This window comes from Mastigoproctus giganteus, chromosome 2, assembly GCF_048544385.1.
Source record: "Mastigoproctus giganteus isolate SK-2022 chromosome 2, ASM4854438v1, whole genome shotgun sequence".
In the NCBI taxonomy this organism is placed as follows: domain Eukaryota; kingdom Metazoa; phylum Arthropoda; class Arachnida; order Uropygi; family Thelyphonidae; genus Mastigoproctus; species Mastigoproctus giganteus.
Genome location: NC_143576.1, coordinates 34,675,086 through 34,819,264, shown reverse-complemented (window position 1 = coordinate 34,819,264; position 144,179 = coordinate 34,675,086). Strand labels below are relative to the sequence as shown.

The following is a 144,179-nucleotide window of genomic DNA, read 5'->3' as shown; positions in this document are numbered from 1 at the left end:
CGTCGAATCGAGCACCCCCTGGTGTCCGTTATTGGCACTATTACTGGGTAACGGACAGTTGAGTGTTTGCCACGGTTGTCGCTTTTTCTTGGGGGGATCTTTTCTTCTCCCGTAACTGACTCCAGTGATCACACACACACGCACGCACAGCCACATTCTCAAGAGCGCACCAAATTGTTTTAGAAATGAAGATGACCGTTTTCCCATTACTTGACGAGGGTCCAAATGAAGCCAAAAGATGTCGAGGCAGTGGAACGATCTTGAGTACATCCAGAAGAAAAATCAGGAAACATTAAGAAAGGTGTGACCACTTAAAAATTATGTAATGTCTTACCTGAAGAGTGGTCTTCGATTCCGGAAATGATATCATTTCAGAGACGGACTAATTACTTTTTGAGGGGAGTTCTAAGAAGCAGTAGTTTGTGGGGCCCTGTTCGATGTTAAAATACACGTTATTTCGTAGAAAACACAGAAAGTAATAATATATATATATATATATATATATATATATATATATATATATATATATTTATTTATTTATTTAACTAATATCTGGATGCATTTAGAGTGTTTTGAATATTGTGCGTTCGGGGAAGACCAAAATTTTGGGACCTGAAGCGACTTATCCCTATTATCCTTAATCCCACCACTCGATCATTTCGTACGGCTGCAAGACTCTCGAGATAAAAGCAAATCGACCCATTACTCCATGCACAGAAAGGAAATATAGGGAGCAAATAGAGATGTTGGATCTAGTGTTAAATTGCACCAGAAATTTAGTCTTTCATATTAGTCCCAGGCAGTTACTACTGACATACTATATATTTTATTATTTTCAAGCAAATGTCAGAGCTGTCCCACTAAGGAAATAAATGAATTAAAAGGGTGGTTACACTTCAAATGAAAGAATTAGAACACTTGGATATAAAACCAACCTGTTAACATAAAACCTATTCATTTTTGTTGGATTTTAGACGACTTAATTTCAGGGACTTAGACCACGTTACGCCGTGTGTCATATCTACACTCAATGATCATTGAATTGTGGCCTACCTAATACCGTGTTTGGCCACCGTTCGCACAGATAACAGCCGCTGGTCTACTAGGAATTGCCTCCACTAGATGTCTCAAGACGTCCGTAGGGATCGGCAGCCACACTGCCAGCACAGCAACCACACTTCCACGGTGTCGGAATAGACGGTTGCGCGTCCACACGCCTCCTCACTTCCCGTTCCAAAACATCCCGCAGGTGTTCAATTGGATTAAGATCAGGCGAATTGGGAGGTCAATCAAGATGAGTGATATGTTTACTTTGTTTCTCGAACCACTCGTGCACAGTGACACTGCATATAACCATCTTGGAAGATCCCATTTATGTTCAAGAAAAAATGCAACAAGGCAAGGTGCACATGGTCTCCTAAGAACTTTCGGTAGACTTCACTAGTGAAACGTTAGCCAATACGCACCAGGGTTCCTAGTTCTTGCCAGAGATACATATGGGGCATGGCATGCCCCATATCTATCCTAGCTATGACAATAATCCTGAAGGAGTATTTCCTCATTACAAGAAAGTGTTCTGACCAACACTCTCCAAGAAAGACATAACGCAATTAACGGGAAACAAATAGCAACTTACTGTATCTCCAGAGGAGTACCCCAAGGGGACGCATTATCTGCCACCTTCTTCGCAATAGCATTAGCCCCATGTTTAGCTCAAAATTGTGAATAATTCATTACATATGCAGATGGTTTAAAATTTTTGTTACCTCTAAAGAGCAAGAAACTGCACATCTATCTATCTGAGGAAGCAAACAAAGCAATTAGGAAGCTAGAGGAATATCTACACTACATTGGTCTGAAACTAAATAAAAAGAAAACTGCCCAAATGACCTTCACCAAATAAAAGAAGTAAAACGAAATTACAACCTTTGCGAATAATACCGCAGTTCAAAAAGCTCCAGCACATGTCGACCTTGGCCTTAAGTGGAATGAAGGATTAACCTTCATATCTCATTTCAAATACATTAGAAAGAAGACATACGCAGCACTCTAGAGCACTAGACAAGAACTCACTGGGCTCCAAAGTCCTCATCTTATGATCCAGTACATTCTGAAATGCGTTACACCAATTCCATTTTACGCATCAACTATCCGGTCATCCACCCCTGAGAACAACGTCAAGGCCTTCTTAGGTGTGGAATACAGGCTTCTGAGAGTAGGTCGCCTAAGCTTTCTGGACTGATATCAAATAAAAAATTTAAAAAAGGAAGATAATACAAGTGGTGGAGACAAAGTAGGCAAAAGGAGGAGGATAAGGAAAGAAGAGGTAGGAAGGGAGAAGTAGGAATCACCCCTGGTCTGGGAGTCCACCGAAGGCCAGAGAAAGCAAGACAGCTTGCAGAACAAAGGAGGTCTAAAAAGATGGGTAGGTGCAACGGAAAGTATGGGAGTTTGATGGTTATCAGTTCAGTGCCGTCATTCCAACGAGGAAGATGTCCAATTGGGTGTTTATTCAGTTCTGATAGTGGCCGGTGATGAGGGAAGAGCAGGTACGAGGAGAATTCATTATGCTGTATCAAACAGGTCAACTATAACGAACCCCACAGTGCAGACCACGATACTGAACACTTTCCAAGCCGGAAAGGGAGTTGCAATACTATATGCTGATATAAAGGCCGCCTCTTCGATAGTCTCAATGTGCATACCCTACTACGTCTGCTGCAGCACGCCTTCCAAATAAAAGAGGAAATCTGCTGAAGTTCCTGCAGTCCCTACTAACTTCTCGATCCATTTATTTTTATTCAGACAGTCAGATCCTCCAATGACGAGTCCGCAGGAGTTTCACAAGGTGGCGTCTTATCCGGACTCCTCTTTATCGCAATGATGATCCCCTTCTGCGAGGGCAGGGATGATGCATACACATACGCAGATGATATTAAGATATTGACGACCATCCAACCGGCCTTGTCTAACAGTGCAGTGTGTGACCAGATCAATCATAAGATTATGGAGCCATTAATATATTTAGAAAAATTTTGCCTGGCCCTAAATCCAAAGAAGACTGTAATGATGGTGTATTCTCTCAAAAAAATCACCTACACTCTTACATCCAGACCTAAATGGGGCACATATCCCAATTGTCACAACTCATGAGATCTGGGAATAATATATGACACCAAACTTACGTTCACGGCCCATGTTGACGGGCTTGTAACGAGATTAAACTATCTACGTTGGATAACCCACCAAGCCCTCTTGCACCCGAAACCAATTAATTGCGACAACCGAAAGATATACGTATAACAACGGTGTATTCGGCCATATTGTATGGTGCTGAATTGTGGGCGTCATCCACCCCTACCCACCCACATTAGGAGTACATATCGACTGAATTCTGGCTGCTGAATTCTCCCCCATTAGCTAAGGACCACGCAGCTTGCTGAACACCTGAAAATACAGCGTTTACCAGACATTATTGCCTGGAAACGACTGATAACTACAATCAAGATGATGTGACTGGAGTGATATCATCACCGTGTTTCTGGCAGCTTTGTGAGTGGCACATCCCGCTCTCTGGCTTAAGAGACATCAAATCCCTGAAGATAAAAGCTAATAGGCTGATGGCCGATAGGTTCATAAAGGCCAAGGCGTTGAAAGCAATCCACAGCTTGTCTCAAATTGGAATTAACCTTGAAAAGCTAATAGAAGATCCGAAGTACAGGAAACAAACCACGCCTTTTGAAGACTGCTGAGGCACACCTGCTAAAAGCTATAAACGCTTCTTTTGATTTTAACAGGTTGCTCTTTGGACTAAGTGTGGTTAAATTTAGATCCAGTAAGAATGCATATCATCATTAAAAGAAACATATTAACTCTGGCAAAATAATTAACAGAGAAACTAGATGCGCTTAAAGTGGAAAATTTGATCACTCGCCCAAGGATGACGCGATGGGGAATAAATGTTGTTGTGAGATTTGTTGTAGATTTGTTGATGCATCAGCAACTTAGGCTATAGTGCACTTATTACTGTTTAATATCTTCTTCCTTTGTCTTATAAGTGATATGGTTTAGATAATGTGATGTTTATTTATCAATTTTAGAAAGAGAAAATGTCATTCACGTCTTCGCGATTTCCTAGAACACGCTGTACTGATAACTCGTCGCATTTATGAAAATGAGAGGAGAAAGCAGTTTCCCTTTCTTTCAGATATAGCGGGCATTCTGTGGTTATATGTTTTTCTGTTAATGACAATTACTGCATTGTGGAGGGTCATCGTTTGTTATAGGTTACTTGAGTGAGGAACGTATGACCGATGTGTAATCTGGCTGGTTTAGTTTCTTCCTTTCTGTTTCGTCTCAGACTGAATTACCACTGTTTGGGTTCTCTCTTTCAAGAGTAGTTTATTATTTGTTTGATCTCTCCACATGCATGTCCGCTGTTCTTTATATGTCTGTTTGATAATGGATTTATGATCAGTATAAGTCCTGAAATTAGATGGCATCACATTTGTAGCAATTTTAGCAGCTAAATCTGCCTGCTCGTTTCCTGGGATTCCAACCTGTCCAGGGTTTCAACAAAATATTACAAGCTGTCCATGAAGTTCTAATAACTGTGTCCGAATTTTATGTATCAGAGGATGACTAGGGAAGGATTCACACTTTAGGGCATTAGCAGCTCTTAACGAGTACGTATATATGATGGATTGAGCATACGAAGCTTCTTTTATATTCCCTAGGGCTAGTAGAACACCATATAATTCTGAAGTATAAGTACTGCGTTCTGATGGGAACTGTCTGGAGATGGTGGCATTTAGTACCAACTTGACTACCACCTTTACTACTAGTCTTGGGTACATCTGTGTATATTTGAAAGAAACTTCTAAACTCAGTGGAGTGAGCCATATATATTTGCCTAATGTTGATATCTGGAAGGTTATTCTTTCCCCATTGTTGCAAATGTCTATCAGTATGTATCTAAGGCATCTGCCATGGCTGGGTTTCCATGCTAGTATCCTGAAGAGTGTTAGTGAAATTCAGGTGTCAGTTTGTGATTAGAGCTTGAATCCTAATGCCAGATGGTTGTTGAGCGTGGTTTACGTTCATAGAGGTCTCTCCATTTTGGCATGAAAAGATATTGCCATATGGGATGATGTGGGAGACTGCTGATTTTGGCTGAATAATTTAATAGTAGAATTTGTCGCCGAAGGTGTAGCGATGGTTCATAAGCTTCGGTATAAAGGCTTAAAATTGGTGAGGTACGAAAAGCTCCCAGTGAAACTCGTAGTGCACTATGATGTACGGGATCGAGCCATTTCAGTGCACTCGGTCTGGCCGAGTCGTATGCAAGAGATCCATAGTCTAACCGGGATCTGATCAGCGAGCGTTATATGTGTAGAAACACATAACGATCAGCACCCCATGACATAGAGGAAATTACTCTGGGAAAATTTAGTTTTCAAGACAACTTGTACGAATATGTTTATGTTCCAGGAAGTTTAATTTTTTATCAAGTATTACACCAAGGAATCTAATGCTATGCTGGAAAGTAATACGAGAATCTAACTGAAGGTCTGGATCAGAATGTAAAGAGCGTTTGCGACAGAAGTGTATGGCAGTTGTTTTTGGTTTAGAAAGTCGATATCCATTGTTTTTTGGCCCAAGAGACTATTTTGTTAATGGTGCGTTGTAGTTGTCTTTCAATTAGTCGCATATTTTGAGAATAACATGAGATGGCAAGATCGTCAGCGTATAGTCATCAACTATATCAGGTATACACATGATTATAGTATCAATCCTAATGGCAGAGAGTGTGGCACTCCACACTGAGCCTTGGGGAACTCCCTCTTCTTGTACATATGCTCGAGACAATGAAGAATGAAATCGGACCTGAAACGATCTATTGCCTAGAAAGTTCTTAATGAATTTCGGCAGATGATTCCGAAGTCCAGATTATGTAAGTCCTATACAACTTGGCGATATGTATCGAAGGCTTTCTCGATGTCAATGCATATCATGACTAGGTACTCATTTCTGAGGAAAGCGTTCCGGATATTTGTTTCTGCGTTGATAATGAGATAAAGTGTAAATCTTCTCCGGAAAACATGCTGTTTTGAACTTAGAATGTTTTCTGTTTCTAGAAACCATGTCAGTCTAGCGTTAACTATTTTTTTCCATGTTTTTCCCAGACAGCTGGTTAGAGAAATAGGACGGTAATTTCTGGGATCTGTGTGGTCTTTTCCTGGTTTCGGGAAGGCTAGCATATAAGAATGGCATCAGCTAGCAGGGTAATACTCCTCTAAGAAAATTCAGTTAAACAATTGTACGAGTTAACGAGTCCTCACTTAAATGATAGATAATGGTGTAATAAATTCCATCAAGGCCTGGAGCACTGCTCTTCACTCGTGCAAGCTCATTGTGCAATTCAAACATGTCCAGATGTAGGCTATACGAATGTGAGACGGTAGAATTAAAATTTAGTTTGTAGTTTGCTGTCCGGGATTTTAACAATTTAAATATTGGTTCATATGTGGCAACAGCTGTAAGTGTTTCGAGCGAAGTACCTAAGAAGAACGAAGAAGCTTCTTTTTTACTCTCTCGTCTTATACATCTCTGGCTCTCTTAAACTGTAGGAGGTTGGCTGTGATTGGATGTTTTCGAAACAGATTGCAGTATTTATTCCTTTCTTTTTTAGCACTGTTGCATGCTTCATTCCACCACATTTTTGGATGAAGCCGGATTTTGGATGATGATTTTGGAACAGTAGACTCGGATACTGTCATTCTTTTTTGTGTAATACAGCTGACTGCAGAGTCAGTTGTGAGGGTTGCAATGACGGAAGTATCTATTTGATGCTATTTCCTGGAATTTAGTCCAATTAGCCTTGTCAAATTTCCAGGCTGTCCTAATGTCGCCTGGGGAGGAGAACTTGAACTGAAATTACAGATTATAGGAAAGTGATCGCTACCACGAGAGTTATGAGTAACAGTCCAGTCTATGATAGGAAATATCTTTGGAGAGTATATTGAAAGATCTGTAGCTGAACTTGAACCAGATGGTGAATGTACGTATGTGTGATCACTAGGGTTTAGAATAGTTAGATTATGTTTATCTAATTTATTTTCTATTATCTGTCCTCTAGAGTCAAGATGTTGAGAACCCCATAGGGGGTGAAGGCCATTCCAGTCACCCATAATACAAAAAGGAGCAGGCATTTGCTTTACGGCATCATCTAAATCAGCAAGGGTGTATGTATGGTTTGGTGATAGATACAGCGGAACTAATGTTACTGTTATACCAATAGTGGCATGGACTGCAACTGCCTCCAAAGATATTTGCATGGGGAGAGATCTAGAGGGAACTACAGAGTTCACTATGACTGCTACTCCTCCATGAGCTGAACTAGAGGAACAGCTACCTTTTCTATATATAGTATAATGTTTAATTGTCATAGATATTGTATTTTTGAGATTGGTTTCTAGAATGCATACTGCAACAGGCTTATATTCAGATAGGAGATCGTAAAAGTCATCTAAGTTAGCACGAAGCCCACGACAATTCCACTGAACAACTGTACCCATTTTTGGTTTTAACTGGTGTCTGCTAAATTCGCGTGAGGTAGTTTGCTTACGCCTGTCTAATTTTGCTTTTTCCTTCTATGTGAAAACTGGTCTGCCTGTGTCAATGTCATCTTCTGGATGAATTTCAAAACTATATCGCCTTCGCCTGATTTCTCATCGATGTCCGTGGTATCAGATCTGAATTTGTATCTATCAGTTCTTTCAGAGCTCTTGATTTGTTCTTTCGGTTGCTGATTGGGATTTTTATCTGGAGGTATTGTTACCGGTGTATTTACTCCTTGAGTTGAATATCTGGAGGGAGATTGTTCCTTTGATGAAGAAAGTACTGATTTTGCCCAACCAGATATAGAGATATTTGGAGGGACTGAGCAGTCAGTTTGAATTGATAATGAGCGTAGCTGTTGAGTAACTGACGCGTATGTAGATGATTTAGTTGGAATTGCAAAGCTTTGCTTCTTGATATGACACCTTATGCTCTATTTTATATTTCTGAAAGTTCTTGTCTCGTTTCCATTGCTCGCAGTCCTTGGAGAAGGCAGAATAATTACCATGACAGTTAGGACAGTTTTGAGTTTCATTGTTACAGTCGGTATACGTGTGCTCTTTTGAACCACAAGATACATAAGTGACTACACCTCTGCATACAGTTTGCGAATGGCCAAATTTTTGGCACTTGAAGCACCTTACTGGATTGGGAATGTATGGTCGAACATGACATCTGAGTATCCAGCTTTTAGTTGTGGGGAGATTTGGTGTTTTAAACGTCAGTGTGACTGTCCAAGTAGGGACAGGCCATCTTTTTTGATAAAAATTCTTTTTGCATGGACTACATTTTGGTTGTTTACTTCATGGACAAGTTCATCTTCTGGGACATTTAGGAGATCCCATTCTGATATTACCCCTTTAGAGGAGTTCAAGGTGGCATGTGGGGTGTGACCTTTGTGGGAATTCCACCAAAGGTAAAAATTTTCAACAGTCTCTCAGCATGTCTGTGTTCATTTATCTCCACAAACAAATCTCCAGATCTTAGTCGGCGAACCATTTTTGGAGGGCGAGCAGCATTTTCGAGACATTTCTGAATCAAAAATGGAGATAGCTTACTCAGTGGTTTGTCTGTGGAGGAATGTAATATTAAAAAGAGATGAGCAGAATAATCCATCCGTTCTTTTTTTTTTTTTGTCCCTTGGCATGGGATTTAAGTCATCATGATCTGGGTCATGCCTATCTAGATCTGGATCAGAAGGTCCGCAGTTGTGCTGTTTTGTGTTGTCCATCATTGCTCCTTTTGGCCCTGGGAGAGTGGATTTCTTCTCCCAGGTTTCCAGCCCCAAGTACCAAGATTCAAGTGTGAATTGATTCAGTTGACTCTCTGGGGAGATTCTTCCCAGCAAATACTGTTAAATTTTATAATAATTTAAACATAGACGCAGAGAAACTATGTACAGATAAAATATACAAGAAAGAAAAATCTTTGGTAATGTGCACCGGCAGGAATAAATGTAATGAGAACACTAATTTAATAATTTTTACTTTTTATCAATTATTTAGTAATTAATTAATAACTAATTAATAATTAATTTAATAATCACAAGCTCTGTGTTTCTGGTTTTCAAATTTTGTAAATAAAGTTCATATAAATATACTTATAAATATTGAAATAATGTAACCACACCCTCTAGCCACATGCTTTAATGGGCGTCTCGAAAGAGGAATAAACAGATAATAATATTATTATTATTATTATTAAGCAACCACCGCCACCTGTATAGGTAGTGAGCACCATGCACGATCGGTTCAGCGACTCGTGTTGCTTCCACCACAGACAAAGATCATCCATCGGCGTGTTGCACCAAATATTTGGACTTATCCAAACCAACACACCAGTTTCCAGTCCTGAAGTGTCCAACCAGAGTTTTGTTGACACCGCAGAATTCGCCGTCGATGATGATCAGCGGTGAGGAGAGAGTGTCTCTTTGGTCATCTGCTCTGGAACTTCATACGTCTGAGTGTTTCTGGACATTTTTCACCAGTAGGTGATCACGTGGACAGATCTTCCAGGTGATCACCTTCTTGGTGACAAAATGGCCAGAAACAACTAAACAATACAACAGACACATTGTGCAAATATAACACTACACACATTTCTGGCATTTCTACAGAGTCGCACAGTTTTCGTTCACTGCGATGACATTCATCGCAGTGAACAAAGGCAGAGTTGCACTGACGTTCTGGAGCCACTGAACATAAGATACTATGTGTGACTACATACATCTAAGTGTGCGGAACATCGTCATTTTGGACATTGTTTTTTCAGTCCCCATATTGTATTTTTTATCTGTACACAGTTTCTCTGCGTCTATGTTTAAATTATTATAAAATTTAACAGTATTTGCTGGGAAGAATCTCCCCAGAGAGTCTAACTGAATCAATTGGTCCTTGAGGTTGTCACAGACATTCTCTCAGATATGGCAGACCGGAAATTAGCTCTACAGACTAAACATGGTGGAACCCATGTGTAGTCTCCAGAGCTAAGTTCCGGTCAACCCTTCCCTATCTCTTCCATCATGCAGAATGATTGATGACTTTTGAGGTTATGATGAACATCGTGGCGAGATCCAATATTCCTTACATTTCCAGGGTACAGCTCTAACACGGTGTTCGCAGGCCGGCCTCTAGTTAGTGAACTGGACCTAATCTATTGGTAACTCTCTAGGAGGCTTCCGGATCAGCTAGTGTATAATCTTGGTACCTCTACTCTGCCAGATAGTGATTGGAAGGAGTCCGAGTAGTGTGTATCCGGGAGACATTGTCGAGGTCACGTTATGTCAAGGATCTGGGTATATTCTTACCACGTGTACGCCATATTCAAAAATTTCATTACTTCATACAGCATGTCCCACCCACTTTTTCTTACTATTGAACACACCATGAATTGTCAAACTAATAGAATAAGCTTATCTGCGAAAAGATGTACGTGGTCTCAATTCTAATTTCAACGATGTCCATTTCCACTTGCAGTCTTCCAAATTCCATGTACTTTTTCTGACAGAATCTCAGTTATCGGTTGATTCAACTACTGCTCATCTCAGTTATTATTTGTGGTACTTGTGCATATGTCCGTTCTGATATTCCCTGTCAGAGACTTGGCAATTTGGAATCTCCTCTCTTTGATCTTCTCTGCCTTAAAATCTCTCTACCTCATTGTGACAAATTCATCTGTTGTCTCTACCGTTCTCCCAACTCCACTAATCACTTGGAGCTCTTTGACTTCCTCTCTTTGCAACTTGACTTTCTCCAGTCCAACTTTCCTTACAGTGAGGTAATTTTCCTTTTGGTGATTTTAATGTTCACAACTCCAGCTGGCTTCCGTTTTCTAGTCACACAGACCCAGTTGGTCGAGATGCTGAGGCTTTTGCAATTACTAATGGCCTTTGCACAGATTGTTCATTTACTTACAAGAATACCGGGCAATCCTAACCATACAGCCAACACGCTTGATCTTTTTCTCAAAAACAACACTTCTAAGTACACGGTCGAAGTGAGAGGTCCTTTAGGCACCTCAGATAACTTGGTGATTGTCTCTTCTCCTACAGAGCCTTTATCTCATGGCTATTCCCAACCTCGTGTTGTTTGGCATTACAAGAATGCAAAATGGGATGACCTGTGAGATTTCTTTTTTTCTTTTCCTTGGTCGGATTACTGTTTCAAAACTTCTGATGTCAGCGTTCGCTCAGATCGTGTCAGTCAAATTATTCTTGCAGGAATGGAATCCTTTATCCCACACTGCACTTTAAAATATCGTCCTTTACCTAAACCTTGGTTTTCCAATAAATATGCTAAGGCTGTTCAAGACAAGAACGTTGCATATCGTAATTGGCTGGTTTCTAATTCTTCAGTTTCATTTTCTGCCTACACCAAAGCTCGCAAAAATTGTAAGCTAGTTATTAATCAGTCCAAACTAGAGTTTTCTTGCCCTAATGGTAGCCGATAATTCTGGTCTCTTGCCAAAGCTATTGGGCGCAACTTTTGCCCATCTCTACTCCCACCTCTGTCCAAACCTGATGGTTCTGTTGTCACTTCAGCCAAGGATAAAGCTGACCTACTAGCATCCCATTTTTATTCCAACTCATGTATTAATGATCTTGGTAAAACACCTCCCGCCATTCCCAACACGCTCGATTCAATGCCTCCTGTGGTCTTCCCTCAAAAGGATGTCAGAAGGATTTTGAGGAATCTTATGCTGAGAAAGCTCCAGGTCCCAATGGTATTTCTCCACTTATCCCCAAAACCTGTGCTCCTGAACTTACTCCTGTTCTTTGCCGCCTTTTTTCACTTTCTTAATCCAAAGGTGTTTTTCCTTCTGCTTGGAAATTTGCTCATATCCAGCCAGCTCCTAAAAAGAGTGACAAATCCCTCCCATCCAATTATCGTCCCATTGTAATTACTTCTACTCTTTCTAAAGTAATGGAGAAATCAATTAACCGCCAACTCTTAAACTACCTAGAAACCTTCCGTCTGATCAACGATCGCCAGTATGGATTCCATCAGTGTCGATCCACTGGTGATATTCTGGCTTATGTTACCCATTTATGGACTAATTCAATGGAAAGGTTCGGTGAAACACAAATAGTTGCTCTTGACATCTCAAAGGCTTTCGATCGTGTTTGAAATAAAGGTCTTCTAAACAAGCTTCCATCTTATGGTTTGCCAACTGTTTTTTGTATTTGGTTATCCAGTTTTCTTTCTGATCGCTCACTGAGGGTGATCGTAGATGGCGCTCTGTCTTCTACCTTCTCCACTAATGCCGGTTTCCCCCCAAGGTTCAGTTCTTTCCCCCACTCTTTTCCTCTTGTATATTAATGACCTTCTTCCATTGACTGGAAATCCTATCCATAGTTTTGCCGATGATAGCACATTGCATTCCACTTTCCGTTTTCAGAAACCTTGCCCTGCTCAATCAGCTTCAACTTCTAGAAAATCTGCTACCAATTCCTTAAATGCCGATCTTCAGCTAATTCTCCAGTGGGACAAAGACAACTTAGTTGATTTTAACCCTTCTAAAACTGTCTTGTCTTATATCTCGCAAAAAGGATTCTTCTACTCCTATGCTCATCTTTAGTGACACTCCGATTTCTAGGCAAGATGATATCTCTTTTGGGGATTACCCTGACTTCTAATCTCTCTCTTGGCACAAGCACATTACAAATGTTGCTTCCTCTGCATCTAAAAAACTTTTTCTTCTCTTTCGCTCTCGGCGTTACTTTTCTTCCAAACAGCTGCTCACTCTGTACAAATCGCAAATCCGCCCTGCCATGGAATATTGTTCCCACATCTCGGGTGGTGCCCCACAAAACCTCTCTCAGGCTTCTTGATTCCATTCAGAAGAGGGCAGTTAGGTTAATTAATGATTCATCTCTAACAGAGTGTCTCCACTCGCTGTCTCATAGACATACTGTTTCTACTGCATGCCTCTTCTACAGATACTTCCATGGGCACTGTTCTTCTGAATTGGCTTCTATAATTCCCGCTCTCTCTTTCAAAACAGTCCGAACCTGTGCCTCCACCAGCCAACATCCATTTACTGTCCAACTTCAAACCCACAGAACGAACTTTTCATCTTCCTCGTTTATTCATTCAACTGCCATTTTCTGGAACAACCTTCCTTCATACGTATTTCCTGAAAATTACAATCTACAGAAGTTCAAGTCCAATGTCAACAAGTATCTTCTTTCGTCTTCACAACTTCCAACCCAAGCATGGTACTAAGTACCGTGCTTGGGTTAGAAGTTGTGTTTGGGGTTTACATAAAAAAAAAAAAAAAAAAAAATTGTGATGTCGCCACAATGGCCTGACATTGAGCCCGTATAACGCACTGCCCCCGTTCAGATGTAGATGTTTAACGGCACAAGAGTAACCTGGGCCAAAATTTGCCTACTCTAATATCTGAAAGGTGCTGGAAATTTGATTTATTTGACTTTAGAAATGTTCCTACAGTCTGGTTTGTTTAAGGTAAACAAAGAGCTCATCCAGGTTAGCATTGTTCCCCAATAGATGGGTTAGTGATAAGGGTTCTTGAATTGTGTGTGTGTGTGAGAGAGAGAGAGAGAGAGAGAAAATACTATTCCTGATATGGTAGTAATACCAAGAGCATAATAGGATTTGTCGAACTACAAGTTGTGATGAACAATGCGCGCATAGGAGGGGGTCATCGCCCATGCAACGCACTGCACCCTCCAATTACCACAAACATCCACATTTCGAAATCCTTTACAGTTCTGTCGGTGAGAGGTGGTTTTACCCATTTGACATCATTCTTTGCACACGTTAACCACAGTGGGCTATGAGCAACCGACAAGACGTGCCATTTCTAATATGGAAGCACTCGACGCACGTGCCACCACAATCTTGCCCTTTTGAATCTCCGAGATATGTTTAGTACTTACTTCAACTGCTACGACGCATCTTAGACGGATTTTTGCGGGGGAATTCTGGCTATCGAAGTGGGCCATATGGAGAGACTTGACGTAGTTGTTTGGAGAGACTTGATGTATTGTGGTCGCAGTAATTTCTGAATCCATATTGACTTGCAAATCTTTGCAGTATGTGAAGGTTGTTAGTATATCGCTGGGTCTTGTACTGCAGTCGGGGGGGGGATACAATTTTCATTTTATTCACGACTGCTGTCTTTACCGATATGTAGTCCTCAATGATTTGCCCATGTGCATTCAATGCCATTTTGCTATCAACTGTTGTTGATAGCAAAATGGCGTTGAATGCACATGCGCTTTGTTTGCCAATCTATTCTGCTCATTACGCACCAACCACCGTGAAAATATACTCCGTTTTGTGACTGTTGTTCAAGTTTTGGAACGCAGCATATTAGAAAACTGAATAAAGGATTTAAATTATTGATGTCTCACGAGGAACGATCTGTCCATGCAACTGTTAACCTTGGCCTTTGCAAGAACAGACCGGTTCCAGACCATTTCCACACACTGTGGAAGAGTAGAATCACCAATGCTAGCGATTCGCAGAAGACCGTTCCTTACTGCTGGTCTTGTGCACTATGTGCAAGGGCGTATCCAGGTATCATCGTAAGGGTGGCATGGCGACCAGGTCCAGGTGCATTGTAAGGGGGAGCATGCCGACCAGGCTTTTCAGTTTTTTTTAGAAAGCCTCCTGCGTTCTTTTCCTTTAATTTCAAATTTTTGGTTAATGGGGGAAATATTCCCCCTATGCCCACCTCTGAATACGCCCCTACGTGTAGGTACAAAAATTCACACTGTTTTTGTACTCGGGCACAGTTTACATCTTTAGACTGTGCTTATTTTGTGGCGGGGTGAGGATTCCATCCCAGGACCCGCATACCAGTAATCATCTACGAAAGATCTTTTTTCTTTGCCACACCACGACCAAATTCTTCTGTCCCGCTGGGTTTTTCATCCCACCAAACGGATCATACCCTCCTATTCTCGTAATTTATTCTGAAACAACTCGGCTGCCTTTGTTAGCAGTAAGCGCACTTCTTTACAAGGAGACAACAATAACTTCACCCCCAGCGTGTTGTAATAAGATTCTAAATCTACAAAAAGACAATGGGAAGAGGGGATCACGTTACCCGTCTATTGTCCAGTTGATACGAATCCACTGCCACACAAACGCTGCTAACTGCATTTGAAAAGGAAAAGTACAAAAAATACCCCCCATGGTGATTTATTTTGATAAAAATCGAAAAGCTTGCTTCTTTGAATACGACTAAATAATAGAACCGAGCAAGAAAAAGCCAAATCAGTTTTTCTTTCTGATGTCTCTTTAAGACTGAGCTGTCATCTTCGTTGCGCTCCAGTTGTCTTAAGGCGAACATTAAAAGATTTTCGTGTCATATTTCGCGTCGGCTTGTCACTGCAGGGGCCCCGCATCTCGGAGCACTTTTTATGGAGTTAATAAACGGCGTGTAGACAGAAGTAATAAACGTCGCCTGTCCCGTGCAGTTAGTCGTAATCTCCGGCAAAGTGGCCGTGGAAGAAGAGTCCTGAACGTACTTAGTATAATAGATTCAAACAAGCTAAGTGCCATTTCTTTGCGTTTATCTTTCCATGTTTTTCTCTTCCCGCTGCGCACTCGTTTTTCACTCCTCCATCCCTTAAGGAAGTAAAACGAGCGGGCGCCGAGAGCCGTAAATTGAATTTGTGTTCCGAAGAGACAGTGTACAAAGTCCACTCCAAATATGTCCTCTACAATCCAGCGCCGTCAACAAGCTCGTGTCTTATCGACATTGTAGTCGCTGTTTACCGACTGCTGCTTCGTGTCACATCCACTGAGAACTCACATCGCAACGGACAACGCCGGCCCCGATGGTGATGCGAAAATGTGGATGTCGCTGGGCGTTTTAAACCACTCATTTCACCGACACATTAGCGGGGAGGGGGGAGGGAAGGCGAGCGACTGGAGGGCGCTTTCTGCAGTGCTGATGGTGTCAACTCGGTGAAGGCACTTAGATACGCGTTCGCAAGCGACGACAGTACCTCGGGCAACAGCGGGGGTGCGGCTGCTGGTAGCCGACACACGCCATCTCCGCCATCACTTCCAATAAGGGAGCCTGGAGCGAAAGGCTAGGCGGAGGGTGAAGCCGAAGGATTACACCACTGTCTCCATCAGGACAAGTGAGTGTGATTCGATTTTAATTTAGGGCCTCGCCGCTAGTGGGGCGGAAAATGACTTTAAAGGAAAGCCATTATGGCCCGAATGGCAGCCAATTGGAAAAGTGATGAGCAAATACCCATTTCATTAGGCACCCAGTTGAGCATGCGCACCAGCTACAGTGCGAGCAATGCTCGAGGAGAGAGCGCGCGACTTGCAGCATTTCTATTGCATCTCCACGTGCATGCAGTAGCAAGCGTTCGTCTGCTTCCGGCTTAAGTCAATATTTGAAAGCCTTCTGGTTTATTCGAGTGCGAAGAAATACGAAGGTGAACGAAGAGAGAGAAAGAGAGACGGGGGGGGGGATTCGCAGCTCGTGCCTGGAAGAAGTTCTTAAGCGTGGATCAGAAACTTTTGGAAAATTAATTAAAACGACGGGTAAATATTGACGGGCGGAATATTAATTGTTTAGGAGAAACGGAGCGCTCTTCTAGTGATTGCCCGAAGCGGAAGTGAGCTCGGGGACACGAAGCTGACGACGCTCCCCGTAAAGTAGGATTAATTGCTTTTCAGACTCGACAAGTCGGTGACAGTAGGTCGGAGTTCCCAGAATAGGGGTGACAGACGTAGACGGATATTCGGACTGATAAAGGGGGAGGACAGCGCACGGAAAGACTCACGTTCGAAATACTGGTGGGAAACGCTAACAGCGAAACAATAAAAGATCCGCACACGTAGAAAAGAACCTCCACCGTCGCCATAATGGAATTATTCCGTAACACACAACCGTCTGTAGTCCCGAAGATGGAAAATTAAATTAACTCCGATTGTTTTTGCCAATTGCCGGAAATGCTACAGAGTCAAATGTGGGGTCCTCTCGTGAATTAATTTAAGTAAATCCCACTGCGTGACAATAATCATGTAAACCCCTTGGTCTTTCACCCACCTGCTCTCCGGGCTCCCCTCAGACTTTGTTGTTTAGAAGTTTTGGTGCATCGGTTGTTCAAGCCATAATGCTCCAGTTCCAGAGGCAAACTGGCCATTTCAGTTTATGGTGATGTCCATATAAGCGCGTTATTCACTCGCGATTTGGGTGCTGTCCTATCTCACGGATCTGCACGCAGCGGATTCGAACTAGTAGCATTCCAGATAGAACCAACTGAAGGTTTCAGTTGGGAAGCGCATTATAAGAATGACCAGCAAACTCCATTATTTGGGTTTAAAACAGTAACTCTGGTGATATGTTGTGGGATTCCATCGACCATCTGCCCTCGGAAAACATGGGGGAAACCCCTGGTGCTGTCTGACACTAAATACACCTTGCCCTCGGAAATAGTTTTTCTCCACTAAAACTATTTCCAAAGAGAATTATAAAAAAAAAAAAAAAGTAAGGTCTTGAGTCGGATATTATTTCTCAGAGAAAGAAACTCGTTGGCGGGTGCCAATAAAGTCATTACTTACATTTAAATTTCGATATCTTCAGATGCACAAAAGACAGAGAGCACCTTTCAACACACTGACCGTTATTTATGAAGCAATTATTAAAAACGGTAGAATATTCAGCTTAGAATAAAACAAAGTGAGGTAAAACTGCTAAATCGAAACAAGCTGATGTTCCCTCCATGGTTTTTATCGTCGGTATCTTTCCGGACCAGCCCTGATCCTTTCTATAAATCCATCAGCATGTTCTTTAATTGCATTCCCCTTCCTTTGGCCAACCTCATTAACAACTCAAAAGAGTTAAACTGGAGCGCCTTGAAAACTGCACCACAGATTTTTAGTTGTTCTTCGGATTTGAACCGTTGCTCAGGAAAATGGCCACTGAGCTAATTCCGGAAGTCCTCAACATTATGCGGAGACGCGTTCCCTTATTTAAAGAATTATTCCATTCTGATACACAAATGTTTTGAGCAATCACGTGATGGTGTGTTGCACCGATTGCTTCACTTCAAGGCAAGATCCCATGAGGTGAGTCTGGATGATCGAACATCAATCGGTGATTTCCCGTGACATTTTACAGAGGTCAGTTCTGGATCAACTTGGCCAAGACATCATAAGTATTAAAATGGAGCCAAAATTATAGGACAAAACCTTCCAGTCCAGGCCTGCAATTTCTGTTGACTTCTCACCAAGCAAACCGTTTTGTTTTAAAACATTTTAAAATAAAACTTCATGAAAATAGTTGCTAGATTATTTCTTAGAACTACATTGCTGGTGGAGAGTGTAACAAAACACCCGAAAATTATAAAAAATGGAGTCACACGTATTCATTGAGCTTCCGATGATAAAGAGGAGGTCACGCCTCTTTTATCATGCGTTTAGCATTGGAAAATGCGTCTTCATCAGCAAATTGACAATGGATCGGGTTCTTACTCTCCTCTCACCACGAACGAGCTGCTAAATGTGGTCAGTGTCGTGGTGCTTGTTGAAGGTCGTCGACTCCTTTGCAAGGTTTGTTCTGCTTTCTTTGAATTGATTGCAGCAAAGATAAAGACCTTTTTTTTTTTGGCCATTATTGTTGGACCATCCACGACTCCCAGTCGATAAACTTTTGCGTTTAGTCCCTTTGGTATGCTGAAATCAGATAACGGTGCTCACTTCCTCATCTGTCCACGTTTTTCCATCTGTGTACAGCTTTAAATTTGACTACAAAGCATTGCCACCAGATGTTTAATTATCAAAATTACGGGGAAATAAATGCTTCTTAATCACCATAATAAATTTTAACAGTTCATAAGCTGCCGTTACATCTAAAATCACCTATGCAAACATGACTTAGAATCTTACAACAGAAAAAAATGCTAAAATGTCTTCCATACAAAAGATTCAGAGGCAATCGACTCTTCGGATTATTCAAAGCCATGACTCCATACACCAGGGGTGCCCAATTCAAGCCCACTAAATAAGAAAATCCTCAAAGAAGATCCCTCTACGTAGTGGGCTATCGATATGTATCACTCTATTAGCATCTACACTCACTGGCCAACTAATTAGAAACCTTTTGCAAAATGGTGCCAACAGATAATTAAATGTGAGCCATGCAAATGTAAGTTGCGCATGCTATTGCTACAAGTTCCTTGGTATCAGTTAAATACTGTGCGTTTTCCTGTGGCTTCTAAGTCATGGGGAAGACAGGAGATCTCTCCGATTTTACAAAAGGTGTTAAATAAATAAATAAATCTTTATTGTGAAGTAGAGTTACAGCACAATATCCCATCACGGCTTTGGTTTGGTTTGGTTTGGTTTGGTTTGGGGTTTATTGGCGCATTAGCAACTAAGGCTATAATGCGCCAAATCCAGGTCATGTGTAAAAAATTAAAATATTCAGTGACCTAATTAGTTAGGCCACCATGTCGAGGCATAACATAGTTATTAAAGGTATAAAAGTAAAAAATATATCAGCAAAGCAATAACAATTCAATTTTAAATACGGGTAAAAAGGCTTACTGATTTTAAAAAGCTAAAAACAGCAGACACATTGTCATTGTCAGATAAAATCTGACTGAGTGTATAAGGCTCAGCCAGATGACTAAAATTGGTAAAATAAAAGTCACGTTCATGTCTAAAACGTGGACACTCGGTTAAAATGTGACGTATACTTAAATAGGTGTCACAGTTCTCACACATAGGACAGTCATCTGCCCTCAGCAGAAATGCATGCGTAAGATGGCTGTGTCCTATGCGGAGGCGAGCTAGAACAACTTCCTCTCTGCGACTCCTGCGCAGACTAGACTGCCAATGTCGGATTACAGGCTTTATCTGATAAAGCTTGTTTGTGACATGATCATGTCAAGAATGTTGCCATTGGGACAGTAATTTAGCCTGTATTAGCTGCCTGTAGTCTGTATAGGGGACTAACAGGCAGTAAGTGCTGTGTTGTTCTGGTGACCTAGCCGCAGCATCTGCCAGTTCATTTCCCACGATCCCAATGTGGCTTGGAATCCAGCAGAAACGAATGTCGAAAGAACACTCAGACAGAGAGTGTAGCATCTGCTGAATCCGGATCACAAATGGATGAGGATTATACCTCATACTACATAAAGCCTGCAGTGTACTTAGAGAGTCAGTGTACACCATACACCTTTGATACCTGTGGGTTTTAATGTGGTCCAAGGCTAACTCTATAGCATACAACTCGGCTGTATATATGCTGCATTGTTGGGGAATCTTTCCAGATATAGAGCGACCTGGAAAGATAGCAGCAGATCCAACAGACAACTCCGACTTCGAGCCATCAGTGAAGACAGGCAAGAAGTTGGAATATTCGGCCCGGTGGGCAGCGTAGAGTTGGTGGTAGACAGCAGGTGGAGTTACTGACTTATCCCAATTTTTAAGGGAGAAGTCACATGATGGTAAGCGAGCATGCCAGGGTGGAAGTGGTTGCCTTGGTGACTGGGCAACATTGTCTACCATGATGTCGAGCTCTCTTAGCAGCTCTTGGACGCGGATACCAAAAGGCCGGTTGGCAGTCTGACGAGTGTTATATAGGTTTTCCCATCGTGGCTTGAAAACGGATGTCCACGTAGGGTTGTCTGGCAGGGATTTTAATTTAAAAGTATATTTTAAAGACAATTGCTTTCGTCGAAATGACAGTGGTGGTTCAGTTGCTTCAACATATAAACTCTGGACAGGGGATGTTCTAAATGCTCCAGTAGCAATGCGGATGGCTTGGTGGTGAACTGGGTCCAGCCACCGAAGTACGCTATTTCTGGCCGATGCGTACAGTTGGGACCCATAGTCTAGTTTAGATCGGACAAGTGCACGATAGAGGCTGAGCAAAGTGGAGCGGTCTGCTCCCCATTTATTGGAGGAAATAGAGCGTAGGAGATTCAACCCTCTTGTGCACTTTGTCCGCAGTTGACGAATATAAGGTAAAAATGTCAACTTCTTGTCGAAAATGAGCCCCAAGAATTTTGTCTCGGGTGCTACTGGAATGATGTCTTGTCCGAGTTTAAGTTCTGGTTCAGGGTGAAGGTTCCGTTTGCGACAAAAGTGTACGCAGACAGTCTTCTGTGGCGAGAACCTAAACCCATTAGTCATTGCCCAAGAGTTGACGTGGTCTATGGCATGCTGCAATTGCCTTTCAATGACCCTCATATTGCATGACTGCAAAAAGATGCTAAAATCATCTACAAAGAGGGCACTGTTTACGATTGGAGGAAGTTGTTCTGTTATAGAGTTAACTTTGATAGCAAAAAGCGTAACGCTTAAAACTGATCCTTGTGGAACTCCCACTTCTTGGCAGAATGGCCGGGAGAGAGTGGATCCTACACGAACTTGGAAAGACCGGTCTGTAAGGAAGTTTTTAATAAAGAGGGCAATGTGTCCTCGAAGACCAAAGTTATATATGTCTTTTAAAATTCCATATCTCCAAGCCGTGTCGTACGCTTTTTCCATATCAAAGAAAACCGACACCTGGTGCTCACGTTTCAGGAAAGCATCACGTATAGATGTTTCCAAGCGGATTAAATGGTCAAGTGTTGACCTGTTCCTTCGGAAGCCACACTGTATTCTGGAAAGAAGGTCGTTAGCTTCTAAATACCACAAAAGACGAGCATTGACCATTCTTTCCAGAATCTTGCACAAGCAGCTCGTCAGAGCGATAGGACGATAATTTTTTGCTATTTTTGGATCCTTTCCAGGTTTCGGAAAGGGAAGGACGGTTGCCATATGCCATGAGTCCGTAAATGTCTCTTCAAAATAGATTCTATTATAGAGACGGAGCAAATGATCCATAGATTCTGATGAAAGGTGTTTTATCATCTCATAATGGATGTCGTCTGGCCCAACAGCACTCGCCTTGGATAGCGAGAGTGCTGCTTTCAGCTCCCATTGTGTAAAGGGCTGATTGTATTCCTCGCGATTGTTAGAGGACAGCTTCAGGTGATGTTTTTCTGCTCTCTGCTTGTGTGCGAGGAACTCTGGGGGGTAAGCTGTTTCTGAAGATACTTTAGCAAATGTCTCCCCGAGAGTATTTGCAATTGCAGTTAGATCTGCAATTTTACATCCATTATGTTCCAGGATCGATGAAGGGTGTGAGTTGTATTTGCCCTTCATTTTCCGAACTTTGTCCCAGATGGCTTTGGGATTGGCGGCCCGTGTAAGGGAAGATGTAAATTTGATCCAAGATTCCTTTTGGCTCTGACGTCTAATGTACCGTGCTTTGGCACGTGCACGTTTAAAGGCTATTAAATTATCTGTGGTGGGGTAACGACGAAATATTCCCCATGCTTTGTTTTGAGCCTTCCTAGCTGCTGTGCATTCTCCATTCCACCATGGTTTTGGAAAACGTGGAAAGCGGGACGATGTCCTGGGAATTGCAACTGCTGCTGCCTGGACTATACTTTCTGTGATGTCTTTTACTGCCTCATTAATTGGCTCCTGGCCGACTATAGTGGTATTAAACGTTGCCAGATGACGAAAGGCATTCCAGTCGGCATGATCGATCTTCCAACGTGGTATCCTCGACTGGTGACATTGTCTCCCATTTGAAATGGTGGATAACACGGGGAAGTGATCACTACCATAAAGGTTTTCTTCAACCTCCCATGTACTCAGAGGCAGGAGGGAAGGGGAGCAGATGGAAAGATCAATGGCAGTAAATGAACGGGTAGCCGAGTGAAAAAAGGTGTTAGATCCCACATTTAGAAGGGCCAGATCATTGTTTTCAAGCAATCGCTCGATAATCCGACCTCTTCTGTTGATGTCAGAACTACCCCACAGCGGATTATGTCCATTGAAATCCCCCAATAATAGAAAAGGGGGTGGCAGTTGCTTGATGAGATCATCAAGGTCTGCCTGGGCGGTGTCGTTCCCAGGTGGCAAATAAATGGAGCAGACAGTTAAAAGGAACCCAACTGTAAGACGCACTGCTACAGCCTCCAGATTTGTGGTAAGAAGCACAACTTGAAAGGGGTTATGGTTACCCACAAGGATAGCGACTCCTCCGTGGGCAGGTCCATCCCCAGCTCTGTCTCTGCGAATAACTGAGCAGTTACGTAAGTAAGGGTCCTCGTTTGCCTTTAAATACGTCTCCTGTAAGCAAAAGCAAGTTGGTTCATGCTTACTCAGGAGAGCCTTGATGTCATCTCTATTTCTACGAAATCCACGGCAATTCCATTGGAGAAATTTAAATGTACCCATTATTTTGATTTACTGGGTCCATCTGGTGGCTTCCGAAGGGCTGAGGGCTTCATTTTCTCAGTCCTGGGTTTATCTCTCTTTGGAAAGACTGGACGTTGGCCTGTATCCATTTCTTCTTCGTCTTTCGCAAAGAGTTCCAGGACAGAGTCGTCCTGTACCTCCTTATTTTCGACATCCATTATCTCTTGAATTGTAGATGCCTGTTCCACTTTCTTCAGAGTTTCTTTAGTACTCTGTTTTGGAAGTGGTGGAGCACTAGGAGGTACGGATATAGCAGTGGCGGCTGACTGTGATTTTTGGGTGGGCTTTTCGGAACTTAATAAATAGCGCGCAATGGGGGTAAAAGACTCCCTTGGTGGAATACTCATATCAGTCTGAGTACCAATGGTACTTTTCCCAGAAGCTTTCTGGGCATATGAGGGCTTGGCGCTATTTATAGGTTGGATGCGTCTTCTGGCCTCCTGATAGGAGATGTTTAGCTCTGTTTTTAGTTTCTGAATTTCTTTCTCCTCTTTCCACCGCTGGCATGCTCGAGAGTATGCAGGGTGTTCCCCTTGGCAGTTTGTACAACTTGGCTTAGAAGCTAAACATTCCTTGCTCTCGTGGTCTTTGGCACCACATCGAGCACAGGCAGGGTTACCACGACAAGCTGTTTGAGAGTGGCCATACTTTTGGCATTTAAAACACCTCAGTGGGTTCGGGATATAAATCCTCACTGGGCAGTTTAAATAGCCTGCTTTTATAGAACTTGGAGGCCGTGGGGTGTTGAACGTCACGATGAGAACTCGGGTAGGGACGAGATTCCCATCCTTCCGCATCGATATTCTTTTCACAGCCGTCACTCCTTGGTCTTTAAGTTCAGAGCAGATCTCTTCTTCAGAAACATGAAGAAGATCCCACTCTGATATGACACCGCGTGAGAAATTCAAGGTTTTATGGGGTGTAACGACGATGGGTAGTCCCCCTAACGATGTGGCTTTCAGTAGTTTTTGTGCATGTTTTTGGCTTGCAGCCTCGACTAAAATGTCTCCAGAACGTAGCCTTTTTACAGATTTTGGAGATCCTGTCAACCCTTCTAATCCTTTCTGGATGAAAAAGGGTGACATTTTCCCGAGTGTCTGCTCTCCGGTGGAATGGAGAATGAGGAAAAGCGGTGTCACAGATGGTGGTGTATCCTCAGTTCTGGCTCTTTTTGCAGAGGTATTTTCTGTGGTTTCGTCTCGATTAGGTAGGGGCCTTGTTGGGGCCCCAGAAGAAAGATTTAAATTACTCATAGGAGTAAAGAGAAAGTGTCTGATGCCTAAGTACCTCACCCACCACGGAGCCCTACGAGGGGGCGCCCACTCGTGAACTAGCAGGTACTGCGTACACGAATGGGACGCCGAGTTCGCTTAGAACACCATACCCACGTTACCAATAAGTCTTTATCCCGTCCCAGGACCAAAGGGAGGGAGACTTATTGGAACGCAGTTGACCCTAGCAGTATAAAACCATCCGCCGATTGATCCCAGTCGAGCCGGTCCGGGACCGCCCGTCTTGTCGAAGCAGGGGCCAAAGTGGTGTATTAAGGCTGGGCCCCTCAACCACCAGGATCCCCCTTTCCGCTTCCACGGGTCGCGGCGCACGGCTGCACACGCCGGATTCCAATGGTGTAACCCTGGAACCAAGGTATGGGCGTTGGATCCCAGTGATGCTAATCTGGAAAAACCAGCAGCATCACTGGGAGGTCCCCTCACCACGTACAGGTGCCCACGTCGAGGGGCCCATCACGGCGATGAGCGCCAGGGGTTCACATCTAGATAAGATAAGTGCGGCATACAAATACAAAAGGCTACAAAATACAGCGAACATACAAAAAGGCTACAAAATACCGATCACAAATGCAAGAGAAATACAAATACAGCATAAAAACACAGAGCTAGACACAAATACAGAAATAAATACATAAGAAATACAAATAAATAAATATCAAGGTTCAAGGGCTTTGATAAAGTTGTGTCTGTCCTTCTTGTTCCTTATTATGCTGTCGATGTCGGCGTCCACACGGTTGAGTACATGGAGCATCTGCTTGGGAAGAAATCTGTCAGTGAGTACAAGCCTGTTGTGGTGAGCCACGAGTGCTGGTACCGACCTTAGGCTTGGCTGTGGAATCCTCCAAGAGCAAGCGTTCCAAATATTTGGAGTTGATATCTGGCCTGTGATGAGTTTGGCTGTGAAGACCAGCCTCTTTTCCACGATCAGGAACTTCAACCTCGGGATGTCGAGTGCTTGTGCCATCATGGTGGTTGTGGTAGCAGGAGGTAGCCGAAGCTTGTTATTAGCCCATTTCAGTAGCCAGTATTCAGCGGTGTACACCCGCTTGGGGTTTGTAGGTGCAGCAGAGGCCCATATTCCTGCACCATACAGAATGGCGGGGTAGACGGTGGAGGTGATGAACTTTTTAACAGTGACAGGATGTCGGACATGTAGCAGCTGCTGCTTTGAGATCCACCGTAGACGAGAAAATCTGGTACTGATTTTGTCAATCTGGTTGACAAAGGACATCTTTTGGTCAAACAGAACGCCAAGGTCTGTGTGTGAGGGTACGTTTGGTATTCGTACCCCTGCGAGTGAAACGTTGAGTACTGTCGGCATGGATTTAAGGGAGAATATAACCTGAGCAGACTTCAGTGGGTTGATTTTTAGATTGAAGTTTGCCAGGTACAATTCTAGATCCTTAAGTTGGGAATTGATCTTGTTGCTGAGCTGAACGGGGTTGTCGCCAGGGTTAATTTGAGTCAGCAGTTTGAGGTCATCGGCATAGCATAGGAGACCATTCGTTGAGGCAATAATGGGCACGATGATAGCTGTGAACAGGACACCGGATAGGACACCCCCCTGCGGTACTCCAGCAGTAATGTCGCAGGATATGGTGTGTTGTTGCCGATGGAGAATAAGTACCCTGTGACAGGGTACTTATTCTTTGTAGAGCTCTTTGTTACTCTTTGTAGAGCGTTTAGCAGAAGCTAAAATCGAAAAAAAAAAGAAAGACAATAAATTATTGGTGTGTCGAAGGCAACTACCTCAAAAGTGTACGATGATTGAAATACAAAAGAAAGAAAAAATGCGAAAGAAAGTCGAAGAAAAAAACCGCAGGAATTTAAAGCAAATTGTGCTTCAGAATAGAAAGTTCAGCGTTCAGCAGATGATAGAAAAATTCAATTTAGGTAAAGAACGACCCAATTTCCAATGATTATGCGGCAAAAATTGAATAATCTTGGATCTTGTAGTCGTATTGCTATACGAAAACCACTTCTTTCTGTAAAAAAATGAAAGATTTCACTGGAGTGATGCCGCCAACGCCAAGAGATTTACAAGAGATCATGATGGCACGAACCTCATGAAGTCATGCATCGTGTTCACCACTCAAGCAGCTGGAGGCGAAATCTTGTTCTATTACAGAGCATGTTCTGTTGCGAACTGGCTCCCCTCAAATCTGGAGTTAGACTCCTTCAATCATCTAGTGGAATCCATGCCACGATGTCTACTGGCTGTTATTCGGGCAAAAGGTGGCCCCTCTAGCTATAACAGTAATTTTCTGGCCAATGAGTAGAGCTGTCCAAGTGTGAGTGCAGAATTTATTCGCACACAATTGCACAGCAGGGGATTCAAAGCCTGGCACCATAGGAAAAAAGCTCTTCGTGAAAGAAAGCAAGTGAAGGTCGACTAAAATTGGGCGAAGAGCATATCAGTCGGTCTAAAAAATCTCAGTGAAAGAGGTATTCCTTCTGAATTAACGTTCGCTCTCTGATGGTGCACGGGTCAGTAGTTTTGCTGCGCTTATCTTTTAGACTCGGTGAAGTGATATATTGGTATTGGGGTTTAAGGGAACAATGACAGCTGAGGCCAAAATGTGCCAGTTCCTATAACATCGTTCTACAATAATATAATTAATTGCCCAGTATGGCATCAGAGGAATTCATAGATGTGTATTTGTTTAAAAAAGTGCACAGTTCGGCTAGATTAGCCCTATTTCCAATGACGTGGGTAAATGATAAAGGTTCTTGCAATCGTGACTGAGAGTAGAAAGTGTAAGCTAAGAATATGTTTGACAGTAAGTGATGTACAATGCGTGCATCGTGGTGGGCGCCCCCATGAGAAGAAACACATGGGTTAGGTGTGTATGTCCTATTAGTCTTGCTAGTACAACTTCTTCCTGTCTGTTTTGCCTGGGTACTCTCAGGTGTTATGCCCTGGGCTTGCCCAGCAGGAGATAATTGATCCTGGCCGCCTCCACGTGGCGGGGATGGGGGGTGAGACGTAGTGACCAGGTGTTACTTCTTCTTACCTGCTAAGAGCCAGGTACCGGCCGATAACATAACAACAGAACACATCATAACACTTACACGTCCAACACACTACATACAATTGGCCGGTCTTGGCATAAGCTTCAACACAAGAAGTACAATAGCGGCTTATGGGGGAAACCCTGGGATCCGCCACAACAACACATGAATATCCCTGAATATCCCCCTGTCTGTTTTGCCTGAAGCTAGAAATCCATAATGCTGGTTTCTCTTTGATTTGAAACAATTTGTTGTTCCTTTGTGACTTTGACATTGGTGGTGTACATTGGTATTTACATTCCATATTTCTGACCAGTGAAATGTGGAGACTCTTTTTATATGCTTCAAATAATCCATGTGTTGTACTTGGTAATTTGTGGTGTTGCACTGTTTGATTGCCTGATCTGCTCTCTCATTACCAGTGATACCAGAATACTCTGGGATCCATCAAAATTTCGCTGAATGATTTTTATTCCGCAGATGGTTTAAGCAGGAAAGGATTTGTTTTATGATAGGATGCAATACTGAAAATTTATTGTCCAATGCAGACACTGCATTCATAGATTCGGTGTACTGGTAGGGTTGTGGAAAGTGTTAATATTCTCTAAAGACAGAACATTGGACCAATTCTTCTGGGTAACTTCTACAAACTTTTTCATTAATTCTAAATTCAGCTATATAAAGATGTAAAAAGGAGATTTTTTTGGGACTCATTGTCATATTTATTCTTTAACGTTGTATCATAGCTTGCACATCCAGTTTCATTTGCATAAACCCCATACGTGTGGACAGAGTTTGCAACGGGAAATTGATCGGTAAATAAAACGAACAGTCGGTTTATATTGAGGCTTCATATGTCAGAAAAGTTTACATTGATATCACGTGGATTCAGACAAGGGATTTGTATAACCTTGTAGGAACCCTGATCACTCTTCTACGCGCATGCTTTTGCCATTTTGTGGGACAAGGATCACCCTTAGTTTTCTTCGCAATCCGTATTTTTTAAACGCGAAATGAGGGAACTTATTAAAAATGCAAAACTGAAATAATTACACTGATGAATATGTAGTAGGGTGTTTCGGAGGTTTTGAAAACAGAAGTATTAGTATCGTCGCGAGCAAGTTCTGGCTTTACAATTTTTACCACGTTTTGCTTGAGTTTTAGTTACATTTATATCTCGTACAGAGTAATCAAAGGAGCCCCTTTTGATGAAGTAGGGAATTCTCATTTTTTTACTTTTGTCTGATAATGTTGTTGTCTCATCAATTTTGTCGTCAAGTAAGATAAAAGATTCGAGATGTGCTAAAAGTGAAAGTGTTTCACAACATGAAACCAGTAGCACAACTAAATACACAACTTTATTCTTACCTTAAGATTTGAAATGTTGGTTAAGAAGAAATAATAGTCGGATACATGACCCTTCCGCTCCCCTGCATTATAGAAAAAGTGCAGAGAGGTAGAACAGTTACAGATGTAGCAACCGTGGCAACTTTTTGGCAACAAAGAGACAAGATTATAGGTGCTAGGGTGTTCGCTGGAGCAATGAAAATTTCTGACAGAAACAGATCTTTAATCAATGAAGAAATGGAAAAGCTGCTTCTTACCTGGATTAGAGAAAGACAGATGAAAGGAGATCCAGTAACTCAGGCAATGATCTGTGAGAAGGCTAGGTTAATTTTTGAAGAATTGCAGAAGAAAATTCCAGGACGTATCTCAGATCAAATTGATGAAGTCAAGGCAAGTCGTGGGTGGTTTCACAGATTCAAAGGTAGAACAGGTATCCATAGTGTTCTCAGACAGGGGGAAGCAGCTAGTGCAGATAAAAAGGCTGCAGAAGAGCTTGTGAAAAAATTTGAAGATTTAATCATGAAGCAAGGCTACTTGCCGCAGCAAATTTTTAACGGGGATGAAACTGGGTTATTTTGGAAGCGCTTACCAAATCGAACATACATCACGCAAGAAGAAGTGACGCTCCCAGGACATAAGCCTATGAAAGGTAGGCTTACCTTGTTATTGGCAGCAAATGCAAGCGGAGACTTTAAAGTAAAGCCACTTCTCGTTTACCACTCTAAAAATCCTCGCTGCTTTGGGAAGAAAATCATCAAGTCCAAACTGCCAGTGATGTGGAGATCCAATGCAAAAGCCTGGGTATACCAGAAAGTCTTCAAAGATTGGATTTTTGAGGAGTTTGCCCCGAGCGTAAAAAAATTCCTCATTGACAACAATTTACCTTTGAAAGCACTGCTGATTCTTGAGAACGCTAGTAGTGCCCACCCCCAAGACTTGGCAAACATTCTCGAAATTGACTTTGATTTCATCAAAGTCCAGTTTTTGCTACCAAACACCATATCACTGATCCAACCCATGGATCAAGAAGTAATTGCCTGTTTTAAAAAACTTTACACCAAGGCTTTGTTTTCACAGCTTTTTGACGTGACTCATTCTTCTGATAAGACACTGAAGGAGTTCTGGAAGACTGAGTTCAATATTCTTCACGCCATTTCCTTTATTAAAACTGCCTGGGAGGGAGTGACACAGAGGACCCTTCGTGCATCATGGAAGAAACTCGTTCCTTCCTTTTTTCGGGATGACAACAATGCAGTCCAAGCCGCTGAAGAATCAGAAGCAACTGCGGCCATGCGAGAAATCATTTCGACGGCGGAGAACCTCGACATAGGAGAAGTTGATGAGGCTGATGTGGAGCTTGTGGAGGATCACGATGACGAACCAACCGTGGAAGAACTCAAAACACTCAGCGAACAGGAAGCAAAGAGAGAGAAAAGGAAATTTCACGTGAAGAAGAAGAAGAAGACAGGGAAAAAGGGCCGATGCCAACAGCTGCCATTAAAGATATTTTATTCCATTGGGAGAAGGTGCAGTCTGCTTGTTTAAAATGGCACCTCAACACTGCTGTTGTAACTAGAATGACAGACTTTTTTAACAACACTACTATGCATCACTTCAAGGCTATCTTGAAAAAGAGGGAGAGACAGTCCACCCTTGATCAATTCCTCATCCCCATTCAAGCCAAGAGGAGAAGAGAAAGGGTAGAACAAGATAAATAAAACATCCTTCCAACATCTAAGGCTCAATGAAATGTATGTACTCATTATGTATTTTGTAATTTCGTTTGTTATACGGTAGAATATAGTAAAGTCAATAATACTGTGTATTTCTCTCCGACAACGAATTAATCAATTTTCCATAAACTTATATGGAAAATATTGACCCGCAATTCGACAAATTCGCAATTCGACTCTAATTCGGCGACGGATTATAGTCGAATTGCGAGGCACCACTGTATATGCAATGCAATATGTTCTAATCGCTGATGCGCCAAAAACCAAACAACAACAGCTTCAGGGAGTTTGCCGTGATCCACAATTTTGCAACCTAAATAACACTCGTAAGTCTATCTTACAAAAGACTTAATGCCTCTTAAAGTCTCTATTAATTCCGAATCTTGGAATGATGAACTGAAACGTATTCCCAAAAAGAGCCATAGCTGGCAGATTTTGCAACCTCTGTGAAAACCGAATATTTCCTCCATAAAATGCAACGGAAAAGTGCTTTGTTTGTGGTAAATGATGGACACCAATACCATCATCCCCTTGCAGCACATTTGACCACAATCTCAGATAATGGGCTCGCATCAAAAAACTTTGGACAGTAAAATCGAATACAACGGAGGGTAATCAAGTTTCTGCGCTGCTCCAGGTAATTTACCTCAGTACCACAGAATGGTCAATGACTCCCTTTGCCACGAGTTCTAAAGCAATCGTGACACCAGAAAAGCATTTGGAGACATTTTCATATATTAATCTTTCAAACAGTAAAAGGGCACACAAACTCTTCTAGTTACAGAGAAACGTGAGTGTCTCCCCACCACTTCACTTTTCAAAATTTGTAAATGTACCCCAATGTCCTATGTCAGCCTAAATAACGCAATAAATGTATGACACGGGCAAACACAGCGGTATATCCAATTTCTGTGGCATGGAGCGGAAGAAGAATTTAAATGGTGTTCCAAAGAAGGTGTGAAAAATTCGGCATCACTGATAAGAAGATTGGAGGGTAGCGCCGCCGCCTATCAGAGGGGTTTATCTTTGTATAAAAGCAGGAATAACCACTCACTTTTAAAACGCCTTCATTGGTTGAAGCCACTGACTATGCACTCCTATTACTAAGGTAGTGTAAATCGAACCTGTCTAACTAGTTCAGGAACGTCTCCTTGGAACTAATCAAATAACTAAAAGAAATCTGTTAAAGCTTTTAGAATTCAAAAAGGTAAATCCGCATAACAGTAAAATAAAATTGATTATTTTGAGAACAGACTCCAAACATTTTATTTTTAGAACATATAAGTAACTGTTCTAACTTGGCCACGATTTTGGGTCTTGCCCGCTTTTATCTCACTGCCAAGAAAATTAGTTAAAAAAAGTTTCAGTGCCTTGAGGCCTTTTAGTATCTTGTATAATAATAATAATAATAATAATAAAGCCTGCTTATAGATTGATGTTTTATTGAAGTTATGTTCACTTCTCTTGCGCCTTTAATTAATTCTGTTCTTCTTAATGGACTAGTAGAAAAATTTTACTGTCTTAAGATCCGTGAACCCCGAGGCCTATTAGAATGGTAAATGCTCGTGTTAATAATCATATCAAATATCTATGGCGTTACTTCCTTCAATTTGACCATAAGGAGGGACTCTGCCCTTGGTTCTCCTTTTCAAAATTTAAATCGATGATCTGGCCCTAAAATTCACACGAAGTTTAAAGTTAAATTTTACTCAGATGCTGATGAAATCGATACTTATCACAAAGTCTGCCCTTCCGGTTTATTCCTGTTTGAACTCTTCGCACGATAAATAGTCTTTCTCTAATTAATTCCTTTTTAATATCTCGAAATGTATTTAAAACCCAAATTATCCCTATAGCTAATAAAAGTTTATACTTCAAGTTTTACGAATATAATTTTACCCACTTTATAATTACGAATAAACTTTATTTTTTATATATATTTAAAAACAACGGATGGCGTCCTCCCATATGTCAATCGGTTTAATTTGAATACTTTGAATAATTACAAGCTCAAAAAATGTGTACGAGGAATACAAGGCTGGTAGTGTGAGCGCCATCTAGTGATATGAAAATAAATAATTTATGGAATTGTAAAATTTTAGTTTTAATAAAACTGCCTTTTACGTCATCACGCTACATTTAAAAGAAAAATAAAATCTGGATGGGCACACGCAGCCGATTGAGGAGCTGCTGCTGCTATTAACGAAAACAGCACCAAGAAAAAATAAATAAATAAAAAACATGAATTAAAAAAGTCATAAAAATCGTTCGCTATCGATGTGATTTGAACTCGGACCCTTTTTCCACCCTGCGTGGGAGGATGGTGGGCATAACCACTTCATTGCCGGCCCACGAGGGCAAAAACTGGAGGGCGATCACAAAAACCAGCTAAAATTGGACGTGCCCATAATAATATTATGATTTTTATAAAATTATGGTGCTAAGAAATTTTAAAGGATTTAAAAAATATGTGGATTTTATATATTCGTCTTAGTATTGTCGTTTTTACAAGTTTGTGGACGAGTAGAACTTTTCTGTTAATAGATATAAATCCAAAACGAAACAAGCATAAGCGCAGTGGTAGATTTGTTGTAAAATTGATAAATGGATTAACAGCTGTTTATACACGATAAACTAGATGAATGAAAGCTTGACCACGTACTTTTTAACGTTACACGAGCTGGATGGAGCTCTGTTCGCCACTGAGACAAGCTGTCCCAACCACTAGCCCAATGGTCAAACAAGGATTCGGTAGTACATGCGTTCAGTTGACTATGGTTCTAGCCTATGACTGCCAAATACGGTGTTCTCTCTCTCTCTCTCTCTCTCTCTCTCTCTCTCTCTCTCTCTCTCTGCTGTTTTTCCCATGCATACACGCGTGTGTCCACATACAGACATAGACGCGAGCACGTACCAGCCCGCAGAAATAGGGAGAGAAAGAAACTCATTCTGTTCACGGGACGGACATACGGTCTGCGTAATCCGCTTCTTACAGACCACTGCGCCGACACTAAGATCGTACCAGAAGGTGCAGTAATGGCTGTGACGGCATCAGAGGGTAACAATTAGGAGCCACAGAAGGATCAGGAATGGACAATGCGGCGAGATTAGCGATATAAAAGCCAAGATTTACTCTGCCGATTTGGCCGTCTCTGTTCCGATGGCGGGCGATAGCAAAGAAGGTGGGAGACTGTCGTACACTCACGGCTTAGTGTAATGACGTTCGACAGGAGAATAAATGCTTTTCCCATCGCATCACTCATTACTAGATTACCCTATCTGTTCGGGTCATCGCCACTCATCTCGTGCAAGCGAGGTGCCCCAAGTTTCCTCGCATTCAATGTGACAGGAATTTCTAAAGGCACTCCTCGGATTTTTCGAGATTTCTGCGAGGGACGAGACGAATAATGCGTGCACATTTTAATGCGGACACCCTTCTTTCCTTCGCGATAAGCAAATCTCCGTTTAGTAGCAGTACCACTTCCTAATCCGGAAATCCTTTTCTTTTCTCCTCTCTTGCATCGCGATACATCAGCCAACGTGTTTGTATTTGGAGTGGCATCCTCGCCGTGCCGATGATTATTTTCAACAGAAGTCTTTCACGAGCAACGTCTTCGTAACCGAGCACACCACGGGTGCATTTGTAATACGGAAATAGAGCGGCAGAAATAAATTCTAAAAGATTAATTTCTACAGCCATCATAATTTTACAAACTTATACTTAAAAACTACAAACTTTCAACTTTAGAGCAGAAGCCAGCTTCGAAATCCTCAACTGAGATTCGTTTGTGAGCAGCTGGCAGATGGTGTCATTCTTTTCTCAGGTTTGCTGGTCCTCTGTGGGGTCAAGGTCATCCAAACGCCACCCCTTCTCATCAACACGCCCGTCTAAGAAACGCAATGCTTACTTTCAGAAGTCGGTACGAAGAATTATGTGGGTGAAAATTAAATGGACGAGAGAAAGAGAGAGAGAGAGAGACAGAACAGTTTGTTGTTGGGTTTTAGGCGCTTCAGCAACTTCAGCCATCTTGATGGACCAAAGACCAGAATTTCCAAGAAAAAAACCGCGCTACGCTCGCCTGAGACCAACTAACTCAGCAAAAGGTTGGGACTGACTAACTCAATTACTTGCAACAACATCCAGAATGGATTATATCCATTGTGGATGTTGTTGCGCGATCATGTCTTCCCATCATATTCGGAACAGAGATTTTGAAACGGTGGCGGTTCTAGAACCTACGTTTAATTCAAAGCAATTCAACCTACGTTTAAAATAACATCACAAATACTTTAGGTATTTAGTTCGTTCAACTTTTGAATTTGCAACCTGTGTGTGGAAATTAAAGTTATAAGACAAATTGAAAATTCTCCATGCGAAGCTAACAAAGTATATGTTACGGCAGAGTCGCATCTATCCACTTAACAGTAATTGCTATCATTCATTAAAAAACACCATCTAAACCTATTCAAATTCGAGGACAAACATCCGGATTCAACCTCGTGTTTAAAATTCTAAATAGTTCGTTCTAAACGCGTCTTTATTATCAGGAATTACATTTTAGTCTCAACTGTTCATAATCGGAATAAAATATTTAAAATGGAACTTACAGTGGCTGTATCCTCACCATTAAATCACTTGACCTGAATGGGGATCTTAAATCTTGATCCGTTTTTAAAATCGAACAGCAGTTAGAAAGTATTTATCCACCAATTTAAGCGCGCATAACTGTTCGAAGACAGTTTCGAACAGAATGCGTGGAGAGGAAATTAGTTTTGGGTTGTTTAGAACATGTGGTGATGAATCTAATGCCGAAGAATCCGTATATTGTATGCTGAGTGGTCGGCATATGCTCTATGGTCAGTTTGCTTGCTTTCTCGGATAGAAAACCTAAAATTTCTAAAAGTAAAGACCATACAATCATCGCCAGAGACCGACTAACTCAGCCACAGTGCGAGAAAAGCCAATAAGGTTGTAACCGTTATGAACAAAAAAGAAGAAGTAATCCACCCAATATGTAACCGCTATGAAATGTTATTGGTTGAATGTTGTAATTGTATTGATTTATTTAACGTTGCTAATATACACTGAGTGATCACTGAATTATGACCACCTACCTAATACTTCGTAGATCCTCCTTTTGCCCTCAGTACAGCAGCTATCAGACGTGGCATTGATTCAACAAGGTCGGAAGCGTTCGGGGGGTATGGCCAACCAAGCAGTGTGTAATGCGGTCAGCAATGCAGGAGGTGATTGGTGTATCCAGATGCCTGATATGCCTTTCCATAGTGTCCCACAAGTGCTTTATGGGATTGATATCGAGGGAGTTGGGAGGCCAGTACCTCCGAACTCCCTCGAGAGATACGAGGCGGAGTTGAACAGACGTTCTAGGAGCCGCCCTTTACAAAAACACATGTCCATGTATACCATGCATGATGGATCAAGAGCCTCGTGTTGTTAACCCCAAATCCGCACACGACCATCCACAGTGTGCAGTAAATAACGCGACTCATCCGACCAGCACACTTTCTTCCAGTCTTCTAACGTCAAATTTGCATGCTCTTTGCACCAGGCGAGTCTTTTATTATGCCAATGAACCTTGGTTAGGAGAGGATACCGTAGGGGTCGTCTGCTGGTACAACCCATACGAGTGAGCATGAGACGCATGGCTATGCCAGATATTGTTCCGGGGTGGCCCATGTTGTATTGGGTAGTCAACTCTTCAACAGTGCTGCGCCTGTTCGCCTGTACGAGTCGTCGGACCCGGCGCTCACCTCTAACATCAACCTTTCACTGACCTTTGCAGTTTTGTGGTCGGGTCGTTGTTTGACCCTTTTGACGCCAGTCCTGGTACACTTTAACTACGGCGGCTCTCGAACACCCCACCAGTTCAACTGTTTGGGAAATCGAGGCACCAGCTCGTCGAGCCCCCCCAATCCGTCCTTTATCAAAGTCCGATAAATCCTTCCTTTTAACCATCACGCTCAGAATTTTACTACCTGCTGAACCACCGACACCTCATCTATTCTACGTAGGTCGACTAACTCCGCAGTCTCGTACCTCACGTAGTCAACGGGTCGCATTCAATTTTCATAGAGGTGGTGATAATTCAGTGATCACTCAGTGTATATCTTCCCCTTTTCGTATTCAATAGCTCGTTTCCATCCTTTTCGACAATGCTTGTAATATTTAAGAACCCTTAAATTAGATTAAGAAACCAATTTGTAAATCACATTTTTTTCACCAAAATATTAAGCATTTGGGCTCCCAACGCTGCCTGTAGGGATGCTTGAATTTCCGGTGTCTTAAACTCCTCTGACCCTACGTGACCATCTGAGAGTGTAAAGAGAAAATTAAAAATAATAATTTCCACTACAAAATAACAACTCTTTTCTAAAGGCAAATATAATTAGGATCTCCATCAAGACCCTTATCCTGATTTAAGTTATTTTTGTTTAGGACCTCTAAATAACGTCTCCTCCCAAAACAGACTTAACTGTCTTTCATATTCTTATCGTAATTCTCCAGTTTCGCCATTTCTTTTAGATAAGAACTCTCCCAAGAAACAAATTAATCGACTTCCCCTAACTCACCACTCCTACTTTATAATTCAATTGCCAGTTTGTATTGTTCCCTTTTCAACAGCTGTTTGAGAGAGCATTTCATTCCCCTATCGTGGTTCAGTACACTCTTTCCTGTTCCTAAATCGTTCCTAAAACAAGGAATGCAGCCCAACTGCTACAACTTGTCTGCCAAAATTGTCTCAAAGAACTCTGCTTTCCCCGCTCTACGCTCAAATGCTTCCTTTGTGTTCATCGTGGAAGAAAGAATGTTTCCTTTCCTCAAATCTTTGGGAGACGTCTTTTCTTGCTTCCTCCGCTTTTCAATGTACAGGGGCAGCTCCGATGTCGTATCTTGAGTCTTAACAGCTACCTCCGATGCAATCAAACCAACTACACTGAAAAATCTACGTCAACACTGCATAATTACTTTTCCACACAACGTAAAAAAATATCAGTTCTTAACACATTTTTTGATCGAATAATCATTATAAAGAGTATTTATTTATTACACAAGATTATCATTTGTAAATTATTTACAGTCGTTTTTACAGCAATATTAATTGTTACTTACCAATAGTTACATGTATTTCTGGTTTGTACAATTTTAAAGACTGTCCAGTAGTCTAACTGTTCAGGAAATATATAGTCTGATTTAATTTCTTCCCCGGTAGAATCTGAGCTTGTAGAGTATTGGGCGATAGAAGTTCCTCAAGGCGATTTCCATGTAGAAAGTTCACATGGTATTCCTGAGCTTTAGGCAGGAGAGGAAGTTCCCAGCATGCATTAAAGCACTCGCAGTAACACTAGCGTTCTTGCAGAAGGTTTTTCTATACGTGTAGCTATAAATTTTCTATACGTGTAGCTATAAATTTTCTATACGTGTAGCTATAAATTTTCTATACGTGTAGCATTACATCAGTCAGAGAGCAGAAATTGGAGTTTTTTGTGTTCAATTGGCTTGATGGCATTTCAGGTTATTGCAGGATTCATCCTATGGGGAGAAGATCTTATTTTATTTTATTTATTTTTTTTAAATAAGATTTCATAAGAGAGAATCGTGTTGGGGTGCACAGAAGTATGGATATTCTTAACTGTATGGTTAAGCAATTATTTACAATTCTTCAAGGTTAGCTCCCTAATAATTTAGGCCCGTTTATACGCAAAGCTTCTTGGTGAGCCTTCCAGCATCACTTAGAGGAGAAAGGGATCTACCTATCATTTCCTGTTGCGTTGATGGCTATCTTCCGATATGTTCTTCCCAAAAGTGAGTTAATCTGGATCATTATGACACCGCAGTAGAGTTTCTAGTCGCAAGTCTTTTCTTGAAAACTGCCGCAGAGAACTACGGAGGCGCCAGCCTGAATTCGTCTAGGCATGGATTGAACAAGATGCTGAAAACTTTGTGCAGGAATGGAGTACCATGCAGACATGAGTGTGTCACGCAGTTCCATGAGATTCGACGGAGGTGTAGGCCTGCAGCGAACAGCCCTTTCCAGCTCATCCCAAAGATGTTCAAGAGATCCGTGAACTGAGCGGGCCACTTCATCAAAGAAAATTCATTGTCATGTTCGTGGGACCATTCCATAGTGATCGGGCTTTGTGCAGCGGTGCATTATCCTGCTGGAAGTAATCATCTGGCTGAGGATAAACTGTCAACATGAACGGATGCACTTGGTCAGCAACGATGTTTAGGTACAGTGTGGCATTCAGACGTGAATCTACGGGTATCAATGGACCCCAACGTGTGCCAAGAAAACATTCTCCACACCATAACACTGCCCCCACCACCTTACACAGTAGTCATCAGACATAACGGGATCCATGGATTCATGTTGCTTTCGCCAAATTCTGAACCTTCCATCAACATGATGCACTAGGAACTTCGACTGATCAGACGAAGCAACTGTTTTCCAATCCTCGATAGTCCAGTGCTGGTGTTGCTGTGCCCACAGGAGGCGTGCTTTCTTGTTCTTCATTGATAACAAACGTACGATGTGGCCGTCGGCTGTTGTTGGCCAATCGCAACAAAGTGCGACTAGTGGTCCGTTGCTATATTTTGTTCTGCGCACCAAGGTTGTATTCTGACGTGATGTGCGACATTGTGGCCCGTCTGTTTGCTTGCACAATTCTAGCCATCCTCCTCTGACTTCTCTCATCAACAAGCATCAATTTCGCATCAATCCTGGGATGTTAACCATCATACCCTTCGTCTTTTGTACAAAGTGGTGTTTGTTCCGATTTGTACCTATGGCGCTGGTGTCTGGTTTTGGTATACTAAGAAGATTGCCATCCAAAAGAAACTCTCCTCTATCCAAAGACGTATGCTCTTAATGATGAATCGTACCTGTCACACTGTCTCGACAGCTGCGCTCCAGGTTTTAAACGGTTGCCTACCTCTGGATCTCCAAATCTCTTATCGAGGTTTTTGTTATTAGCTTAATATCCTACTACCATGCCACGTTCGAAGTCCGTTAGATCACTCCTTTTCCCCATTCTTGCTACGGTTTGTACGCTTAACTGATACTAGAAAGGTTGTTCTGCTGCATTTATATCCACAACTATGGTCGTGTGACTTGCAACGTTGTGGGACAAACCATTTGTGTGTACAGCAGGGGTTGTACCTAATAAAGTGGCAGCACGGTGTATATATTTACACAACTGTTAGGGAAGGTATATTTTACCAGTCAATAGATTACCAAATTATTATTGTTCTTAAAGCAGAAAGTTTCACTTTTACTCACAATTCTTTGGAATGTTGTCACTTTGCAGCCGATTCATATTTCGTTAAGTCTGTAAGAATCCTGGAAGATCTCTTTCCGGTATGTTGCATCCTCACAGAGTTTTTCTGCATCTATGTGCAGAGAGTTAAATATTTTTGCTGAATTTGATGGGAAGAATCTTTGCAGACTACCAAGATTGTTCAGGATTGGACGCAGTGGATGATTTACTCCTCCGCAACGTCTAGCAGTGCACATGATTTGACTAGAATATTATCCAGAGCTGGAGCCTCCACTCTGCCTGTGAACATTTGTGCGAGAGTGTGTATGTTCCTGTTAATTGTCCGCTGCATCCAGGGTGTGATGTTAAGGTTTGAGTAGAGAATGACGCTTCAGATAGTAAAAGGGTGGCCAGCAACTCTGTTAAGCCATCGCAAGAACCAGTACTCGATCGCAAGGACGGACTTATAATGTGAATCTGGAGCTGAAGACCAGATTTGAGAGGCATACATTGGAATTGGTAGGACACACTTTAAAATGTACTTGGTCGCTAGCCAAGGATCCCTAATTCCTACCAGTTCTTGTCTAGTAGGCCATAAAGCAGCGTATAGTTTTGTCTTCATATGGGTGAAGTGTTGGGCATAGGTGAGTCTCTCATCCCACTTAAGTTTGTTTGTTTGTTTGTTGTTTGGTTTTTAGGAGCATTAGCAACTAAGGCCATATTGCTCCGGGGATATGCGGTGGTCATTCCCTGACCTTTCCGCATCCTCCGTATTTGGTGGTCACGGGCTCGAACCCCAGTCTAATCAAGAAGCATGTGTTACGCACTGCTGCCCCTGCCCACCTGGCTACGGAGGCGCCACCCCACTTAAGACCCATGTCCAGGTGACAGTGCACCTTTGTCACACTAGACTCGTTCATAAAAGAGATGGGGATGTCATTTTTATTCTGCTTGTAATTTATGGTCATTTGGGCAGACTGCTGTTCATTAATACGGAGCCCAATGCAATGCAGGTAGCTCTCAAATTCTCGCACTGTGCTATTCGCTATCTGACAGATACCTTCTGCTGATTCGTGGTCTTTGGACGTGATGAAGAATTTCACATCAAACGTATGCTTATTTTAAGCATACGTTATAAAATCGCAGTACCGAGCAAGAAACGCTTCCAGGGCCGCTGCGAAGAGGGTAGCCGATAGAACTCCACCCTGTGGCACTCCTCGCGAGACGGTAAAGCAAGATTTTAGCTTTTGGGGCTTAACAGTAAGTTTTCTTTGTTCGAGCAAGTTGCTTATTATGTTTAACAAATTTCCTCTTATATTAAAATAATTCATTAATATTCCAAATGAGGGCTGAAATTGAGATCTTGTCGTAGGCCGCACAGATATCCAAAAAAATATCAATTTATTTTTTCTCATTTAGTGCTTTCTGCACGCGAAAAAGGGTTTCCAGTAAGTTGTTATTGTTGATCTCCCTGAAATGACTGAGTGCAAATGTGGTGGTCTATGGCTGAAGCAGTGTTGGTTGATGGTAGGAAGCAGGGCTTTTTCAAATACCTTCTGTAGGGTACAACTAACGGAAATTAGTCTGTAATCCTTAGCCAATTTTGGGTGTTTAATCATTAGTATCGGAGTTGCAATGTAATTTTACCAAGCTTGCGGGAACAATCCTGATTTGATGATTTCCTGATAGATGTGCAGTAATAGATCTATTATAAATGGGCTACTTATTTTAAGGATGAACATTGGAAATTTAGCTGGTCAAACAGTGGCTTTATTGGGCAGATCATTGATTGCTTTAATTACGCTCTCTTTGGTGATTTGTATTTCACTCAAGGGAGGTCTTGTTGCTTCCTCTCGTGTCGAATAGTTTCGCTTTTTTAAATCTTTCAGGAGGTCCAAAAGTTTGTTACTATTATCGTTTTGTTACTATTATCAATGGTCTCAATTTGATTCAGTCCAGGAAGGTTACCAAAAGTTTTATTAGCCTATTCCTTGAAAATGCATTCGATCATATTCTCTGTGCCATTTCGATAGCTGGTGATTATGTCCGCTTGTTTTAATTTGTTATGAACAACATTGCAGTGTGCCTGAATTTTTGCTTTGATGAAATGTGCTCTTTCCTTCTTATAAAGAACGTGATCGTCGAGATGATCCGTTCTTCACCATTTTCTATACAGTTTTTGCTTCCTGAGGAAACTTGCTTTCAGTTGTGGGTTGAAACATTCTTTTGTTCTCTCAAATATTTTTATTTCTTCTGCTGCCCTTCCAATGCTGTTTGGTATAGCTTTTTAGTGATCCTTTCTAAAGCTTCGTCTACTGGCTTTTCTTGCAGGTCATTCCAGTTGTAACTAGTTAGATGATTGAGGATGACTTCTGCATTAATATACTTCACGAAGAAAAGTTACTTTGCTTTGCCAAGTTCGTGTGCTTACCCTGCATGTATTTATGGATCTTCAGTGCTACTTCTACTTCAACGGGGTTGTGGTCCAACAAATTTTATGAAGTTTTGCGTTAGCCTTATATCTAACGAACTATAGTACAACAGGTCAAGTTGCTGCATTCCCCTTGTCACTGGTGTCGGAAGCTGCGTTAGGTGCAATGCGCCTAGTGTAGCATCCAGCTCTTTCTTGGCCCCACTGTGTTTTGGAAGAGGCATATTAAAATCTCCCGCTATTATTGAGTCAACTGACGGATTTATATTTGCAGCAAGCCACGCGTGAAGTTCATTTCTTGTCTCCTTTGTGTGCTCAGGTGGGAGGTATATGATGCATAACTGTATTTTCACGTGCTCTTTTAAAAAAGGTAACTCAAATCCCTTCAAAATTATTTGAATTGGTTGTTCGTTCTCTCACAGACTGGTATTTATTTTGATAGCAAATTATAAAGCGACTGTATGGAAGAGTCGCATATCGACTCTTCCATATAGTTCGCTGCCACATTCTCCCTGTGGGTTTAAAATTTTAACATGGGCGAATGTGAAACGCCTTTTTTAATACTCCATTTATGATCAAGAATGCTCAAAAGCATTGGGTTGCCTCTATTAACTAGGACAAAGCTTAAATCGCTTATTTCATTTTGTAACTTATTGAAATACGAGTATAACGGGCACTCACTATCATTGTGGGATATGATTGGCATACATGCACCTCGAGGAAGACGGGTTTGAAACCGTATTACCTTTAGGCAAGAGGATTAAATCAGTGTCAGCACTAGTAGAAGTGTAGTACCAATTGGTATTAATCTACCATTTCTGCTACCCATATAATTAACTACATTCTCAAACAAAACAATTTTATTGATTTGGTCTTTTCGTACTAAAGTCAATATATATAGCTTGCATTTGTTAATATTAAACTTCAGTTTCCACTTCTCAACTCATCTGCCTAATTTTTCTAGATCTTCTTGCAACAGCATACCTTCAATACCGTCATCAGCCACCCTGTTAACCTTCGCTATCACCTGCGAAGTTAGACATTCAGCCCTTCATCGATATTATTAATAAATATAGAACACAACAATGGGCCCAGCAGTGAACCCTGGGGGACTCCACTAATAACATTAGTCGAAGAAAAGCAGTGACCATTGATAACCACTCTCTCTTCTCCCAGTAGACCACCCATTTAACTCGCCCTTAATGCCAACCCTGATTATAACGCGCACTTTTAATGTATACGTACTGTTTCTATGTACACATGCCCAATATCCTTTTGCTCTACAACATTCCATTTTATTCTTAATTAGTTTCGTAGATGGGACTCTATTGTAAATTAACAACGAGAACGGGAATCGAACCCAGGCCTTTGTCCCACAGTCTGATGGAGCAGCAGTGTTATCTACTGTACTAGGAGACGGCGAGGAAGAGGAACTGAACATTCAAGATTTAGTAAGATCAATCCCACACGTCCTAAATACGGTGACTACAAGTCAAAACTTAGAGCCAATGGAACAGAAAATATGGTAATATGAGTGCAGAGGGAGAACATCTCGAAGGGTTTGAACTTTCAGTTCACTACGAGCATATCTTTCGACAATAACAGATGGGAAATGCGCTGCTCCTTCTTGACCAACCTGCACGGTAACCGCCAGATCATTGGTGGTTGTTTATAGCGAAGTAGCTGAACGATTCTAAAACAAAAAGAGTTTCAATACGAGCGATAAGAGAAAAAAATAAAACGTAAAATTGGATACGGAGTGCTGGACACAAAAAGACTTCTTATCCTCCGCGTACATGTCTAAGTACCGCGTAACCTGCGCTGAACTTCTAATTTTTCTTGACAACAGTTGCATCACGCGCTGCCAGTTCACCCCCGCTACAACTCGACATCCTTTCCCCGCGTAATTCTCCCATCTCTTCTCGTTTTTCGCTTCGGAAATGGCGTCCCTTAAAAAAGGACATTTTTTGTTATCGCCGGCGTTTCAGCTGTCGTCTGCAATACCTCTCTCGTCCGTTCGCCTCTACGTTTCGATGCGTGCCTCGTAGACACCTCTGGCAAAACGATTAGAAAATTACAAAAGGCCGCCGTCTCCCGGTAATTCAATACGCCACCTGCTCCGTGGCCGAGCCATCTGCAGCGGCAAAGGATCGCCCATCGCGCCTAAAACGTACCCAGTTTCGCGGTAATTACCATCTTATGCATCCCTGGATGTAGTGGGCGTGGACCTCCCGTTGTTCCGCGAGTTGTGTTCGCTGTTTGGTTATTTACTCGCTCGCTGATAAAAGCATTAGCGCCGACTGTCGGTAAGTCAAACGCCGCCCCTCGTGCTCGGGAGGCAACATGATTTAATTATGTCGTTATGAAAATCGCTCATACTTCGCTATTAATTTGCGTAACTGCCTTTATAAGAGGGCCAGTGTGCATTGCACAAATTGAGTTTCCTTCGACAAAAATTGCGTTCGCTGAGCGAGGCGTTTATCTCTTAAATGTTGTCTGTCAGTCGCATCATCGGGCAACCCGGCGTGGCATTCAGCTCTCAAAATGGATTCAATAGAATGGGGGTCCGTAAAGTGCTCTCTCTCTCTCTCGCTACTCGTGAAGGAAGCGTGCGCGCGCGTGCACCGACTTGACCGCCAGCACGCGCCGCGACTACGGAGGCACTTTGCCCAGAAATGGATTTCATCACCTTTCCCACTTGTTGTAGTAATTACTTTAGAGACAAGTTCCCCGCCTTTCATTACCCGGCAGGCAATAGCTGCTGTTCACACACACAAAAAGTAATCACTCGTAAATTTGGTAATTTTCTTTGTCGATTGTACAGGAAGTTCGAGCGGCTTCTTTTCTTTGCCGCTTTGTGGTTGGTTGCCCTTATACAGAATTTGCTTTTAATATACTGTATATACCTTTTCTTTTTGCGTCTTATTTTAGCGAGTTCGTGGTGTTCGCTTCCAGTTTGCGGTAAGCTGCGTCCACGACTGTGGCAGCGTCCTCTGGCGACAAGTGAAATACACAGCAGATCGTTGAGATCAAAACCCGAAAGTTTATTTTTTCAACTTCCAGCCGAATAGCGTTTGTTTGGTGATTCGGCAACATCTGACGGGCCATAGCTCACCGATGTTGCACTTTTAGCAGACTCCAGAAGACGAGCTGAAAGAAAATACTGTGGATGGCAAAGGGAGGTCAGATGAAAGGTGGAAATGTGGGTATGATCCACTTGTTCGATGACATGTTTCCCATTAGAATTAGGAACAGAAAATGGACATTGTCTTATGTTCCTGTATCCTGACATAAGTCTAAAATTTCTGATTTACATTCTTCTCGCCTCCAAGAGAATTAACAAGCACTTGCGAGACTTGAATTAGCTCCTGGTTATTTATCTCAATCTGCTCTTTCTTATGGAACGCCGCTCTTCTGTTCTTCGCTATCTACAGCTGTTTCTAAACCGTTTTGAGCCAACTGACCTCCAACATTTTTTTTGTCCAGAGAATCTTTTCTTAGATCTGTCTTCCAGGGAACACTTTTTCAAATCTTCTTTTGAAACCTTAATACAGAAACACGAGACCCTACAAACCACTGTGGAATCCGTTAATTAAGACCTCCCTTCAAAAGGCCTCAAAATAAATTTCCCTTGTCATTCGAATCCAGATCTTTCCAAATGAGGGGCAAATAACGTGATAATGATCCTGCCATGGAGACGTTTTAAAAACCCCTTTTAGTTTCTCTTTCTTAGAAAAGGAGAGAAAGAAAATTATTGATTTAAATGGAGGATGCCTTAAAAAATTCCATTGACTAAATAAAGAATTAGGTCAAACAGAAAGTTAAGATTTTATTTTCTTATAACAAATCAGATTTCCATCAGAATCACAAACATCGCCTTCATCTGTAAGCACGGAAAACTGCTATTTCCTTTCTCAAAGATTCTATTTACCAGAGGTCTCATCTCTTGAATGGACACATCCTTAGAAAGAATAAAAATCCCATCCCGTTTAAGAACCACGAACGCCGAAGACGGGGAAATGGAAAATAGTAAATAAATCTTGGCATTGAGTCACTTGTGAAGTAATCACTGCCTTTACTTTTATGCGGACACGGACCCATTGAGCTAAACGTGAACTATCTCACAAGTATTGCATATTTTAGGGCTTCTGTTGACAACTTCTCCTTCCATTACCCAGCACAACAACCCTCAATAGGCACACAATAAAAATGCAAATGCACGAATAGAGGGTTTCTCGATGAAATTTGAATAAGCCTTTAAAAATAGGACGAAAGTTTTTCATGAAGTATTTGTAAATGTAAAAAACTTGCATTCATGACTACCGAAGAATAAATCGAGCTGCAGACGGTTGAGGGGTCGTCTCCATGGTCGACATTCCATGTGTGAACGATCCAGCAAACTTGTAAGGATTCTGTTTAGTAAAGAAACTATGGGGGTCTCTGAAGGCCATTACGAAACCTGCGTTAATTCCGAAATAATGTAATGGATGGAATAATCCCTTTAATCTAACGGCCCCTGAAAAAATAACCCATTGTCTCCCTGTTCGGTTTTTAATGATGCCTGTAAAATATGAGACATCAATTATGATGTACACTACTTATCGAAGTAGATATCGGTTAAACTTCAACGGTCAAACGTTTCAAAACTGATTTGTTTGAGAGCTACAAGCAGAAGCAAGGAAGCCTGCCTGGTACCATGAATCATCTTCGGGAGGGGTGGTGGCGCCCTCTTATGTACTACACGATGTCCAGAAGACGTTGGTTGATTTGATGGCACATAAGCTGCTTTGTCTGTAATGCGCCTATTCATCTATTTGTATAAAGAAATTCTCGCAAAGCCAGAAAAAACTGAAATCAGAAACGATTAAAAATTCCAATTTGTTTCAGAAAGTTGAAAAAATCAGAAATATTTGCCTTATTGCCAATAGGATTCTCTAGAGTATTGATTTACGAAGGTTAACCAGTGATAGCAGGGGCGAATTTCCGTCATGTTTATAGAATGGGCATTCAATGAGAAAGGGCTTAACAGTCAGGTTTATAGAACAATGTGGACACTGTGGTGGATCATCTTCTGTGAGTAAATGAAGTAAAGTGTAAAGTGTAAAGTGTGTTTAGGGTCAAGCGGCACCAGGGGTTTCCCCCATCTCCGCGTAGGTTACATTGTATGTGAACCAGTTTACTGGAAAAGCCAGAGATTTAAAAGTGTATGGACTTTGTATATGTGTGATGCCTTGTACCGTTGTTCATCTGGTCATTTAGCCGCCAGACCTCTACTGAGGCCCGACGTTGCCCCACTTTCGCCCCGTGGAGGCAGACCAGGTATCCACTTGAATATAGTTCACTCTGGCAGGTCCTGCCACCTAATTTCCTGAGATTTCAGTGGCTAGGACCTAAAAAAAAAATAAAAATAAAATAAATAAAATAAAAAATAAAAATAAAATAAAAAAAAAATAAAATAAAATAAATAAATAAAATAAAATAAAAATAAATAAAAATAAATAAATAAAAATGTGATCACGTTGAGGAGGAAGTGCTAGGAGGTCAAAAGAAATGGTGGGCGAAATTGATTTTCACTTGTGGAATTTAGGTTGTGTGGGGCGTTCACTAGCGTGCAGGTAGAGTGGGGAGGGAGACTGAAGACTGGGGGGGAGATAGATAGAAGTATGGAGCCGATAGGGAAGACAACTCCAGTTTACAGTGGGGCATTCCCATGCCCCACCAGAAGGAAAAGAAGGGGTGGCGAGAAGGGGAGGTGACAGCAGGGCTGTCCCCTCATCCCCCGCCAGGGACGGGTAGAAAGTAGGCCAGGCAAAGGAGCTGGCCTATTTGCCCACAGGGCATACATGTGGGGTGGCTTCAGTCGGGCGCCAAGGCGTCAGGGCTGCCCCATTTGGTATTCCCAGGAGTGGAGTGAAGATATCTCTGTCCAGGTTTTCAGTCCAGGTCTGTATGACATTTGTGCAGATCATGCTTCGTCTTTTATTAAGTAGTTACTCGTGGGATCCAGGTCCATCCACTAGTGGATATTCAGTAGGATAGGCTTCAGTCACAGTCAGGGAGGACTCCCGAAGGTCCGATTGTAGTCAATGCATTTGGTTAACAGTTCTCAAATGGAATCGGTGTCCTCCATCGGTCAGTATTTGGGAGAGTGCAGTTCAGGCACAGTCCAGTTTTATCTTGGTTCATCATTTGTTGTGATTGTTGTTGTATTTATCCTAGTTGTCCTAGATTTTCCGGCAAAGGAAGAGTCTGGCGTCTTACAAAGAGGCACTGAGCAAAGTTGGTTAGGGCATTGTAGGTTCCCTCGTCCTCCAGTAGGTAGTGCTCCTGATTTTTGGGGTTGAACTGGACTCGTGTGATGAGGTGTCCACGCAGATCTTCGTACAGTTCACACTCGTGTAGCAGGTGGTCCCAGGTCTCGAGGGAACCACATGCGCAGGCTGGGTTATCTGTCAGTCCAAAGAGGTGTAGCTTGTGGCGGATAGCTCCATGTCCTGTGAGAAGGTAGGTGACGTGGAGACCAGGGCAGAGCCATGTCGGATATTTTGGGTACACCTTTTGCAAGTTCGGAAAGAACCTTCGCGTGATGTCTCCTTTGTCAGAAATCGTCCAGCGTTGTTGCCATATCGATGTCAAGTACGTTTGCAGCCTGTATTTCTCAACTTCACAGTTATTAGCCGGGTCCGTAGTGTGGTCCTGGAAGGTTGTGACTTTGCCACGTCTGAGTTGCTGAAGCATGCCATTGCGAATCACCTCAAGATCAAGAGGGAGAACGCCCGTGATCACTTGTAGTGCATGAGTAGAGACTGTCTTGCATGCTCGGGTGAGGGTCAATAGGATGGGTCTATGTATGATATCCAGTCGTCTGCGGTTTACCGCTGTTGAGGCTTTGTGGAACCAGACGCCGGAGGCGTATGCGATTGCCGGGATAATGGCTGCTTTATAAAGGATCGCAAGTGTGCGCCTTTTCAGGCCCCATTCGCAACGTGTGACTCTGGCAAGCATGCCAGCGTATTTTTTCATCTTAGCCTGTATATATTTTAGGTGTGGGGTGAAAGACCGATTACGGTCCAGGATAACTCCCAGGTACTTTAGTTCTGTGACTAGCTTAATTGTCCTATTGTTGATTCTTATTTGCGGCGGTCTAGTTGGGGTTAGGTAGCCCTTAAGTAAGATGGATTTAGTCTTGGTGGCCGAAATGGTGAGCCGATGCCTTTCCGTCCATTCTTGCAGTGTGGTTACTGCTGCATTCGCGAGAGTTTCTAATTGGGCTCTTGAATCTGCAGTAAGGGCTAGGGATAGGTCGTCTGCATAGGCCAATGCCTGTACACCCCCTAAGTCGAGGGAGAGGAACTCGTCCAATACATAGTTCCACAGGAGGGGGCCTAATACTGAGCCCTGGGGGCATCCTCGGTGTATCTGTCGATCTACCTTGCAGTAAGGGGCCTGTACCAGGATCCGTCTGTTTGTTAGGTAGCTTCTTATGCAGCTGAATAGATTTGATGGCAGTTGGGCTGCCCTGAGTCTTGCGAGGACGCTCGGCCACCAGAGGGCGTCGAACGCCCCTGCAAAGTCAATAGAGATGAGGAGAAAGTATTTTTGTCGGCAGCTCTCCGCCATGTTAAGGATACATTCCAGTGCGTCGAGGGTTGAGTTTCCCGGTTTAAAGCCAAACTGTTTGTTTGCTGTTAAGCTAGCTGTGAGGTAGTGTGATTCAATCCTATGTCTGAGCAGCTGCTCCAACACTTTGCTGAGCACAGTCAGGAGTGCTATTGGCCGATAGGAGTCCGGCTTGTGCTGTGGTTTTGAAGGGTTTTTAAGGATCAATTTAATGTTTGCCACCTTCCAGTCCGTAGGGAACCAGCCTGAGTGGAGACAGTGGTTGTAAAGGTCCAGGAGCAGATTCGGGGTGTACTCAGCCACTTTCCTTACTATTTCCGGCTCGAGCATATCTAATCCTGGGGTTTTCCTGTTTCTTATCTTGTTAATAGCAATTTGTAGTTCTGCTTGGGTGAAGGGCTCCTCCGTCCTGGGGGATTTGTATGCATCGTTGGCTTGGCATAGCAGTTGCTGTTCAGGAGTGTTGTCTCCTTCAATGGATTTAAAAGTGGCGTCTAGTATATTGTTTACAGTATCGTGCCAGTTGTTGGTCATAGCACCCTGGGGAGTGATGGTGGAAGGGGTTACCTCCCCCCTTGGCAGCTTATTTGTGACTATCCGATAGATGATACTCCAGGGGTCAGAGTTGCCGACAGTAGAGACCAGATGCTCCCAGGACAGCTTTTTCCGCTGCCTGATCGTCGCAGTATAGGTGTTCCTGGCCTCCCTGTACTGTTGCCTGAGTGGTTCCACCTCAGGGGCCAGCCAGGTCCGTCTGGCTCTGAAGGTGGGTTAGATAGGTATGGCTTATTCTTGCTCTTGAAAGGACTACTTCCTACCTCTCTCTCTCCTTGATGTACGGATACTGGAGCGCCAAATTTTCGGATCCTATTTAAATTGAAAGAGTTTATTATTAGTTTGAAAGCGCCATAGTGTTGTCCATTCTGATAGGCATGCAGAATGAATGATTTGTGGATAGGCTGATGCTAGAACTGGAATATTGGTTAAATCTAAATGGGATACCATGGGCCTTCCTTGCAATCTGTCTACAATGCTCGGAGAACTTCATATCTGACCGCATCGTAACACCCAAGTCCCTTTTCTCCCCTACCGGTTTAAGTTCAACTCTAACAAGAGTATAAGTTATTTTGGTTATTAAAATATAACGAGGGATTTTTACCCTATTTGTTCTGCAGAAACTGTTCCTGGCTGGTTTTGGTGTTCTTACAATACAAGAACCTAAGCTTGTAAATATTTTTGTATATAGTGATCGCAGATTGATGTTTATCCCAGAGTCTGGGTTGTTTTTCATAGGATTTCCTATGGAAGTTAATCCATAGTTGGAGAAGCGAATTCCACTTCTCTTATTTCTTTATCCTTGCTTTATTTCTATTGTTTTCATCCATCTGCTGATTCCCCTCTCTTCTATACCGCTTCCAGTTCCCATACTTCTCCATCTGTCTTTATTTTCTTATGTTTCTAATGGGATTTATCTGATGTCTTTGCCCTGGATTGACCTAGCATGAGCTAATAGCGGATCATGGCCGCCTCCTGGTGGCAGGGATGGGACTTGGTGATCAGGTGTTGCCGCTTACTCCCTGCTAAGAGCAGGTACCGGCTAACAACGGTACACATCATACCATTTACACACCCAACACACTACATGCAAGTGGCCAGTTTTGGTGTAAGCTTCAATACAAGAAGTGCAATAGCGGCTAATGGGGGAAACCCTGGGGTCCGCCTCAACAACACATATGGATGAATGAATTCTCTTACAGTTGACACAGCTTCAGGTTTATCAACTGTAATGAGAACACAGAGTGTACATGGCTGCCACTGGCATAATGGCCACATGTTGGAGATGTGTGGGTGCAAAATTGCAGTGTGAGCATACCGCAATAGAAGCACTTTGTCACCACAGTAAAGGGTATAAACTTATGGGTACTAGAGCCCAGGAAGGATCTGTCCAAGACCATTACGCTCTTGTGCAGTCTGAGGGAGACTGTAATGACTCTGTGGGTAGCAGAATTGGATTTAGTTTTAGTTGAAAATCGGAACGTTACTCCCTGATTAATCTCCTCCAGCGTGAATTCATAGTAAAGGAGGTTTTATAGAACAAGTCTTCCAGTAGGTCTTCATTAGTTGTTCCGTTTGATATGTCATAGAGGATTATGGACGGGATGGTGCGTTTGGTTGGATTCATAGACACCCAAGCACTTTGATGTAGTGGGCACACTTGAGGAACGCTCCCCAAAGACAGAAAATGATTTTGCCGAAAAGACCAGAAAAAGTCTACTAGTTTTTTTGTGGTATTCTCCAGAAAACAGGGTCTACTGATTTAAAAACGTATAATTCTGACTACTGCCGGCAGGGGACACTGAAAGGTTAGCTAAATTTGCATATTGAAGTAAGGAGTGACATGTCATAAATGTAGTTCATAAGTCCAACTACGTCGCAGTATAAATAAATTAAGCATCTTAATTAGCATACATAAATTAGGGCTATATTAATTAAAAAAAGAATAATGCATATTAATGAGATATTTGAAGATTAATAACTATTAAAAATTAGTAGTTCCAAAATTGACGGTGCCTGATTACAAATACACTTTTTCAGTTCAAGCTTAGACTTTTGCCGTCGGGACACCACGTGACGTCTTTTAGAACAATGCCCAATGCCCTTTGTTCTACCTCTGGAAGAAGCAATGGCTACCACTCAGCAACGTTATTTTTCTTTAAACATACTAATTCCATCAGAAATTCCCAAAATCCGCATTGAATCAGCATAATAATATCTTCATCATATGGCCGTTCTCTCAATTGCCCCAAAAACCAAAACAGCACAGAAATTAAAATAAAATTCGCTATAGTTGAGTACTAAACAAATTTTAAACTTCACAACATAAGGCAGACTTACAGGGTGTAGCCATGTTGGCATATAAGGACAAGCATACATAACGAGACAAAACGCAAAATTAAACATTTGACTCACCATTATTCCAGGAATCCGGAACACATGAAATAATCCACATATGAGCAATTTTGGCACAGCTGTAGAAATCAAACTTTGAAGAGCGCTAATAAACACCACACAAAGCAACCACCATTTTAATTGTTTTGCTCATGCGCATTAATGCAGGGACTATGTGCTGGCGATGTTCTGAGTGCACCAAATGCAATCCTTAGCGCACTGTGTTGAACTGGATTAAGCTTGTGCAATGCACTCGCTCTGGCAGAATCACAGACAAGACCACCATAATCAAGACGGGATCTGATTAATGCCCTGAATATCAGGGAGGTGCGAACTGCACTCCATATTAGGGCGGATAAAGTTCTGTGTACATTTAACTTTTTTAGACAGGAAGTGCTTACATTTTTAATATGAACTAAGAAATTTAATGTGTTCTCAAGGATTAATCCTAGAAATCTGATATTAGTGACTGGGATGGAGACATAGTGTATAGGCATAGCGTTCTGTGGAAGGCGCCACCGGTGGTTTCTCACATCTACGCCATGGTACTTTGTGAAGAATTACAGAATCTCTGTAAAAGCCAGAAAAAGTGTGGTGTCTGGTTTGTGACAGAGTAGTGCTGTGGTCTGTTGTTCTGTCTCTGGCTGCTTAGCCGCAGGGCCCCTAAGGGAACCCCACGTTGCCCGCCACCACCACTGGGAGGTAAGCCAGGCTGCCCATTATACTCTGTCTGGCCTCTGCCAGGGTTGCTTGAGCTTCCTGATGGAGACCAAATAAAATTAATAATAAATAAATAAAAATAAATAAATAAAGTAATAGATTTAAAAAAAAAAAAAGAAGAGAGAGGGGTATAGAAGAAGAGAGGATTGAAGGGGAAATGAATTTGAGTGGGTTGACAGGGTAGAATAAATCCACCATAGTTTAGGCGAAGTATAGGAAAGGGTGTGGGTTTAAAAGTCACAGGGGACAGGCGCTACTGTGTATCTACAGTGCCTGTAGATCCCTCACTGTGGTCAGTGCCAGCAATCACGCACCTAGTTCGGTGCCAGCAGTATATCCTACCCATTTCGGGTTTGCAATGACTTTTAAATCCCGCACTCCAAGCAGTGCCAGCATACCGTACCTTGGATGGTGCCTGCAATAGATCCTACCTATTAGGGTTAGCATGATCATGTCTGTGTTGTTTTCGGGGGGATGGAGAATTATCCCACGCCGGTCAGGTTTAGTTCTTAGACTCTGAGTTCTGCAATCTTAGCTCGCCTAAGTGCAAATGTTTCCTGCGAGTAGGTGGTTAATGCCTTATAGGTATCTTCCTCGAGTAGCAGAGTGCATTCTTGATTGCGAGGGTTTCTCTGTATTGTGGTGAGGAATTTAAGCCTAATGTTGTCGTAGCTGGGGCACTCATACATGAGGTTCCCCCAGAACTCCTCTTCGCCGCAGTGGCAACGTGGATCATTCTCGATTCCCATGGCGGTCAGTTTTTGTTGGAAAGATCCATGGCCGGTGATCATAAAGGTCACATGGATGCCAGGCGAAACCAGGGTGGAGGTTCTGGGTGAGTTGAACTTATAAATGGAAGGAATCGTTTTGTTATGGCCCCTTTTGTTGTAGTGTCCCAGTCATGTTGCCATATCTCTTGTAGATGTTGGGTTATCCGTTGTCTTTCCTGCCTGGTGCCGTTTGTGGTTTCAAGTTGAAAATTAAGCATTTGGGTTGGAACTCCCTTCCTTAAATGATAAAAAAGCCCTTCTTTTAACCACTTCTAATTATAGTGGCTGACATCCAGTTAATACCTGCAGAGCAGGGGTGCTGATGGTGCGGCACGCCCTGCAAATTGAAAGGAGCATGAACCTCTGGATTGAATACAGCTTACGTTTATTTCTTGCTAGGATGGCTTTTCGGTACCAGATGGAGGCACCATAACACACAATTGGCCCGTATACCCCTTGGTATATGAGAGTAAGAGCCTTGTGCTTCAGCCCCCAGTCTGCCCTGCTGACCCGCCTTATCATAGCACTGTACCTTCGAATTTTGTTGGTTGTTGTTGTGCTTGGATTTTTCTGGTGCAAAAGCTACAAAGGCCATATTGCACCTATCATAGTAGTTAGTACTAATTTTATTGGTTTCTATGGGAGCAGTTAGAAACGGTTATATAAACCTATTCGTTTCAGAAAGAGAAAGAATTCTGTAATGTTTGAGTTTTCGCCTATGATGTGGCTAAGTGACAATTCCTGTAAGTTTGAGAGAGAAGTGAATGAAATTAGACGGGAGTTGTTATACAAGATGCATTCCAAGAGTATGTGTTTTATTGTTAGTGGCTTGTGGCAATGTGAACACTGTGGAGGGTCATTACCTGATAACAGAAATAGATGGGTCAAATGGGTGTGGCCTATTCGGGCTCTGGCCAGGACGACCTCTTCTTGTCTGTTTGTACGAAAATTGGAGGCCCATAATTGCGGTATAGGTTTAATTTCAAGGAGTTTGTTGTGAATGTGCGTTTGCCATTGTAGTTTCCAGCGTTCCTTACATATATTACGTATATGTACTTTGTAATCCCTGAACGGGACCAGAAAATTCATTGGGGATGTGCTGGATGGATGCTTGGCAGCATCATCTGCAATTTCGTTTCCCGGTATTCCAGTATGGCCTGGGATCCAGCAGAAGACAACATTTTGCCGATGATCTCGGAGACGAATCAATTCTGATCTGATTAGCTGTAGTAGCGGATGAGTAGATGGGGAAATCTTTTGCATTGCTAATAGGGCACTTTGCGAGTCTGTGTAGATTATACTCTTTTTGATTGAGAGATGGGAAATGTTTTCCAGAGCAAGTTTTATGGCATATAATTCAGTGGTGTAACTGCTGCATTCTGTCGGAAGTGACACGGAAGTGATAGTGTCATGGAATACCACTGCTGCACCTGATCCATTCTCAGACTTTGAGCCGTCAGTATATATTTTCGCAAAGTCAGGATAACTTTGTAAATGTGCAGTGTGGAGCTGCTGGATGTTAATACCCATTAAAGAGTGTTTTCCCCATTGGTGGAAATAATAGTCACAATACGGCAAGATGACAGACCATGGAGGAACGTGATCTGTAGGTTCTTGGTGGACTTTATTGAGTTGTATATTCCAATTTTCTGCTAGTTCCATTAACCTAATACCTGCAGGCCTCGTTGCATGTGGCTTGTTTCTATAAAACATGGTGAGTGGCGGATCATTAAATATTGACCAATTAGGATGCGTCGACTGACTTTGAATCTTGGTGGCGTAGTTCAATAGTAGCATCTGTCTTCTGATGTTTAGAGGAGCTTCGTAGGCTTCTACATAGAGACTTTGCACTGGAGATGTTCTAAACGCACCTAGAGCTATTCTTAGAGCTGAATGTTGAATAGGGTTGAGACTAGATAAGACACTTTCCCTAGAAGAATCAAAGACAGGTGCGCCATAGTCCAGACGAGATCTAATTATGGATCTGTATAAGTGAAGCAAGGTGTAGCGATCTGCTCCCCAGGTTGTTGCTGATAAGGCTCTGAGTATGTTCATTTTTTTTTGGCAAGCTGTCCGGAGATGTTCAATGTGTTTTTGATAGTTTAACTTACAGTCAAAAATTAAGCCAAGTAGACGAATACTATTTGCTATTGGAATAAGATGGTTATCTAAATGGAGTTCAGGATCAGGATGCATTTTACGTATGGTACAGAAATGAATGGCAGTAGATTTCTGGCTGGATAGTCTGTAACCGTTTTGTGTCATCCAAATCTGGATCTGATTTATTGATATCTGCAATTGTCTCTCAATGTAGTTCATGTTTTGAGAGTGGCAGGAAATTGTGAGATCATCGGCATAAAGATATGAGTCTACTGTTTTCGGAATAAGTTCAGTTAAGTGATTAATTCTAATTGCAAATAGAGTGGCACTGAGAACGGACCCTTGAGGGACTCCTTCTTCCTGAGCAAAGTTTTTAGAGAGAATTCCTTGGTAACGAACTTGAAAGGATCTTTGTTCTAAGAAATTTTTGATGAAATATGGCAAATTTCCTCTCAGGCCAAGAGAATGTAGATCCTTTAAAATGCCGAAACGCCATGTGGTGTCAAAGGCTTTCTCAATATCCAGACAGACCATAACGAGATGCTCCTTTTTGATGAATGCATTTCTGATGTTTGCTTCGGCTTTAATCATAAGGTCCAATGATGATCGATTTTTTCTGAAACCAAATTGATTGTTATTGATTAAGTTTTGGGACTCAAGATACCAAGTCAGACGGTGGTGAACCATTTTTTCGAGGGTTTTGCTCAGACAGCTGGTAAGTGAAATTGGTCTGTAGTTTTGAGGAACAGTTGTCTTTACCAGGTTTTGGGACAGCCAGAACGTAGGAATGACGCCAGGAGCTTGGGTATGTATGTTCAGTGAATATTCGATTGAGGAAGAACAGCAGTGATGACTGTGACTTTGTATTTAAATTTTTGAGCATTATATAAAATATCCCATCAGGTCCAGCAGCGCTGTTTCTTGTGTTGGTAAGAGCATGCTGGAGTTCAACCATGGTAAATGGTTGATTATATTTTAGTGCACATCTGTCAGTGAAATTCAGTTTGGATTTTTCAGTTACGCCTTTAATTTTTTGAAACGATTGGTCATAAGAAGTTGAGGAGGACAACTGGGAAAATACAGATCCTAGTGCATTTGCGATTTCTGCAGGAGTAGAGAGTTCCTGTCCATTCCAATTAATTAGTGGAGTAGATGTTGGAGGAATTTTGCCATTTAACAATTTTATCTTATTCCAGATCAGTCTGATGTCTGTATTTTTATTAACTGAGGAAGCGAATTTAATCCAAGATTCTTTTTTTGCTTTCCGTCTGATATAACGGGCTCTTGCTCTAAGTCGCTTGTAATTAATAAGATTGGAAGTGGTTGGATGTTTGTGGAATTGATTCCAAGCTTTGTTTTTCTCTTTTTTTGCATTGTTGCACTCTTCGTTCCACCAATAGTTTAATTTTCGCTTTTTCCTGACTTGGTATTGTGGAATTGCAGCAGTTGCAGCTGTTAATATTTGGTTTGTTATATGTTCAGTAACATGGTTGATAGAAGAGCACTGTATGATATGGTTGTCGAACGAGACAAGCGAGCTATATTTTATCCAGTCAGCCTTCGGAAATTTCCATTTTACTGGATTGTCTGTTGGTAATGAACGGGAAGTTTGAACTTTGCATATTATTGGGAAATGATCGCTGTTGTGAGGGTCGTTAAGAGTTACCCACTGGATACTTGGATAGAGCACTGGAGAGCAAATGGAAAGGTCTGTTGCAGAGGTTGATCCGGTAGGAAAATGAACATAGGTAGGAGAGCCAGTATTTAACAACGTTAGATCCTGTCTATCTATTAACGTTTCAACAAGTTTTCCACGCCTGTCTAAGCTGGAAGAACCCCATAATGGGTGGTGAGCATTAAAGTCACCTAGTAGACAGAAGGGAACTGGTAGTTGCAACACGAGATCTTCGATTTCCTGGATAGAATATGGACGATTTGGTGGAAGATAAATTGAGACCAATGTAACGGTGATTCCAATTACTATGCATGTGGCAACAGCTTCTAAAGAGGTTTGCAATGGAATGCATCTGGAAGGAACTCTTGAGTCCAACAGGATGGCTACTCCTCCATGAGCACTATTAGTGTCAGATCTATCTTGTCTGTAGATAGTGTAATTTTTGACTGTGGTGGAAACTTGGGGAGTCAAGTTGGTTTCCTGTAGGCACATAGCTACCGGATTGAAGCAGTGAATTAGTTCATTAATATCATCGATGTTGCTACGAAAACCTCTACAATTCCATTGAATGATGTGTTCCATTATTTGGTTTTGTTCGTGGAAGATGTATCTGACTGCTTTTTATAAGTTGACTGTTTATGACGGTCCGGTTTTGGTTTTTTTCTCTTCGGGGAAAAGTGGGACGTCCCGATTCATTGCTGTCGTCCATATCATCTTCTGCATGTATTTCAAGCAGTTCTTCTTGACCGATAGAATCATCCGTATCCATGCTTGTTAGACCTGATACTTTCGTCTCAGCAGAATGCGGTTTTTGCAAATTTTCTGCTGCCTGATGATGCGGAAGTCTCTGGGTTGGAATTGTGAGTGGCGTGTTATTGCTTTGGTCTATTGAATTCGGTTTAGATGGATGCTGGATCAAGAGTACTGATCGTGCCCAGTCTGATATTGATATATTTGGAGAGATGGATACTTCAGTCTGACATGCTACTGATTCATGTTTGAGAGTGGTAGAAGCATAAGTGCGCTTTGGCATACTTAAGTTGATCTGTTTTTTCGCTTCTTGGTGAGAGACTTTATTTTCAATTTTATATTTTTGTATTTTTTTACCTATCTTCCATAGTTCACAGTCTTTAGAGTAGGCTGGATGTTTGCCACTACAATTAGGACACTGTGGTGTTGGAGCTTTGCATTCTGCTTGTGTGTGATTCTTGCAGCTGCAGTTTGGACATATGGCGTCTCCACGGCATGCTGTCTGAGAATGGCCGAACTTTTGACATTTAAAGCATCTGAGCGGATTTGGGATGTAAGGCCTAATGCGGCAATTCAAGTAACCTGCTTTGACAGAATCCGGTAGATTTGGCGTACTGAAAGTCAAGATTATGTTTCGCGTGGGAGTTAAGTTGCCGTCTTTTCTGATCATGATACGTTTTGCATGAGAGACATTTTGATCTTTTAGCTCCTGGACAATTTCTTCCTCAGAAACGTATAATAGATCCCATTCAGAGATCACTCCTTTGGAAGAATTTAGTGTGTTGTGTGGGGTGACCTGAATCGGTATTCCGCTTAGAGAAGTAAGTTTTAGTAGTAACTCAGAATGTCTTGAGTAACAAGTCTCTACTAGTAGATCTCCTGATTGGACACGTTTAACCATTTTTGGTGAACCTGCAGCGTTTTCTAGGCATCTCTGGATGATGAAAGGTGAGAGCTTGCTCACAGGTTGGGATGACAAAGAGTGTATTATTAGGAAAGCTGGAGATTCCTGCTTCCTAGTGTCTTTTTTAAGTCTCTTTGAAAGAGAGAAGTCATGGTCGGTGTCATTGTCAAGTTCATGTTGAGAGCACTTTGGCTCTAAACGTGGAAATTCGCTTGTTTCCATCTTTGCTCCTTTTCGCCCCGAGGGTTGGTTTTTCCCCCAGGTTACCGGCCCCGCCACGTGGAGGCAGGAGCGGTGTCGCCAGTGACAATTTTGTTGGCTTTAAGTGGTGGTAGAAGGTAAGCCCTGAGTCTAAGAAGATATCTAGAAACTTGGGATGGAGACATTGGAAATTTGAAGTTCTGGGTCGGATGAAGTTTTCTTTGGTTACAAAATGAATAGCAACTGTTTTCTGCTGCGAGAGTCGATAGCCATTAAATCTTGTCCATGCTGTATTTTATTAAGTGATATCCGAAGCTGTCGTTCAATAGATCTCATGTTTTGGAAATGTTAGGAGATAGAAAGGTCATGCGCATAAAGGTAAGTCTCAACTCTTTTTGAAAGCTGTTTAGTGATAGAAGCTATTCTAAGAGCAGAAAGAGTGGCACTCAGCACTGATGCCTGTGGAACAGCTTCGTTCTGAATGAAAGTTGCACAGAGAACATGTTGGTATCGAACTTGAAACGATCTAGTCTGTAAAAAATTCTTCACAAATATGGGAAAATTGTCCCGTAGACCGAGAGAGTAAAGATCACTAAGTATGCCATGCCGCAATGTGGTGTCAAAAGCCTTTTCTATATTTATCGAAACCATTACTAGATGTTCATAATTAACGAAGGCATTACGAATCGAAAATTCAGCTTTGACCATGAGATCAAAGCATGACCTGTTTTTTAGAAAGCCATATTGACTATGGATCATTAGATGTTCTGACTCAATGATCCAGACGAGTGTACTGTGGACATTTTTTCAAGGATTTTGCTGAAACAGCTTGAGAGAAATATTGATCTATGGTTATGGGGGCTGGTTGGATCTTTACCAGGTTTTAGGAACGCCAAAACAGTAGAATGATGCCGAGAAGCTGAATAAACATTTTCTAAAAATGTACGGCTGTAAAAAAAAAAAAACAGGAAGAGGCACAAATCATTGTTGTGGTTGTTTCTGGCGCAAAGGATACTTAGGCTATATTGGGCTTCCCAAATTAATTGAGAACTACTCGGGGACCAATTAGAAACGGTCATACATTTTAAGTTGTTTTAAACAGAGAAAGAATTCAAAGATTTGCTTCTTTACCTATGATGCTACTGAGAGAGAAATGTTCTTGTAGATTTGAAAAGAAATTGAAAGAAGTGTGTCGGGCATTGTTGAAAAAACTACATTCAAGGAGTATGTTTTTTTTTTTTTTTGTATGCAGTTGCTGCAATGCGTACACTGCGGAGGATCATTTCCTATAAGCAGTAGAGATGTGTGAGGTGAGTGTGACCTACTCGGGTCCTGGCTAAGATTACTTCTTCGTTTATTTATTATTTTTTTTTTTTTTTGCCAAAGACTAGAAGTCGATACTTGTGGTTCAGGTTTTGTTTAAAAAAGTTTGTTAATTGTTTGCATTTTCCACAGAAGTGTCCATCGTTCCATGCACGTTCTCCGTATCTTGTGTCTATAATCAGGATTTGGGACTAGATCATTTGTTGAGGCTGTGCTGGAGTGATGCTTTGCAGCAGCATCTGCAAATTCATTTCCTGAAATACTACTGTGGTCTGAGATCCAAGAGAAGATAACAGTTTGCTGATGCTCACGAAGACGTATCAGCTCATGTTTTATGGGCTTTAATAAAAAGGATTGTACGATGAGGAACTGCTTTTCAAAGCTAAAAGAACACTCTGTGAGTCAGTGTATATCATGCTTTTATTTGACAGGAGTGAGATGCTTTTCAGTGCAAGTTTAATAGCATGGAGCTCAGCAGTATAACTGTTCCATCCGGCCGGAGGTGAAAATGAAACAGTTGTATCAGAGAAGACAGCAGCTGCACACACTTGATTGTCAAACTTTCAACCATCAGCGTAGATCTTAGTAAAGTGGGGATACTTTTGTGTGTGAGAAAAATGTAATCGTTGGATGTTAATATTTGCTATAGAACTTTTACCCCGTTGCTGAAAGTATTCATCACAAAAAAGGGTCCAAGGGGATCCGGATTCTTTGATTCTCTGAGGATATTATCAACTTGAATGTTCCAGCATTCTGTTAGATTCTGCAGTCTGATACCAGTAGGCCGAATTGTTCTGGGTTTATTTGCATAGTGAGCTTTCGACTGAGGATCCATGTGGTAGTAGCCAAATAGGATGAGTGGGCAGGCTTTTAATTTTAGCTGAGTTGTTCATCAGCAACATCTTTCTTCTGATGCTAAGTGGAGGTTCGTGAGTCTCAACATAGACTTTGAACTGATGATGTTCTATGTGTACCTAGGGCTATCCTAAAAGAGGCCGCCGTAGCCTAGTAGTCAGGCGCGCGGGTGCATAAGTTACACGTGCCTTGAGTGACCGGGGTTCAAGTCCGTGACTACTGAATACGGTGCTGTTTCTTGTGATCTGTCTATCTTGTGAACTCCTCTGACCGTTTGGTCGTCCCGGAGTATAAACAGAAAATTTATTTATTTAAAAGGAGAACATTGGATGGGCTCAAGACAGGCCAAGGTGCTCTCCCTAGCTGAGTCATAAACAGGTGCTCAGTAATCTAGCCGAGATTTAATTAGGGACTTATATATAAGCGGAGCAGGGTATAACGATCTGCACCCCAAGATGTACTGGAGATAACCAGGAGTATATTCATTTTCTTTTGCAAGTGGTTCTTAGATATTTTATGTGCTTCTGGAAGTTGAGCTTCTTATCAAAAATTAGCCCTAGGCGGTGAATACTGTTCACAATTGGCAGAGGATTATTGAACAAGCGACACTCAGGTTTAGGATGCATTCTGCGCTTGATGCAGAAATGTATGGCTGTAGGTTTGTGGCTTGACAGTTTTTGGATAAATAAAGATATTTATTTATCCATGTTGTGCCATCAATGTTATTAATGAACATTTGTTGATGCCTCTCAATATAGTTCATATTCCAGAAATGACAGAATATGGTAACATCATCTGCATAGAGATAGGATTCAACGGTGTTTTCAATGCTCTTTGTGATATTGTTTATTCGAATTGCAAACAGAGTGGCGCTGAAAACAGATCCTTGTGGGACTCTTTCTTCTTGTATGTATGTTTTGGATAAAACCTACCGGTACCTAACTTGGAAAAAGCTGTATAGAAGGAAGCTTTGAATAAAATATGGTAAATGGCCTCATATGAATAAAATGAAGATCTCTTTGAACGCCGTAGCACCATTGGTAGTATTAAAAGCCTTCTCTATATCTAGGCATATCATGATGAGGTGTTGATTTCTGATGGTTGCGTTTCTTATGTTTGATTCAGCTTTTTTCACGAGGTCTAGGGAAGGTCAATTCTTCCGAAAGCCAAACTGATTATGTTTCGGGATTCAAGGCACCAGGTGATTCGATGGTGAACTATTTTTTCCAGTCTTACTCAAGCAGCTGGTTAGAGAAATTAGTCTATAATTATGAGGAATCGGATGATTTTTTCCAGGTATAGGTATGGCTATTACATGGTCTGCTTTGGAAAGTGTGTTGCCAGAAGTGGGAAATATACGTTCTGAGAATATCCGATTGTAAAAGTTTTGCAATGAGGATAGTGATTTCTGATTGAGATGCTGACGCACTATATTGTAAATTCCGTCACGGCCAAGAATGCTATTTCTTGAGGTATATATAGATTCTTTCAGTTCAGATATTGTTAGTGGTTGGTTATAGAAAAAAGGGACATGCAGCTTTGAAGTTCAGTTTCCTTTTCTCAGCTTCGGCTTTAATTTTTTGAAAAGACGGTTGACTTGCAGTTGAGGAGGTTTAGGAACTGTGTTCTGTGAACACAGTTCCTAAGGTACTGGCAATTTCCCCAGGAGAAGAGATCTCATTCCCATTCCAATTAATAAAAGAAGAAGGTAACATATGATATTTACAATTTAGCTTCTTTATTTTTTCCCAGATTATTCGGGTATCAGTATCTTTATTGATTGAGAAAGCAAATTTTATCAAGGCATCTTTTTTGGCCTTCTTCCGAAAGTAACGAGCTTTGGCTCTCAGTCTCTTGAAGTTAATAAGGTTGGCAGTGGTGGAAGATTTCGGGAAGGATTCCATGCTGCGTTTTTTTTTTTATCTTTTCAGTTTCCTAAAATCACCGTTCCACCAGTGATTGGTATGCCGATGGTTTCTAATTATTTGAGTCTGTGAATGGCGACTGTTGCAGTTGTTGGTATCTCCGTTGTGATATGATCGGTGTCAATGTCAATAGCAGAAGACTCAATGATGCCGTCATCAAAAGATACATGACTGGAAAAATTTGTCTGGTCTGCTTTGGAAAATTTCCATTTTGTTTTTGTTTGTTTGGAATGGGTGGTTTGAATACTATAGATCAGTGGATAGTGGTCGCTGTTCAGAGAATTGTCGTGTACTGCCCATTCTTTAATTGGGAAGGGGATCGAAGAGCAGATTGAGAGATCTATTACAGTACTTGACCCAGTAGGAAAATGGATGTGAGTGAGTAAGCCAGTATTCAATAGTGTCAAATTCTCTCTGTAAAGTAACATTTCAATAAGCTCACCACATTCGTCTGATACCAAAAACCCCATAATGAATGATGTCCAATAAAATCTCCTAATGGACAAATAGGAAATGGTAATTGAGAAATAAGATTCTCCAGTTGTTGAATTGTACATGATTGCTTCGGCGGATGATAAATAGAGATCAGTGTCAGAGTGATACCAATTACTATCCGTTTGTCAACAGCTTCCAAATATGTTTGCAATAGAATTCGTCTGGAGGACTAGCTGTAGTCGTGAGTACAGCTACACCTCCATGGAGGCTGTTAGTATCAGATCGATCATGTCTGAAGACAGGATAAATTTTGCAGAAACCGATATTTTTGTTGTTAAATTCGTTTCTTGTAAGCATATGGCAGCAGGATTGTAACGGTAAATTAATTCATAGATATCATAAATATTGCGAAAACCTCAGCAATTCCATCGTATGATTTGTTCCATTATTTGGTTTTGTGGGGGGAAGATAAGTCTGTCTCCTTTTTGTCAATGGCTTGTTTATATATGTCGATTTTTGATTTTTCTTTTCGTGAAAAAGTAGGGCGTCCTGCTTTCTATCATCTGCATGTATTTCAAGATCTTCTTGGTTGTTTGTATCATCGGTGTCCATTGTTTCATCTCAACAGGATCTGATTTTTGAAAATTCTCCAATGCTTGACAATGGGAAAGTCTCCGCAATTTAACTGTCACTGGTGTATCATTGAATTGGTCTACTACCGGTGGAGATGGATGCTGGACCGAGAGAACTGATCGAACCAAGTCTGAGATCTATATGTCTGGAGAGACAAACACTTCTGTCTGACATGCTACTGATTGGTGACTGTAAGTATCAGAATCATATGTGCATATTGATATACTTAATTTTAGTTATTTTCTTGCCTCTTGGTAGGAAACTTTATTTTTAACTTTACATTTTTGAATTTTTTTCCCCAACTTCCAGAGTTCACAATCGTTGGAGTATGCTGGATGGCTGGCGTTGCAATTAGGAGATTGTGGGTTGGTGCCATGCATTCTGTTTGTGTATGAGTTTTACACCCACAGTTTGCACATGTTGCATCTCCATGTCTCTGGGAAAGGCCAAATTGCTGGCATTTAAAATATCTTATAAGGAGTTCGATATATACACTGTCCTACCATTAATATGCGAACATCTGCCTTTTGACAAAAAAAAAAAAAAAAGAACATATGAGAAGCGTATATGACGTCATATGTCCTTCTCTTTGCATATGACTTCACTAATCGTTGACCTAGGGATCCCCAGAGTGACTGCGATGTCTCATACAGAACGCTTGCTTATATGGCATCCTACTATCATTCCACGTTGGAAGTCTGTTAATTCTGTTGAACGTGTCATCTTGCATGCCCACTTTTGCAATTGTCTGTTCGAAGCCCAGTGTGCATATTTACAGCAGGTTCTGTGACGTGTTGCATTCATAGCAGTGTTGAATCCAGGGAAGTGACCGGGGTTGAGTTTCACCCCCGGTGGAATAAAATCCCCCCGGTGAAAAATAGTAATTTTTATTGGTTGCGTGAGGAGATATTTTTACTGGAATGCCTGCTGCAAAGTTAGTAAGCTGTAAAAGTTTCTGTGAATGTCTGTGGTTCGTAATTCTATTAAGAGGTCCCATTGCAGTCTCTTAACTGTCTTAGGAGATTCTGCAATACCTTCCAGATGTTTCTGTATGACAAAGTGAGACAATTTACTCACAGGCTGACTAGTGAGGGAACATTAAAATTCTCAACGTGCTGATGGTCTGTGTTTGCCACGATTGCTCCTTTTAGCCCTTGGCAAGAGAACTTTTCTGCTAAGATTTCCGGCCTCACGGGGAGGCAGGAGCAGTGCCGCTAGGAGGCCAAGCGGTTGAAGTGTTAGTTAGTAAAACTAGAAATATATGAAATGGTTAAAAGAGGTGTTTCTCCTTTTTGTATTCTAACCTGTGGCTTTTCAAGTATAGAACTATTTTTAAAGTTGGACGCTTGATAGAAATGTACGAACTTCAAAAATAACTTTAATCGCTTTTCCAGAGCACTCTATAAATCGCAAAAACATCTCTTTGGCCTCGAAATACGCTTGGCACTCGGGGCCTCCAGAAGAAGTAATAATGGAATTCGGTGGGCTAAACAATGGTGGCATCACGGGTAAGTTGTTATTATGGGGACATTAATGACCTCTACTTTTGATCCCTGAAACAAATTACAAGGACGATATTTTTATATTCCACATGGGACTCGGGTATGAACAAATTGCTTCAAAAGGAAATGAAGATATTCTTCAGATGACGTGATCAGTTATTGAGTCAGTTGACCGCTAAATAAAAAACGAAATCCAACTGAGCATATTTGGGAATTACTGAAGAGACAAATGTGGGAATGGCGATCTCTCTATTCTGTCCTCGTACAGGAGTTGCATGCTGTTTACCACCATGCAAACAACGTAACAGCAGGTATTCGTCCTGTTCCCGGGCACACGCGTTATTTGGATGTTGTGTTTCATGCAGTTTGAATCAGTGGCACAATGGAAAAATTATATTTATAAAACTATTTATGAGATACATAATCACCCCCACCTCGAAATGCAAGTTGGGCTGGGCCACTGGTGGCAATAAATCTTTATTTGTTATGGGATAAAAGGCCTAATGGGTTTATTGTACAGTGATTATATGTATACAACTTGCGTATTTAGTTAATAAAATAATTAATTATTGCGGTTGTTCTTATTTTTATTATTATTCGAAAATATCAAAATTTTTTACACTAGGAGGAAGGGGATGAATCGCATACTTTGCCTGAACAAAATTTTCTCTGAATCCGGCTATGGCTGTTGGAATTCCTATTTATTTTTTTTTTCTTTTGATTAAAGTGCCTTGAAAAGCTCTTTCATTTGTGTCCTATTTCCACTCTTTACTCCGAGGAGAAATACAGCAACGAATACCTGACAGTTGTGAATTTAAGTCTTCATTCACAGAAATTTAAGAGTGAGTTCAAATAAGATATACATTACAATCTCAGAAGTACGCGACCTCTAGTAGTTTCTAGAAACACGAATGTTTCTTTAGGAAATGTTTTTGTATTTTATGTAGGCCATCTTTGGCTTTACTGACACCCGCAATCCAACTGAAAATGTTTGCTACCAGTTTATGGTAGGGAAATCAATTAATCAATTTGTTCCACTCCTTCTCCATAACAGTTCCACCATATTTTTGTCCCCCCATCTCCGATTCTTACAAGCTTCTCTTTGTGACTCGGAATGTTATCATGCTAGCAAATGCAAGAGATCCATTTCCAGTGAATCAACACTGTGTAATAGACTGGAATGTTCAAAATCAATGTTTTAAGGCACTATTACCATTGAATTCCAGTTCTCTGTTTTCCTCCAAAATTCGTCATTGGATCAACCTTCTTCCAGCATTCTCCCAACAAACCTTCTGCAGTATCTTTGTCTTTCGTCATTGGATCAACCTTCTTCCAGCATTCTCCCAACAAACCTTCTGCAGTATCTTTGTCTTTCGTCATTGGATCAACCTTCTTCCAGCATTCTCCCAACAAACCTTCTGCAGTATCTTTGTCCACAGACAAAGCGTCCCCAGAGGTCAATTTTTATCACTGATTTTTTAATTAATATATACACGTTGTTTTAAATTTGTTATTAATAATAGATATTTTAAAAGATATGGAGTTCTGCGGATGATGAAAGGATTCAGTCTTAAGAAAAAAATTGAAAAATCCTGCTCTAGATGTGCAACTTTACCATAGAACCTAAGACTGTGCAACTTGTACAATACTTTTCGAGTTATTCTAGTTGATTTGTCTTGCCTTCCTGCTCGTAGAGGCAACTGCTTGCATGACGTACCACTATATTTAAAGATCCCCCACCTGTTTCTGACCTATGGATCTTTCTTGACTTTTATATCACCCTGTTCAATGGACTTTTGTCAATCAGATGTCTTTGGAACTCCATAAGCTCTATGTTGTTGGAGATCTGGCTAGTTTCCGCATACTTCTGAGAGCATAGTATACATCGTACCAAACACGAATTTCAAGAATAAATTATATTTGTTTGAGTAAAATTGTATTTTATCCATTAAAATCAATTAAAACGAACAAATGTAGAGGGTAATAATTCTTATGTTTCTAAACACACCGGCTTTATTTCATACATCATAATATACACTGAAATAGAATACAAACACACAGAAACAGAAATCGTACTTAGCAGTCCACTAAGATATCTTTTCCTAATAAGACTCCAGTTACATACTTTGTAGAATTCTCACGTAGTCCTCTTAACAATAACATAAAAAATAAAATAAAATCTTCTTGAAAGTATCAAATAATTTACATTATTCAGTCTTCAGTGAAGTACGTCTCAGTTGCCATAACAATTGCCTGCTTTTTTTTTCTTCTGAAGAGAAACGAGAGAGTATTTTACGTTCATCCTCAGCTTCTAACCATCAGAAGCTCAAACAAGCTCTTTTTATTTAAAAAATTAAGAGATACATTTAATTGCCTATCAAATCTGTAAATCTAAAATTTACCTTATAGTCTGGCACAAAGTTAGGGTAAATTAGATGCTATTGCTTGGTGAAGGGCCAATGGCATAACCATGCACTATAAGGTAGATTTTAAATGACTTGTACAATAATTACTCTGCTGTTTTGGGAAAGTTGCAGCCATCTTAACTGAAATCATCTGGCCGACGTACTGACTACTGATACAAATATACATTTAAAACAAAATGCGTCCCTCCACTTTCATTCATGAACATTCCACTCAGAACAGCTTTTTGATTCTCTTCAAGCACTAATTAATATTAACAACTTATCGATAATATTGATTTATTAATTCTGGCAAATCTTAAAAGAATAAAATCAGTTTGTGTTTTACAATACAACTTCGTGGATATTGAGGAACAAGGAGTTACATTTTCTGAGGGATTTAAGAATAACCATTTAAGTATTGCATGAGCTCAATTAACATTCAAGAGATAAATTAATAGAAATTTATTCGATAGCGAAGGAACGGCCATTCCACATTTTACAATTACTATTATAACGGTAAAATGTGGAAATGCTAAATTTTCATTATTATGAAAATTTTTAAATCCGATCTGAAATTTCAATTTTATAGAATAATAATATTTTTAAAAGATAAAAATTAGCGGTTTTTATTAACCTTCTGGAAATGTAGCAAACATGCCTTGAATCCTCAAATAAGTAAAGGAAGAGATCAAAGCGAATGTTGTAGTCGCCGTCTGGAATCTGTCCGATTGAATCCATGTTTTTTGTATAAATGGTAAGTTTCCAAAATAGAGCCTCTCTGTGTGTTATCTCCACCGTACTTTACAATGTCTGTGTATTTGCGCGCGCGTGTGTGTGTGTGTGTGGGATATAAAGATGTTACAGCAACTGGGTGATTTAAATTCGCATTTCTTCGAGGAAACATTTCGGTCGAAAATAGTTTGGCAATCTCTGTAGTGACGTCATTATCTACATTATAGTCAATCCCTTTTTCAGAAACTCCACGTGCTTTTTGGCCTTCATTCTTAAAGCTACGATGCTCGAATTGCGAGGGTCGAATACGCCATCGTCACCTTCACAGTCAGTGCCACCTAGCGACAGGTTGATAGGACCAGAATGGTCGAGGGCAGCAGAAGTGATCGGTGTGCCCTGGATTATGCCGTTGATCGCCGTCGCCACGGGAAGGGGAGCAGCCGAAGGTGGAGTCAAGTAACTGGGATAGACAGTGGGGTGGTGGTTAAGAAAACCGGGAAGTGTTGCCAGAGACGATCCTAATAACGGAGGTGTCAACCAAGGATCCAGCGACAAAGCAGCTCCAGTTGGCGAGGTCAGTGAGGTCGGCGAGCACGAACCCAGACTTAAAGACATGCCGGAAGGGGAATGGGGACGGCTGAGGGTAGTGGACCCATTTCCGCTGTAATCACCAGAGACGTGACTTAAAGTTCTTAATGCGTTTTGACTATCAAGTTTCTCCTGACGCCTCCACTTGGCTCGGCGGTTCTGGAACCATACCTGAAACAAAAGGAAAAAGATTTTAAGTAAAAGAAACGTTTGGCGCCATTCATAGCAATGTCAAAACTTCAACTGGACACATCAATAGATGATATTTTTAGAAGTGGAGGGAAGAGGATGACCAGTTTCGATTTTAAAGAGAAAAATTAAAACATTGCAGTAATGCCACAACTCCTTAATTGAATTCAGGTTTAATTTCACAAAATTAACAATAACCTGGTTGCTGAATTTAATTTTCCAGGTCAATCACAAAGAGTTTAAGAAGAATATGCCAGCAATTAATTAATTAATTCCAGAAATTCTCACAAAGCACGCCAATATTGTGACAACAAATTATGCTAAAATCAATTAAGCCTACACACTGGTAACCAAAACACTGAAGAGCCTCATCAAATAAGAATTGTTTTGTTACGCTCAACACAATTTATATCGTTAGAAGGGAGCGGTGCGCTGCCAGTTAACAGTATCTTCACTATGTAACTAAGACTATCTGTTCGTCACAAGAAGTTCGGGAAAGAATTTAAAATCTAAATGCTGTTGAATTCAACTGTTGTTTATCTGAGTTGATGTACAGTTCATTTCTTAGCTTATTAAGAATTCAAGGAAAGCTCTGCACAATCGTTCCAGTGATTTTACCGACGTCACATGCGAACTGAATGATGGGAGCGAAATCTGCTACAACAAAAAAAAAACTGTCTAAGAAAGCTTATCAATATCTTAAAACTCAGTAAGTCTAGCTTTTAAAAGGCGAGTTCGCAACCACCGAATGGCTTGATTTCCAACTAAACTGGAATAAATATACCGAACGTTTGCAACGCGCGTAGCTCGTGAGTTACAAATGGACCAAGACACAATTCTATCTCACACAATCATCAAAAGCACTTCCTGATTGCTTAGAACTTCCCTAAAAGGTATTAAACATCCTCTTAAAGGGGAGAAGGAAAAAATCTGTTGTGGCTTTCATGAGAATGTAGGTTAGACTTCAGTAAAGTGTGCAGCGTTGTCTCTTGCGGTAGATGGCAAGAGCTAATAATTCTGAAAGACTGCGCTTTTAAAAAGTTTAATAATGGTACAATTATATGAATTAAAGTTTAAATAAAAAAGTTCTTTACCATGAATTGTTTATTTTCATAATCTACCTATGGTGGCTCGCAAGATAATTTGAAGTGCGGCTCGCAGTCAACAAACGTTCGGGAACTCTGAAATATACAGAACATCAGGTGTTTCATACTTTGTATCCTTAAATGAGACGACCTATTTGCATACGGAGAGCGCATGAGCGCACTCAGGTTAGAAGATAATGGGGAGAACTTCAGGATTCAGATTCAAAGTTCTCTATAGAAACTAAAAAAAGTAATAATAATAATAAATAAGTAAAGTTCGGGTTCAAATCCGTCTGAGATTGGAAGAGCTTCTTCTTCCTATTGATTTTCTACGTGGTTAACATTTTTTTTCCCCCTCGTTCTCTTGTTCTATATGCACATTGCCAAGTATCAAAAATTTATGTGAAAGCACGCATAGTGACACGGATGAAATACCCATGACATGGAGTCTATAATCGAAATAAGAATAGAGATGACAATAACTCCGGACGCTCCACTTCCCCCTGGGACAAAAAAAAAAAAAAACATGAAAGTCATATGCAAGCCATTCATAAAAACAATTCTAATAATTACATAATTTGATCTTCCGTTATGATCCTGTACCATTTTGCTTGAAACAAACTAACTTAAATCCTCAGGTGACTCCCAAGATAAAAAAGTTATAGCGGACCTAGAAAAAATCGGCCCTCTCCAACAAAGAAGGTGTAGCAATCCTGGTAGAATTCCGTCCAGATTTATTCCACTAAAAACCTCTTTAGAAGCTGTTGCTGCACATATTAAGTGCAGCAAGGTTCCTTTACCATCCAAAAACTCGAAGATTCTTCAATTACCATCTTCTTTTGTTTATCGGGAAACTTTAGTGGACGCCATCCATTATGGGGTTCTCCCATTACAGACAGATGAGGAAAAGGCCCTGAAATTCTGATTTCAGACACAATCTAGCATTACTCAATGCTTGCTTACTAACTTATATCCACCTCTCTACAAGATGAACCTCACGCAATCTATTTCTCCATTTGCTCTCACATCCTTTGCCCTGCTAGGTAGCACAGTTGGTGGAATCGCCATCTTCTCCACACCGAGTAGAAAAGATGAGTTCGAATCCCGTCGATGACGTGAAGAATTTTTATGGGCCTCTTTAACAATGCGGCTGAGTTAGTTGGTCTTAGGCGAGCGTAACATGGTTTTTATTCTCCCAGAAAGTGGGGTTTTTCTTCCAGCAAACAGAAAATCAAACACAGAATACACGCAATTTACAGACAGTACATACAGAGCAATATAGTCTTAGTCGCTGATGCTCCTAAACCCCTACTACAACAACAACTCATGGCCCCTATCCAAGTATAAAGTGGACCGTACCTGGTGATCCGCTCAATATTAATCATTACTAAGTAATACGTAGAATTCAGACACCCTACATAATATCACCTGAAACGCTAACAAAACCCAGGATCCCGACTGCATCAAAAATTTGAGAGCACAAGAACCAATGTTTTGTAGTGAGCAAACTCTCATAAAATGGGTAATATCCAAAGATATTTCTGTGGTCAAGGGATTAAGGGTTGGCTCCAATTTCAAGAGAGACGACTATAGTGGATTAAAGTATTTCTTGATCTCTATTAAAGGCGAGATCTTCATAATAACTGCAATAACTCATACATATGGCTAAATCTTTAATAAAATGAAGTTATATTAAATATATATATAGTTTTATCCTGTCTTTATCGTGTATGTGTTTTTTTCTGTTATTTTTTTTAAAATTTGCCGAAAATTTTGTCATATATATGAATTGGTGTATTTATTGCAGTTATTAGTGAATATTTTCTCAATCTCCGAGGCCTATTTCAAGAACAATGGCTGTACGCTCTTGGATACGAGTTCTAAATCAACTCAGAACGATCTAAATATGAGATGATGATCCAACGGCAATGTCCCACTATTACTTTAGGGCATCCGTAGAAACTGTCCAGCAGGTACGTAGCATACACATCAGCATTAAGCACTGAAGAGAGTACAGTTTAAGTTGAAACTTTACAGTTTTAACAAGCTCAAACCAGATAAGAGAACCATACGCGACAGTTGTAAGAAACACAGCTTTGTAGTAGAGCAAGAACTTCTTCCTGCCAAGATACCATTATGATTTCGAGATTTTCTCTATAGTAAGTTTCTTGACCTTCTCCAGAAGACTGTTAATGTAGGGTGAAGTCAACTCGGTCACCCAGCACAACACCAAGATATTTCAAGTTACGGACGTAGAATATTTGTTTGCCATCAATCTTAAAACTAGGAGGGCAGTCCAGATTAAATGACATCATCGTGGTTTTCGCTTGAGATATAGTAAGCTTGTTTTGTTTAGTCCAAGCAATTGGGTTCAGAATGACTGTAGACGTCCTGGTTTTAAGCTGAAATCTTGAAAATCCAGAAACAATAAAAACCAAATCATCTGCGTAGGCAATTGGGACAGTAAATTGAAATTTTCTGATAAGTAACACATTTAAAACAATGTTCCAAAACAGGGGTGCCAGGATAGATCCTTGAAGGCATCCACGCGAGAGAGATCTACTAACCATCTGATTTTTGGATGATACTTGGCTAAACCTGTCTCTATGTAGTAATTACGGATGGTCTGATAAAGCTGCATCGAACACTTAGCGGAACGCAGAGCTTACAATACACTTTCCCACCACAAGGAATCGAACGCACCTTCAAAATCTATGAAGATAGCTAAATGCTACTGCGAATCCAAGTTCTTAACATGTTTCTTTAGTTTTAATAAAGCGTCCTCACATTTTCCATCTATAAATCCGAATTGGTGAGTTGTGAATGATTCCTGATCATGAAATAAATCTGTAATTTTATGATAAAACATACGCTCAAATAGCTTTCCCAAGTTTGAAAGAAGGGAAATAGGACGGAAAGAAGTGGCTTGCTTGGTTTTTTGATGAGCTTCACCAGGGACATTTTCCACAAACGCGGAAAGACACCGTTTAGCAGACATTTCTTAAACAAATTTAACAGAATATTAGGGAACAGTTCACCAAGTCTTTATTACAATATTTTCGATCAAATCCACTCAAGGACACTTAGATAAGCTGGGTTTTTTTTTTTTTTTTTTTTTTGGTTTTTTTTTCAGCTAAGTATGTCGTGCTGCTTGCAACTTTGATAATGTAAAAAGATCTATTTCCAGGCTGATTGAATATTCAGAGTTTATTTTTCGAACAGATGATTGAAAGTGGGTATCAGACGAACAGTCATCGACAGGAAACAACCAATGAAGAATACCATTAACAGTGTCCGTCCAAGTCAAAGTTTCCGAGTTATCACATATCACAGAGTTGTAAGATCTCATTTGCAACCAATTTGTCTCTAGAGAGTTTATATAGAACAACCCCACGGGTCTGAATTTCCCGTTGTGTCAACGAAAGCTTGCCATGTTAGAACCTTTTGCTTATTGATTTCTTTATAATATTTTGGTCTCAGTGCACGATAATTCCTCTTTAGTCTCATAACGACGGTCTCCGGCCAGGAGCGATGGTGTTGAAACAGTCTTCTGGTAAGATGTACTCTTTTTCTCAGGTCAGATAGGTTAGAGTTCCACCAGGGTATAGAAAATGTCCGAATTTTTTTCCTTTTAGTTGATGCAGCAGTAGCGCGGAGAAGGTCTGACTGTGCATAAAAAGCGTACTCCTTTGGATTCAGTTGATTCAGAGAGGCAAGGCTGTTCTCGTCTATGGTCGCTAAACGTGTGACCTTCATGGACCATCCAATCATGTATGTATTTAACAATTCCTGATGTCAAGTTAATATTCTATTCACCCCACAAAGAGAAGAAAGTGCTGGGCTGGTGTGGTTTGTTTAAGATACATAGGTTATGAGAGGGGATAAAATCCTCCAAGAGGCTCGTCGCATTGCAGTTCCAAAGAAGGGATCTGGCGTTGGCATCGGTTGTTACGAAAATTGATGCAGAGGACTGCATCCAGATAATTTAGAACCTGTTGGATGTCATCAGAAGGAGAACGATAAAATGAAATGATATAAAAAGTATGGTTGACGGATTAGATATACAGAGAGTATATCTCATCAAGATATACAGAGTGTATATCTTTATGCACTCACTGTATAACAGAGTGCTTTCCCCAATATAGGAAATAACTGTCACAGGATGGTTTGAGAGAGGACCATGGGGGATACGAGCTGTTTGGATCTTGGAGAACTTTGTCAAAATGTATATCAATGTTTCTGACAATGCCTGCAATCTGATAGCAGTAGGCTGAATTTCCTTGGGTCTATTTCTATAGTACATTGGGAATTATTAAGTATAAACCTGAGGTGGTTAGGTGGACTTTGAATTTTAATCGTATAGTTGAGATGTAACATCTTTCTCCTGAGGCGTAGAGGAAGTTCATGGGCATGAACGTAAAGACTTTGAACTGGCGAAGTTCTATAAGCGCCTATAGTAATCTTCAGGGCAGAATGTTGAACAGGGGCAAGCATTGCAAGCACGCCCTCCCTAGCAGAATCATACATAGACTGGTGTATCGTAATCAAGGCGAGATCTGATTAGGGCTCTATACAAATGAAGTAACGTGTACCGATCTGCACCCCATGATTTTGATGAAATAACTCTAAGTGTGTTCATTTTTTTATGGCAAGACGTCAGTAGGTATTTAACGTATTCCATAAAGTTCAATTTTCTATCGAAAATCAGACCAAGGAGACGAATGCTGTTCACAAATGGGATAGGATTCTTTTTTAAGTGTAGCTCTGGATCTGGATGCATCTTCCGTTTGTTACAAAAGTGAACTACTTTAGATTTCTAACCAGATTTTCTATACCCATTCTGTGCCATCCATAGCTGAATATTATTAGTTGAAATTTGGAGCTGCCGCTCAATGAAGGTCGTGTTCTGTGAACTGCCAGAAACAGTCAGATCGCGGCATAGAAGTATGAATTCACATTGTTGGGAATATTTTTAGTCATGTGATTTATTCTTATTGCGAATAAGGTGGCGCTGAGAACAGAGCCCTTTGGAACTCCTTCTCGTATATACAGTGTTTGAGAAAAGTCGTGTTGCTATCGAACTTGAAAAGATCGATGCTGAAGGAAGTTCTTTACGGAATATGGTAAGTGGCCTCTCACGTCAAGGAAATGAAGATTTCTTAGGATACCAAAACGCCACGTGGTGTCCAAAGCTTTCTGTATGTCAAGGCATACCATGACGAGATGCTCATTTCTGATGAAAGAATTCCTGACGTTTGTTTTCGCTTTGACCATGAGATCCAAGGATGATCTATTCTGTCTGAAACCAAATTGATAATCAGAAATTAGATTTTTAGAGTCAAGAAACCAAGTGCGTCGAGTGAATTATTTTTTCTAGAGTCTTACTTAAGCAGCTGGTGAGAGAAATGGGTCTATAGTTTTCAGGAATAAAGTGATCCCCTCCTGGTTTTGGAATTGCCAGTATATAGGAGTGATGCCAGGAACTAGGGAAAGAATGTTCAAAGAAGTTGCAATTGAAAAAGATCAGCAATGAGGAGACTGATTTATTATCTAAGTGTTGGAGCCTTGTGTAATACAGGGTTGTTAAAATTAAAGCATCCCTATGGAGAGGGCTCTAGAGCGAGTTCTAAGGCTCGTACTAAAAAGAAATTTGGACAACAAGTACAATAAAGAATGCGCTCGCCATATATAGTTACAAAATTTGTCACTATATGGCGCTGTGGCAATGCAAATAACTTGAACAGCGCTACAATTGTTCAATGTGTCCTCCACTTTGGTTAACGACAGTTTCCATTCGAAGAACAGCATTTTCTACAGAAGAACGTAACATGTCAACTTGGAATAGCCAGCACATGACGTCTAATGCTGTCCTTCAGATCTGCCAGAGTTGACATCCTTCCCGATACACCTGGTTTTCAAAAAACCCCACAACCAGAAGTCGCATGGGGTGAGATCCGGTGATCTGGGTGGCCAAGATGTCTGAAAACAACAGTGATGACCCCTTCGTCTGTAAAGTGTTGCCTTAGCAATCTTTGAACACAATCATGGATGTGGGATGGCGCACCATCTTGCATGAATATCGTATCCTGAAGGCACCCACGTTTTTGCAGCTCTGGTATTGCGACATTTGCCAACATTTCATAACATCGCTGTCCATTGACGGAACAGGTGAGGAATCCAGTCGGTGTTACCTGTTCAAAAAAATATGGCCCAACCATGAATGTGGCTGTAAATTCACACCACGCCACATTTTGGAGAATGGAAAGGGACCTCTTGGATAACTCGAGGGTTTTCTTGCCCAAATGCAACAGTTCTGCGTATTCACTTGTCCATTTAAGCAGAAGTGGGCTTCATCACTCCAAAGGATGTTCCATGGCAAGTGATATCCATTGTCATTCGCGCAAGAAAATAAAGTGCGTATGTGAAACGAATATCTGCATCAGCACCATGCTTAGCTGCTGTGGCATGTGCATCTTGTAAGGATAGTACCGCAACATCTGACGCATTACTAGCCTTACAGTGGAATACGGCCTGTCCACTTCACGAGAAACAGCTGGCGCACTTGCGCTACCACATGGAGATTGACCTGATAAATCCGCGACAGCCATAGCCACATCTTCAACACGAGAGGAGTCCACTTGTTTTCGACCTCTAACTGGTTGAACACCAAGATGTCCTGTCGCTTCAAATGTCGCAATCATTTTGCGGACAGCACAAACAGTCATAGGTCCACGAGGGCCTTATGCGCTTCTGACGCCGGAATTCTCTGATAGCCGCAGCTGCATTGCTGCTGTTCTGATAGCACAGCTTCACTAATAGCGCCTTTTCCTGCAACGTTGTTGGCATTGCTGCTGTAGTGCAGGCAAACATCTACTGTACGATTTTGAAGAGACTGCAGTACCGTAGGGCTGAGTAGTGGTGCTGTGGAAATAACTTACGATTATGCAAATAACGTAAGTTATTTGTAAAATCGTAACTAAGATAGTTACGCGCCATACAGTGGCATTTTTCCCCAATAAATGGCGAGTGCATTCTTTATTGTGCCTGTTGCTCAAATTTCTCTTCAGTACGAGCCTTAGAACTCGCTCCAGAGCCCTCTACATAGGGATACTTTAATTTTAACAACCCTGTATATTCCGTCGGGGCCTGCAGCACTGTTTTTTGAGGTGGATGTGGTTTCTTGAAGTTCAAGCAACGTAAGTGGTTGATTGCAGGGTAAAGAAGGTGTAGGTCTAAAGTTCAGATGGGATTTTTCTGCTGTTACTATGATCTTCTGGAATGATGGATCATACGCTGACGAGGCAGACAACTGTGAGAATACAGTCCCTAGGGCATTCGCAGTGTCTACAGGAATAGAAAGCTTCTGCCCGTTCCAGTTCAGAAGTGGGGAGGATAATGTAGGAAATTTGTCATTTAACTGTTTTATTTTTCTCCATATTATTCTTGTATCAGTATTTTTTTATTAATTGAGCTTGCAAATCGAATCCAAGAATCTATTTTAGTTTTTTTCCTAATTTGATGGAATTGAGATTAACGGTGGTAGGATGTTTATGAAACCAATTCCACGCTCGGTTTTTTTTCTTTTTTTGCACCTTTACACTCTTCGTTCCACCAATAATTAATGATTCTACGGGTTGTTGACTGCGATTATGGAATCGCAGTAGATGCAGCTGCCAGTATTTGTTTTGTAATGTGACCAGCAACTGTATCAATAGGACAGGTTTCAATAATCTGATCATCAAAGGACACATGTGAAGTGTATTTTTCCCAATTTGCTTTAGAAAATTTCCATTTTGTATGATTTTCTAATATTATGGAATGAGATGTTTGAATTTTACATATTAAGGGGAAGTGATCACTGTTGAGCGGATCTTCAAGGACCATCCACTCAATACTAGGAAAGAGAGCTGGAGAGCAGGTAGAGAGGTCTATTGCGGAGGTTGTTCCTGTAGAGAGATGGATGTAGGTTGGCGAGCCAGTATTCAGTATAGTTAGGTTCTGTCTGTCAACGGGCATATCAATGAGTTGTTCTAGTCCATCTGCATTGGGAGAACCCCACAATGGATGATATCCATTGAAGTCGCCCAATAAACATATAGGGGGTGGCACCTGCAGAATGAAATCTTCAAGCTCATGAATGGTATACGGCTGACTGCGTGGTAGATAGATAGAGACAAGTGTCACAGTAATATTAATCACTATACGCGTCGCAACAGCTTCGATGGAGGTTTGTAATGGAATATGTCTGCAGGGCACTTCTGAATCTAGGAGTATGGCTACCCATCAGTGAGCATTACTTGTATGAGATCTGTCTTTCTTAAAAAGAGTATAATTTTTAACTTAGAGAGATACATGCGGCGTTAAGTTTGTCTCTTGTAGACAGATGCCTACAGGATGATAACGACCGATTAGCTCGTGGATATCATCAACGTTACTGCAAATTCCTCTACAGTTCCATTGTATGATATGATGCATTATTTGGTTTTGTTACATGAGGATGATTCTGACTGTTTTATTCCGAAGCTGTTTATGGCGATCGAGCTTCACTTTCTCTCTTCTTGGAAACATTGGGTATCCAGTGTTCATGTCATCTTCTGCGTGAAGGTCTAGGATAGGTTCATTTGGGTCGGCATTATTGTCGGTATCCATATTTACTAATGTGGTATTGTTTATCTTCCTATTTGGAGCTGAATCAGTTTTCTATTATCTGATGGCCTATGTGGTGTAGTTGGTGGAACTGTGACTATGGTGTTTTTGGCTCTGTCCACTACCTTTTGCTCCTTAGGAGTTGTAGATCGGGCCCAATCTGCAATCGATATGGTTGGAGGTACTGAGACTTCAGTTTGCGTTGCAGTTGATTGGTATTTTTGCAACGCTGCTGCATATGTGCTCTTGGGTGCATTGAGCATAATTTGCTTTTTGCCTCTTAGTAAATAACTTTTCGCTCTACCTAGACTTCTGAATTGTTTTCCCTGTTTTCCACAGATCACATTATTTGAAGTAGACTGGATGTGTGCCTTCGCAATTCTGACAGTGCGATGTTTTAGCATCACAGTCTGATTGCGAATGTTCTTTGACCCACAGTTTGGACAGACTGGATCTCCTCGACAAGCCATTTGCGAGTGGCCATATTTTTGGCACTTGTAGGATTCGGAATATAAGGTCGTACTCGGCAATAGAGATAACCAGCTTTGACACTACATGGTAAGATAGGTGTTCCGAATGTCAATATGATGTTGCGAGTGGGAATAAGATCTGCATCTTTCCTAATCATGATGCGTTTGGCTTGAATCACCTTTTGATGTTTCAATTTCTGGACCAGTTCAGCTTCTGTTACGTTCATGAGATCCCACTTTGCAATTACTCCCTTGAAGGTATTTAATGTTGCATATGGGGTGACTTGTACGGGTAGTCCTTCAAATGTTGTTAGATTCATCAGAATCTCAGAATGTTTGCGACTCGCCGTTTCGTCCAATAGGTCTCCAGATCTGAGTCTTCTCACCATTTTGGGAGAGCCCGCCACATTTTCGTATGAGAAATGGTGGTAAAGTACTCATAGATTTGTCCGAGAGAGAATGTAAGATAAGAAATGATGGGCATTCCAATCCAATTGTCCTGAGTCTTTACGCAGTCTTTTTGACTTTGTTGTGTCATAGTCAGTGTCATGATCAGCATTGCTGACAGTACTAGATGACGCTCAAGCTCAGGATAATCGTAGTATTCCATTGTTAGCTCCTTTTTGCCTTGGGGGTTAACTTTCCCTCCCAGATTTTCGGCCCCGCCACGGGGAGGCAGGAGCCGTGCTGCAAGGAAGCCAAGCGGTTAGAAAAGTTAGTTAATTAGTAAATAAAGAAATATATGAAATAAATAAGAAAGGTGGATTTCTTTTCTCTGTTCTTACTCGCAATTTTCCAAGTGTAAAACTAGATTATAAATGAACTGCTGATAGAGAACGATATAACTTAAAATGAAATTTTATCTCTCTGAAGAATCGCTATATAATTCTCACTTTGAACGCTTGACCTCGAATTCGCTTGGCACCTGGGGCCCATGATACCATACAAAATGAACATCCTGTAAACACACTATATCGTAAGCATTTTCAGAAACAACTAAACGTATCTCATCGCTACTGATCGATTTCGATTGAGCAGTCAATTGTAAAATTGAGATATCACTGTATGAAATGGCACTACCACAAACAGTTGATCGAATGGAGTCAGAAGGAATACCCATCAAGCGTCATTGATCTTGCTATGTCTAAAGTTCTTTGGTTCTCGAGACAGGACACATCCGTACAGAGTGGTTTGAGTCTATTCCTTCTTTTGCAGTTGATGCATTGCGGAGCAATGTTTTTACCGGACATTCGGAAAATACATGACCACAGAGGGCACAATGATCGCATAGTACCGTTTTGTGAGTAAAGTCTGTGTCGAGTGCCCATACCCTAAGCAACGAAAACACTTATTTACGATTGTGAGCCTTCGGAACCTATGCGAAGAATATCCTAAATAAATTCTATCACGGTCAAATACGTTTTTCATCATCTTAACCGGGAACTCAATGACCCAGTTAGTATTATTGCTTCTTGATTTAGTGCTAAACCGAAAGTTGGTAGCGTTGGTTGTTGTTGGGTTTTAGGAGCATTAGCGAGTAAGACCATGTTGCTCTGGGTGCATTGTCTGGAAATTGCGAGTGTTCTGAGGTAGATTCTCTGTTTGCTGGAGGAAAACCCCAAGTTTCCCGGAGAAGAAACCATGCTACTTTCGCCTGAGACCAACTAACTCAGCCACGAGTGAGAGTGAAAAATTACCCACAAAAATTCCTTCCGTCATCGACGGGATTCGAACTCAGGACTTTTCCATTTGATGTGGGGAGGACGGCGATCCTACCAACTGCGTTACCCACGAGGGCAAGTAGCATTGGATCTGCAATTGCACATTTACATTTTTTTTTTTTTTTTTTTTATTAACATCGGCCCCTAGCTAGAAACTGGCAAATCCGCTATATACATACAGGGCTACAGTGCAGGGTATACGCCGTGTACTTTCTGCATTATTTTAGGCGAATAGCGTATATCTTCTGGTTTTGAAAGATCGAAAAAATAAATATTATTAAAATATTTAATATTCACAGAGAGAGATATTTAATATTTTAATTTAATATTAAGATTACCTTCCGCTAACTTTACGACTACAGCGCTGCATACATACATGTTATATCATACACAGATTCAAAGTCATATTAATAAATAAATATTCATTCATTCATTGCAAATACAGCAAACCCATCAGCCATCTAAGAATTCGATACTCTAGGCCGGCAAAGAATTTCTTGACAGTAACTTGAGGAGCACCAGACCAGCTTCCGGATGCAAAGATGCATCTCTGAACATGGTTTATGACTGTTTTTTGTCTTGAATCGCTGCTGTCTCCTGCTTGATTAACCATTTTGCTTTTTGAATTTTTTTAGCAACATATACATAGTGAGAATTAAAGGACTGAGTTTTGTCAAAAAGAACTCCTAGGTCTTTGTGAGCATATACATTTGGAATTGAAACATCGGCAATTTAAATTTCTATGTGGTTTGGTTGTTTCTGTAAGAAATAAGTTATTTGAGCAGATTTGTTTGTATTTATAGTCAGATTGAGATTCTTCAGATACTTGATGATTCCGCACATCTGTAAATTCGCATCATGGCTAACCTTGGAAATGTCATCACAGGATTTGGAATTAATACACAACTTTAAATCATCGGCATAAGTCAGCAGATTTGGATTTTCTTATAGAAGTGGTTGTAGAGACGCTGAAAATATAATACTGGAGAGAACGAGAAAAGAACGAGAGCTCCTTGAGGAATGCCTGTTGTGGTTGTGACGAGAATATTATCGGTGTTAGTGGGGAAGGTGAGATTTCTGTGATTTAGGCTTTACTGTAGATAGGATATAACCACCGTGTCAATGAGGAAATGATTTTTTAGTATTTCAATGGCTTTCTTGTGATCAATGTTGTCGAAAGCGCCTTTGATGTCTAAGTAAAGGACATCACATTTTGTGCTTTATCCTGAAACGCAGTTTGGGTGCGCACAATTGTGTCAGCTAGGCTTGTTGTTGTGGAGCGCCCTCTAAGACCAAAATGCATGTTGACAGGTGCATTAGCGAAGATCGCATCCTGAAGATATGGCAGCATGATCTTATCAATAATTAGCGATTATTGACGATACAGCAATTGGACGATAGCTTATATAGTTACTACTACTAGCCTGTTTTGGAATCAGGGTAATTCTAAAAGTCTTCCATAGTCTTGGAAGGAATGGCTGGGAGATGCACCTGGAAATAATATGAACTAAAGAATCAATGATGAATGCATTGGACATTTTAATAATAAAACTAGGGATGCCTTCACTACTATCAAGTCTTAATTGGTTAATAATTTTCTGAACTGCATTCTTCTTTACAAGTTGGTTGATCAGCAGGGCTTCACTAGAAGGCATTTCATGCTGTTGCTTGTTTATAAACATTGCATTCTTTAAATCTTTATCTTCAGTGCAGATGTGAAAACTGCATGTTTCCATATCGAATTTTATAAATTCCCAAGCCTGATCGCGCTGCAAGATTTGCTTGTTTTTGAAGAAAGTGCTGTTTTATTATAATTATTTAAGTCTGAACATTAAATAAATTCTGTACGCCTGAATTTTTGATTTGAAACAATGCTCTGCTCTTTTTTATGTGTGCTGATGAAATACCATACTTCTTCCACTGCCTGTGGCAATTTTGCTTCCTTTTAAAGGATGTTTTTAGATAGGATTTGAACCACGGTTTGGATTGAAAAGAAAGTCATACGAGTTTACAACATCATAAAGTGAAATGAATATATGACATGTCCAAACAATAAATCACATCACACAACTAATTAGAAATATAAATTGTGGCACAAGGAAGAACCACAAGACAAGCACTTGGCACCATGGCCGGATTAAGGATGAAACAGATCCCCGGCCATATTTAAAATTGAGGTCCCTTTAATGTATATACATATAAATACTACGTGGGTTTTTATATTTATATTAAGAATAATAATTCCTTGATAGAAATGTAAAATAAGAGGTCATCAATGTTTTGCTTTTTGACTTGAAAATAAAGTAACAATAAAAACAGTTTTAATAGAAACTTTTAATTTATTTATTGTAGAAAAACAAAATTTAAACAATTAACAAGTTAAGTTTAAGAATGCTTTTATATTACACGTTTTATTGGTTTATTATTATTGTTAGAAAATTTTATCACTACTTTAGAAAATATTTACGCTGAAAATGAGTCCGTTCTTTGGGTGAGGCCCCCGGCCATGCATGTCACAATGAGCCACTGATCTTACGAAGTCAACATCGGATGAAGACAAATAACAGTTTGGTCACAAGTAACTACATAAATTGTCCAATAATAGCATAACTTCTTTCGTATTATATTGTTCATGGGCCGATTTGGATATTGCATTGGCTGAAAAACATACAAAAGGATTCCAACTACTGTACTCTGTCTCAATATCGGCTAACGACAGCCTCGGTTTCAGAGGACTTTAGAAAAAATTCCTCCAATCATCGATGGGTATCGAACCCAGACTCTCCGAATGAGTGTCAAGTGACGAAACCAGTCTACTGTTACGGAAGGCTATTATAATAATAAAAAAAAAATCTAAAACTGATAGGACGAAATACAGCACGCAAGTCTCCTTTGATTCAGCGTTATTTATCGATTCCATCACGTTGAAACTCAAATTCTACCATTCCACAATTTCAGCTGAAATAACCTAGACGCAGAAATCGTCAATGGAACGAAGATTGCAATGCTGCAAAAGGAGAGTAAAAATAAAACGTGGAAATTCCGCAAACATCAAGCAATGATCTAATTAATTACAGGAAACTTAGTGACAGCCCCCTACGTCTGGAAATCACCTCTTATATTTTCTTCCTCAATTAACAAAAATACCAAAAAAAAAAAAAAAAAAAACGCATCACAGTATGATTTTTCTAGGAAGAGTGCATTGCCACGCCTCACCTCTATCCAACATTCCGCCCTCCGAATTGCCCTACGTCCTTACAGAACGTCTCCTATATGTTAAAACCCATGAACCTCCTCTGGATATCAGAAGGCTGTTGCTGCTTAACTAGGAAACTAAAATTCAAAGCCTGCTTACCCATCCCATTTGGTACATACTTCAGGATCCATAGTAGAAAAATTATTAGAGCAAACCCAAAACAAATCAACTTGCTAGTATCTGATTACTGCCATTAACAGAACAGTAGACTGTTCGTCATCAAAAAGTCCTTCAGGAGTGGCTGGATCCAGCACCTTTTTTTGTGGTAGTTACTTCGGACAATGCAAAAACATTCTTTAGCAGACTTCAATATCAAACAGCTACATACCAACCATTCAACAAATTATCTCCACTTTGCTAAATTTTATACTGATGATTCAAAGACTGATAATGAATTAAGTGTAGCCATTGTCCTCTCTAATAATCCTAAATCGGCACAAAAGGAATGTCGAGAGACCCAAAAAGATATACGAAAAAAGATAACCATTGAAATTGAAGAAGACAGAAGCCCACCTGCTACATTGCTAACAGTTTTTGAAAGGGTAAGAAACCAAAGGTTAATTGGAGTCCTGTGGATAGAATATGCTCTAAGGGGCCTTTCAGGGATTTTTCTGAAGAGGTTTCTCATCGCATGAGACCTTCATCGCGTCTGTCGTTCAGATCTCCTCAATCTTTTTGCGCGACTGCTTGATATCAAGGGCAAACTTTGTGGTCCTTCTGATTGAGGAGCAGCTGACTTCAAATTCGATGATGATAGCCCCATGTCTCCTACTTTTGTTTATTATTTTTAAGAGAACTCCAGTGCGCATGCACACGTTCTTTTAATCACACGTAAGCTTTATTTCAGCAGTGTCATCTACAATTTTTTCACTGTAGTGTACAAGTCATACGTGCGCATTTTTACCAGGTTGACGCAGAAACGCGCAGTCCTACAGTTGTTCTCGATAAAATGCCCCTGTCAATTAGGAATACAGAACGCAACCAGAATTTTAAGGGGGAGTTGAGAGCAAATAAGAAAGAAATAAATAAGTGAATTGGACGCTGTGAGCTCGATTATGAAAATGATTATTTTTGTTGCCCCCACGCTGGAGGCAGAGAGCAGCGCGGGTGAAACAAAAGTAATAATTTTCCTAACGAAGCTTGCAAAGTTAATTTCCCAAGTAATTTCATCTCAAATATTTTGATCGAAAAGCGAACAGGAGGGGCATTAGCAATCCGATTTCTCTTCGGCAACTCGGAAATTAACGATAGGATTTTAATTCAGTGAGCTAATTTGTTTCGCTTCGCTTGATTCTGCACGATGGGGGAGGTTGATACTGCGCGCACGGAGATGTCTTTCCGGAGGTTGAAGTTTACATGCAAGTGAATGGGAAGGCAACTCTATATGTTTAATGCCAGGCCTAAGTCAATAGCCGCGAGTGAGTGGATTATTGCTTTTCTAGTTAACTGTGTTCCGCCCTATTGTCGCAGGAACGGCCGCGTGTCTTGGACGAGCAGGAAGTAAGAGGAACGCAAACACTTAGCGGGACGCCGGAAGAGGACCTTTCTTAGCCTCGTGCTGGTGACACGTCGCCAAAGCGCCAGGACAGTCGACAAATCGATGCTACAGAGAGAAAGAGAGAAGTGGGGGGATGGGGGGATTGCAGGGAAAATCAAAACCAAAGGAGGTACAGGAATGCTTCGGGATAAACTTGTCCATCTGTAAATATACAACACTGACTCCTCCTACGCTGAACTCTCTCCGACACCCCTCTTCCTCTCTTTTATTCCTCCATTATTTTATTCCTTTTGTTCTTTAGCAGCTTCCGACATTTCACCTCGATAAATATTATTCCCGAGTGCCGCCATTTATCGTGCTCTTATCCCCAAACGTTACTTGACAACCCCTCACTTCGCTGCACAGATCAGACTTCATTTTCATTTCTAACTGCAGCCAAAGCGGTACGCAACCCTTCTTAAAAGCACAAATGACTGAAATATTGGTGTTTGTACCCCCGGCACAACCAAAAAGTCAGAGGAGATTACTTTAATTATTTTAACAACGAATGCAGCCTTTAACCGTATTTAGCAGTCATGCGGGCTTGAACCACAGTCCACTCAAAGCGCGTGTGCTTCTGTACCATCACGCTGACCACTCGGCTCAAAATTTCAAAAGTTAAAATGGAATTAAAAGTAACACGGGGACGCACGTATATTATTTTAATAACATTTCACAACTGGGGTCCCCTGAGTTGCGCATGTTCTGGAATCTCATTACCTCCGAGAACTGTTCCCATTGTAGATCGCAGCCAAGTGATCAAACGCAAAGGTACAGTAGTAATACGCATTCGAGTTGAACTGCGTTTCTAGCATACATGAGACGAGTTAGTGGGCACTGTCGATGGATCCGTCGATTGGCTACCAGACACAGATTTCAATCGACAAGACAGGACCTGACGCGATCTTGTTTGTTGAATCTGCGAAAAGGCAGTATTAACATCGATGAAAAGTCTCGAGCTATTTTGGAAGCTGGTAACAGATACGTTAGCATTTTGGGATTTATTAGGGGTGGTTAAGAACCATTCTGCGCAAATTGTTGAAGTCACAATATGGAGGCGGCATCTGCGATATCCTGGCATCCGATTATTTATGAAGGTGGCCTCGCAGGAAGCAAAGTGGTTATAATCAAGTCCTTCCCCGCTCAGTGCAAATGGCCTACGTTTCTATCCTGCCCCCTTTTATTTCCTTAAAATTAGAATAGTCTTCAAACTTTGTCATCTAACAAATGCAGACTGTACATTCGTTTCTCATTTTCTAGCATTTTACAGATTCAGAGAATTGAATGTGCACATTTCTCCTTCATCCCCAACAGTAGCTCAATGATTACTTATTACATGTGATTACTGCACGTATAATTAATGTAATTACATTCATTAAACGTCATTATATTAACTAATGATGTGTTTCTGCTTAGGTGTGTTCAATCAATTACGAATATTGTCAATAAGAACAGCTAATTATTCAGCACGTGAGAGCTCAGTGTCTCTTACTTTCATACTCATAATCATTAACCATGTAAAGCCCCTCTTTCGGCTAATTAATTCAATGTCCTTGCGGTAGCACAGTGGTTATAACGTCCACGATGAAATCTCGCCAATCACTCGGTGGTTGATTCATTCAGTCTCTAGAAGACAGCAAGGTTTTTTTTTTTTTTTTTTTTTGTTTTTTTATTCCGGAAACTGTTTTTCGTCCAGAAAAACAGACAAACCAACCAAAGAACACTCGCAGTTTATGGACATAAATACACATAGCTGGATGAAGTTGTTCTCGAGTAACCCTAATCTTTTTTAATTAATTAAATAACAGTTTCAGATCTCCTCAGCTGTCTCAAAGAATTGACAGATTTAAAGAGTTACTTTGGTATTCCATTAATACCTTTAAGAAGGGGTCCATATTTGTGTGGGATGGCTGTTATCGATGGTCTATTACTTTTCTGTATAATTTCTTTCAGATCTTGTTCCAATTTCCTCCGTCAGTTTATTAGGCGCGTTCTTCAGCATGTGTCCGCATGTAATAAATCTATTTCAAGTGAATGGATTTTCATGAAATTTTACATTTAGCTGTTCTAGAAAGATTTATGGATTCGCCGCAAATTCCATTAAATGTGGACAAAAAGAAATCCGGCAATTCTTAATATTATTATCCTTATTTTCTAACATATACATACCACAGCATAATCTATCAAAGTGTACTGTATATTTAGCCGCAGCATCGGATATTAAGTTTGTTATCGTACACACTGAATGAATAAATGGGCAATATTGTGGTGGATGCGCAGAAAGAAATATTTACTATTCAAGCATATGAAGTGACTGCTTTTTTTATGAGATCATTTTAAATTCACCAAACTCTGTCCACTCAAAACATTATGCCTTCCTCATCCTTGAGCTTTAGCAATCGACCGTTTCTCCACGCCTGGTGGTCACATGTCGCGAGGAAAACAACCAGTAAATGTGATACTGCAGGTCCGTAGCGTACAGTCCATACGAATACTTGATCGACACGGGCAAGGAAAGTGATCTGATGTACTTCGAAAAAGGGATGATGACGGAAAATTGTGGAACAGATGATCATGGACTTTGTCCATGGTCCCAGGTTTAAATCCAGTCAATGATCCGAGGAACTTTATGGGCTGTGGACAGGAAGGCCCCACGGAAAATTAATTAAATATTAATATAAATTCAAAATATTAAGCCCTTGCTATTTTTTGAATTTATATTATAAGCCTAATTATATAATTAATTAGTAACGTGTTAATTTTCCCGAGCATTTGAAAAATTGACAAACAAAGATTATTAAATATGAATGAGTTATTTTTGAAATAAAAGGCACTGCGTACATTATTTAATTTGTGTTTTGCAGTTTCCGCGCATCTATAAAAGTAATTAATTGTTACAGTAAGTTAATAAATGTTTAATAACGATTAAATGTGGTATTTTTTAGGGGGGCGAAGGGCGGGGATGAATAACAACCAGGCAAAATTAACTACTTTGCCCCACACCTTGATAAATCTGAAATTCTTCAGCAAATTAAGTTTAACATAAACTTACAAAACAAAATACACTAAAAGATTCTTCTTGCAGTTAATTACTATTAAAGTGATGTTAAGAAGCAAATGCTCTCTGAGGCATCTGCCATAAAAAAAATAAAAGAAAAAATGTAATAAAATAGTCTCCCCGAGCAACAGACAGACTTCATTTTGCGCTGCATCTTGAATTATTTAGAAGAATAAGTAAATTATAATCGATCAGGTAGCACAGTTAAACACGAGAAAAGTATTTTGTGTTGGAAAAACTGTATTTTATTAATATTCGCGTTAAATTAGAAGCATTATTTCAACGACAATGAGCAATGCAGGATCCAGATGTCAGTAGCCTGGTGCTGCCATCTAGTGATATAAACTATCGTTTAAAAAGTTCTCATGCTAATGCTGAATAATATTGCTGTAGTTTATCTTGGCGTAGTTGTACAATGAATCTACAATGCGTTTTCTGGAGGTTAAAGGATCGCAGAACTGAAAAGACGCATTATATTAGCCATTTGGTTACTTTTACTATTAATAACAACTGAACAGACAAAAGATATTACGGATTAATAGTAAATAATGAGGTAATAATAGAATAAAACAAACTGCATTACAATCACAAATGAAAACGTAATAATAACTGTTGTACCATAAATAAATGAAAGCGCATATTAAAAATGGTGTTTATATAACATTATAATATGCGCTTTCATTTATTTATGGTACAACAGTGATTATTACGTTTTTGAACAATTCATAATATTTTAAATTGTTCAAACGTAATAATTTACTTAGATAGATGGTACAAAATGCCTGAGAGGATAGAGACAAATGTTCTCTCTAATCCGTGCGCATGCGTGCACATAACTTATATTCATCCGCGTACAAACGATTTACAGATGCCTACTCTGATGCCGAGGAGCTGTTTTGTGTTAGGTTTTTTGGCACAGGAGCTTCCTGAGCCAAACTGTGCCTGAAGGAGATGTCGTTGGTTAATGATTTAAAAAAAAAAAAAACAAAAAAGAAAGAAATAAAGAAAAGTCAGCGCTACTTGCATTTCTATATCATATACTGTTAATATACCGTTATTAATATACTGTTAATATTAATAAGTGCAGTCATTTACGACTAATTCTGTAGAAATCTTGCTGGGTAAGCCCCGATGTAATTATGCGCAACCCTGTTGTCGATATACAAGGCAACTTACGTTGCCTCTCCTTTGAACTTCCTTCGAGAACTGGAGGTGTGGTTGTGGCAGTGCTCGACGATGTAATGTGTGCACTTCCCAATAGAGGTCATTCCGTTCACGTAACCGAGCTGCCCGCTGCCTCGTGGAATCACCAGCATGTTAAAGAACAATAATCTGTCAATTGTCATTAGGCGAACCAGATTCCGAAATTCCCTCACTCCGTCAGATGAGCACGTGCAGGTAGCGGTGGAAGCGGCACGACACTTGCGCGCTGAGATAAGCTGACAGCAAATTGGAACGGACAAATATAAATTCCTGCCAGGATTAACGGTGAGCGACGAATGCGGCTTCCACGGCGAATCGTGACCGGCCTGCAAATTGACATCGCCCTCTTAAGCCTGTAAAAACAATGTCGGTGGGCGGGTTGTGGATGGGTGTACAGCCGATGCGGCCCAGCCATGAAGAAAGGTTGAAACTAAATATTACTCGACCGGTAGGGCCACAATGAAACTGCGCTGAAGTAAGGGCACTCGCGAACACCTTGATTAAGGCCATGGCGGACAGAGAACTGCAGAGTTCCCTGTCCGCTGCGCAGTCAGTCGATCTTGGGCTACGGTCACGAAGAACTCCTCTTTTTTATTTACTAACAGATGGACCAAAAAAATTGGAATTCATGGGCATATTTCGTATCATCAGAAGTCCGGACCATTGATTTTCTTCGCTTAAATTGCGGACATTGAGTGGTCAGATGCACATCCACGTGGGTCACCGTTTAACTTATCAGTGTAATAATACTAAAAACTCAAATCGTTGACCTCATTTAGCAGTCATGAGGCCATGAACCACGGAAAATGTTAAATATGTTGGCGCGTGAATGTCACTAAATTATCTTAATTTAATACACCACCAGAGCGTTAGCCAACCCCGGTCAGGATTTATTTATTTAATTTTAACACATCTCACCGCGTAGTCATAATCCTGAATTCAGAAGACATTGAGAAAGGGCTGTTCCATACCATCCCACATCAACTGTTGCTGGTAATTTATTTCGGTGGTCTGTAACGCATGCAGATGTAGAAGGGCAGTATTTTGGCACTCAGAAGCTCTGACGCGTAGCACAGTCAGTATAATCACCGTCCTCCCACACTAGACGGAAAAGACCTAAGTTCGAATTCAATCAATCTTGGCACTCTTATCAATCGAAATTAGGATTCGCAGCTTAAGTTCATTCGGTGCATATCATGCCAAGGTTTATCAGGTTCCAGCGTCTTAGATAATTAATAAATGTGCGAGAATTCTGCTTCAGTTCCCACCCTCGATGCGTTGGCAGTTCCAACTTACACTCCCACCAAAAAGATTAGAATCACAGCGTAAAGAAATTAACGTAAACGTATAACGGTTTTCGTTAATTTCTTTCAAATGAGCTCTGACAATGTAAGATTTCTTTTTTTATTAAGCATCGAAAAATTTATATATTTATAGCAAAAAAATATATACTGAAATTATTAATCTTAACCATGATCCTGAGGCGCTGGCAGCAGAGTTGAAGGTGGTCAAGTGAATTTCGAAGTAATCCACAATTTTTAATATTTTCATTAATTTATTTCGATGAAAATTTAGTGGAAAAAAGTTTATTCCCACATGCACCACCTTGAAAAATACCCTGCCGGCACCCATGACACTGATTTTTCATCCAAATATCATCCACGATATTTTATCATTACCTTACACAGACGAGGCATTCTGGCCATTAATTATAATAGTGTCTCAATAAATTTTGTGAAGATGGTCAGACTTCTCGGAGTTAACAGTCCAGATGAGCCCGCAAAAGTTCTACTGGATTCAAGTCAGGCGACTGGGGTGGCCACACCAAAATTTTCAATACTCCCTCCATGTTGCTTAGTTTCTAGAAAGTCCTTGTACAGCTTAGAGCTGCGCTTCGGGTCATTGTCTTGTTGTAATAATCAAATTTGCCAAGGATCGCAAATACCGGAGACAGATCCTTGATGGCTTAAACTCAACCAGGTAAACTGCACAGTAATGTGGGCAGTAGAATAAATTTAAAAAGGATGTCTGTATAATATTGTATATAATGTCAAAAATACTGTATAATATCTTTATGAATATATTGTGAATAATTTAATTGAAACTTATTATATTGTTGGCCCTGGGGGATGAACCCGAATTTTAATGTGGACCCCCATCCTCAAGGCCTTTGTCCACCCACCAGCCAATGTAAAGTCCCTGGCATTCCTGCTGTGAAGGGTACATTGTATACATCCTTTTGTACACAATAAAGATTATATAAATAATATAAAATTTCTTCCACAAAGTCCAGAGGATATTGCATTATGTTTAAGAATGTTTTAGTAGCGTTCTAAAATTTCTTCAATTCTGACGATGTCATCCATGCCAAAAAAACAGAAGCAACCTCAGATCATGATGGAACCACCACTGTGCCTCACTGAAAGCACAATCAGACAATGTGGCACCATTTTTTGTTCAGTTCACAAACTCTACGCTTGGATCCAAAAATTTCAAATTTGGATTCATCAGTCTACAGTACGTTTTTCCACTCTTTAATTGTCCAACACTGATTGCTCTTAGTCCAGACCAACCCTTTCTTTCCATTTTCCTGTTTTAATAAGTATTTTCGGGCCGCTACACGACCATGAAGTCCTGTTTGTTTAAGACGAGGTTTTAAAGTGGATGGAGACACGGGGGTTTCCATGTTCATATTGAACTCAGCTCGGATTTAAAGTGCAGTATGTCGTCAGTTGTGTTTATAAATCAGTGTTTATGGTCTTGTCTTGTACCACGCCCTGGCTGAATTAATCTGTCCGATCAAGAAGACCGCCCATCTCCTTGAATCGTGGAGTGGTAGTTTATCTTTAAATAAAATACTTGTTTTTTTGCCAACACTTCTCTTGGAATAACTTTAATTATCTTCTTGCCATGTTTATCACGAAACACACAAAACTTACACCAAACACTCTTCCTGAATGATGGCTGTTCGCTTTTCTAAGTTACAGCTCTTACTCTTCAATTTATATTATTGCAAAACACTCTAGAATCATCTGCAAACTTCTATAATATTGAAACAATAACCGCATTTTCCAGAACCATCTACAACGTCCAGGAATCTTCTACATATTCTCACATTCAGGAGGCTTCTACAACTTTCTGGAATATTACGGGATATTCTAGAAAATTTTTAAATATTATTTCAGTTTTGTTTTTTTCATTTTCATACATAATCGAAAATATTTTAATATAAATTGGTAAACAAGTTGGTTCCACTTTAAAAAACTTTGCAAATTAAGAAAAATGAAAAGTGATTCCAAACTTTTAAGCGGGTGTGTACAGTTCGCATTATAACGCGTTATGCTCTTAATCAAATTGGATGTTGTAAGGTTTTAGGCGCATCAGCAACTTTATAAGCCATATTCCGCGGTATATATTATGTCTGTAGATTGCGTGGGTTCTGTGCTCAATTTGCTGGATGAAAAATCTCAATTTTAGGGAGAAAAACATGTTTCTCTCGTCTGAGACCCATAAACATTTCTCGCATCATTGATGGGATTCAAACTCGGGTCTTTTCCACCACATGTGGGTGGATGGTGGTTATACCAACGGTACTACTCAAATTCTTAATCAAAAGGATTGTGATTAAGAATTCTTTGAAAAGGAAAAAATCCCTTGTCTGAATGGACCTTGTTCAAGAAATGCGTTTCACATTTCTTGCAGACAGATTACACAGAGCATCTTTAGCAGTGACGGATGATTAGATGAACTCAACAAACACTCCATCGGCAGCCTTGTGCGCCTTACTGGGCCGAAAATGAGTCTGTCGAGGTTGTTTCGCGGACAAAATCACGTGTCCGTAATGGCTAATAACTCGCAGCTGCCAATATCCAACACGTTCAGAGTCTATGGGTTCCAAGTCAGTGACAGGTGAGCAATGGCAGTCCCATAATCACCCACTAATGACTACCGACTGCCATTAGTTAGTGTGGATGTCGCCGCTTGACATTTTCGACCTCAGGTTTCATGAATAAAGTATTGGTCACGTTGGTGAATGCCTGTTTCTCCTTGTAATTGGGTTTCCAACGACAGCTCAACATCGCAGACGTGGAGGAAAAGAATGGTGCTTTCCCACGCGCACAAAACCGCTATCAGCCTCGAAGAAATAGTTGTCAACTACCTTCGTAGTGTTGTCAGTTTTGAATCAAGATTGAACTAAAAAGGAAAAAAATATTTTCACTCAGTCGTCACTGTATCACAGTTTCAGACGGACAGTTTAACGAGAAGTTAGTATTTTACTAGGGTGCTGTTTATGTGAAGGCATCGTAATACTGGCACAACTCGTGGTGAAATGAACGGCTCACCCATAAGAGAAAAGTCGGACAGCGTGAAAAGATTGTGATCGTTTCAGTTAGCTGTTGGGGAAACTCGTGCATACAAGGTGCGCTAAAATAAACCAGAATCGTTGCTACCAACGCCTTACTACTGCGCATGTCAACAACGATCATATCGTGCTGTAGCTTGTTTTTTCCTGTACAAGAAAAAACAAGACAACAGAGAACTGTTGAAATTCGGTAAAATGATGCAGAAACGTTGGAGATGTTAAAGAAAGTGTACGGTGATGAAACCACGATTTAGCCACGTGTGTACGAATGGCACAAACGGTTCAGAGAGGAATGGGAAGATGTCCACGACGAGTTTTTAACGAAAAACTCCATCACCATATTGGAGCATCCCCCTTATTTACCAGATCTGGCGCCGTAAAACTTTTTTCTGTTCCCGAAAATTAAAAATCCATCTCAAAGGAGATGTGAGAGCTTAGCAGACATTCAGAAGAACACAACGCAGTAATTAAAGGCGGTATCTTCCAAGGACTTCCGCTGCTGTTCTAGATCCTGGAAATCGCGAGTGGAGAGCTACTGTTTGAAGAGAATAAACTTTGAAATTGTTTTATTTAAAATAACAACTGATTTTAAAGATATTTCTAGTTTCTTTTTAGCCGCACCTTGAATTACAATTAATTTGTTTCTCCGCTATAATATAGCAGCAGTGACTCATGAAAAATACCTCAGAAATAGGGCAGGGTCCGCGCCTGGAAACCGTCTTCTGTTAATTTAAAGTTCTCTGCGTTAGTCATTAAGTTCTATTTTGCTAATTGCAACCCTCCAAAAATTAAATTTAACCACCCTCCTCAAAAAAAATTTTACCAAAGGAGCAAAAAGTACCACGGAAATTTAATCCAGCGTTGAATTTTATCAGATTCCGGAGGCATTTTGAAGGATTATCTTACAGTACGTCTGTACTCTACATACAGAACACGCAGAGAGACTCTCCAAAGAGTGTACACTTTCATTTCCCAACTAATGTTTCGTTCTTTTCAGCTGATCCTCAAAGAAAACACGAAGATGAGTCAAACGAAAGGAGATGGCAATTGTCTACCTTTAAATCACGAACTTCAGCGTTGTGCATTTAGGAATGTATACTAATATTTCTCCTGAACAAAAGGGCACCGTGACTGGCCTGTATGCACAGCAGCAGAGATAATATGGCGTTGACAGTGACGGGTTCGTCCCAGATAGAGCAACGTAGCATTTCGTTTCTTACAGCAGAAGATTCCTGTTCATTGGACACTCAACCGCCATACGTAAAATGTGCGCATCCACAACCGAATATCACACGAGTGTGCGAATGAAGATTCATTACACTGAAGGCAGGAAAACTCTGGTTGATGACCCCCTAACAGCTGGCTAACGCATCTGTCACAGACGAAAATATTGTTTTGGCAGACAATGTCATCAGAGTGGATCGATGTACGACAGCTGACGATGTAGCCAGACTGTTGGATAATAAATAAGCAAATAATCTTCATTTGCTCTATCGAATGAGTACATCAGTCATGGGTCTGCAATCATTCATAATCTTCATGTTTATTGCGACTGAAAAATGATCCTGTTCGTAAACTTTGGTAAGCATTTTTTTGGAGAAATAAATTTCGAGACGTCTCTGATTTACATCGGGCAGTTGGTTTTTACATTTATATGTTACAAAGGGGAAATTCCCTTCCGTGGTCAAATTCTGAGATTCGCCTAAAAATAAATTAAATAAATCTTTATTAAAACAGGTAAGAAATAAAAGTGAGCATACATGTGTAGCGCCCTATTCGTAAACATTTATTCTTCACGTATACGGTTTGCACACGCATTATCAAATTATTCATGTTTTAAAAATCCATGAACAAAATTCTGAATAAGAATTTGCGATCCTTGCTACAATTCCCTACAGCAGCCCAAAATTGTTGGCATTAAAACAACTCGAAGGTTGCCATCCATCTGAATGTTGCCTTCACTGTTAACACGCGTGTACGTTGTCTTCAAAGTCATTCAGAAGATAGCTACGCCAGCTGTCGAAAACAAGAAAGCCTCTGTGGCTGAGATTATATTCCTACGAAACTTCTTAGCGAAAGGAGAGGAGCGAAAGATTTATTTCAAAACCAAAACGAAGTAAACCGGAGGCTTCCTTTGCTACTTACTGATAAAAAATAAGTCTTGTTTTCATTTTACTTCGGGTCAGCCCTCGCAGTATTTCTTCTTACTGTTCGAGTTGTTATTAGTTCAACACGATCGATGTCAGAATGTCCCAAAGAGTTACTTGAATACTGTATTCTACAGAGTATCAACTGGGATGCTTTTCGCTTTGTTTTAGATTAAGCGCTACTGAAGCATCTAAGGCCATGAGGCGTCAATATATTATGTCTGAAAAATGAATATGTTCTACAGTACGTTTGCCTCTTTCTCTGGATGAAAAGTCATCTAGACGCGGTTTCACAAATCAAGCCTGGATAAACTAACTCAGCTACGTTAGTTTATGTGAAAACATGCGCATAAAAATTTCTCCTCTCCACGCGGGGCGAAAGAATAGGGATCAGACTTAGTGTGCCGGTCGTAAGGCTATGATATACTAATGGAAATCAGCCTTTTATGAATGTAGTGAATACAGCGCAACTCAAAAAGTGCTTAAAGTGTTTAAAAAAAGGGTTAAGTTGACATTAAATTACATTCTACCGAATAAGTTTTATTTCATACAAATAAGAGAAAATATTTTACAGAAATACACACTGGATTCAAAGATTACAACCGTAAAATCCAAGATGTATTGAGGATTTTTACCAGAAACCCTTAATTCAACGCGGTTCCGCTTAAAAAATCTTCTGCGTCATGCACTTTGACTTCATTTGCTAAAAGCATTACGTAACCCAACAAGAAGTTTGATGCGTTACTGGTTGAACAGCTCTTTCGGTCCATTAAACGTTCGTAACTTTTGTAAAATGTTAAAATGTGGACTTCGTTGGTTTAGAATGCGAAAATGGTCCTTATTCGGATATGTAGAATCTGACCCACGCAATTCATCCACTGTATTGCCACTTCGCCGAAAATAATCCTCCCTTTTACTATGGACTAGTGCAAAGTACGCGTGTATCTGTGTGTGTGTGATTCACTGTGGTCAAGGAAGTCCATAACGAGCTCGTCCTAATGATGGGTCACTGTCGACAGTCAGTATAGATGTCAACGTTAGTGACCCCGCGTAGTCATGAATAAATGATCGATATCACTGCAACCTCCCTTCCGCGCCATCTGTAATTGTAGTAAGCGTGTTAGCAAGTCGTGAGGTCATCAAGGACTAAGAGGGAAAGCGACTCCCACTACGACACCGAAGCGTGTCGCATTCAGAACATGCGAAAACAACGAACAGAAAACAGAGAAATGAAAATTCTGAGTTGGCCATGTGTGAGGAGATTTATCAGAGATTCATAAAGCTTTAAACTAGAATTATTGAGATTGATTCTAAGGGAAATGAGGTCAGAAACGTTTCCGATGGTGAAAAACAGTCCGAATTTTTTATGTTCACACCTTTCAAAATGGTTGTTGTTGTTGGGTTTTAGGAGCATCAGCAACTAAGGCCATATTGATCCATGTATATTGTCTGCGCAAACTGCGTGTGTTCTACGGTCGATTTTCTGTTTGCTTGACGAAAAACCTGAGTTTCCGTGAGGAAAAAAGCATGCAACCCTCGTCTGAGACCAACTGACTCAGCCACGTTGGGAAAAAATATTTCTCGCTTCATTGACGAAATTCGAGACCAGCTTTTTTCAACCAATGTGGGGAGGATAGGGATTATATCTACTGCGCTACCTCTAAGTCATATCTCGGAAGAGGTGCTGCACTCAAAGCACAGACACATCTAACCTAACCTGAAGAAATAAAAACACAGCCAACGCCACATTGCCTTTTATACAACAGTGACTCTGCCATTCAGATTATGAGAATAGTTTGGATGGACTCGTGAAGCGGAATTTTCTTTCTTCAATTACTGTCGCAAATTAATTCATCTGCAAATTGAACTGTGCTAATTTTAGAATAATATGTTTATTGTGTAGAAACTTGTAAGCGTTTGTATGCATTACAATACGTTAATTATGGAAGACAAAGGATATTTTGTTCAAACAATACGTATTGAAAGAAGAGTATTGTGCGCCCTTTTAGCAAAATCACCTTTTTCGGAAGAAGTAGTATATTAGGAGCAGAAGCCAGCATGGATTGTGGATCGACACTTACAGACATGGATGCCACATCAGTAAACCTTTCAATGCTAAGCATATCAATATCACCAGAGCAATACAGCGTTTGGATTGATGTGGTTCCCGATGATCATAGACTAAAACAGTGACATGTTGGTGCTGTGAAAAGACGAATCTCACTACACAGGGCTTCGTTCTGATGGACGGCTTTAGTGTGGAAAACGAGAAGTGCTTCCTGCCAGAACGTATAGTTTGGTAGAAGCGGAATAATGGCATGTGGCTATTTTTGCTGTTTTGGACTTGGTCCGTGGGTGGTAGTGCTTGAAATATAAAATTCGATGGCCTACCAAGACGTGTTGTACAATTATGCACTGCCTACACTCTGGCAGTACATCCAAAATGGGCCCTATCGTAATATCCGCACCACAATGATCTGTGTCACACAGCGAAGGTCATACATTTTAAAAACTGGCTCGAATTTTTAATTAGTGTCATAAGTGCCATATTTTTAAATAATCTTCGAAATTAATTCTATGACATAAAGCAACACCATCTATTCGCGAGAGATTCATTTAGTCTGAATTTCAATCTTTCAATTTTACAAGTATGAACAGAGAAATCAGAAGACCAAATAGGCCATGAGAACTACAATGTGAAACAGTTGTGCAACAGAAACACATTATACAGGGTGTTTCAAAAGTGATGGTCAATAATTTAAAGGTGAACTGTGCAGACTACAATATGCAAAAAAAGCCTAGTAAGCATGGGTCCTTAAGTGAATCGTTTTCGAGATTATGCACATTTCTAGATGGGATCTACCATGACTTGTTTGTTTAGGTTAGGTTATGCCCATTCTCTCCCTTTCCCTCTCTCTCAACGCTCTGAGACGTAGCAAGCATACTAGTACTTGTCAAAGGATAGTCAACATGGAAAGAGGTTACAGCAACGAGAGTATGCGGACATGCACGTATGGTAAAGCCAACGGCAGTGCACTCGAGGTTGCACGTTTGTACCAAGAAGCACTTCCCTGCCGAAGGCAGCCTAACAGGCGCACATTCATCAGGGTACATCAACGCCTTAGAGAACATGGGCACTTCTCACATGGAGTACGAGCAAGTAGGCCCAGAAGCATAACACTTGATGTTGAGGAAAGGGTATTAGAAAGAATAGAACAAAATCCAGGAATTTCGACAATGAGAGTACAAGGTCTCAGCAATAGACTACCCTCCCAGAGTGAACTTCTGTCAGTGGATGCAACAACAGTGTGTCCTGAAACCCCAATTTTTAAACAACATTTTGTTCATTGATGAAGCTGGGTTTACTCGTGATGGTATTTTTAATTTGCATAACTGTCACCTTTGGTCCGACGAAAACCCTAATGCAATTCACCAGTCACGACATCAGCAGCGTTTTTCGTTGAATATCTGGGCAGGACTACTAGGAAACCGTCTAGTTGGACTACACTTTCTGCCAAACAGGCTAACAGGAGAGCTGTACCTTCAGTTCCTGCAGAATGTTCTTCCAGACCTCCTTGATGATGATAGCGTTCCACTTCAACAATGCCAGAACATTTGGTTTACCCATTATAGTGCACCGGCACATTTTGTTCGAATTGTGACTCGGTATCTAACTAGAAGGTATGGTCAACGGTGGATAGGTAGAGGTGGATCTGTAATATGGCCTCCCAGATCACCAGACTTAAATCCTATGGATTTTTGTATCTGGGGTCATGTAAAAAGCTTGGTGTACACTTCTGACATTAGCACAGTTGAAGAATTGCAGCATCGGGTTGAAGGAGTCTTTCAGCAAACCAGAAATGTTCCTGGAATGCCTGAGAGGATTCGCAACTCAATGCAGAGAAGACTACAAAACTGCGTGTGGATGCAAGGACAGCATTTTGAACACCTTATGTAACATCCTGTAACATCTGTAAAATCCTGTGGTGTTGAAACCAAAAATTAAAAATGTATTATCTTATGTTTAATAAAACCACCCTTAGCAAAGGATTCACAGCTTTTTGCTAAACTAGTGCTCCCATAGTTAATGGCGGATCCTAACAGAAAATGTGCATTATCTTGAAAATGGTTCATCTCCGGCCCGATGTTCACTGGGACTTTTTTGCTTATTTTAGTTTGTACTTTTCACCTCTAAATTATTGACCATCATTTTTGAAACACCCTGTATTGTGCAGCAGTGGAAAAAGAGGGAGGAATTTTTACCAGGGAGAAGTAATGTTAAATATTTTCCAGCGATTAAACCAAAAAAGGTTCTTCTTCTAATTTTTCATATACTTTAGTTCGACATTGCTTTAGTGTAAACTTTAACTCAAATTATGACCTGCAGAATATCTTTAAAAATAAATTTTCCTCATTCCCACTGAGTTTCCCCCCAAGAATTTCGGCGATGTGAGTGACGCGCAAGAGAAACGCTTCCATCAGGACATATTCACGACGGAAAAGAGGTACCAAGGTCGGAGGGATGCTACCATGATGGAAGACTGCTGCCAGTTTCTTAAGAAGGAAAGCAAAATTTTATTGTAAAAAACAAAAAACTTAATAGCATCTTCGATAACTCTAAGAGGGTGTATATTTGAGGTCAAATAGAGAAGAACCTTAAGAATCTTGGGGAACAACAGCAGTAACATAAGAAGGACAAGTTGAGGCACTGTTATAAATGACTCAATAGGAGTGAGAAAATTGAAGCGGTCAGTCAAATGAGAAATAATTCTAAATTACGTGGGTTTATGTTTCAATAAATGATGATTACTGAAACAAGTGCCCTGTTAAGGCCCATGTAGGCCTTATCAGGGCAACAACATTAATGTAAATTTATCAGTGTCATTTATCGATGTAATTATACGAGTAAGTGTTCCAGCATATGCCGAAAATCCGTTGGCCTTCTGTACCAGCTGGTTGTTTCTGTTGAAAGCAGAAATGTATTTTTTGTACATTAATTGAAATGAATTCTTATTCCAAACCATCACTAATTAAAGTGTGACACGAAGTGATTTATTGTCTAATGTGAGTATGTTAAGCAATGACCTTGAAGGTTGTACGGCAGGTGTGTATATTATCTCTGAAATAAAGAATATATTTGTAATTTTAGTGATTAATATGCCGAGGAGAATGTCAAGTAATGATCACGTCAGAAACTCCCTCTCTCTCATTGAACAGCTTTATTGTGTAAGTTTACTGTCTTCCATAGTGACAACTTCTGCAAGTCACCAGTGGCCTGCTAGTAACTTGTACCAGGTTACTAGGAGGTCACATATTTTCACGCTTACTCTTCGAGGTCGCGCCATTCATTCTACTATCATGTATTAACTTCAATTTTCCACCTAGGCCTTTGAGAGAACAAATTATTTTACATCTCCAAATTTAGAACAAATCATCTTAAATTTGAATTTTTCAACAGAATAGCTGCTTTGTTAAATGAAAATAAAATTGTGTTTTTATTAATAAAACTAGTGTTAGAAATGAATAACACAAGCTGTGATAGCCCATTCATGTTTTGTATTAATCCTTTACATTTTAACTTTACTGAAGTTTATTTGTTTTACTTTTATATGTCATGTTATTGTTATATTTCAAACTGTTTTTCACAAATGTAAGGCTTTTTGTGATTAATAAAAAAAAACAAAAAAACCGCCTCCCCTGTCGGTTGAACCCATTGATTAGGATCACCGTCCTTCCACACTTTATAAAACAGCGTATGCTCTAAGAGGAAGAAATTGTATATGCTTCTACATACTGTGGCCGAGTTTGTCGGTCTCATGAAGGATGACTAAGTTCCTTCTCTAGAAATTGGAACTCTTTATCCAGCAAAATGTCAAACCAATCAGAGAATACGTCTAGTTTAAAAATAAATAAATAAATCTTCTGTTTTATATTTTCTATTGTTGATATTAATTATTTCCTCAAAGTCAGTATTAGTTCAGTTTTAGAATGGCTAAATGAAGCAAAGAAGTATATTTTTTGAGTATCTGCTTAAACGAAAAAAAAAATTCAACAGTTACAGGCTTTTGCCATCGCGAAGAGGTGATCATCCAATTTCGCTTTGAACTTAATCAATTTTGAATAATTTATTCCAATTTGTAACACGTGCCCAAAGGTGAACTTCTTGAGATCCAGCTTTCTGTTACTCCATCGTTCTTGTCTGTCCTACGAGTGGAAATACACTTCCCTCGTTCAATTTACCGATTCCTTTCAGGGCTTTATACACCACAATTAGACCTTCTAAGATGTCTACTTCCTAAGCTTTTGCAGACCACACTTTCTGAAGTTATTTCGACCAACGAATAACGTAACCAAACCCAAGCCGTCTTCATATGAGCATCGATCAGCGCCCCTCACCAATCTGGTCGTCTGTTTGAAACCTGTCTAGACACTGTTTGTTTCCAGGTGCGATTTCCAAACCTGAATAAAATATTCCGAATGCAGTCTCACAGAGCAATAAGGACATCTTTATCCCTACTTTCGAAGAACCTAAAAATCACTTACCAAGGTCTTGTGCTTTTCTAGCGATCGGTTTAAAATAAATGGTAGAGCAATGTAAATCATTCAGCAGAATTTTGAAAAGTAACTAGGCCTGTGTACTATAAGCCCTAACAAAAAAAAAAAAAAAAACCTGTGATCTGAGCATCTCCAATTGCCTCTTTTCGCCTATTTCATCGTGTGCTTTGTCATTCAATTCGACAAAGAGACTTCAAAGTCTTTGTCGAATGTCAAAGACTGCCCCTCCTGTAAAATGTCCTCTTTGTTCCTAAAATGTGTTTACAGATCTGCATGAAATTCTCAAGATGTGGGCTACTCATTTCTTTACAGCAAGAAGTAATCACTCCTTTGTCCTATTGACAAAATTCCTGCAGAACATAAACAGAACCCATTGTTGTTCTAGGCCGCCTATCTACATTATTGACAGAACTTTGGAGGTTATTATAACATGTCTTTCGCGCTTTTTTGGTTGAAACCAAAGTTAGTAAATGTATCCGGGATTACTTTGTTATGTAATCCCGGATACACTTATGTAATGTTATTATTATTATTATTAAAATCAGTTTATTTCCCAAGAAACCTTGGGTCACCCCGGGACGGCTCTGTGCCAGAAGGGTGTGAATACAGACTAAGGTGCGAGGAACACAATGTACAATAAACAAGGGTACATTCGTGCTCGACCCGAGACTTTTACAGGGTTAAATAAACAATAATGTACAAAATATACAGTAATATACATGATTACATGAAAACAGAAAGTCTTTGCCATATACAAATAGGCAAGTTAAAAAAAAAATTAAAAAAAATAAAAAAAAGTCTGTCCAGGAGAAGGGGAGTATTATAAGTTCATAATCTGGTAACAGTTCTTGAGGATTTCCTTCCTGTAGGGCTTGTCTTCACAGAACCTATCAGGGTGGATCCTAAATTTATTGAAGATCCGAAGACAATTGGCTGGAAACATGTTCCTCAGGGAATCAATGTTTGACAGAGTAAGACGTAGAGGGAGACAGGAGTCGGGGTGCTTCCCTCTTGCTCTCCTCGGGCCAGAGATTAATGCGGATACTGATGGAGCATCAATTCGCCTCGTTATAAGCCGTGCAAGCGTGAGAACATTTTTTGTCATGATGATATGTCTCCAGGGAGTGGTGCCCAGATTTGCTTGTAGGATAGATCTGGAGATAGTTAGGGGATGGCCTACCACCCTGTTCATCCATCTAAGCAACCAGTACTCTAAATTGAGATACTTCTGAAGGTATGAGGCAGGGGCAGATGAGAAAATTTCTGAAGCATAGAGAGGAATCGGCATAATACACCTCAGGATGTGCCGAACAAGCAGCGCTGGCTGATGCACACCAACGAGCTCTTGACGCACTGCCCAAAGAGCAGCGTACGTCTTCTGCCTCATCCTGGCAAAGTGAGGCTGAAATGTGAGCCCAACGTCCCAGGTGAGGCCAAGATCAGTATGAGAGGTCACCTTTTGCACCGGTTCCCCACTCACAAAGATTTGGATATCATTTTTGGCTCTCTTCTTGGTGATTGTCAGTTGTGCTGATTTGGAAGGGCTCAGATGCAGCCCTATTGTGGCAAGATAACTTTCCAAGCTCAATATCTGCCTAGAAGCTTGCTGGTTGATATCATGAATCTGATGATTATGATCTGAGCTCACGTAGAACTTCAGATCGTCGGCATAGGAAACAAAGTTCGGATTCTGAGCAAGGAAAGGCTCCAAAACTGCTGCAAACAGGATAGCTGACAGTACACTTCCTTGTGGGATGCCTCTTGAGACGTCAATAGTTTTTTGAAAGTCATTGTGGGTCACAGACAGATGTCTAGGAAGTAAAATAGACTTCAAAATTTGAAGTAAGGTTTCCGCCAGGCCGAAGTAGTGTTTCAGAATGGTAAAAAGGGCTGGGAGGTGTATTCTGTCATAAGCCGATTTTATGTCGAGGAATATGATATCAATCTGTGATTTGTTGTTAAGGGTGTGCTGAATTCTGAAGAGGGTATCAAGAAGATTGGTAGTTGTCGATCTCCTTTGTAGAACGGTATGGAGGTACTCGGGCCTGTGTGCAAAGCAATGCTGGGCAATTGTTGGCTGAATTACTTTTTCGAAAATTTTGAGTAAAGAACAGCTGATGGATATTGGTCTCAGGTCTTTAGGAGATTTGGGTTTCTTGGTCTTTGGAATGGGCTTAACATGGTAAGTTTTCCAAATTGAAGGAAGATAACTTAACAATAAACAACAATAAAATCAATAAACTACTCAACAAAGCCACCTACAGTGGCTTTGTTGAGTAGTTTATTGATGACATCAATTAGGGTCTCTCTAGTTATTTCTATTTCAGACAAGTGTGCCCTAGGTAACCAGTTCTCCTGCGAGAGAAAGGAATCAGAGTCAGGAAAATCTGCCTGCTGTAAATGTTATGTTTGATTGCACGGGGATTAATGAATCCGGGATTACTGCCACCTAAATGCATTTAGGACTAACTTGTTGTTGATCGCGGGTTTCGATTTAATGTCTACTTAAGCCACATTGCACCTATCAAAGCGGTTCATAGTACTTGACTAACTTGAAAAATGTTTGAACATCTCCAATCCATAAGGACATTACTTGACTAGTTATTCTCTCCTTATAAGAGACAACGGCCTCCGTAGCCGAGTGGGCAGGAGCGCGAGTGCAGTAGCACACGCTCTTTGAGTAGACCGGGGTTCAAGCCCCTGACTGCTGAATACGGTCGATCTGCCAACCCGCACTGGACCAGCGTGGCAGATTATGGTCCATTTCCCTCAGCATGAATTGTTGAGGAGGCTTCCATCTTGCAGTGGGTTGATAATGGCTGCACTTTACTTTTTTTTTTTTTACTTTATAAGAGACAAATTCTGCCATCTGTTCTGTTACTTTCTTTAATATTACATCAGCTGCTTGAGTCTTACGGGAGCTTCCAGACATTGTGATTGATCTCAAAATATGGTCTCAAAAGCAGTTATTAATTCGAAGTTGTAACGGCCATTGTAATGAGACTCAAACTCCTAGCATTTCCAGGAGGCAATCGATTTAAATATGTGGTATTAGCTGCCCCAAGCTTGCGCTCAAAATTTCATTATATCATGACATGAATAGTATCATATGTAGGAAGGCACTGGAAGTAAGTTCAATGGCAACTTGGCACACTGTGATGAATACAAAATGCTGTAAACCACCAGAAATATCTGTAATGTTAGGCTTGTGCAGTATACGAGTGCTGTGTAAATGTTGTTTAGTTGTTTCTGGTCACTTTTCCAACAGGAAAGCGATCACCTGGAAAGCCTGCCCAGTGTCCGTGTACACCACGAGGAAGTGGGCCATAACTACGCAAGTACCGTGGCAAACCTCGATTATCACGTACTGAATGTCCAAAGCTAATTTGGAACCATTCGAATGAATCCTGTGCTGGCAAGCGGCACCAGCTCGCGCAGGCGCGGGCACACACACACACACACCTTTTCACTTAGGAAACAAGACAGCAGAAAACAATAAAGAAGAAAATATCATACTGAGGAAAAAAATAGGAATTTGAATACGGCAAAGATTCTGAATGACCATATGTTATCTAGTGTTTCCCAAACAGTCCACAAGGAATAAAAGTTTTCAGTTAAACAGCACAGTAAAGTTATCCAAAAACAAGTCCAGCAAGGCAGGAACAAGTTCAAAATTGAGTTGTGCAGAACTTTATAATAAAGGAAGAGACAAAGAAAGAAATGCAGCATCTGTACAAACCTTCTTGGAGTGTTCTTGAAAAACAAGAAAAATTTTGTCCGTGAGGTAGTCAGTACGACAGACGAGGCAACAGGTTGTATTTGCATTTATGATGTGTTTTCAACTGATCTCTTGCATTAACATTGGGGTTGAAGGTCATCCTCCGATTAAAAACAGCATTCCAGAAGGTTTGAAGGGCCTGGAAATCATTGACAGAAATGAGCAGCTACTCACATCCATGAGACAAGTTTGGAACTCTTGTCTTTAGAGCCTTTATGTCCTCATAAAGATGGCATTCAAAAAAGTAGTTAAGAAGAAATGTATGATGTCTGAAGCCCATACACACCAGATGTAACCCCCGTGGCTTACATCTAGTGAGTATGGGCTTGGCACACCCAGAGTCCTGAGTTGGATATCATCATTCTTCTCTTTTTTGGTGATCTCTCTCTCTCTCTCTCTCTCTCTCTCTCTCTCTCTCTCTCTCTCTCTCTCTCTCTCTCTCACAGAGTCACTTGGAAATTTTTTTCCAAGGGCATTTTTCATCTGTAGAAGCGTACATTCACAGGCTGATGTGCATGTTGTGCGGGATGAAAAATTCGGAATGACTCATGGAGAAGTCTAAATCCTCCGTCTGATATCGACTAACTACAGCTGCCACTGAAGAGGACTTCAGAAATTCCTCCAATCTCCGACGGAAATCAAACCCAAATCTCTCCAAACGTGTGGCAGACGGCGATGTCGTGCCGACTAGTCTACCTCACAGGGCTGTTTCAAGGACACGCTTTTTTGCAGGGCGGCAAGTACATAATACGCCGTACAAAACTTACGATAACACTTTAGGAGGTTTTCTAGTGCAGCCACTGAATAATATCCATTCCACTAGCGATGAATAGAAAGGGTCGATAAGTGTACATATTTGTTGGGGGGAGGGCGTTTGAGCTAAAAACACACTGTAACCATAACCATATCTTTACAAGATCCCTTCTAAAACAAGCCATTCAAACACTAGTGTTAAGAAAACACTTTTTTTTTTCAAGTGATACGTTTCAAATTGTGTGAATCCGTGATAAAATTTTGACCTAATCTGTTCCAATATGGAAAGTAAATGGCAAAATTTCCGCCAAGATCTCCAGCGTTGGCCAGATGATTTCGAATGCATTTGACTTCGATGGTTTCATGAAAGTCCCCTTTCAGGTCAGGTGCAGGGGTTTTCCTCCCTTCAAGGGTTCGACCTAGGATAGTTATGAATAGAGGAAATATCAGAAAATCGCTGCATTGTCCTGCATGCCCTTCCCATTAGGGTCTGGGCATTTTACACCTGAATCAAGACTCTTCTCAGGAGGTGGCCGATTAGAGAGGATTCATGTTCGCAGATTCCCTCGGTCCCTCCGCACAAAACGTGGCAAATATGGAATAAAAATTGTGGTCTGAAGAACGGCCAACAAAAAGTGCAAATTTTCAAATCTGAAACTAATCTTCAGAATCTGCGCAGAGAGCAGAAAAACAGATGGGAAGCCAGTACAATTTCGGCAAGGTTACTGTAAAAAAGCAACCTCTCATTTTAATAATTTAAAATTTGAATACTATTGCTCGAAATACGCTTAAAATCATACCCGCTTTCTCTACAGCAATGTAGGCTTCGAGGCAAAAAGATTTCATCTGACCATTTGAAATGGCATATCTCAAGCTGAAGTTCTTATGCGTTAAAGATTCACTTCTGTAGGACCATTTTACGCAGCGTTGTGAAACATTCAAGCTCGATCCTTTGTATAATAAAGGAACGCTACCTGGTATAAGAAAAGACAACCCCAATTGAAAGCACTCGTCGGATTAATCTCTGAATTCAAGGACTGAGCAGGCAAAACCTAAAAAAAAATGGGAACTCAATATACTCATCAAATTTCCATTTCTTTTTTTTTACTTTATATTCTCACGGTGTTAACGTGTACAGCCCCTTTCTAAAAGCATGATGGGAGTGTTATGCGCAATAAAAATCGACTATACAAGAAACTGATATTAAATAGTACAATATTAAGGCAACTGGCTGCGAAGATGAGTGATCTTCTCTCTCATACATCAGCCTCATTTGCATTCTTTACCTAATAAATATCGACAAGGACGAACAGCGCAAATACTCAATCAAAAGCCTACCTGAACTCTGACCTCCGGAAGATTTACTTTCATTGCTAACTCCTCCCTACTATAGACATCAGGATAGTGGGATTTCTCGAAGGCTCGTTCGAGTTCGTGAAGCTGGTAGGTGGTAAAGGTCGTCCTATTACGGCGATGTTTCTTTTTGGGTCCGTCCTCCGAGCATTGGTCGCCGCCTCTGTCAAGATGAGAGCTGTCTTCATTGCCGGTGTCGTTGCTGAAATCGTGAACGGCAGAGTTCCCCTTGTCGCTGGCAGCTGGCGGAAGAGAAAGAGGAAGGAGCAGGGGTTAGTAGCGGTCCGTAATTACGCGGGAAAAGATGTGAACAATAAGGCGGCGGACAGGAGGCGGAGCCAACGTGTTGTTCGCTGCCCCCATTCCGTGTTTCAAAGGTGAAACAACAGTTTGTGTCGTTCGTGTTGTTACTTGTTATTTTTCCGTTCTTCGCTTTAAAAACTACGTTACGAGACCCGTTCTTCCCCTCCCCCCACGCGGACTCTTGGTGTTGCGAGCGCTACTTATTGAAAAGATCTCAGCGTGGCGCTAAATTAGTCCTAACTGTACCTAACCCACCGCGACCGCCCGTAGATGCCTATTTCGAGATTACCCCCGTAAAACGCTTCCGCTAGCGAGCGTCGTCCTCTCCCCAATTGTCCTGCCGCCGGGAGCCCTTTTTCACAAAGCACCGAATACTGGCAAGCTAAGTGTTATTAACATGACAAGGTCTCCTTTGGACGCGGACGCATGGCCAAGTCCTGTAAAGGCTGCTGTGACAAGGTAGAGAGGAGGGCTAATTTTAAGTAGGCTCGTCTCGTGTTTCGGCGTCGGATGACAAGTCTAGAGACGCCCGGTCTTTGTGGCTCCTGTTTGGGAAATCAAGTCGAATAACGTCCGCTCCAGAGCGCGTAAACACATCGAGATACGGTGGTAATGACAGTCTCTTAGAGGCCTCGCTGTTCGTCCTCCTTTGAGACATCTCCGTTGGGAACTGGTATTAAGGCACGCTCTTCAAGAGTTGCCCTGCGCGCTAAGTAAACTATAGCAGTCTGAAGTGTGGAAGAAAGGAGCAAGTGAAGCAAAACTCTTTTTTTTTTTTCCCTCTGTAATGCAGAGTTTACACCTTCGTCTTATCTTTGTTTACATCTTCCACGTTCTCTGGAAAACTCGGACTAATCCTTTCTTCTTTTATTCTTTTCTGTTAAGTTGGCTCTTTGTGTGTTAAAGAGGTATTGAATTGTAATAATTCGAAGAAAAGATTTCGTTTAAGATAAAAACATTTGTGAATTCGGTTGGGATAAAAGTTTCTGAAAAGATTCTAAACAAATACCTACCAAAATAAAGCGCGGTTGTGATTGCAATTTTCTTCAGAATGAACATTCCTCCACAAGCTATGCGCAATTACAGCAACCCAGTTTTCAAACCCGCCTTCCCCGTGGATAAAAAGTGCTCACTGAAATGGTGTCGACTCGCTAAAACACCAACTGCGTTTTAGTAAAAATATAAAACAAGGTCGCAGTCATTGATTTCGTTGTTAGCTTACTCCACGTGTCGGCTTTTCATTTTTAGATTAAAAGCGGTACCATTTTCGAGGCCGATTTCAATTACTTTTAACTTTCCTTTTGGATGATGACATTTGTTAAAACGAGTTTTGATCTTCCTCGATCAATAAATTCCTTCCCAGTTTCCGTCAATGTAACATTTAGAAGCACGTATATGTTGAATCGATTTGCAAATTAAGAAATCTCTTCACTAATCAGAATGCATCCACGTTTTGCACTATTTTCTTGAGAATACCGCAGAGAAATAAACAGGATTTTTCCTCTGGTACTAAGTGCATGGGGTGGTTGGTTGTGTCTGGTTACTATTATTCTTAATGCTGTTTGGTCGAGGAACTCTCTGGCTATCCTACAGGTGTTCGGGATGGTAGCTTTCTAGAGTTCCTTGTAAGTGTTCTCTGGAAGGCCTATTACTGCTAGGTTCTTATGGAGGCTCTTTGACACCATTCCAGTGGTTGACATGGTGATCTGGTTGGTCATTACTCGTTCCATATGCTACATATATTTGACTTCCTGTCTGAGAACTTCCTGATCTTTTCCTCGTAGGCTTCCTGGAGAATGCGGGTGTTGGGCATTGCTATGTCGATCTGCTAGGTAGCAATTTCCTTTTTGTCGATGAGGGTTATGTCTGTTGTTGTACAGGATCGTCTTGTCCGCTATTATGACACGGCCCTGGTATAGTTCAGACGTATCTTCATGGCATCTTGAACTAATTATCGATTCCTTCATCCTCTCTAGAAGAGATTACCAATCATTTTTAGCTTATCAACCTCTTAGATATCTGCACAAATTCTCTGAAGTATTCGCACACAGCAGTCTGTGTGTTGACAGTAAAAATAAGCGACTCTACAGACTTTCATGAAGATGAAAGTTTCTGAGCCACTCAAGAGGGTCTTCCTTGATCCACCCACCACAATTAGTGACTTGAGAACCCTCTCCAATCTTAGGTTTTGTGTTAAAGATGCAAGTCATTTTTTTTAAATCAAAATAGGGTTCTTTTTGACTACATTACTGTTTCACTCTGTTATCATTCCCTACCTGTTTAATTTTGTTTCTGTGAATATGCAATTTTATTTTATGTCCCCATAAATACACGTTCTGTGTTGAATTTGCAAGACCAATAATTGTTCACGAGTATACAGGTCTCATTATGTCACGTAGGGTACAGTGAGCCAGGAAGAAAAATCCAGGTGCTTTAAAAAAGGAATGTGTGCTTCATAAAAAGACCATTTCTTAACTTATAATTTGAAAAACAATATGGAAAGGAAAGTAAATTACATGGATTATTTTCTTTAGGAAATCTTAAATGGAAAATAGCTTATCAGGAAGTAGTTCAAGTCAATAAACTTTAATACAGCCCCTGCCACGCTGATCCATGCTATAATTCATCGATGGTCAAGAAGCAGCCCAAGAAGGGTTCGAGTCTACTGATGGAAGCTGCATCCAGATACATTTCATTCAAAAATCATCCAGATACATTTCATCCATCGCTCTCAGATACATTGTTAATGGTTACCTGTTATGTATCTTGTTGTAAATAAAATAAAAAATAATAATAATAAAATAAAATAAAAAAAAAGAATCCTGTGTAGTCAGTTTAGTTAAGTAGCCTACACAAAATTTTAGGATCGTTGTTGGTGGTTTTATGGCGCAACAAGCTGCTGTAGCATTTAGTTTAAATAGAACTAATTACGGTACACGTACTCCAACAACGAGAATGACGAGGGAGGCAAACAGTTGGAACTAAATGTTTTGCAGGACAGCATATAATTCAGATATGCTCCCCTCTCGTAAGTGCAATAAACAATAGCGAATTAAATAAGAAATCTTTACGAAACATGTCTTAAATGATAATATTCTACCTATCTTGCATGTTGATACATGTAAGGTAGGACAAGAATTTCCTTGCATGTATCAACATACAAGGAAATTCTTGTCCTACTGAGCTGCCAGTAAAACCTGGCAGCTCAGTAGGAGCAAATGGATTTTTTCGATGGTAAAATCGACTCCCAACATCTACCATTTCATAATCCAACTTATTCATCTGTTTCACACTCTTTTGCATTAGTCGTGACTTATTACAGTTAGCTTGCAAGCACTTAAAGCAAGGGAATAGAGTAGATTCCATAACTGCACTCTTCACCTACTTACTCCCATCATGAATATTAGGCGTTTTTATCCATTAGTTTATTGCAAATAAACCGTCGCTGATCTTTTATGACCTGATCATTTTAAAGTTCAGATTGATCTGATATCATTCGTGTAGCATGATATTAGAAATGTCAGATGCTTATTCTTTTTTTATAGTAGTTATATGTAGTAGTTAGCTGACTACTACATTTGCTACAATTGACAGAGAGTAGTATTGTACTAAATGTAGTAGCTAGCTGATTAACTGTTTAGTGTGCACACACTCTTGTAATGATGCGTCCAAATGACCCTCCCCACCTAAACTGAGCAGTGCCTGGCTCAACCCTATTCTGCTCTAGATAACAGATCAATCACTTAAAAGCTCCTTGCAGTTCTAACTCCCATTCTAACGTGTTCGAAGGCAATGTTGATCTTGTTTGACAGTTAAGATGCATACCATAGCCTCAGCGGCCTTGCTCTCCTCTTTATTCTAATAATTTTCTTCAAAATCGATGATGACCTCTTTGTTTTATCCAGTCTCTAACACACAACAGAAACATCCATCTTCGGGATAAAGGCCCATGGTATTCGACCAAAATTTCAGGGGCCAAAATTTCATTCGTTCAAAATCTCAGATCTCATAACTGAGAGTGTCATAACTGTTGTCAAGGAAAGGTTAATGCTCTGTCTAAGTACAACAATTTCTTTGAGTTAGCCTTGAATCTGCTGAATTTGCACCCATGGTCTGCTTCCTCAGTAAATCCCCATCAATCGTTCAACTTATCCTGCAGTAGAACAATAACCTCACGCATCGCAACCAACAAATACCGAGAATCATCTATAATCAAAACCAACACTTAACTTCAATATAGAAATCCTCCTCAAGGTTTCGGTGCTGTTTTCCTTGCTGGACAAATATTCCCAATCCTAATTCAGAACACCGGACAAGGATAAATTTCAAATTCTGCATATCGTAGCTTTCTTCTAGACTAAGCCTCACTCCTCCTTCAAGGCTAATCTTCCCATTCCCCACCTGAGTTCAGTATGATGACAACTGCGTATTTCTAGGACACTGATCACCTGCCAGAGCAATTTGAAGTCCTGAACCAATCTCGTGCGGCTTTGCTCCTCATGAGATGGAGACAGGCTAAACCGAATTTCTTCTGTATATATATGCTTCAGACTCCAGAAGATGATGCTGACATCTTATGAACCAGTAACTGACTCAATCTAGGCCACTATTACGATTATTACGTTTATATTATTATTATTATTATTATTATTATTAATTCCGTTTTTGTCACATTTTTGGGCGAGTTCACAATATATATGTATGCGCCTATTGTCTTCATCATGTCCGTCCGTCCGCATGTAACAGTGGGAATAACAGTGTAAAAGTGGGAAAATTTTTATAAAATTTTATATTTGAACCTTTTAAAAATATTTGTTGAGCCTTTCCAAGTTTCATTAAAATCGGACAAAACAATAAATGGGCAAATTATTATTTATTTTTTTCATACAAGTTGTATGGAAAAAATAAATTCTTAGTTTAAACAGTTTCAATTATCTTCAGACAGTCCATAAACTCTTCTCGGGAATTGAAATGTAAAAGTGGTGTCGCTTGTGAAGAAATAGATTTAGCTATAAAGAAAAGGTACTTAAAAGTATAAGGGAGAAGAATAATAATTATACAGTAGAAACTGAATTGAAAGCTTAAGTTTAGAGAACGTTACCCTACAGAGTTTTAATGTGTTCAATAAAGTTATAATTTTTTTTAAATTAAATCATAAGGGGATAACTGTATTTACGTTTGAATTCTATTAATTACAGAAAAAGAAACAAATCATTTAATTTAAGAAAAAATCGAAAGCGCCGAAATATAAAGCACTTTTTTTTTTTTACATTTTTCATTTGTACATTTTTCATCTTCATCATAAAATGTTATATTTAATGCTCCCAACATTTATTTATTTATTCTATTAGCTTGGAACATTAACTACTCATGAAAGTTCCAAGCTTTATTGCCTAGATAGTCCGATAGATAAGACGCTTACCTATAAAATTAATGGGATTCTTCTTTGGTTGTTACCGAAAACACACGAGTATTAAACGCATTTCATTAAGAGATCCCTTTTCAACAACAGCGTTCTGAATTATTTCTAAAAATCTGCTGTTATTAATTTTTGCCAGAAAAACAGAAACACTGCAAAAACATTGTCTCGTGTACTTCATCTCGGAACAGATAATGATTTAATGCAAGAGCAGAAAGCGTTTTCTGTTTGTTGAAGTTTTATTCAAAGAAATAATCATAACATTTATCTTTTGAATTAAACAAAGTTCTACATTTAAGTGAAATGTATTTTTCTTCTCTCTAATCCCTTTAGATGAATATTTATTTTCATGCAAGTCCAAAAAGGCAATACAATTTTTATATTTGTTAATAAATAATACGATTAAAACTCGGAGTTAGTGATAATTTCAGACTCAAAGAGGTGCCGAAAGCGTGCTATGGGGCTGTTTGGAGATTTTGGCACATAGGACTCTTGAACCAAACTGTATCTGTTCATGATTTACGCGCTAGGAGGATCCTGACCTATGTTGACTCAACTTCTTCCAAACATTTGTTGAAAACTGGATAGTTGCAAATCTCTAAAAAAGTGTCCAAAGAGCTCGTTCTACCTGTGGGATCAGGCGGATTGAACCGGGCTGAAACTGAGCCCACTGTAACCATACCTTCTTGTTATTCTCTGTCAGGAGTAGAACCCGGTTAGGCTGCGATGCCCTATCCCTGACAAGGTACGACGAGTTGCCGGTCTGAAATGCCTCTTTGGTTACCCTGGGTTTTATTTGACTGAGTGTATCCTTTCTTCTAACCTGCACCAATCTCGTCAGTCTCTCTCTCCTTTAACGACTTGGTCACAACCGGAGACACAGTCGTAAGTGAAAACACCAGCAGGGTTGCAGTTTCCAAGATACTCATACTACCGCTGACACTCACGCCATGTTCAAAATCACTTAAATTTTTCGTCGTGTCCATTCTCGCACTGAATTGCATACAAGGAGCATCCCTACGTATCTGACAACCTGCCTTATATGGCATGATCCGAACAGAAATCCTGTTGCTGAGCAGCGCTCTACTTTATGGAAATTGAAAGGGTTGTGTACCTAATAAAGTGGATGCCCAGCGTATATGAATATACGATTTACAGGCAAATCACTAGAATTTTTTGAAGTTTAGGAGGGCTGTGAGGCTGAGAAATCCTGTTTCAGGGTGTTGTCTGAGACAGCACGCAGCTGCGGAAATAAGTACATTCAGTTTCAACAGTAATCGATACCTACAACCGACTTCCACGTGAGAGTAATAGCAGTAGTAACATGCTCGCGCAATATTGGAACAGCTGTGAGGACATGTTGCACTTGAAAGAATACGACGAATATCCGTTAGGTATAATCTGATAACTCGGTGTGGCCAAATCCGAATTTGTTCCTATCCCTAACTTGTGCACTTTTGCCCATTGCTGTTAAAGAGATTGAGAAAGAGATATCGTTGACCATAATACACAAATTATATCATTTAAGCGTTGAAAATGCTACTACTTTCTTAGCGATTACCCCAAATTATTAATTCAGGTACAGAAAGAGATCCGGAGGGCTGAAAGGCACTGGTGGGTTCTTCCTCAGACATTCTGTAGCCACGTCATAATCAAACTATAAAAAGAATGTTTCAACAGTCACCATGACCACATAAAACAAAGATTCAAACGTTCCAGAATTCAACATCGCTGACCACGTGCTGCCTAGAGAGCAGGAGCAGCAAAATATGCAACGAAAGTCAACTCGAGAATGGCGCTAATGCGGTATAAAATTTCCTCTCGCGGCAATATATGGACCATTACGTCAAGTGACCTCATGTTGGGAATAAGGCCACGAAGTATCTGGAAAGATAAGGAAGATTCTAATTTCATGGACGGGTCTGAAGGAAAATGAGCCGCAAAGGCTAAACTGCGATGCACTTGCCTAGAGCAAGCTTGTCCAAATTTTATAGGCCAACTGGCAACATAAGAAAGAATGAAGTTACAGATAGTACAAGCTTGGTTTCTTTATTTCAACGTAAGATTATTAAAAACGAGCCACACAACAAAATATTCACAGAGCTGAAGAATTAACTTCATTTTTTTAAATCCTAAAGTGAAATCTGACGGTGAACCTCACCAGCTAGCTTAGTGAATGAAGGATTCGCTGCTAGGAAGAAAAATTGCCACACAGATCAAAACCTAATGTTGGAGAACGACAGTTTAAAGTTCTACCCCCACTCTGCAAAAACCAAAACCTTCTCCGCAATATCGACTGTGAGGCAGGAACTTGTGGGGATCAGTTGTCCACTCACAACTCAACACACACGACGAAGTGTTACTCCAAAACCGTTGTAAACCGGTTAAACAGGATTATAGAAAACCCGTTTGCTGTACCTTCGCTTAATCTTAGCGAAGAACATTCTAATTTTGTCCGGTCTCATTTGTAGACGTATTGAAGCTCCTGACATAAGGGGATGAGTTGAAGGATTCTAAACAGGTAGGAGGGAAGTGAACGGATCCACGCCTATCTCTTCGCAGTATCCTGAACAACACTGATGGTCTCAAAAGATTCTTCCCAGCCAACGTACTAACGTTTTACAACAGTCTGAAAACTGACCCAAACAAATTTTATGAATATACCAACTACAGAAGGCAGATCCTGGTAATACATACCCTAGGATTCAGTTATAGGCAACTAACTCTTCAGCTAAATTCTCTCTTTCTGTAGCAGTTAATAGCCTGCTGTGATTTCTTAAGACCACAGACACTGTCTTCTTTCTTTGGGCTAAGGATTCGAGAATACGCGTACAGAAAAGAGTAAAGTAAAAGCACCTTGATTACGTTAATATAAAAATATCAGGGTGAAACAAGTGAAAATGAAGATACGTTTCCAGCTGGCCATTTATTTGCTTGGGCTTTGCAGTGAGGTTAAAATCGGGAGATATAAAATGCAATCCATTGATACTAACCCTCGTTCTCACTGGGAGAGTCTAATACAGAGTGATATTACCGTATTAAAAGTGCGAGTAAGTGGCGGTTTTCTTCTCTCGAATATTTGAAGTTCTGTATGCCCATTGGATATTAAACCCCACCAAATTGAAACCAGTCTCATTAATCTGACTTGATTAATGAGATTTTTGTCGTCACACCTATCAAAATTATTCCTCATTTTCCAAAGGTGAAATTCTACCGAAAATCCATCTTCGTAATTCCATCTTCTCTCATTTCAACTGTGGGCTGTTGCCAATTTAGGTTGGCACTTCTTACTGTTAAGATTCAAGGAACGGGCGCTGCTGATTAAAATAAAAATCTTTTTATACTTCTGCGCAACCACAACAGTTACACGACGAGTTCATCATAAATCATTTTCTCATTTAATACAATCTGCATAGTGGAATAGGCCCGAGTTCGAATCCACTCAATGACCTAGGAACTTCCATCGGCTTTTTTTCATATCGTGGCTAAGTTAGTCGGTCTCAGGCGTGGACAGCAAGGTTTTTCGTCCACCAAAACAGGCAAATCGACCAGAGAACACACGCACACTTTATGGAAATAATACACATGGGTGAGGGCGTTCTCAGGGGTTCCTAACATGATTTTTTTTTAATATAAAAAGATATTTCAAGTGAATATAGACCGAAAAAAAATTTACCGCATCGTTAAGAATTATAGGAATCCTATTATAAAACAAAAGAATAGACTTCAAATCAATCAAAATCGTTTGCTCTAATTGCAGGGATGAGAACAGCTACTGCAGTAATATTTTGCTTCTTTTTCATTCACTATTTCATTGTGAAGAGAGTGAATAACTTCAGTCTATATAACATTGAAGATGCCACAATAAACTGTAATAGATGTGAATGATCTATTTTAATTTACTCTGCAATATTTCCAGATGGTTATCTAACTGTCTCTCTCTACACTTAACACCATAATTAGTGTTCTAATTACTTTCCTCTGTCAAGAAGTTCGAAATGAAATTACGTGAATCCAAACAGCAACTCTTGTATAGTATGCCATACGCCTTACTTAACTCTTCCTCGTCATATTTCTAGCAACCCTTATGGATTTCATTAGCATTTAGGAAAAAGAGAGTCCAGTTGAAGAGCGGAATACAGTATAATTTTTTTTAGTGAACAAAGTGCTACAAAATATCCAGTTGAATTCGTTTAAGCTAATATTTTTCAATACCAATTTGTCCCTAAATAAACACTCTTACATAGGCTAAACTATTTTCTGGTTGCATTTCATCTCGTGTTTAGTCAACTGAGAGTAAATGCATACAAACAGAGATATCGTAAATCCGTTCTCACCGATACCACAGACGACATTCCAATCCTTACAAGTGGCAGATCGAACAGCAGAAATCAGTGTCAAATATTTCAAGGAAATGCCCCTAAACTTAGTTCTGGTGGGACAAAGATCACCGAAGCGGCTCGACACTTATTCTAACATACGGAGGCTTAACCGACTGATCGTCGGCGCCTATATACCCCCACCAGTCCCTGAACTATTGTGTCGGAGTTCACCTTGTCCAGAAAGGTGTAACGTTTCACCTTAGCTTAACATTACAAGAAAGGCGACAAACTGTGCTGTCCTTTCTCTCTAATCCGACAAGGCGGCACCGTGCAAAAGAAGCTTGTCTGCATTCTTCGGACTAGAATAAGAACGTTGCCAATAACAAAGTGGAAACATGCGCGATTAAAGAAAGTAAGGTGCCTTCGCCATGATGAGAAAGATAACGAGCACAAAACAAGATTTATCGAGCTTAGGTGCTAAAAGAAGGCAGGGCACGGAACAACTGTTGCCTATCTGCCCCCTTGCCGACCACACCTGTGCTTACTGCCCGTATTCCCAGAGGTGGAAATGTTCGAATTTCACAAGCAATAAATAATAATAAATGAAAAAGTGAAGTCATAATGACCCGTGCGCTCACTTTGTGTATTCCTCCCCTGCCCAACCATAACTTGCGAGTCACACGCTAGCTTCATTATATACGAGTATTTAATTCTTCTTTATAATAACAGTACCTTGGAGAATCCATGTAACTTTGACGCTAAAAAATAACAACCCTGTCCTAAGCTGGTTCATTCAAATGGAATTCCATTTTGTGCCATTAAACACCACATATTCGTATATTGGAGTGGGAGCACTGTTGTGAATTCAGCCGCAGATTTGAATCGTTGTTTCCTTTGGGAATTCCTTTGGAAAATTTGAATCGTTGTTTCCTTTGGGAATTCCTTTGAACGATTTGAATCGTTGTTTCCTTTGAAAGATGTGATGTTGTTTCCCAAAGGATCCTTGAACGTTTTATGGAAAAAGCAAAGAGGTTCAGAAATTGAGGGACACATGTGGATTGGTTTGTAGACTCGCTACTGGCATCCGATAATAATGAGGAATGGCAAATCCAAAAAAAAAATAAAATAAAAATACAGTAATATTATTGAAGGAAGTTAGCGATTTTTTCTCCCTCAATCCATCATCCAAATTCGTGGATGATGCACAATTGGCCCATGATGAAAATGAAAGAAGTCATAATGGTAATGGGGCAGGTCTGAGTATTGAGAGCAATACTCAGACCTGCCCCAGTCAGAGACAGCAAATGTTGATAAAGTAACCACAACCCTTATTTAGAGGGTAGCCAGACTGCATAGCATATTCTTCCTCGGAAATACGACCTTCCTCCTGAACCTGGAACTTTCTAATGCGTAGATAAAATATTTTAAAGGCCTTTTGATTAAAAAAAAATAATAATAAAAATAAATAGAATGCACAATGGATAGAAAATTCGTATTCCATACAACGTGATTCATATGTATTCAGTACAACTATGTGTGTGTGTGTGTGTGTGTTAAGCAGCAAAACAACTAAAGCTAGGAGGCAACAGTATACTATATCTGAAAATGTGTGTATTCTGTGATCGATTTTCCTCTTTTCTGTACGAAAAACCGGAGTTTCTGGGAAAAAAAAAACAAAAAAAAAACACAACCATCTTCTGAGACTGACTAAATCAGCTACGACGTTTGAAGCCCATAAATATTCCTCGCTTCATTGATGAGATTTGAACCCGAGCATGTTCCACCTGATATCGGGAAGACAGTGATTTTATCCATTGTGTTGCGAGGGCAGTGCAAAGTAGCATTATACAGTTTAATATTACTTTACAATATTATGACTCGTGTCTATAACTTATGTGACATTCAATTACACATTTGTTTTACTGAATCTCTGTACATAAAGTGTCCGATTTGTTTTGTTATTATTTTATACTGTAATACTTAAAAATGTTTCTTCTATCACTTTAAATAAAATTGATAGAAATAGAACAGAAGCACTTTCAAAATTGGGTTGTGACCCTCAGGTAACATTGACTATTACCATTCAAAGTACCAGTTACTTTTCAACTTTTCATATTGCTTCCTTACAGCAAAAAAATTATAATAAAAAGAAGCATGCACATTCTATACAATAAATATTCAATGATATTCAATAAATACCAATTTGTGCCATACATTTGGCATTCTTAAAACAATAATAATAATAATCCGCTATCCACCATGCTCAACAGCACCAATTACGGATATAACTTCAAAGAAAAAAGGGAGAACATGTACGCCCTCTCCCACCTGATGTACATGGATGACATCAAGGTGTACTGAGAATCACCGAAGAATTCATCAATGACAGCAGCATTGAATTTGGACTAGACAAATGCAAGACCCACAGATTGCATCAGAGAAAATTAGTCGGCCGAAACAACCAGTTACAGATTGGTAAAGAGATCGACGCATTGATAGGAGGAGAGATCTACAAATACCTGGGGATGATGCAGGCTGAGCAGTTGAGCACAAGGAGATCAAGGCCTGTCTGACTGAAAAATACTATCAGAGACTCCGAAGCAGCAAAGCTGAACGGAGAGAACACACAGTTACAGCCATAAACACCTATGTAGTCCGGGTGCTAACATACTCCTTCGGGATCATAGATTGGATGAACACTGAGCTGGAGGATATCATGAGAAAGACAAGGACAATGATGACCAAGAGCCGCCAACACCACCTGAAGTAGGCCTTAGAAAGAGTAACCACAGTGCGGAAAGAAGGAGGAAGCGGCTTGACAGGCCTCATCGAACAACGGAAGGAAGCAACTGAGAACCTGAAGGATTATTTCCGTAAAAATACAGCACCACTCTACAAGGCCATAAGAAGACAGGCAAGAGGCATATCCCACTCAAGAGGCATATCTAACAGCTGAGTTGCCTCCCGTCCAGACGGAAGAAACGAAGACAGAAAGAGGGGAAAAGAAGCACTCCATGGCAGACACTACAATGACTTCCATCAAGGCCACATAGATAAAATGGCTTCAATGTATAACTCACGAATGGGAAGCTCTTCTCTGAGACAGCAAGATTCATGCTCGCCATCGAAGACCTGGATCAATGTCAGGAACTACAGAAAATATAACGCCAAGGAACCCGGAATAACAGATGACACATTATCTGACGATGCAACCCGGTCTCAGAAATGATTCAACACAATCAGCCGCCTAGAATGCAGGATGATCAACCAGAAGGAGCAGACACGACCAGGTCGCCAGAATAATACTTCAGAAGCTAGCGAGGACATACCAATTGATCAAAGAAAGTGCACTGTATTATAAGTACGAACCCCTGACTGTACTAGAGACCCCAGTCCACAACCTGTAATGGAACCGCATCATAACAACGGACACGACGATCTTGTCCAACAGATCAGACATAACCCTCATCGACAAGAAGGAAATGGCGATCTATCTGACCGACACAGCAGTACTCAACGCCAGCAAACTCCAGAAACCCTACGAGGAAAAGGTCAGGAAGTACACAGTCCTCTGACAGGAAGTAAAAGAAATGTGGCACATGGAATAGGTAACAATCATTCCGATCACCATGTGAACTACCGGCATGGTGCCAAAGAGTCTAGCAGCAATGCGCCTCCCAGAGATCACCTAAATGGTACTCCAAAAGGTTGCAATCCTGAACACCTGTAGAATAATGACAGATTTCTTAAATCAATAAAAATAATAAGAGATACACACAACCACTCCGAGCACTTCGTACCAAATTGTTACTGGATGAAAAAAAAAAAAAAAAAAACAGTCGGGAGATATAAATAATAATTTGGGTAGCAGGAGATATGGAAGTGCTGCTCTTCATGTTTGGAACTGCGCATTTTAATTCATTTACCTGCGAATATGTCCTCGCATATTAGCTTCATCTGCGAAGAACTCTGCGAAACTTTTTCCCTTTAGTGCAGACTTCATTAATAGATTGGACTTCGAATCGAATATGATGAAACAAGAAGTACAGAAATAGAATCTTTGAAAGCACAACTGTTTGGATTTTTGATTCACGCATGTCAAACTTCTAGTCGGAAGGATTTCGATGCACTTAATGGTGTGTCTATTTGAAATCTGCTGGAATTTATTCTTAATTTTTGTCCTGTTATTGGCTTAGGTGTGTAAAATGAGTGTGTTTCGACTTATAAATACCTCAACTACTATCTTGTTAGATCTGTAATTTCATGCCATACAACCTACCACGAGTTTCATTGATTACTACACCACTTACGTAATTCTTTTCCCCTTTCAACCGAAATTTTTATTTTATTATTATTTTTAAGTTTAATTAAATTAATTTTTAATATATTTATTTTATCAGGGGCACTATTCGAGTATTTCATTTCTATGGTAACCAATTGTCAATAAATAGAGGTGACACTTAAATATCATGAAGCCCTTCCCTCCCACTGGCATCTTTGCAAGGAAAAAGAATCGATTACAATTTTCAGAGAAATTCTTTACAAATAACGATTCTGATTATGAGTTGGAATGATTGTCCAACCTCTGACAATTTCCCTCAACACGCTACCAGTTTTCAAAAAGCAAGAAGAAGGAATGTTGCTGAATTTATGAGGAGATGAACGTGTGGCAATAACGCTGATTTATAAGAAGAAATTGTAACGCTTTTATTTGAATTAATTTAAAGTATTGACTAATAAATACAAAAATTAAATGATGCAGTCGAAACTGGACCTGATTGATCTTCAAATATCATTCAAACGAGTTTAAAATAAACATTCAGATGATTGATAACACTATCAATGTGTTTCACATAACTTAATATTGTCTCAATTATTTTAGAGGCTCAAAAATTATCGATACAATTGCTGAAATTTTTTGCCTGTGAGGAATAATTTAATAACTAGAATTAACAATACAACTCAGTAACCAAAAATAAACTGTTCACTGCCTACCAAATGAATCGCTCTCTCATATCGTGTGGAAAAGACGCTTCTTGTAACCAGTCAGAGTGACACTGTGCCCAAGTTAGTCGGCCAATACACAGTACATACTCACAGTACATATTTTCCCCCCCTTCAAGAATCGGTTTTTCATCCCCGTAAAATAGATAAATCGACCATGGAATATTCACGACGAAATGGCTGGATTGGCAACGGACTCTGCTGTTCTAATAATGACGTAAGTTTTGTTGCGTATGGTTTACGATTTTAATTCGTATAGAATCATACAAGAAACATGAAAATCAGACTGCTAATACGCTCCTTTCTGCCAATAGCAACCTCTAATTGTGAGGATCAACAATTGAAAGATCAACTTAACTGCGCAACATCACCGAAAAACTGTACCATCAACGTTCTCAATTGCTTAGGCTGAGATCGCGTTCATTGTTTGATCTCCTCCCTGATGAGTCCAATATAAACCGGATGCAATCGTCTGTCAGAAGGCGAAACGACTTTTTCTGCGGAAAATAAACGCTTCCTTTTTTAGGAAACAAGCGCTCCCGAGCCGAAAATCAATAATGGTGATGTTGTCATGGCTGCAATTACTACTTATGGTATTCTAAAACTGTTTCAGAAAAACTGAACGTCTTCATTTCTGTCGTGTTCAACAGAAGAATGAAAAAAAGATGCTTCGCAACTCGGAGATTAACATTAACTCGCATAAATATGAGCTTTCATTTTTCATTGGCAGCCGGATTAACGTCCGAGCTGAAAGTAGCCAAAAAACAACAAGAAAAGATAACCGGGGATTATGGAACGCCATAAATATACAGAGCTGTTTGTCGTCCTAACATTCTTTTCGATTGTTTCAATATAAATTTTCATAAAAAGGGGATGCACTTTGTTTTTCTCGATGAACATTGATATACTTACAGCCTTCTTAAGTATAATTCGGTATCTTCCGATAACAGAGGTGGATACCCAATTTACATTAATAGAATTTAATGATAGTTAAGGAGACCTGAATACCCTTTATCTTACATGAACAAAAAAGTTTCAATGAAGTTTCAGTTGTAAATCCTAAACCTGTCGAAGCTGATTATCAAAATGGTGTTTTTAATCGATATAAATGCTACTACCATATTGCAGGCACGTATATTACATGAGAAGCATCAATGATTTAATTATATTTGCAATAATCTTAAGTCCGAGAAATATTATATCACACTGGGAACGATACTCATAAGCTGTAAGGAACCCCTTACAAACGATCATTTCGGCTGGCAGCATGATACTGTAAACAAACTTTATTGTTTGTTCAAAATTAAGTTTGGACTAATCAGTTACAACCCAAGTTTTTGGAACTCAATAATGAACACAGGCTCAGAAGAGTAATACTAATACCTTTTTGTTCACCATTCGCTGTATTCTCTAGGGTCTTAGGAGCATCAGCGGCATATTTCTCTGTATATACTGTTTGTAAATTGAGTGTCTTCTGAGGTCGATTTTCTGTTTGCTGGATGAAAAACCGTGCTGACCTCGCCTGAGACCGAATAACTCAACAACGATGTGAAAAAGCCCATAAAAATTCCTCGCGGCATTGATGGGACTCAGGTGTTTTCCAGCCGGTGTGGGCAAGACAACGATTCTACCAACTGTGCTACCCACGAAGGTTCTGCTCGCCAAAAGAGATGGATGGAAACATCGATATAATTTTAATCGTGGAACTTAACAAAAACATAACTTAAGAGTGAGGAAATTGTAATCACAAGGATATTAAAACTGATGACAACGTGGGTAATTTCCTTTGCGATCAGTATTTGCAATATTAATCTTTCCTTCCAAAATTCCAAACATCAAATAAGAAACATGAATTTATCATATTCTCGTTGAACTTCTCAAAATTTGGGGTTTTCCAGCATCTTAACTCTAGACTTTTGCTGAACAATTCGTAAATTGACTGGATTGGCAACGGACTCTGCTGTAATAATTCTTAATAATGATGTAAGCTTCAAACGTCGAGAGGTAATTTTAAGATTAAAATAAGTGCTAAACAGATGGGTAGTAACTACGCTGTTGCACGAGTTCCGTAATAATCTCTTGTGCCTTCAGATCATATTGTGGAAGGTATGGGGCCCATTTTATCCAAAATACCAATGTCCAGTACTTCGAGATCATTATCTGCAGTTCAATATCCTGTTATCAGGAACGCATGCTTATCCTTAGAAATAATTAAACTCTCACTAATCTATTTAAATAATAGACATACGTATATGAAACTTTTCAAGAATAAACTGTAAATTATCAGTGTGGGGGGTTCTAAGGGGAATAGAGCTATTTAAGAAAGTTAAACCATTTATTCTCAAATGGGGAAGTAGAATTGACTGCAGAAATCTAATTCTGAAAATAGCGTAGCAACCATTATAAGGACACTGTAAGCCTACACGATGATGATTTTCAAGCTTAGTTGATAATCCCCACTCACCTGCGGTTCAGCATAATAATTGCACACAACAATTGCGATTTTAATGAATGTTTATTTGAAAAAAAGCAACCCATTATGTTCATTAACAAATCATGTTCTCCCATTTCAGTCGCTATGGAGGAAGAAAACCGTATACGTAAGTTTCAGTCATCCTTAAGGTCTACAAGATCACACTAAGGACCACATAACTTAAAGGATATTCGATTTTGGCTGATAGAAGCGGTGAAATTCTACAAAATAATTTAAAAGATTTCATTATACGTGAAACGCATTGCAAGCAAAAAACTCTGCATGTTCTATCTTATTAATAGTGTTTTTGCTGCAACAGCAGCTTTGTTGAAGGCAAAATGTTGCTCACTACCAAAGAACTGTGACAGGATCCTGGCGTGATTTCGTGTGGGCTTCTGAATATTTAGTTAACACACCAATATTACGATGTTTATAACGGAAGCACACTAACACAAGAACGGGCAACACACTGATACGATCTAAACACCCTCACATTGCAATAATAACTGAAATCGAGCTTATAATAGAACAAGCTCCAGAATGATTCATTGGCTCAAAATCGAAGCGCCAGCAATTTACATAATGACTGAAAACGAAAACATCGCGCACTCTGTCAAACTTCCATTATAACACTTGGTTACAATGTTTTCCCCAACTTGTATCAAAAGACATTTGTCGGAGATTGCAATGCCAACGGTCTTAACCGAGTCCATCGTCCAATCTGTTTCAAACAGATAGCTTGTGCTCTTCTCTCTCTGTTTCCAAATTGTTAACTCGATGTTTATGTAATATCAGATCCAGTACAACGCAATCACACTCAAAAGACACACAACGCGACAGCATTAAAACAAAATTGGCACAGTTAGGAACTGGACTTAAATGAGCCAACTTTTAAAATCTCTTCCAGCAAAATACTGCTGGATATGGATTCAATATACTGCGGTACTTGGAGAATTAATATCACGTGAGCTAATTCTAGACGGGTCCAATGGATACCAACGACGAGAAGAGTCGTATGGGGGGGGGGTGAAAACTATTCGCTGTCTGTCTGAAGCCATGACCTATCCATTATGTCTACCGCAGTCCGTGTGGTTACCGCCAATAATGACTACCTTTGCCGAAACTGTCAGGCTTCTGAGGTTCGCTGTGCAGACAAACGAGAGAGCGAAAATATTTTCTTTCCGTTCACGTCCGCCGACATGTGCACGGAGACACGGAGCCTGCATCGGAAGATAACCGAACGTAGAAATGACTCGAATGACATTCGACTCTTTTTTACCGCGGGTCATTCCTAATGTAGAGCGCGTGCTGCTGTGAGCGTTTGCTAAGTGAATTACCCCATTTAGCGACGACCAGCGAAGCTTACTTGAACTCTACACCGTAGGGCCGTGATCTGGCGTGCGCTTTGTGTTGCGACAATTAGACCCCTTTTCCCTCCCTCCCTCCTCCTTTCCCCCGTTCGAGCAATTAAGCGTTATAGGACTTCATGCAATATGTATCGCGGTGCACAGCGTGTGTCGGAGACTTACGGCGCGCATTATGGCAGTGAAATCAGTTCACCCGCTCTCGTGTGCGGACGCAGATCTACCGCATGTAAACCTGTCGCTCAGAGCAAACCAGGTGAGCACGACCACTCCATTACCCTAATTAACAAACCACACACACACATTCAAAAATAAAAACGTTTTACGCACCATTCTGGGACTCCTCGAACCGCGCAGCCAGGTGACTGCGACCCACGACAGTCAGAGTGGTCCTTGACGTCGGGTCAGCGGGACTACGGACAACAGAATCCGTGTCATTGACATCGCCGTCAGAGGTCAGTCGTCTCCGGGATTTCAGGCCCAAGATGGCGTCAATGGAATAGGAGGGGACGTTCAGCGTCGCACGGGGTCTCTGCTCTTTGCGGGAGTTGGTCAGCGATTTGCAAGAGGTCAGTCGAGACTTGAGTATGCCGCTCTCGTGGTCGTGCTTCTGGCTATTCGCTGCGGAGAGAAGTAAGTCGCTGGGCGATCGCGCCTTCTCCATAGTAAGCGGTGGCCCCGCAGTTCACATCTACTTCGCAGTCTGTTTCATGTCGCAAAGTACACAATCTTTTCATGAAATTACGGGCGATTGCTCTTTCGTACTTTTCGCTGCCTCGGGCGCATCCCCGTTAATGGTGTTGTAGTGGCCCGACGAAGAGATCGACCGTGCACGGCCATGGACAGTCGCGTGTTCTAGGTCGCGCGCTGCCGCTTTCACGCGCCAGCAGCTTCCATGATTGGTCTTCGTTGACAATTAAGTCAGTACACCTAAACGGGCTTGTTGAGCGTCGACCAATGAGATGGCGGCAGTTTAGGAGAAGGGAAGATGCGGGGCACGGAGGCGGCCAACCAAACCGTCATCAGCGACAGTTGAAGTCTCTTGGAGACACTGACCGTCGTCCGAAGATCGACAATGCAATCATAAGTAATGTAAGGGTAGTCGAAAACAGCGGACAAACCCAGTTATTGTTGACAATTGTGTCCTGGTTCCATGAAGAGTAAATCGCTGAATTTTGCGCTTTCTTGGTCTCTAAGGAATAATTATTACCTAAGAAATAAAAGCGAGCGATTCTGGATATGCGAAGAATGAGGAAACGCTGACACAACTTTCTGAACAATTTCGGGAGATTTCACACCCACCCCCTAACGTTTCGATCGTGTACAAAAAGTGCAAAATTAATCTCTGCTGTTACTTGAAGAAGGAGCAGAAATATTCGGCAATTACGGATTCTCTGGTGGGACTGATGCGCTCCAACGATGTTGTCCTTTATCACATCGAGGGGGAAAAAGGACGCCCCTCCATTAACTGACACTTCAAGGACACTCATTGCATTGTATGAATTTACCGTAATATCTGCAGCTGTTGAATAAAATAAATCCTTCAACCCACCATTCGACTGGCAAGAACTCGCATTCCGAATAGACTGGTTGGTTCTGATATTAAGAAATACACTATTATACAAAATTAAGGTAACACGCGGTTTCCAGACAATTTTTACCTCTTTAAGAGGTAAAAAATTTTACCAGTCGTGTTTTGCTTTCTAATTCCGAATATCCTATTATTATGCGCAAATTAAAGAAGCCAAAAAAAAAAGTGACTAGGTTGAGATAATTCACTGTCTTACAATAAACCTAATCTCAAAAGGGCATCTTCAACTTTTTTATAGGGCTGAGATCTGCCATACTACAACGATGAAGCGGCCGAATTGCGCAACTTGGTGTAAAAAGCCAATTACGTAAATGAGTAATTAGGAATTAATTTATTGATTGTGCTTAATACATCATATATTCCATTTCTATTAAAGACCTTCCAAATAATGAAAAAGAAATTATCTTTATTTGTACAATACAGTAGAAATACAAAAGCCCATCACGGATATTATTGCCAAGAGTTTTACGTTAACTGGTCATTCAATTTAGAGATAAGTACATAGGGCGGGTCAAAACAACCGCGTCTCCAAGACGATGTCCACGGTACCAATATATTGGTGATCAGTCTTGTTAGGTTAACACATAACTGGCAGAGTAATTAGGTGCTGATTATAAGATTTCGTGTAGGAATAGACACCACCTTCAAGTTCGTCACATGAATAATTGAATTGTGTCATTTGGCAGCATCTGGACTAGCAACAAGATGGTGTTCAGCCCTCACAAGCTTGAGGAACCCATACGGTAAGAGACCGTCTGTTTGCTATCAGTTTCAAATTTCTTCATTTCACTTCGAGATTTAAGTTGTATTGGATCACTGGGAGTTCTTTAGCTAGAAGAAAGCTGCCACTGAGATTTCTATAGTTCAGTTCATCAAGTTTATATGATGATTATTGTTAACACGATAATAAAGACTGAAAGACAAAAAAAATAAAAAAAGATTTCATTTAGAGCAGGTTTTGAGTCGATGCCCATTCTTGAGCTGCCCACAGGCATGATGGATACAAGCTGTTTGAAGATTCTGTTAAGCCTTCCATCAGAGACAATTCAACCTACTCAGAAGCATTTCAATGTAGTAAATAAAGCTAAGTCTCACATCAAAAAGTGACACCAAGGTCTCCATCACTATTTAGCACAATACCAATGTAATTAACTGCTGATGCTATCTCAGGTTCGACACACAAGCTTTTGAATCAAAAACCTTTTGCACATAATATGCGTACTGTTTTTTATAACACCACCTTTAATGAATATTTAAAGATCTCATTCATTTTTAAACAATATAATAAATAATCACAGTTATTTGTTACATGGTTTAGAAAAAGAAAAATTACAAACATGAAATGCATAAAATTACTGAATTTTTTTTTCTGTCAATAATCAATAGCCTGTGCTGCCATTGCTGGATCATTCATTCATTTTCGTCATTTTACACATCAAGATCCCACTTCAGAGGCAGCGGAGTAACAAATTTTAATAAAAGATACCAACCTTAAATTTGTTCGCGCGACGTCTAGTAACTCCTCATTCTGGGAAGCCGTATTAGTGACAATTAAACTTAATGCCTGTTCAATTGATATAACGGCAATTTACATCCCTCGAGCACCAGATATTGGATAACTAAGTAAGATTGGTTGGCGTTGAGTTTTAGGATCATCGCCGACTAATGCCATGTTGCTCCGTGTATATTGTCTGTAAATTGTGCGTGTTCTGAGGTCTTTTTTCTGTTTGTTTGCTGGAAGAAAAACCCGAGTTCCATGAAAAAAAAAAAAAAAACAATAAAAATATCTCCCGTCATCAAGGGGATTCGAACTCAGGTCTTTTCCACCCAATATAGGAAGTACGGCGATTCTACCAACTGTACTACTCCACGAGAGCTTGATAACTACCCCTACACTCCTCATCTACTCTGCAGCGATTTTAACCTTCCATCACCTCTAAGCACTCTCCTACAAAAGTAATGAACAATACCTTCCCAGTCAGCCAAAACTGTTTGCATTTCTCCGAGGACCAGAGCTGGATGGGGCAAAGATTTATCGTACAGTTTGCCAATAAGCAGCCATTTCACAGACAGTGGAAATCTCTGGCACCACTCAAGATAGGATCATGTGTTCCAGAACAAGTGCTACGAGTATTTTAAACCGATACAAGGCATCAGAAATAAAGAGATACACAGAAGCTAACTTATCTATGGGGAAAAATTCCGTACTATACCAGACCAGCATGTTTAATTCAAATCTTGATCCAAATGACTGAATGGATCACACTGCCAGATTCCAAACCAGTACCTCTCCTGCAGCATTATCCCTCCAACACTCTGAGTTGGATCCTATTAATGATCTCCCTATCATCTCTCTCTCACCAGACAGCAACTTATAAATGCTGTCAACTCCCTCCGGCCATTAAGCGGCCAGCCAAGATAAGACGTAATTTAATCATTAAGTGCCTTAGCCACTACATCCTAGATGCATTGCTCTCGATCTACAATCGTAGATCGAGAGCAATGTTTCCTCTCCACACGAGCATTCCCTGCCAATGGAATGAATACTCCGTGATCTCACTGCCAAAAGTTCCAGTCAAGTGCCAACCAGTCCAAATGATTTTAAACCAATTTCAACTTCTTCCAACATCCACTAGCTCACAGTAAAGGCACTCCTTCTGGCATTAAGCCAGCTGTACCTGATTTTGAGAGCCTAAACATCACAGCCCTTATCAGTCTTCTGGAATCCTTCAGGAGAAATGACGATCTATGAAGGCACCAGTGATTCAACCAGCAATTTGTGGCACTCTCATCCCAGTTGTTACCTGCCATAAGGACTACTTCGGAGTCTATCACCAACCCTCAACCAGCCTTGAGGTCTAATTTGTTATATTTTACCTAAATGAGTTTTTGGGTAGTAAATGGATGGCCAGTGCTCAAAACAGAAGGAACTGGAAAGTTGCTGGAGAGGCCTTCATCCTGCAATGGATTGAAAATGGCTGATGATGATGATGACCTAAATGTTATACTCCTGGGCCATGTCGCGTGATGAGCAATAGTGTTTCCACGCTGTGTGTTACAATAAAGATAATTTCTTTTATTTATTTATTTTTATTCAATTATCATCAAGTGAAGTAGACAATATGAAATAAATCGCAGTTTAACTCGAAAGAGAGTTGCTGTGCTCACATCTTCCTATGTTATCTCGCAGTTAGGCCATCGGTTGGGTGTTATGTTCCTTAGCCGATCTTGTATAAGCCTTACGCATACTTCTCATATCTCTTGGAACAGCCTTTGCAATTGGGACATCTCATTTGGGTGGACATTCTGTACCGTTCTACTTTCCACTCTGATTGGCCCTCTTCCATCTTGTCGACCGCTCGGAGATACCTCATTCAGTGTGTCTGAGCGGTTGGGCAATGAAAAATTACTGAAATGCGTTTGGTATCTTTGCAAAATCGAAATGAATGACGCACAATCAGTCCTTTCTATTTAAAGCCAATCATATTGCATATCGGAAGTGCGTACATGTGCTCTTTCGCATTTACATAGCTATATGATCGATCTGTGCAAATTCATTTCGATTTAAAATGGAGAGGTGAACAAACTGGACTATACCTTACAATACTTGCACAAACTCAACTAAAGTTTTGTCCACCAGTATATAGAAAACCCCTATTCGGCTGCATAAGTGGCATTTCTCGGTTCATATCGTGTACGCCTAAGTACTCATAGGTTGTGGTCCTCGTGGGTAGCATAATATGCTGGTATAATCACCGTTCTCCAACATCGGGTGGAAAAGACCCGAGATAGAATCCTGTTAATGACGTGGGGAATTTTTATGGTTATTTTTCACAATGTGACTGAGTTAGTCGGTTTCAGGCGAGGACAGTATGGCTTTTCTCCCGGAAACTCGGGTTTTCCAGCAAAGAGCAAATTGACCACAAAACACAAGCAATTCACAGACATTATATATATAGCCCAAGTCGCTGATGCACCTAAAACCCTATAACATAACAGGTTGCAAAGAATGGAGATATTCCATGCCTCTCTTTATCATTGTTAACAATGATCGATTTCTCACAAGGAATCTTGGGCACAAAGCTAGACTGATCTTTGAAGCGGTCCAACACGTTGATGCCATGAAATCTGCGGATTGTTTAGCAATTCATTGTTACTCTTTTACTTTTCACACTCAATGTGATTAAAATATTCTGTTAAATTTTAGAATGGGTCTAATTCATTATCCCTAATCCAGAAGTTCATTAATCCTCTTCAGTATGATTAAGGAAGGTTTAATTCGATTCATTCATTGAATAATGATAACAGTTTGTGGGCCCTCGTGGGTAGCACTGTTGGTAAAATCGCCTTCTTCCCCACACTGGATGGAAAAGACCTGAGTTCGAGACCCGTCGATGACATGACTCTGCATCCACTCAGATCGGCACTTTTTAAACATTTGCCAGCTCCTTGTTAAGAAATTAGTTCGATAAAATTTAACAGACTATTTTAACCAGCGGTGACCCTTAGCTGAAATGCTCGAGCGAGCCCCTCGTTAACAAACTTGCAGCATCCCTCTGCCCCTTCCCTGTTTATAGATATGGACGATTATTTTTACAGAAGCACGAAAATAATTTCATACCACTCTGATCATTGTTAAACATGCGTCTTGCGTGGGTGCTGGTATATTCTAGAAACAATTTCCGAAAATATTTCTCTAATAACAGGCCGTTGTTGTTGAATATAACTTAGGAAATCCATTTCAAGCTGCTCTCGAAGACTTCACTAAAAAGGAAGAAGAGTAGTTTATCGGCGTAACTCCAAATACAGCGCTGAAACGTGGGTTTCGTCCAAAACCCATTTTTGAATTTTGGTTGGCGTTGAGGATGAATTTCCGGCATTAAAGGCCCTAAGTGTGTTTCTTCCACTCCCCACCTGCCCAAAATTGAATTTTCAGTAGCAGCTACGTGAAACGAGATGCAGATCTGAACTAAATGTTGGTCGAGATTTGCGAGTGGCCACGTAGAATTCAATCCAAAATCTGAGAAACTTCTGCGTTACCGACAAAGTCCATCCTTAGTCATTCATCTAAAGCGCACTTTTGTTTGTGCAAAGTGAATTTTCGTTCGATATGCTCAACTCTAGGTTAAAACGGCCTCCGTAGCCGAGTGGGCAGGAGCGGGAGTGCAGTAGCACACGCTCTTTGAGTAGACCGGGGTTCAAGCCCCTGACTGCTGAATACGGTCGATCTGCCAACCCGCACTGGACCAGCGTGGTAGATTATGGTCCATTTCCCTCAGCATGAATTGTTGAGGAGGCTTCCATCCTGCAGTGGGTTGATAATGGCTGCACTTTACTTTTTTTTTTTTTTTTTAGGTTAATTTACATTTTGATGTGGGCAACCACAGGTACTGACATTGCATTCGCTCTCTTCCCATATGCTTTGAAGCATATCTAAAGTAACAGATGATGCAGAGTTTCGTTTTGGAAAGCGTAGTATGCCAACTTCAGTAAGAGGTATCTGGTGAATCAGATATTAACGTAAAAAAGGTCCAATGAATTTATGCCAGAGGACCAGAGAACCATGAATTCAGCAGTCCAGTCGATTCGTTGATTAGGAAACGTTTCATTTAGGAGTGTCAAATGAGGTAACAAAATTTGGAGGCCTACACTCCAAATTAAGTTCAAAGAGTTCTAGTTGTTAAACTTTTTAAAAACAATTTTCGAAATATTAAGATGGTCACTGTCGATCACACGTTCGAACACAATCATAATTAAAGATGGAATCGGAATGTCTGACCCAACGAAAACTGGTATATGATATTTGCACGAGCTGGATGAACTTTTGACAAAAAATATATTCCATTTTCTTTTTATTGCTAAACTTTAGAAGCAGAACTGTTTTATCCTGACGTGTCTTTCTATTAGAGTCCATCTTTCTTTTCCAGTCTTTGTGCGAAGGGTTACAGCAGAAGAACAGACAATGCACCCACTTGCAGTTCTGCGGCGGCACTGACTGCCATCAAAATCCTAGCGATTCGACTGCTTAAATACCCACCATATTCCCCTTGATGTTTTCACCCATTCTCAAAATTGATGAACACTCCATGGCGGCATGGGCGATGATGGGGGTTTCTCCTGGACGAGACAGTGAAATTAAATCGAAGTGCTTTTACGGTCTTCAGTAGTAGCTGATTTTAAGGATTTTTTAGACTGGGAAGAAACTGCACGAGACGTATAATCACCTACACAGAGGTATTTGATTGAGGCTACGAAAACAGAAGATTACGATTGGTCAGTGGCCAATCGTAATCTATCAGTGATCTATCAATCGCAATCAATCAGTGGCCAAATTACGATTGGTCAGTGGCCGTCTGTGAGAGCTATGTTCTCTCAACAATTACTAATTTCTGGAAATGAGGTCGAAGAAAAGAGTTACCATTACCTTCGTGTAGATTTATTTTTAGGTTTTCGAATTAACCCTGAAACTTTTAACAAAGTTCTCACGAGTGAGAAACATGCGCCCCAACTCTTTTCAACAAATTACGATCGTGCATGGTGATACTTAATTAGGATATCCAACTTTATAAATTATTAACCAAAATTCAAATTATACTAATCTTTTCAAGTCTTGCTAGTTAGGAATCCGTGTATTCTTGCTGTGAATCAATATGATAATTTATTTAGTAAGTTTCCTACAGTAACACTACACTACTGGGGCACGCTAGCTCTTCTGACTTTGTCATCCAGCTCTAATTCATTATTCCAATCTGCTCTGTCTTTCTTCTGCGGTCTCCTAATTCTGGATTTATACACCTAGCAATTCTCGTGTATTTCGTCTCTTTTAAGATGCGGCCAGAATGGCGTATTTGCAATCTCACGAGTTGGTCGCAACTTTATAAAGAGACCAGGTGACTGGAAAACAAAATTCAAAAATCAGTCCGAAAAATATGGCGTGATCAGTACAACTGAATGGATTAACTGCATTAGCCAAACTTGATAGTGAGATTGCTGCTGTAAATTGAGGATAATGCCGCGCAGTTCAGAAGATATATCGTGTTATGCCATGATCTGTTTCTTTAGAAGTCATGAATCTTAGAAGAGCGCAGAAACGGTCAAAACACGAGGGTTGCATGGCTGCTTGCATTCGGTCATCCCATCATTATTCTGTCACACAAGCTCTCGTAATGCAGCAGGTAAGCTGTCTACCAATAAAAATATCTGCTCGTAAACCCAGAAAAAGCCTGACCCCTTTGTGTTCTCCTAACGACGGTACAACTGCCAGATGGGGAATAGTTTTCCGCACGTGCTCCCACAAACCACTTAATTCAGTAGCGCGGACATCATTGCCATTACCTACTCTATATGGACAGCGGTGTCGGACCTTATGCGCTCAAAGAGCGTGACGCGTGCTTCATAACTGTCCCCCCCTTCTCCTCCCATCCCAGCCGCCTACTTGCCCAGCCATCACAGTGTAGGATGAGCGGTGATTAATCATGGCGGTAATCCACAGCAATGTGCGACACTCATTAACGGAGTTGGCAGTGGCGGAAAGAGCGCGTAGCACGGACAGCCCTTAAAGGTTTCTGAAAGAACAGTTTGCTTATTCACTTAACTGTCGTTCGTTTTTTATTGGTGGCCCTAATGAATTATCGCTTTTAAATGGTCACCAAGATTCCTTTTATAGCGGACCGTATGGGGAAACATTACACGATGTTGCCACTTTGTCAGGAGAGCAATTAAATTCGGTTTTAAATAAAGGGCAGACCGTTGCATTGCATCAGGTGGATATTCAAACTGTTGGTTGAATTACAAGGGCAAATCTGGTACAGAAGCTGCGGAACCGATCCATGGATTCTTTGTTCAAGTCCCAACATGTAAGCGGTTCTTAACGTGTGATCGCTTAGTTTTTCTCTATAAAAAGGAATGACCCTTTTGTAGAACACAATATATCGTGGATCGTCCTTCCTTGTTCTTCTCGCTCGCCAGTTCCAGTTAGATCAACAATGCTTTGTAGTTTCAGATTGGTCTAGGTTATGGGTTCGCAACCTTTTGACGGTGGAGCATGAAAGATTTTTTTTTCTTGATCTTATACCACGGGACCACGCCTCAATCTCTCTTGATTCAAATGGAAAGGTAAACCTGGTCCCACCAACTAATATTCAAGAAGTTTGAAAATTTTAAACATGTTTTTTTTTTCCCCTCTTGCTACGTTGTTGCTATTGTGTGCGTGCGATATTAGGATTTCGCAGATATCAAAGTAAGTACAGTAAAATGTTCTTAAACGCTTAAACCTAAATCAGAAAATGCCTCAATGAAATTTCTGTCGGAAAATAACTTTCTCGCGTACATTTGCACTTTAGCAAAATCAACTAGTTCCATGCCAAGAGCCTTAACTTAGTTTTTTTTTTTTTTTAATACATATCTATACTTTTGTTAAATTTTTGTTTTAAATAACTTTTCCGAGAAACTATTTTTCATCTAATTAAAAGCAAACCGGCCATAGAATATAGAAAATTACAAACACGACTTACTGACCTCTCATAGCCTTGACTGCCTTGCCGCTAATTCTAAAAGCCAAGTTTATTTTCTTTAACTGCCTCTACAACAGAATCCTGTAGGCGATACCAAAGGATCTGCAAATCGTCCAAATTCTTAGGTATATGGATTCCAGCTCAAGATTCATGATCAGGACCAAGCATGGACTACAGTGTTAATTGCATCAATTGTGCCATGAATCTTAGAGATTCATGGACCGTCTTACTGATGGTCCCAAGTGGACTTGTCTTCATTACTGAGACTAGTCCACTTCAGAGGAAGGCCTCCTAAGAAGACCCCTTGGTCTCAACTTAAAGGCAAGTTTTATTAGGAAAAATTGATAAATAATCAGTTCGAACATGAATAGCATGTGACGATCTCTATGAACTTCCGGTTCAGATCAACCTAAATCAGAAAGTGCACTCGTTTTCTCAAGCAGAAGAGATATTCAGTTATTTAAAGAATGCGGGAAGAATTGAGTTTTTTCGCACTGTGGCTCAGCTAGTTGATCTGGAGAGAAGGCAGCGGTTAATTATCCCTTTCCTTCAATCGAAATCGGATCCTCATCTAACAAAACGGACAAACCGAGTATAGAAGGCGCACGAATAAATCACGTAGTGATATTTTGAAGACAGAAATTATGAATAACTGGGCTTTTTTTTTAGGAGTTGTAGAAAAAGTCCACTTTCTTTATTCATTCCGATACTAATAACACATTGACGCCCCATAGCCTTAGTTACTTGACGCAAAAACAAAAACAATGATGTTTTTGCGTCACACTGACAATGAAGGCTTGATGGCAAAGACTAGAATTACATGTCCTTAAGAATTACTTAGGGAAATGTAGTTCTGGCCTTTGTCTGTGAATCTAGTCCGTGCTAAATAGAGTACATCCTATATTACCACTCAATTACAGACATAATACACTAGCTTCTCTATCAAGTTGTCTAAATAGATGTGCTGAATTAATTTAGTTGAAAGAAAAGCAAAGGAAAGTTGAAAGAAAAGAAAAGCAAAGGAATACTTACATTTTACGTAATCATCTCTCCCCCCACTCTAAATAGTAAATAACGTACCCGCAACCGCACGGCTCCATGCAGGTTCGCCAGTCCACAATTTAATCTATCTAATCTTCCTCAAATAGAAAATTTTTGATTGTGGTAAATGTTACGAAGAGAATTTTTAAAGTTATTTGAACGGATGAATAGCAGCAGAGGGAGAAAGAGAGAGAGAAATCTGCCATTGGCGAAATAGATCATAGATCATATCCTTCTGACCAAAATAAATGGTAGACCGTTTAGATGTGGACCAATTAGCTGCTGTAGATCTTCCAAGCCGATCGCTACAACAGATGGAAAAGACAATCTTTCACCCATCCAAACAGGATGGGTGAAAGATTTTTGGAGATTTTTATTAAATAAATATTATTTTCGAGTATATGCTATACCTTGAATATGTTTCTAAATATATTGATCCTTCCTAATGAAAATTATATGTTTACAAGTTAGGATTTTCCACTGAATTAAAAAGAACACGACATTGTGGTATCGAGTATCGCTGCAATCACCGAATAATGGTAAAATTCCATCGCAATAAATAAATGATAGCGCAGAATATTTTCGTTTCGTCTTTCATTCATTCCGAATGCATATGAAATTACTTTAGGGAGGTGGTGTGTTTCCATTAAATTTTTCAGGAAAAGTCGCATTTATTATGTGATAAACGTTGAGTTGCCGTGTAAAAGAAGTAAAATGGGCAGAACTAATTCCCCAAATATCTTCATTCGTTACCACATGGACAGATTATTAGGGAAGGCTTCTACTAATAACACCATACGAACAAGGATAATAAATTGTATGGATTTTTTCCTACCTACCTGGCCATGGTCACGTGTCAGTTCACGCTCCCCGGTCGTATACGACAACTGAGTACAGGAAGTTACTGCTGCCTCCATTAGCCAAGCGATGAGTTTCTATTGATTTATTCAAGTGAGGCACGAAATGTCTGCCGAGTGTATAGATTCGGTTTGCATATTTGCTTTACGATTTTATCTGCTTGATTGTTTTGCAACCTCGATGACAACTTCGCCGTGAATTAATCCTTCCTCAGTCATTATGGAATCATTGCAAAAGACCGAAGAATTAGGTGCAGATTCCACTAACATTGAGCGAACATAACTGGTACGCTTCCGTTATTAAAACTCTTGAGTAGCAATATGGTAAATGCGATTACAGAGACAGCTATGTGATGGTTTCGCTATTTGTGGGGTGGAGTTAAAATACAGAGAAACTGTGCATGAAATATTTAAACTTTCTATATTTTTCAAATACTCTACAAAATCTGGGGAAACTTTGAATTCATTTTCTAAATCGCTCTTTCTGGCTTTCAAAATGTATATCACCAAGATGGCTCTGATATATTCCACTCCATCCAAAAAATAATAATAATTCTTTTAATTGCCATTTCATTTACATCCTTCATAAGCATTAAAATTATTGATGAGAGAGAGAATATGCAAACAGTGCAACGCAGCTACCTCAAAGACTAAAACTATGTCAAAAATTCATTCAATACACTTATAAAAGAAAGTTTTAATAAGATCCGTTGTTAGGATTATGGATTATTTACAGACATTTACATTTTGTCTTAAGACATGAAAAAACTTGTCTGACATTCCTTTTTGAAAACAAAGCAAAAGCTATATCAATAAAAACTCAGTGCGATGAATTTATTCACTGATACATCTTTTTAAGTTTTTCTGATACAATAATTCTTTTCTCATTAAAGTAACTGCGTTTAATGCAAAGATAGTAATAAAAATTTTGTCTACTAAGATGTTTAATGTCACTTCATTTACGTTTGAGAAAATTTTAAAAAATGATCAGTGGTTGCTTCAACTTACTTCTCGTCTAACATTGCCAACCTTGAAGGTTAGCAATGTTAGACGCTGCAAACATCAGCTTTTCCATTCTCCCGGTCCTTGGAAATCTCCTTCCAGTTCTCTAGTCTCGTCTTTTCCAAGTCCAGTTAAATCCATTGATCATCTGCAAGGTCTTTCCCTGAATCTATTCCCATCTGGTTGCTTATAAAAAATAAATTCTTCCCCATTCGATCTTCTCCCATTCTTTCCAGGTGGTTCAGCAATCTGAATCTCCTTGCTGTAATTTCATTCCAAGATCTATGGTTTCTTATAGATATGGTAGAATTCTTTATTTTTTCTCCTACTCCCCTCATTACTGCTGGCATCTTGTATTGGGCGAAAGATCTTCCTTAGAATTTATCGAATCTTGTAGGCGATCCTCCTTCGATTTAGCAGCAATCCATCTCTTTGCACCGTATAGGACCGGTCGGTCTGAGTACTGTCCTGTAGCTATCAAGTTTGATCTTTAACACAGCAGTCTATTACAGGGCAAAATGGACTCGATTCCTGCGTGAAGTCTACATTAATTTCTGCGCTCGTGTTATTAGCAGTTGTTATCACAGAGCCAAAATATTTAAACTGAGCGGATGGATCTCTTGAGTGTAAGGAAAGTTGATTGGAGTAGCACAGATGATAAGAGAAAGTTTTTTATCCTTCTCTTAAGTATAATGGGATGATAAGATGTTTTACCTTGAGTCGAGTTTGACAGTTGCTGCATACTGGAGTATCTAGTAGTATGAATCAGAGCTGTAATGATCAGTACGTTCTACGTTGATATTAATATTTGTAAAATAATAAGAGGAGTCTACGTACTATATTGAGGTAAACTCCTCTTATTATTTTACAAATACTGGCGTATCATACCGCGTCAATAACTATGAGTTATATGAGTATACTCAATCCGCAATTTAGCAAGTACAACTTCTTCCTTCCTATTCCCTCTTAGGCTTGATAACCACTGTTTGTGATCATTCTTACCTCGAAACAATTTATTTCTTTTGTTCTCCTGCCAAATGGAAAGCCATTTTTTATCTATTGGCACATTGTATGATGTATTTGCAACCAGATGTAAGGTATCTATACGTCTGATGTTATGTGACTGCCAACTTGGCAGAAAAATCTGCTTATTTGTTTACTATGATTCCAGCATATCCAGTTATTCAACAGAAGACTACTTTTTGCTTGTTTGCAAGAAACTGCACTAACCTAATTCGAATTACTTGTATTAAGGGATGACTGGAAGGAAGTTTACACTGAAGAGAGGACACAGCGCTTAAGGAATCAGTACAGATGATGGATTGAGAATATAAAGACTTTTTTACGTTGTTTTGGTGTGAACAGGTATTGCCATATGGAATGATGCCGCAAACAAACTTTTGATTTCATCTGCATAGTTTAGCAGCAGAGCATGCCGAAGGAGGCGTAGTGTTTAGGGTGGAGGGTTATGAGCATCTGTATAAAGACTCTGAACTGGCGATGTACGAAAAGCCCCTAATGCAACACGTAGAATATTGCGATGTACGGGGTCAAGCCATTTTAATTCACTTGTTCCGACTGAGGCATATACAGGAGACCCATAGTCCAGTCGAG

The 144,179-nt window shown here is 40.4% G+C and overlaps 1 protein-coding gene across 1 annotated transcript; it reads right to left on the bottom strand.

Moving 5' to 3' along the window:
• Positions 1–69,886: 69,886 nt before the first annotated feature.
• LOC150089263 (retinal homeobox protein Rx3-like) lies at positions 69,887–130,383 on the bottom strand. Its single transcript, XM_090390408.1, has 3 exons — positions 129,892–130,383; positions 110,662–110,918; positions 69,887–70,733 (listed from the first exon to the last, which is right to left on the bottom strand). Exons 1-3 carry the CDS (start codon positions 130,223–130,225, stop codon positions 70,191–70,193), a joined length of 1,134 nt encoding a protein of 377 aa, XP_090246534.1. The 5' UTR covers positions 130,226–130,383; the 3' UTR covers positions 69,887–70,190.
• Positions 130,384–144,179: the final 13,796 nt, after the last annotated feature.

Excerpts from the sequence above, each read along its gene's own strand:
- LOC150089263 (XM_090390408.1), bottom strand. The coding sequence starts at position 130,225 with ATGGAGAAGGCGCGATCGCCCAGCGACTTACTTCTCTCCGCAGCGAAT. Across the intron at positions 110,919-129,891 it reads GTTCGAGGAGTCCCAGAATG|CTGCCAGCGACAAGGGGAAC; the intron begins GTGCGTAAAACG and ends CTCTTCCGCCAG. Across the intron at positions 70,734-110,661 it reads TTCCGGAGGTCAGAGTTCAG|GTATGGTTCCAGAACCGCCG; the intron begins GTAGGCTTTTGA and ends CTTTTGTTTCAG.